At 39.8% G+C, this 106722-nt stretch overlaps 1 protein-coding gene, 3 long non-coding RNA genes and 2 other non-coding genes across 13 annotated transcripts; 1 reads left to right on the top strand and 5 right to left on the bottom strand.

Annotated features, from left to right (window-relative positions):
• Positions 1–8392: 8392 nt before the first annotated feature.
• Positions 8393–19847, bottom strand: LOC104598635 (proteasome subunit beta type-2-A-like). The gene is made up of 3 exons (XM_010260800.3): positions 19585–19847; positions 19342–19465; positions 8393–9013 (listed from the first exon to the last, which is right to left on the bottom strand). The coding sequence occupies exons 1-3, from the start codon at positions 19740–19742 to the stop codon at positions 8678–8680; spliced, it is 618 nt and encodes a 205-aa protein (XP_010259102.1). The 5' UTR covers positions 19743–19847; the 3' UTR covers positions 8393–8677.
• Positions 19848–22576: 2729 nt separating this feature from the next.
• On the bottom strand, positions 22577–22737 carry LOC148790691 (U1 spliceosomal RNA). The gene has a single exon (XR_016078021.1). It is a non-coding gene; the product is annotated as a U1 spliceosomal RNA (small nuclear RNA).
• Positions 22738–24925: 2188 nt separating this feature from the next.
• Positions 24926–25121, bottom strand: LOC148790690 (U2 spliceosomal RNA). The gene has a single exon (XR_016078016.1). It is a non-coding gene; the product is annotated as a U2 spliceosomal RNA (small nuclear RNA).
• Positions 25122–27850: 2729 nt separating this feature from the next.
• Positions 27851–28981, top strand: LOC148790689 (uncharacterized). The gene is made up of 2 exons (XR_016077805.1): positions 27851–28114; positions 28740–28981. It is a non-coding gene; the product is annotated as an uncharacterized LOC148790689 (long non-coding RNA).
• A 16597-nt stretch (positions 28982–45578) lies between these two features.
• LOC104598636 (uncharacterized) lies at positions 45579–48711 on the bottom strand. 8 transcript variants are annotated; one of them, XR_016077218.1, is made up of 4 exons: positions 48602–48616; positions 48183–48218; positions 46446–46687; positions 45579–45820 (listed from the first exon to the last, which is right to left on the bottom strand). It is a non-coding gene; the product is annotated as an uncharacterized LOC104598636 (long non-coding RNA). The 8 variants fall into 8 exon arrangements; XR_016077220.1 differs by having other exon boundaries at positions 46446–46683; XR_016077216.1 differs by having other exon boundaries at positions 48598–48612.
• An 18615-nt stretch (positions 48712–67326) lies between these two features.
• LOC148790688 (uncharacterized) lies at positions 67327–68726 on the bottom strand. The gene is made up of 2 exons (XR_016077221.1): positions 68206–68726; positions 67327–67567 (listed from the first exon to the last, which is right to left on the bottom strand). It is a non-coding gene; the product is annotated as an uncharacterized LOC148790688 (long non-coding RNA).
• Between the last annotated feature and the right edge of the window lie 37996 nt (positions 68727–106722).

Below are 106722 nucleotides of genomic sequence, written 5' to 3'. Positions count from 1 at the left end.
GGTGCTAGCCTACATGAGGGTGAGCTACTTGTGGCGAGCTGCCTAGTGGCAAGCTGCCTGTAGCGAGCTGCCAAGTTGTCAAGAGGCTGCACTTAATTGTCATAAGGTGCTAGGTTGTCACGGGGATAATCGTTGGGGCCCCGTGCGGCACTCGAAAGGGGCGAGTAAGCCTACGCAACAAAGCAAACACACACAAAAAGGCAACGAGATGGAACACGAATTAGCAAAAGGCTATTTGTATTGCAATAATCAGTGGCAAGCACAAGCACATAGTACAGTGTCGAGGGGATCTCGTGCTTAACCTTTACACGCTTATGAGCTCACTCGACTACCTACCTCCCCTCAAAGAGTACGTTAAGCTTTTGGGGGAGTGACAATAAGAAACATCAAAAATGTGGGAAATCATACTACAGTATTACAATAATGTCATTGGCAATCCCCCCATACAAAAGTACATGCATAGTCCACCCATGACACACTTGGACACTGGAGTGGCGGTTGTAGGCACATTGGTTGGCACTTGATGGCGCGGCGAAGAGAACACTTGTTATAGTCTCCCCCACTCAATTCAGTTTTCGTCCTCGAAGACTAGCTTTTGCTTGAGGCTTGAACTTGTTGGTGAAGGAAGGTTCTTCGACTGCTGCACGAACAAGGTTTCTTCCAAGGCCCAGATAGGAGGTTGGGTAGATGGCTAGTGGATGTTCCGGATGGTGGGAAAACCTATGGCTAGTCCCTAAGTTAAGTCCCTGCCTGGCTGCTTCGATGTAGGATTTTGGATGGTTCCCGATGGTGGTAGGAAAATTGGTGGCCAAGGCTGGGTCAAAATGGTATTTTGGATTATTAGGGTGTTGATTCCCATAAATTTGTCCCCAAGGGTGACTCACAGGGCTACTACGAGATTTAGCTTGAGGGATGATGTGAATGTGGTCCCTAAATGGTTTGGGTGGCACTCGCTCTCCCCAGTGGTTGTGGTAGTAGATGTGGGCAAAGTTTGACACGGCCTTGGGTCTTCTATTGGGCCTACTAGTTGTGAGTGTGTGCGGCTTCTGCTGTAAAGGTGGCTTCCACTGCTGTTGTTGTGGCGACATTGGCACTGACGTTGGCGTTGGCGCTGACTTCTTCCTGGAGTTGCTACGATCACTTCTGGTTGCACTAGTGGTGGTTGTAGATTTCTCTGCCATCAATGGTTGAGGGTGGTGTTGGAGTTGCAAGGCAGAGACTTGCTTCTTCTTGGTGCTGGTGGTGGTGATCATGTTGACCATGCAAGGTGACTGCTCGTCCAAGATCATCAGGGTGTCGAGGTGAGGCACTGGTGCCGCTTTTGCCTGTATCATGAAGTCCATTCCAAGGACAATATCAAAATCATCTATGTGGACGACGGAGAGGTCAATCTCTCCATCCCAGGTGCCGAGTTGTAGTCTTACTCGGAGGGTCATGCCTTCAGTAGGTTTGGCACCTGTGTTAACTGCTTTGAGCCAGCCAGGCTCTTTGGAAACGGCCAAGTTAAGTCTCTTGGCCTCTGCAATGGATATGAAGTTGTGAGTGGCCCCTGTGTCAACTAGGGCCCTGGTTGGCCTCCCGCCAATGGTTACATCAACATACCTCAGTCCTCTCTTGACTGAGGAGGGTTGTTTGGAGGTAGCCCCTTTCTTCCTCATGGCATTGAAAAGTTGGAGGGTGCCCACTCTTGGTGCCTGGGTACTCCATTCCCCATCACTCTGCTCATCATCACTTAATTTGGCAATGAGGGCATTCAACTTTGCTCGCTTTGGGCAATTCCTGGTGAAGTGCTCCTCCCCACAAATGTAGCAAATGGGAGGACGACTTGGTCTCCCTTGATAATTGTTATTGTAGTAACTTTGACTTCCTTGTGGCTGCTTACCCTTGTGGTGCTCGACTGGTTTGTGGTTGAAGGGTGGCTTCTCTTTCGGAGGACTGGGTTGTCTATCTCCCCCACTCGAATGTGTGGTACGTGGGCTGGCTGGTCTGCTTCCTTCGTCATCCGACAATCTCTGTTCACTAAGTTGTTCGGCCACGGCCATGGCGGAGGCAAGGTCCTGAACATTGCGTCGTTAGAGCTCGAGCTCGGCCGAAGGCTTTAGACCATCCATGAAGTTGAACAATAAGTCATTGTCTAACATATCGGTGACTTCTAATGTGAGGGCTGAAAACTCTTTGACATAGCCATGGAGGGAGTCGCCGTGCTTGAGAGTCTTCATCTTGCGACGAGCGAGGTATTCCACATTCTCTGGGTAGAACTGTCTCTTCAGCTCTCTTTTAAAGTCAGCCCAGGTACGGATAACACACGTTCCACGTTCTATATCAACACACCTTCTGCGCCACCACAACGTAGCAACATCAGTCAAATACATAGTAGTAGTACATACCTGAGTCATTTCATCAGTCACATTGGCGGCGACAAGGTACTATTCCATTTGCCACAGGAAGTTGTCGAGCTCTCGTGCATTGCGGGTACCCAAATAGGGGGTTGGCTCCCTAATTTTGATGTGGGAGGGAGTATGTGTAAAGGAAGTGCTGGCTGGATTAGCGACGGCCCTCTTCAGGATTTCACATTCTGCTTTGAGCTCCTCTAATTGAGCTTGGGTGTCGGAGGAGGCACATGTGGCAGACTTCATTGAGGCCCACTCCGCTCTCATTTCATCTAGTTGGGCCTGGACAGCCATTGATGTGGAGGTGCTTCTTCTCCACGTTGCTCACTCGTTCTTCATCTCATCGAGCTGGGCTTGAAAACTATCAAGCTTGTCTTGGACCTGGGAGTTGGAGGAGCTTGCTTCTTGTTGGCGCGCAATGCTACAAATTTGCTTGAGTGTGCCATTGATTATGTCTCAGACCTCGTCTACGACTCCACTCAACCGACCTTCAATCTCGACTAGTGTGTTGTCCATGGCTTCCATGTTTTGATGCAACTCGTCTATCGAGTCTCGCATCTCACCTATGGTGGCTTCACAACGTAGCATGCGCAACTCAACGGCTGCATGCTTGTTGGAAGATTTCTCACATTTGCTGGGCTTCGGTTCCTTGTCCTTGCCGATGTCATCAGCGGGTGCATCATCGGCCTCATGGGCTGTGGAGAGTCCATGCTTGATCTCCTCCACGATGTCCCTGTTATGCTTCATGATGTCACTCACGTCGCGGGTCGAATGGCTTAAAAGGAACTCCTGCTCTGATACCAACTGTCACGGGAATAATCGTTGGGGCCCCGTGCGACACTCGAAAGGGGCAAGTAAGCCTACACAACAAAGCAAACACACACAAAAATGCAACAAGATGGAACATGAGTTAGCAAAAGGCTATTTGTATTGCAATAATCAGTGGCAAGCACAAGCACACAGTACAGTGTCGAGGGGATCTCGTGCTTAACCTTTACACGCTTATGAGCTCACTCGACTACCTACCTCCCCTCAAAGAGTATGTTAAGCTTTTGGGGGAGTGACAATAAGAAACATCAAAAAGGTGGGAAATCATATTACAGTATTACAATAATGCCATTGGCAATCCCCTCATACAAAAGTACATGCATAGCCCACCCATGACACACTTTGACACTGGAGTGGCGGCTGTAGGCACGTTGGTTGGCACTTGATGGCGCGGCGAAGAGAACACTTGTTACAAGGTGTCACAATGTCATTGGAGGGCCAAATCTGCCCTCATCAGTTTCCATTTTATGTGAGAGAATTGAAGTAGAAAAAAAGTGATGCAAAATTGCAAAACTGAATCATGCATGTAAAAATTTTGCACTGAGTCAAAATTTGCACTGCAACCAAATGCAGTCTTAGGATTTAGGAGTTTCACTTTGATACCAACAAACAGTTCTGATTGGTCAAAGTTCTTGCGGTACCATATATATGCTTCAAACATCGTAGAACTTGCCTACTAAATGGTTAAACATTATCATATATGGATCAAATTAGGGTAATCCCAAATTGCAACAAATATAACAATATCAGATTCATATCACCCATAGTGAGATAGAACTGGATTCAACTTCCAATTCGGCTCTCGCCAACAAGATTTTGAAAACCAACCTTGAAACAGAACTGCTTTAGCCATCATTTAAGATTAATGGTTCAACCGTTTAGGTCAAGTGGTTCAATCCGCGATATTATAAATTCAAAAAATATAAAAGTATTTATAAATTCTGAAAATATACTATGAAATATTTATAAATAATGAAAAATTACCACCAAAATTATATAAATACAATGTAATGAGTCATATTAGGTTGGATCTAGGTTTTGAAAACAAGTTTGATGCCCCATGTACTATAAAATATGACCTGTGAACCACTCCTGAGTTAAAACGGTTTTAACAGTTAGACTGGCTGGGTTAACAGTTCTTTGACCAATTCTATGCTTTTGTTTTTTTCAAAAAAAAAGGGAGGTTTATAGTTTAATCCATTCCTACGATAGAGCTAAAATTTTTAGGAGTGGACTGAATCCTACCAGTGGATTGATGTTAAATTCATGGGCAAGATATAGTACTAATAGAATAGGAGTGGCAGCCAATTCAGATTTTTGAGGGGGAGTACATGCACAGTGTTCTTATCCCAAAATAGTCATTACCCGGATGATCCGACCATCTAATTCGATCAGGTTTTTAAAACAGTGATCGTCAATCAAGATACATTGCATCATCCACTGGAAAATACTTGGCTCATGCGATGTTGGAGGACATGCATCCAATCTGATGAGGAGTAATTTGGTTGACCTGACATAGAGCAACACGTGGCACATCCAAACTGCCGAGAAGCACGTTAGCACCAAGTACCACGTGTAAGTCGACTTAAGGAGATCGACGGGACAACAAAGCAGTGCACTCTACCTCGGTAAAGAAGGCCGAAGGCCGACCTGCACTTCTCCGACCCGGGCAACCAGAGACCCAAACAGCCAGCTGACCTCCAGGGTACCGACCTGCATGGCAGGTTAACCTTATCCAGAATAATGTGCCTATCGGTTTCTGAATCAGGTGGTAGAACGCCCCCATCCGGTGCGATGACCCCATTCTCCGTATAACCCAGGGAGATCGGATGACGATTACCTACGTGAGAGAAACATGCCCCTAAGATAACGGGCCGATAAGGCCCAACATCCTTAGATATCTCGAGCAAAAAGAACTTAAACCCCAATGTCTATCTATATAAAGGCCCAACATCCGAATGCTCACCCTGAGTCTAGAATCTAAACACCTGGACACTCTAATCCTCTTCTCCTTTTACGAATAGGTATCCAACCTCAATATACTTAGTTCGAGCCGTCCTCTAATAGGGAAGCAGGCAAATCCACGCATCATCACAACCAAATTTATTTTATACAATAAAATTAAAGTTTAGGGGTTTACGGATTTAAGTTTAGGATTTAATAGTTTAAAATTTAGATATTAGGATTTGGGGTTTATACTTTAGTTGAAAGGTTTAGACAGAATTTAGATATTAGGATTTGGGGTTTAATCGAACCGGCCGATTCGATTAATCGACTTTTAGTTTCGATTTCGGTCGGTTCGATTTTTAAATTTTTTTCTCACCCTAGTAGGACGCTTGTACGGGATAGTAGCCAAGTATTACCCATCAGCTAACAGTAGACTGACTAATGGAACTCTCTCTCTCTCTCTCTCTCTCTCTTCGGTAATAACATTCTTTTTAAAATAAGGGAGCCTCCCGCCATTCCGATTCACTTATAAGTATTTCATGCAACACTTTATCTGTTTCTCGGTTTCTCCTACCACTACCACAAAGAAAATCGGAAGACAGCAGTACCGAATCAGTCATGAAGCCTGTTACGATATCTCCAGCAGCGATGATGCTTGTCCTATGTCTCACTGCCGCAATGGCGGTAAACGAGGTGCCGTTCCGAGGCTGTTCCAACGAACTGGTAGCCTTGTCGCCATGCCTGCCTTACCTGGCGTCACCGCCGAACAACCGCTCTTCCTTGGCCTTTCCTCCGTGCTGTAATGCCTTCTCCGCCATATTCTCCGACACTAGTAGATCTGCCTGTCTATGCTACCTCGTCCGCCAGCCTTCACTCCTTGGTTTCCCTCTCAACACTACGAGGATCCTATCTCTTTCGTTTGTCTGTCCTTCAAGGAACGCCAATCAAACAACAGCCAATACAACCTCTCTGCGTTTTCTCTGCGAAAGTATTGCTTTAAATTCTTCAATCTTGTTCTTGTTTCGGCTTTCTTTCTTCATTTTTTCTTTCAGTGGTTGCTCTTTGCCGTTTCCTTTCGAGTTTCCGTTTTGCTAACTTGGCGGCTAGTCGTTTTGGCATCAAATTGAAAGGAGTAATGCGCTGTAGCGATGTTACTGGAGAAAATATTCTCCAATCCGATCTCATCGCTATGTGTCTATATTTGGCGACAAAACCAAGCATCACTCTGATTAGGATTAATAATAATTTCTTTCTTAATAATAACTTCTTTTGATCTTTTCTTTTCTTAAAGAATTCTTCATTGCTTCTTACGATTTCAGAAAAGATGAAGCAATTAAATGATTAATTCCTCAACTAATTAATTGATTATCGATCATTTGCAACAGAGTCGGAATCATTACCTCCACTCGGGAGCACAACCGGTATGATTCTTCCATACATATTCTTTCGTCGTTCTTTATGGATTGTATTTTGTAGACCGAAAATCTCTTTATTTCTTTTTGGGACCCTTTCTTTTTTTACAAAACTGTTTTCTGATTTTTTTGTTTGAATCTCGCAGGTTTCGGGCCTGCAAATCCCTCTGATTCTGGTAATGCCAATCCATTATCCAGTAACTTCTCTTTCAGGCCTTCGGTAGTAAAACCGGATCCTAGTCCCTCCCAATAGATTCCCACCAGGCATGGTAGCTGTACATCCGGAAGATGTTCCCAATGCATGGCAGCAAAGGCTGTTGGAAAGTTCGGAACTGTTCCTCGCGCTCCTCACACCAATCTCACAGCATGTTCTGACGGCCGCACATAGGAAACATCTTCTGTGTTTGTATTCGTTATTCATGGGGAGACGGTGGGATGTAACCGTGAGGTCCGTGTCAGGATTCCAATGATACTAAGGATTAAGCCAATCACGAAACGCCATGTCAATGTAATGAGTCCGGTCCGTCCGGATATGTTCCTCACAAATCACTCCTCACACCGACCTCACTGGGACATCCCACCATGAGGTGCGCAATTTAAGGAGCAGATCCCAATTCCAACGTAATACTGTAATAGTGCAACCGACCGACTTCACCTGACCACTACTGTGATTGGCATAGTACTACAAATAGAATGGTAGACGATTAGAACTCGCGATTCACCAACAGGCTCAGTTGGTAAGGTTTCTAGCTGGTTACGAATCTTGGGCTACGAGAAAAAAACCAAAAAAATAAAAAACTTGAATCTGACATTCACGAGTTCAAATGATTTATAAGGATTTGGAGTTTTCACCTAAGGGTAGATAGACAAAAAGATGAATTTGAATTTTTGTATCCGCTCAAACATGATCAAGTGGGAACTTGGGTTGATAAATACCAACACTAATTCTAGTTATCAATCTGCAGGAAGCGCTGAGAATTCCCCAGCAGCAGCTTCTACAAGCACACCACCGGAATCTGTTGTGAGTTCATCCATTCCAGAAGATTACTCACCAGAGCCTGTTCCCAATATTTCTACATTGAAGCCGGCTGATAGCAGCAATTACCGGTCCTTACCTGGAATCTCTCTCTTTTTCACTCCCATATGCACCTACTTACTTCACTGAGCCAATTCATCAATCTTGTTTCATGATGTCTGTTGAGTTCCTTGGTACGGCCATAACTGCTTTTTGCGAACAGATACTGAAATATATGAGCCTTGTATTGCTGTTTTAGTGGTTTAAATGCTCCAAGGGCTCTTTTACATAGATATCAACTGAAATTTATTATGTAGCTCTGCTATGGAAACTTAACCACATTAAAACATACAAAATGCATCAATATTGGTAGCTTACTTGTAAATCACAACAGGCACCAACCATGCTGGGAAGAAAATAAGGGGTTGACGTGTGCACTGTGACAAGGGGCTGGGGTCTTGGAGGGGTGGGCTGGATACGGCCCAACCCAAGAACTCAGCCTCATCACAAGATTTTACCATTATACCAACCAATGAATGACTCTTACTGCGGCCAAGCTAATCTAATCGGTACTTTAATATTCTTCTTTATGTTTTTTTCTTTCTTGGTAGGAAAACTCATGTAATCATGTTGCATTAGGATGAAATAGGCTCACTGGAAAGGGCTCGAGTCCATAAGGGACATGAACCGTGGTCTGACTCAGGACCTCTTCCAGAGAGAGCCTTAGAAGCTATACAATGAAAAACAAGGATGGCCTCCCGGCCTACATATCAAAAGTCTACAGACTCAAGACACCCGGCTTGAATCGTGCAATCTTTCGCTTTAGAAAACCATCTAAGATGGGAATACAAGAGAATTAGAAGAACCAAGAATGTCATGTACCAGCCTGTCAATTCCTTCACTGTGCTCTTTCTTCGACACATTGGCTACATCTCAAGAACAGATGGGGTGTATGTAATGACATCAGTTTGAACAGAGGAAATAGAGCCATAATGTTCCATGACAAACAGTCGCCCCATCTTTAAAGGAAATGACAAAAGGACAAACAAAATGGAGAAGAGTGTCTTGGTGAAACAAAAAGAATTTCAGGCAGTATTAGGAGCAATAGTGTCTTTGATGGATTCTCGCCAGGCATATTCCCTTGCTCCATCTTTGTCAACAATCTTGATCACAAAATTCGGAGGTGCCACAACCAACCTGGACCGGATCTCCATTATGCATTTGTCGACCAAATCAATTGCTTCTTTAACTGACATCCCACTGTGGTAGTGTCTGTCCATCATGGACAGAGAAAAATAGGATCCATACCCGAAAGCACCCTTCTCAATCTTGTGAAGGGTGGCAATGTAGTCGATATAGTACAAAGATGGACCAGTCTCCTTATCATAGCCAGCCAGAAGGATGTTAACAAAGTATGGGCTCTGAAAAAACAAGGCACCAGTCAGAAGGTAAAAAAAAAAAAAATCAGACTTTAAACATCAGAAGCATTAGATCCCAGATATGTGCATATGCAAGTACACATTTTTCTGAAAGCACCAAGGATGCTGTAAAATTGGTTCATTTCATTCTATTATGAACATCAATAAAGTTTCATATAAAAAAAGGGCAGCCCAGTGCACTCCCCCAAGGTAGCTAAGGCCAGCTAAGGCCGGTAAGCAATGTCCATGAGTTTTGGCACTCCAAGGTAATCATGGCTTACACAATTCCAATGGGACACCCAGGAATTAGAAAAATAATGAAGTCAATAAATTTGGATGATGAAATTAGAATTATCATATATCCAAAAGGCTGAAAAATAGAATGAAATATATATAACACAAGATATAAAGTCATACTATGTATATAAAGCATTTTCTGAAAACCAAGGTTCAAAATTTTGACACAATACACCCCATATCAGGTGTATTATATTGTATTGGCAGGTGGCCGATTTGCCTTTGTAAGGCTTTTCCGAAATCTGTCAGTTTTACATGTTAAACAACGGTCAAACTGACCACTGATCAAAATATGGAAGGAAAAAAAGGGTTTTTTATAGTACCACTGGTCAAACTATGTTCCCGCATGTTGGGCGTATCAATACTTCGAACCTTGCCAAAAAATGGCGAGTGTAAAATAATTATTTACAGGTAGAATAATGGAACAAATATTAAGGCTACCAGAGAGAAACCTGATCTTTTGACCTATGGTTCCTTGCACAGATGCTTAGAAGGAGACAACTAAATAATGTAGCTTACAATGCTTCTGTTATTTTACTGGGCAATACTTTTGTTATACACAGTTCATTTATTTTATAACAAAAGGAACAAAAAGATATGTGCTAATAAAGCAAGTCATGGCACAAATACAGTTAACCTAAGTGTAGTACTCATCTTGATACTACCTAGGCAATAGGTAAATTGTTGCCTAGATTAAGTGGATAAAACTATCCACCTTGATACTACCTAGGCAATAGGCAAACTGCTGCCTAGATTGAGTGGTTAAAACTAAAAATGCATTAGGCAATGCATATATGTGATCGTTCACTTGTGCAACATAAAAGTGTACAGTGGCTAACCCAACAAAAGGAATCCGGATTTCCTTACAGAATTGGTCCTCACAGCACTTGCAGCTGTGCATTGGGAACATTTCCCCATGAATAAAACGTACAAGTACAGAGATGCTCCAGATGTGTGGCTGCAAGGGCTGTGAGATGGATGTGAGGACCAATCTACAAGACGCCTTTATACCAAGCCCCTTGAGGCAAAGCCCAAACAAGTCCATGTTAGGGTTTTAAAATTCTTAAGCCCTAAAAATGATTTGTGTAAGCAATATCAAATGTATTGTATTAAAAATCGAAAGGAGGGCAAGAGGCCCTCAACCATATACAAAAGAGTGCCTATAAAGATACACAGATCATGTACAATGCAAACCTTTGTATAACAAAACTCTATAAAAATCAAAAGATGATGAACCACCAATGATTGGAAAAAAAGCTGGTGGTCACTCCCACAAAAATCTTTGAGCACCTAGCCCAACTCAATACAGTTCTCTCCACCCTCCCAACTCAATACAGTTCTCTCCACCCACCCTATGATGGCCTCCACTGGAACAAACTTAGATTCAAAAATCCCTTGGTTACACTCCTTCCAATAACACACAACAAACTGCAAATAGCAGGCTGTTCCATAGAAAACTACCTTTATCTGAGAAGCAGCTACATTCCAACCCAAGACTAACTCAGCCATGGAGGAAGGAGGGACCCCAACACACCTGAAAGCTTGGCAAAATGGACCAAACCTGATATGTATAGGGGCAGTGAATTAGAAGATGGTGGATAGATTCAGGACTTGAACCACACAAAATGCAGGTGCTATCCAGTTCCAAACCGCATCTCAATAAATATTCAGCAGACTGAATCTTATCCTAACAGCCATCCACACAAAGAACTTAATCTTGGATGGAACATCAGCCTTTCCAAACTCAATACCAGGCTACCTTTTCACCCAAGCCAAAAAGAACCTCATAACAAATTCTAGTTGAGAATTGACCCTCCTTTCCCTTTGACCACAGCCTAACATCCCTTGAGTTATTGAGATGGTGGACATAATACAACCTGCTCAACAGCATACCCAAAGCTTCCACCTCCCAATCATTCAGATTTCTACATAATCTGGGGACCCAAACAATCTGGCCATTTATTATTATTATTTTTTTTTATCAATAACAGATTCATTAAATTCATTAAAACAGCATAAGAATAATTACAGCAAGGAAGACAAACACTCTTATCTTCCAAACACAACTTAAATCCTCAAAAGAAAAGAAGAAACAGTTTAGTTACAACTTGGCCCAAAACATTGCATCCCTTTCTATCCCCTGCTTAGCTAATCCATCAGCTATAGAGTTAGCTGTTCTTTTGACCCAACTCATCCTGACTTCCATTTCCCGCACCGGCCACTTGAATTTCCTCCTCTCATTGTAGTAGTTCCATAATCCACAGTTGTCTTTCATCAACCTCCGAGTCCCCTTCAATTATGATTTTTCTAACATTCATCTCCTTAGCTTTCTGGACTCCTTCCATAACTGCCAAGATCTCAGCTCTAAGGGAAATCCCCCACTCCTATTGGGCCTGAGAACATAGCAGAAATGATCCCGTTCTCATCGCTAAAAACACCCCCAATCCCTGATTGTCCAGGATTCTCCCTACAACTCCCATCAAAGTTTAATTTTAAAAAACCAGCAGGTGGGGGGGGGGGTCCAAGACACCCTCACTACTGATTTGGTCTGTGTGCAGTTTGCAATCTCACCCCACTTCCTCAACATGTCATCCACTGTGTAGTCTGAATAACTCTAAAGATTTCAGCCACTGTACAGCCCTTATATGGATCACAGCCCTCAATTCTTCAGCCCCTCTCTCATCTTCTGAGAAGATCCTAAGATTTCTTTCTTCCCATAATGATTAGCATACTGCAGCCCTCAGTCCTCTCCACATAGTCCTTCCCCTTTTCATGTGCCACCTGAAAAAAGAAGGGGAAAATAGGCTTTGCAAATCTGATGGAGGGTTCCACCTGTGCCCAAAGAGAGAAAAAGCCCATTCCCAAATTGACTTTGCAAATTGGCAAGACACCAGTAAGTGAAAACCAGTCTCCCCATCCACTTTGCACAAAACACACCAATGAGGTGACAAGCAAGTATTGGGTCTCTTCTTTTGGAGCAAATCACTAGTGTTGAATCTTTCCATATAGGCTTCCCAACAAAAACTATCAACCCTAGGAGGAATTGGTCTGCACTAAACCTCATTAACCGGGAAAGGGGAGGTTGCAGGACTGGTGGATTGGCATAAGACTTTGAAGAAAGAAGCACAAGAAAAAGAGCCCGTGGGGGTAGGGGTCCAAATTCTAGACTCCACCTTAGAGGAGTCTAAAAAAACATTATCAAGAAAGTCAAGGAGGCTCAAAATACTGTGGAGGTCTGAGTCCCTCATAGCCCTCCTCAGACCCAGGTTCCACCCAAACCTAGAACTGGAAGAGGAAGGGGTGATGAAAGAAGAAATTGGCTTATTTTTAAAGTTAGAGAGAGCATACAGAGAAGGAAACTGGTACTTGAGTGGAACATTCCCCACCCAAGTTTGTTCCTAGAATTTTATGTAATTACCCGAATTCAAATCATACCTAACAAGTGGGGAGAAGACTAGAAGCAAACCATGAATGGCTTTCAAGGTGAAGTGCTTGTGGTCCTTGCTCTGATTCCAGCATCCCATCCATTTTGCCCCATCCCATGTATGCTTGCCACTATTCTAGCCCATAGCTTCTCCTGCTCCAGCTCCACAACCACTTTCCCAAGAGGGTCGAGTTCCTTTTCCCGATGTTCCCAAAGCCCAAACCACCATAAGCTTTACTCCTGGTCACCACTTTCCAGCTAACTCTATGGTCCCTCTTCTCTTCTCCTGGCTCCAAAAGGAAATCTCTCATCAACCTCTCCAACCTACTGGAAACCTTCACTGGAATTTTGAACACTGAAAGGAAATAAATGGGTAAGTTTGCTAGTGTGGCCTTGATCAGTGTAGTCCTTCCACCAAGAAAGAGGCAATTCTTTTTCCAAGAGACAAGTCTTTTTTCAAATCTTTCCACCACCGGGTTCCAAAAGCTCTCTCTCTTGGGATTATCACCTAAGGGCAACCCTAAATAACTCATAGGCCACCCTAAAACTTCACACCCAAGCACTTCTGCATTCTCCCTAATCTCTCCCTCCTCCATATTCACACCCACTACACAAGTTTTCCCGAAATTCACTTTCAAATTTGACATTTGCTCGAAGATTTGAATCACCAGTTTCAAATCTGGCCATTTATCAACTCAAAGAAATCTCTAACCACACCAACCTTATTCAAAGATAATGAAAAAAGAGTGGGGCACACGTCTGCAGTCTGCCAATGGCTGATCTGGACACTTTCTAAAACAGAACTCTGCTTCCATCCCCCACCTTGTAAGAAATGTGTTGCTGTAATAGTGGGAGACAAGACAGGATTCCTTTCCACACACTAGTGCCATTAGATTGTGGTGGCATGAGTTATACCCAGTCCGTCATAGAGCTTCCACATTTACATTCAATAACCTAAATCTTTCCCAAACCTCCACAACCATCTACACAACAGAACATCATTCATCAACTTTAGCCTTCTGAAACCCACTCCACCCAGCTCTTTTGGTTTGCAAATGGAATCCCATGCAGCCAAGTGAATTTTCCTTTCCTCGTTGGGACCTTCCCACGGAAAATCCCCCCTCAGTTTTTCCAGCACACTAGCAACCAAAGCTGGCAATGAGAAAAGTGACAGATAAAAGGTTGGCAAACTAGAGAGAACACTATGGATTAAAGTTATCTTTCCCCCTTTAGATAAGTACCTCTCTTTCCACACTGACAATCTCCTCTCACATTTCTAAATGACCAAGTCCCAAAAGGAGGTGGATTTGTAATTTGCTCCAAGAGGTAACCCTCAGTATTTGGAGGGCAAATAGCTTATCTGACAACCCAAAGTGTTAGCTAATTCAGCAATTTGTGGCACCTCCCCTACATGAATGATTTGACTCTTTTGCAAATTTACCTTTATCCCAGATGCTGCTTCAAAACAGATCAACAAACATCTGAGAAACATCAAGTCTGCTTGGGCAGCTCTTGAGAAAATGAGGGTGTCATCAGAAAATTGTAGCAAGGAAATCACCGGACCACTACTACATACTGAAAATCCTTCTATACATCCCCCCTCAGCTGCTTTATTCACCATCCTACCCAATGGGTCCACCACGAGAGAGAAAAGGAAAGGGGACAATGGATCATCCTAATGAAGTCCCCTCTCCCCCTCAAAATAACCTTCCGACGCCCCTTTAATGATCAGTAAAAACCAGGGAGTTGTAATGCAGCATAAAATTGATTTCCTCCACAAGACTCCAAACCCCATTCTCTGCAAAACATAATCAACAAAGGGCCAACGCACATGGTCATATGCCTTCTTGAGGTCCAATTTGCAAATGAACCTAGGCAGTCCTTGCTGCAGCTGGGAATCTATGCATGCGTTAGCAATGAGAGGGCCATCAAGAATTTGTCTCCCATCCACAAAAGCACTTTGAGAAGGTAGGACCAGCTTATCCAAAAGCCAAAACCTTTGTGAGTCTATTAGCCAGCAACTTCGATATAACCTTGCAGAAGCTGGTTATCAAACTGATAGACCAATAATCCCTGAAAAAAATGATTTTATAATTTTAAAAGAAGCCTAACCTCCACATTTATTACTCTCATCCCTAAAATAGCTGGGGCTGTTAACATAAAAGATTTCAGACCTATTAGCTTCCTCAACAGCTTCCATAAAATTCTGGCAAAAGTTTTGGCAGGGAGATTGAAAAAGGTCTTGCCTTCTGTGATTTCTGAGAACCAAGGTTCCTTTGTTCCTGGGAGGCAGATGTTGGACAGTGTCTTGATTGCAAATGAGCTAATTGACTCCAGAAAGAGGGATGGTAGGCTTGGCTTGGTGTGTAAGTTGGATATTGAGAAAGCTTATGACCACGTGAACTTTGGTCTTAAATGGAGGTACTGGATGAGAGTTTGTGTGTCTTCTCCTAAATTTTCAGATTTAATCAATGGCATGTGTGAAAGTTGGCTGTGGAAGAAGGCATGTGGGATAGGTTCATCTTCTCCAATTTGCAGACGACACTCGGCTGAGCAGCTTGATTCTATGTTGGGAATTCTTTGCTGGTTTGAGGTTGTGACTGGGCTCAAAGTTAACCTTGGTAAGAGTGTGATTTTTCCTATTGGCATTGGCCATGTGGAGAATCTGGAGGAGTTAGCTGAGATTTTGACTTGTCAGGTAAATCATCTCCCAGGAAGGTGTAAATGCACTTCCTCTTCTGTCTGGGATCCTATGATTGAGAGAATGGAGAAGAAGCTGGCTTCTTGGAAGGCCAAATACCTCTCTGCAAGTGGTAGAGTGACTCTATTAACGAGGAGATCGGATCTGCTCCTCACAGCTGGTGCCTCAGACGCACATCCTACCATGCATTGGGAACATCTCCCGTACTTATTAGTTATTATTCACAGGAGATGTTCTCAATGCACGGTGGATGTGCCTGTGAGGCGCCCATTTGTGAGGAGCAGATCCCGCTTCATTAACGAGTACCCTTTCTAAACTCCCAACCTATTTTCCCTCGCTCTTTCCCATCCCCTCCAAGGTTTCTAAGAAGTTAGAATCCCTCCAAAGGAACTTCTTGTGGAGGGGTTGGGAAGAAGAAAAGAAAATACATTTAGTAAATTGGATCAGGTCTTTTTCCCTGTTAAAGAAGGTGGGTTGGGAGTGAGAAAACTAAAGATTTTTAATTCTACCCTCTTAAGTAAGTGGATTTGGAAATTTGGTTCTGAAAGGGATGCATGGTGATTCATCAAAAAAAGGGATGCATGGTGGAGGTCTCTGATTGCTGCTAAGTATGGTGTGGATTGGGGTAACTAGAGATCTTTGGACCCCCTTCAGAAGTGAGGCTGTTCCTTGTGGAAAGGTATTATGAAAATCTTCCCCTCTTTTTCAGAGGTCTGGAATATAAGGTGGGAGATGGAAAGAGGCTGAAATTCTGGAAGGACCTCTGGTGCTTAAACTCCTCCCTGGCTGAGCTTTTCCCTAACCTCAGTCATTGTGCCTCCCCCCCCCTGATGTATTAGTCTTTGACTCCGAGTGGGAGGAGGGATGTGCTGTTTGGTGTCCCCTCTTTAGAAGGAACCTCCATGACTGGGAGCTGGAACAGCTGCTGGAGCTATTACAGCTATTACAGAATCAGCAGGTTTCTATTGATGTGGATGACAAATGGAAGCGGAAATGGAGTGGTGATGGGGTTTTCTCTGTAAAATCTATGGCAGAGAAGCTAAGCCAGATGGGGTTTTCTCTAAGGCAAGTTTTCTGGTTTGGGTACTGGCTCTAGACAAATGCCTGTCTAGATCTAATCTGAGTAGGCAAGGGATTCAGATTCCTGATCTGAACTGTGGTCTATGTGGTTTGGTTCTTGAAACTGGTGATTATCTATGCATTCATTGCCCTCTGTCTGCTAAGTTGTGGGAGCATTTCATCACTTCAGCCAGCATCAGTTAGCTTATGCCCCGATCTGTAAATGAGGTTCTGTGTAGTTGGAAGCTTCCTGGGCTGAGTAAGAAAGGGAAGCTGGTCACTGTCTGGTCTGAAAGAAACAGTCGTGTTTTCTGTAACAAGGCTAGAGCTCCTGAAAATCTGCTTAAAACTGCTGTCAATAGACTTGCTTCCTGCTTATCTGTAATTTCAGAATTTAAAAATCAGAATGTCCTTCAGCTCCTTGAATCCCACTACATTTGGGCTTTGTAATGTGGTAGTTCTCCTAGTGTTTTTCCACTGGGTTGCAGTGTTTTAAAAGCACAAGGCGCAAAAAAAGCGCAAGGGCCAATTTACGCCTGAGGTGCAAGGCACAAGGCGAGGCGTGCACCTTTTTGAAGCAAGGCGCAAAAAAATAAAAATAAATAATAAACATAATGTTCATAAAAAATATAAACTTAAATTTTAAAATAAATGTTTTAAAAAACCTATTATCTAAAATTAAAATACATAAACATAACATGTAAAGCGTATTCAAATGAAATCTCTTTTTCCCTCAATTGCATTACTTCAAGTAGCTAATGTAATGTAAAACATATTGCACTCTTGATTCTATGAATCACCTTAGTACCACACCCCTCGAGGCAAGCCCAAACAAGTCCATGTTAGGGTCTTAAATTCTTATTTCTCACATAAAAAATAATGATTTTATAACTTTAATTGTCTTTTAAGAAGATAGTTTTTTGGAATGAATGAATGAACAACATTGGCAAATAGCGGTGCACCTAGGCACGCCTATTAAATCACTGCTAGGTTGCTGTTGTATTGTAGCTTCTCTCAACAATAAAATTTTTTACTTTACCTTCTCAAAAAAAAAAGTAATTTTAATTTTATCGTTTAAACATATCTTTTATTCCCCTATTTGCTAATGTTCATTCATTCATCCTAATAAAGATATTTTTAAAAGATAATTAAAATTATAAAATCATCTTTTAGGGATTAAGAACTTTAATACCCTAACATGGACTTGTTTGGTTCTGCCCCAAGGGATTAAGAACTTTAATACACCACCCAACCACAATGCTTAAAAAACACCCAAAAGTGCAAAAGTAAAAGCTTGAGCCATCTCTTCATACAGAAGCTCAAGATCATGGTGCTCTTGTTTTACTGCTTCGAGAACAATAATGTGTAGATGGCATGGAAGCTGGAGCTGAGCCTGGTGATAAAAGCCTACTTTTATTGATGGTAACTCAAAAGTTTGAGACAGAGTGGTAAAGATCTCTGGTCTATGATGCCTTTCACTGGCTCTTGTACCATAAGGTGTGAAAAGAACTTTCAATTTTCTAAAATTTGTAAACAAGAACCATCCGATAAAGATGGTAATAAGGAGAGCTATGGACACTCGATCATAGATGACCATGTCAAAGAGTTTCAGGGAAGCCCCCCATGTTTTATATTATGAACCACACCCCCCATTGATGTAAGAGCCAAAGGGTCAAATCTGGATTTTCTGAATTTTAATGCTGTCTGCCTGTTTCTCTAAATAAAGGGTCCATTTGGTTCACAGTCGGAATCAGAATCCGAATCAGAATGGGAATTCTTCGGAATCAGAATCAGAATGGTCTACTCCCATAGTCTGTTTGGTTAAGACAGAAATGTGAATGAAAATTGAAATAAGCAGGAATGGGATTTCATTCCCAAGGGAGGGGTAGGGAATGGCCATTCCCTCAAATGGGGGAATGCCATTCCAGTAGGAAACTAGGAATGGGAATGGGATTCTGATTCCGCCCAACCAAACAGTTGGAATCGGAATATTCCAATTCCAGACCCCTATTCCTGTGAACCAAACGGGACCTAAATCTTTCAAAAATCTGACCAGGAACCCTAAGATTACATATCATGAGTATCAAGTCACTGTAAAATTGTAGTCCTGTTCCATAACTCTACAAGACAACATACTGGATTTTTTCAGCCATATAAGAAAGTTAATCACAAATCTATCTATTGATCCAAAATAGAAAAAAAAAGGTATAGGTGTTTTAATTTATAAACGCTGAACATCTTTGGATTCCCAATAATCCACACAAAAGTTCACTTGCACCACCTGTCCATGGGTGAATGCATATACTGTCAAGAAATTCGTGTTTATACTCACCAATTCGGGGATATTCTTAAATTTTTTTTGATAGATGGGGGATATTCTTAAATTTTACTATTTACAAAAAAAAAAAAAAAAAGCTCTAGAAAATAATGGGGTATTCTTACAAAAGCAATTAGCATTGACAGACAAAAAACCCTAACTGAAACCCCAACAAATTAACAACCAATAAGAGAAGCCACCAAGTTAAAATTGAAACTGCAAACCACCAAAAAAAGCTCAAGCTGAAAATAAAAGGAAAACCTTATCAACAGTTGGAAGAATCCTCGTCCAAACAGCTTTCAGATCAAAAGCAAACGACGACCCAAAATTTTACCACCTACATAGCTAAAACTAAAACCTAAATCCCAGAAATTAAAAACCCTAGACGTTTTCCAGTATCAGATCACAACATCTGCATGAACAAAAAAAAAATGGGAGGACTTTATGTCTAAATCCACAGAGTTCTAAAATTGAATTAAGAGACGGGATCAAGAAAATAACAAGGAACCAGAAAACTTAGAAAAAAGCGGAACCTTTCTCAAAGCAGTGGCGAGCTCGCCCCGAGTGAAATTTGCAGCAGCTGCGGTTGTCAACGGAATCCCATTACGGAACTGATACAATGCTACGTTCTTCTGTATATACTCCGTAAACTGAACTCTGCATTTATTTCAATGAACATTAAATTTCTTCGAAAACAAAACAAAATACATTACAACTTCTTCACACCCCCAGTGACAAAAGGGAGGAAATTTCAGAATGAGAGAGAGAGAGAGCACCTGTCACCACTTTCACCGCTAGCGCCCAAGAGCTTGTGAGAGTCAAGGATCATGATCTTGTCTTCGTTCGATTTGTGAACCAATATGCTGTGTACAGCCAACGTATCGGCCACAATCAGAGTGAAACCATTACCAACCAATCCGAAAACACACTCCATCTCTCTAGTCTCTACTTTGAGTTCTGCTTTTCGTCTTCTCTATACGTCGATATTTGCTCCGTTGATGAAGACAGAGCTTTGAGACTGAATGTGGGGACTTGAGGAACAAGAAACAAGAGTGGATTGGCATTTTTGGAATTAAGGTGAGTATTTTGGTTATTTCGAGTTTTAAGAGTTCGAAAATGGACCGATGACTGGCTCAAGGAGGCCCAGTACATCAAAAGGGTATTTTGGGCACTGGGTACTGATTTTTGTATTACATGGTTTCTTTGATTGGGATGCTGAGAAATGAGAATTTAACTACGCAAAAAAAAGGGAGGAAGATTCAAAGAGCGTATGGGACTGTATCAGACTTTGACCAGGCGTAAAATTCATTTGGCCACTATACGGGGCGAATGGTCCGAATTCTGGTTCAATCTCTCAAACCATTTGATGTAGCCGCATTTGACTGGCCTGTACGGACTGATGCGTGTCGAACCAGAGGGCGCCATCCTGTGCATACCATGGGGACACTCAAGGCTCAGGCGTAGACCGGACGGACCCAATCCAAGAGCGTTGCATGGCTCTGGCAGAGAATCTCGCCAAGCCCTCATACGGCTCGTATCTGTACCATCCAGGCCCAACTATTCCTAAGCGACTCCGGCTATAAATACGAAACATCCACCACAAGGTAAGGAGCTAGACTCTCTGGACTCGATTTGGAGCTTGAGTAATCTCTAAGCGCTACTTCCCTCTAGAGAACTTAAGTGTTATTTAAATCCTCGTCTGGACCCTTTGGCTTCAGACCTCTGACTCACTTTACGTTGTACTAACTTGATCGTCGAAGTCCTCGCCTCAAGTACCCACCCTAGGCCTCTGACACCTCTGTCCTTGCAAGACCTACTTTGGACCCCTTGCACATTACACTTGGTACCAGCCTTCGGCTCCTACAATATCCGAAGAGACCTTCCACCTCGGACATAGTCCTTGGCCTCGACTTCTCCTCCTTCAAACCTTCAAACCTCGGCCATCACCACCGAAGCTCGGGAGTGAAATTACCTTGTTGTTTTCGGCCAATCCAAGCATCAACACCATTCAAACAAAGAACTGAGAAAAATAAAAAGTTGAAAAAAGAATAGGGAAAACTTTTGAACAACACCCTCAACTTTGGGGTTTGTGTCAAGTCAGTTTTTGAACTTCAAAACGTGTCTTTGTAGTACCCTCAATTTTCAAATTGTCTAATAAATTCTTATCATTAGTTAACCGTCAGTCAACACCATCACGTGACATCAAATGCACATTAAATAATTTCAAAAATGGCAAAATTACCTTTTATGATATTTTTTTGACCATTTTACCCATTTTGTTTGTGTTAAAAAAAGGAAAGAGAAAGAAGGGTTATGAAACCAAACAAGTGATCGTCCGGTTACAATTGATCATTGAATAGGGGAGCGGGAGCTACAACAATTGATCGGTGTCCGATTTCATAACCCTTCTTCCCCTTTCCTTCTTCTAACACTCAAACAAAAGGGTTGGTTAGAAAAATATCATAAAGGGCAATTTTGTCATTTTAAACTATTTACTGCGCACCTGATGTCACGTGACAGTGTTGACTAACGGTCAACCAATAGTAGGGACCTATTAGACACATTTTGAAAGCTCAAGGCATTGTAAAGACACATTTTGAAGTTTGGGGACTGACTTGACACAACCCCCAAAGTTTAGTGTACTGTTTACGAATTTTCCCAAAAGAATATTAGAGGGTGTATTTTACAACATGAATGTTTTTGTTTTCATTTATTTTTGAAGTGGCCACATCAGCAAAAAATCAAAACACATTTTCATGAACTCTGTTTTGTTTTCAAAGGTAAAAAACATGTTGGTTTTGTTTCAAAAAAGCAATATATGTTTTTGGAACCATTATAATAAAGGATTTTAAAACAAAAACAAATTTTGTAGTATAGAAATTATATTATTTATAAAACATGATAATAAATAATTAGATGAAAACATATTTTTGAAAACAGGAACTCAAAGAACATGTTTTTTTGTGTTTTTGTTTTGAGAAACAATATGTTTTCAAACCAGATGGCTTTGATTTATTTTTGGAACCAGTAACAATAAAAACAATTCACATTTTAGAACACCTCTATCCCATTCCATGAAGCAAATCTTGAACTCAAGAATGACTTTGGCATCATGACCCAGTGTTTTTTTCATGGTTTTAAAAACCGACCGGAAAATGAAACCACTTTGATCAGTGGTTCTTGGGTCAAATGGTCCAATCATCCAGTCCAGACCCTGGTCAGACAGTTTTGAGGTCTAAAACTGGACCCATAGCCATGACCGGTTCCTGAGTACCCTCATGCACCCTGCTCTACCCCAACTCCTGAGTATCCCCATAATGTGTGATACCAAAAGAAATACAGTGCTGTCAAAGTGTCAAATGTGAGTTAGGTCTGGTTCAGGTCAAGGTAGTCCCGGTCTCAACTCGATTAAGTTTCGTGTACCATCAGTTTTGAACCAGTCCCCTTTTTTGATGGAAAATACGGACCAGACCTTAATTGGGGCTATCTGATCTGGCCCAATCCCAAATATACTTGACAGCTACACGTTCAATTTGTTATTGTACAACATAAAACTACTCAGCATATTTAAACCATCACAATGAAATAAACATTAAAAGGCAAAATATAAATTGCCAGTACTTTGGGGGTAATAATACTTAGATACTTTAAACTTTCGAATGCAACCCACCACACTTAGGTCCATACGTTAGTATTCCTCCATCAGTTAAACATCATGATGCATATTTTAAATAAAACAAACACAAACACTTTTATATGAAAAATTGGGTAGGGGCCGCGCGAACGCGTACCCCGGCTACCACAAATTATGACGTACACTCTCCCACTTGGGGAGATGTTAGATGGGCACCCCTCCTCTGTGCAATGGAGGTCACCAACCTAGGCAATGGGCCTTTTTGATCACCCAAAAACCCCGTCCAGGTAAGTATGTTTTGCCTTCTTTCTTTCACTCTATTTATAGTCCTTTGCTCCCTCCACTGTTAACTTATTTACCCGATGTGGGAGGCAATATTAACTCAAATAGAGTGTTTAACCATGCAAAGGCCGCTTTATAGTCTGCATATGGCGAAGTTCTTTTAGAGCCTCTCAACTGTTTTTTTTTTTGGGTAATAAAATAGGATGAGTTACACAAAATGGGGGATAGCTCTTCCCCACAAGTCACCCGAGCAAATTACAGATAAATCCTTAGGAATGCTTGCACCCCCAAGGCAAATTACATCAGAATGGGATAGGGTCTCTTTAGCTAACAAATCAGCAGCTTGATTTGCTTTCTTGAAGGCATGGTTTTCAAAATCGGACTAGATCAGACAGTCGGATAGGAAAAATCAAGAATTTTCTCCCAAAATCGTTGATTTTGGTCAGAAAATCGCTGAATCGGCCGGTTAATTGTTCGAACCATTTGAATAATTTTGACCGTTTTTCAATTTTTTTTATTTTTTTATCAGAACGGGCCGACCGTTCGAACCGGTAACCGGACCCCTAACTGGTTCGTTTTTAAAAACCATGCCTGAAGGTACGACGATATTCCACTCTGCTTAAAAGATGCTCCTTTATCTTCCTGCATTCTTTTAGCACCATTTTGAGTCTCCAAAACTCCTCGATTTTCTTGATAAGGAATGAGATCACTAGCAACGAGTCTCCTTCAATGATGATGGTGAATATCTATAGTTCAAAACTTTCACTTCCAGAATCCTTCCCATTGAATTCCTCACGACGTAAGAAATGGCACAATGGCCTTCCCTGTTTCTTGATGCGTCGAAATTAATTTGAATCCTCTCTCCCTTAGGACACTTCCAAACAATAAGTTTACTAGACCTTTTGCATGAACATACCCCTTCCAAACTGGGATTATTTTGAACTTTTGATTGTCCGTATACAGTCGAAATGCTCGCTCAATGATAAGCACAGGGTCTGCACTTGAGTTTTTAAAAATTCTTTCATTTCTATTCTTCCACAAGAACTAAGAGAATGCAAGCACATTTCTCTCTTCCTTGATCTTTGTTAAATCCTTCCTCATTCAAGGTGGCCCACCACGAAAACAAGTCCACTCTGTTATCCGTTGGTCCTTTCACAGACTTTGCAATAGTAATCCACACCTGGTTAGCTATAGGGCAAGTCCTAAATATATGATCCTCCCCCTCCTCATCCCCACAAAAATTACAAGCGAGGTCAGATAGGATGCCCCTATTTTTTCTTAAGAAAATTTTTGTGGGGAGCCTATCAAAGAAATTTAAGGTTCCACACCTTGCACCCAGGACAATAAACCCTCTACATCCCCCCATTAGCTAAAAAAGCTTCCTTGTAAGCCGATTTAACAGTAAAAGCCCCATTTGGGGTTTACCCCTCCAAACCACCCTATCTTCAGCATTATCTAAGGGAATAACATTAGTTCTAATCTTATGCAGAGATTGGGACCAAGGATCGGATATACTCCTCCCTCCACACCTTTCTATCAAAATCAATGACATCAGCCACCTGGAGCTCTTCTCTATTTTCTCCATCATTCATCACCACCTCACTGATCACTGAGAGAGATCATCCATCCATCTAACCCTCTAAAAATCAATGTTGTTCCATTTCCTACAATCCATCTCAAACCTCTTTTAAAGAGATTTCTCGCCTGAAGAATACCACGCCAGGCCCAGGAAATGCTTTGTTTCTCTTTAGCATTCCAGAAATCATATCTTTTCAAATATTTATTACAAACCACTTAAACCCATACTTAGCTAAATATGCCTCATTAACCCACTTCAAATTTCTGATACCTAAGCTACCCCTATCATATTTGAAACAAAATTTACTAGGGTCACCTTTCCTGCCAAAGAGAGGGTATTTTATTTTCCAATTTGATAATTTACTCACAACCCTCTCCTTCAAATTATTAAAACTCACTCGAGTTCGATAATTTACACACAACCTTATGTTTGGACTCACAAGAAAGTGAGCTTAACAGTCTGTTTCGATTCATGCATCCGAAAGCTAGACGCTTAGAAATATATCGCCCCTGGCACGAAATTTTTACCTATCTGGCTCTCTGGGAACTTGTTAGTGAACCAGGGTAACTATAAGTCGGAAGATTTTCCTAGGATTGTCGAATAAATCTTTTGTATTGTATTGGTGGGATGCGCCAGGCCCGTGCAATAGTGCAACGCATGGGCGACGCGCGAGGACCCCAGTAGCAAGCTACTGTGATGGGTTCTCCCCCTAAAAAGATTAATTTAATATCATGTGAGCCGATGGCCCACGTATCAGATATTAAACTGATAAGAACAGATACTACACTTGATCTTAGCCAAAAGGCCGAGAAAGGTATGATTTTGTCAGTGCCTTTCATCACCTTTTATAGTCCGCGCTACCTCTTTGATTCTTTTCACTATTCGATGTGGGACGACCATCCAATTCACACATTACTCATCTCGCCTTCCACGCTTAATGGGATTGGAATCGGAGATATCCTAGGCTCTTAGTTCTAAGTTCCAACTTCTAAGATCCTTTTGTTGTGAACTGCCTAATAGATTCTGATTGTTTTTTAACCCGAATCGGGATTTTGTTCTCACAACACTTCAATCCATACATTGAGATCATCTTCCAATGAATGAAAAATCATACAAATATAGAGATATTCTCAATGCACAACTGGGATTGTTATAAACATGGTATGAAAATAAATTTTATGAGGATGAAATCCATCTCTTTTTAACGTATGGGTCGAGGCTATCCCATAACGCAATAACCTGTCTCTATTCCATGTTTGGATCATTAAAATCGATCATGGGTCCTATTTAGATAATCAAGTTGAGTTAAATACCAGCTTATACTCCCAAGATATAAACTCTTTGGATGTTATCTCTCAATGGGTCAGATTATGTCTGGAACATGGTAGACGCAGCTACAACTGAATAACTGAAAAGAAAGTATGCAATCCAATCCCAACCTAGACCCAAAACCATGAAAATTATTAATCAAGCCGAAAATTGCCATCTCAAGTTTAGCTTGGTAAATTGTAATTTGACAATGAACCTGCTTAATAGAACCATTCATTTGATAATTTAATCTAGTAGGCTATAAAATTTCTAATATGATAATGAATTTGTATTATTTTTAATTAAGGAATTAACAATTTTTACTGGCCCAATTTGAGCTTTTGCATGGATTGGGCCCAGGTTTGAATATTAGGGATGCATGGGCCTGGGCTGACCGTCAACTCGACCAAGTAAAACTCTTACACAATTGAAATAATGCATAGAAAAGAGTTCCGATCTTCTGACCACGATACATTGTTGCCCACACTTATCCTACCGCACATCAGGAGCATGGGTTGTACTTTAAAACACCGATATTCCCAATCTATAGCTGGATGTGTGCGGCCAGCAATATATCGTAGTCAACGGATCCGAACTCCAAGGGTGAGCAACTATAATTGGGAGAACTAACATGCTAACATAGGTAAACACAACTACCCTGCTGAATTCCACTCTTATCATAAATCAAATAAAACTAAAAAAGACGAATAACATAGGTAAACTGAAGTGAAGGATATATATCTCTCATGAGAAAGATGTATCCTTTGACCCATTTGCTGAATGATTGGAAAGAACTCAAAAAAAGTTGTAAACAGTTGATTCTAACATGATTTTTCTAATCACCAGCTTCTTAAAACAAAGGCACACCTTTTCAATGTAGCAGCTACCTCCACCATATTTAAGATCAATAAAACCTCCATTTGAATGGCAAATATTTATTCAATTCAAGAGACTTAAATACTAAGGTTCTTGAGTCAGGAAACCGGTTACTCTTTCTGGATTCCACTATCAGATAGGTAAGACCATTTTATTTCCTTGGTTCATGGAGCTAAACAATGGAGATAGCCCATCTAAAAATCCAACTAGTTCATGTAAAACAAGGTGAAATTTTCTTCATGTGATTTCAATTTTAGAGATAACTAGTTTTTTTTAATCAAAGTTTAGGTCCCAATAATTTTCCCATATAACCCAAGAGATAAGATGGTCACTTAGCATCTGTTTCAATATTACTTTGTCCTTACCCTTTAATTCTGTATGTCAAATATGTAATTTAAAGGGAAATTCTCAATTATTATCATATATTTTGGGTCTAGTGCCACTTTGGTTTCCAAACTTTAAAACATGATAATTTAGTACCTGAAACTCTAAAATGTATTAATCTAGTACCTACCATTAATCAGTCGTTAATTGGAATTTGAAAGGATAAAATATCCTTTGAATGTTATCTAATTTTCTTTATCAACCATTTAATTAACATCTAACTGTCATTTTATTTAGCTTATAGTTTATGTCCTGATTAGGTTTTCTTTAATTTCTCTCATATTCTGGACATCGGTTTAAGAACATAAAGTCACCATTGAACCAGCATCAGCTTTGTCTCAAGTAGCTAATAGTTCTCCTGCAAGTTAAGAACATAAAGTCGGAAGTAACAATGGAATTTAGCCGCAAGGAATGGGAATACACAATATCCTATTTAATCTCAGACATATAAAATTATAAATTACAATATTCAGAGAGTTTACAATAAGCATACATGCACAACTATATACTGAATACAATATTCAGAGAGTCTAGGACGATACAAAGAACACAAATACAGGATAGATGAAACGAATGGGCATGGCTAGTGTAACACTCACGCTGGACCGGTCTATGGTGGCAGCCGCAGACAATGGCCAATGGGATCTCCACTAATATATATGCATATATGTATGCATACGTTATATATGGTTGAATATGTTCAAATCTAGTGCAAAAATGAGGTTAAACAACTTTAGTGCAAAAATTTGCATATAATTTACAAAATAATCAGTATAAGTATAAACACGTGTGTGAACCAGACTACATGACCAATCACGAGTGAAAGAAGAAATGGTCAACCACGAATTGAGACATTATTTTTGGGCGAAACCGATAGCTTCATCACCACATATTTAGCAACTATATATTTTGGACCCATTCAAACCCCACATCACCACTAATTGCACATATAAATAAGTCGTCTCCTCTCTAATGTCTATTGTGCTTATTGTGCTACTAAGTAAGTAACTAAGAATTCAAAGTAAAAGAAGAGAGAAAGCGATGGCAAACAAGATTGTGGCAGTGTTGGTGGTATGCATGGTTCTTTTTGCTGCGGTGCAATTCTCCGAGGCAGCAGATGAAGGTGCTGATCCTAAGTACGTAGAATGTCTCTACAAGTGCGGGGACGATTGCAAGGGTGGGGAGGAAAAGTCTGCCTGTGACGCCAAGTGCGACCAGGAGTGCAAGGATAAGGTCAAACTTGGTAAGACACACACACACACAGAGTTTTCTTTTTTTTTTTTTTTGTTAAGGTGATCGATCGAACAGAACAGATGCAAATCATGGACCCTTTGCCAATGCTAGGAGCCCATCTGTTTTGTTTTGAAAGCAAAAGTTGTATGAACACGGATTTGGGAATATCTCCCATCTGAAATTAATTCTTGAAGATAGAGATGTTTCATTCCAATATAATGTTTGTCTGGCCCATGCTTGTACCATATTCATATAGCTTTTGCTTTCAGGAGATCCCTGTCAAATACGTTAGACCCAGTTAGTGGATTTTCTGTCAATGGGTTCGGTCTATGCATATGCATGATCCCATATATAGAGAACTACTGAACCCACCAAACCGATTATATGTATATAGTTTCTCGTTTTGTGGTTTAATGGTGTTCCAACTCCCAATTTACAATTGGGTGATGAGGACGAATTCTTTCTGTAATTTTTGTTGGGATGCCATATATAGCCCACCTCAGGCCACCAAGAAAGTTAACGTTGGGGCTTCAATATTCATCACATTGCAATTAACTGCATCAACTAATACTCAATTTATTTTTTATTTTTGATGATGATTTTGTTTTAATTCCTTTCTTCCATCATCCGTGCAGGTTAATACCTGAGCAGTAGCGGACAATAAAGCTGAAGTCATGGACAACAACCACGTACCTTGAACGAGTACAGAGAGATTAACCAATAAAGCAACAACAGTACAGCTAGAGGAAGTTCCTTACATATGTTTCTCATTCCCATGTCGTAAATGGTGCTATATATATAGCTTTCAGAGCACTGCATGTTCTAAGGGTGTAATAGTTTCTTCCTACCTACAATGAAATAATGGTTTTCTTTATTAGTCTCACCTCCAACAACACTACTTAAAGACCTCTAATTTCTCTTATAATTAACAAATTCTTCTCATCAATACAATATATAGCAATGTTAATTAGTTTGTTATTCCTCTACCTAGCTAGGGCTATCTATCTATGGCTTGTGTTTACCCAACCTAACCAAATTAAACCTGCCCAATCAATTATTTGTTATTCCAGACGGTTTAAAATTCCTGATTATATAATGATCTATAATATAAAAAAGGTTTATTGGTTTTCTTGTAAAATTTTATTATATTTCTTCTCCAAAAGGTAATTTTCATAAACAATATATAAAATATTAATTTTGGTAAAAAAAACGCTTGATTTATCAACTTATAAATAGTTTACTATTTTACTCTCATTTTCATTTAGTTTATATTACCAAATTAAAAAAAAAAAATTTAAAGTTTTAAGCTGCTATTGCGATAGATAATTACAGATGCCAAGTATTAGCGGCCGGGTCATACATGATTATCTCGAAATTCAAAATTATTGTATTCTATTCAAGCCCATCTAAAACATATTTGATTTTCTCGAAACTTCTTAGCCATGGGGGCAAGGGTACTCTCCTCTCTAGCAGCTCAATCTACACTTCCTATCTCCATTTGGATTAACGTATCAGTTTAGGCACATTCATTTTTGTATAATTAATGTCTCATAAAACATACAAATAGTTCAGGGCAATGGTTTGACTTGGATAAGCCGAGGCCACAACCCCACTTACTATTTGCCCAAGTCATTATTACTCGTTCTCTCAATCTGCGAATCCATGCAAAATAAGGAGATAAGTACTTAATTCAATGATGCCTAAACTGCGAAAAAGAGACAAGTCCATAAATCTATTTACTATTTGTAGTTAAAATCCATTTGGTTCCTAGTTGGAATCAGAATTGAAATGAGATGATCTATTCTCATAGTATAAATGTGTGGTTCAGTTAGGAATAGGAATGAGAATTGGAATTAGCAGGAATGAGATTTCATTTTCAAGAGAGGAGTCAAGGAATGACAATTCCCTCAAATGGAAAAATGTCATTTCAGCAATAATGGAAATGGGATTCTGATTCAACCCAATCAAACAATTAGAATCGGAATATCCTATTGCAATTCCAACTCCAGACCCCTATTCTTGTAAATCAAATGGGGCCTCAGTGTTTATAAGATCATTTTAATTGCAAAAAGGAGATAAGTCTTTAAAATACAGAGGAAAAATCTACGATAACAAAAAGATGTGGTATGAAAAGAGCTTTGACCAATCAAAAACACCCGTGAATTTTGATTAACACCACCTAATTGGTCATTTCATTTATGATGCCAATTGATTGGTTGTGTTTTTCCAATATCATAATTGAACCTAAGGCAAATGCAGTATAAGTGCCTAACTAGGGATAGATTCGAGCCACACCTTATACTTGGCTATTTTAGCTCAGCTCGCCAAAACAATGCCAAGCTCGAGCTCAAGCTCGGCTCGAGCTAGAGACCTGAGCTCGAATTCAGCTTGATCTTGATTGCAAGTCAAGCTTCTTATAAAAAAAATAAAAATTATACATATAAAATATTTTTTACTTTACATACAAATCATCAATCTCAACTACGAGGCAAGCTCGTAAAAAACTCGATTTATTTCCACCCCTATTGACTACTTCACACTACCTATGGCAGTTGAAACTAGAGTTATTGAATAGACTACACAAGAGGTAGTAGTCGACTACCTATGATGGCCAAGTCTGTTGTCATACTAGCTTTGGGTAATAGTCTATTAATAATGAAATCGGGATATTCGACTATGTTTATCAATTGAGATTGAGTGTCCATTGCCCACATATTAATTGTATGCTGTCATAGGTGCACCCTGATTTACACCATTGGTCATACAGTCATTTTCCCAAACACTTGACATGTCCTCAAGAGTAGTAGGTTGTCATCAAGAATAATATCCCGATCAAAACACTTTGGCTACTTCACACTCATTACACCCTGAGAATTTGCATTACTGTCAGCACTTGGCAAATTAATTAGCTTCAGAGACATTGAGTTAACAGTTAACACCAAGAACTAGGGTTTAGTTTGCTTATAGTATTCTTAATCATAGGAGCAATTGAACTAGGGTTTAGTTTGCGTTATTCACTTGTTTCCATTTTCAAGTGTTTGATTGCCAAGATGGAATGATAATTCATGGGATGTTAGTTCCCAAAACTTTGGGATGCAGGTCGCATTGAAATTGTGCACCCTAATAAGAAAGAGAAACTATTTAGAAAAAAACTAGGCTCTCTTGAATAAAGCTAGAATCATCCTCTCACCGCCTCCCTACGTCGACAATGGTCAAATCTCTAGCAATGTTTCAAGCAATATCCGGCCAAGGTAAGACTACATCTATAACCCCCAAATCCTGGCGATTAATTTTTTTTCTGATTTTTGTGTTTTTCTCTCTAGTTTTTACGTTGGTAGAGGTGTAAATTGGGTCGTATTGGCCCACGTGCCATGCCAGTCTATGCTTTCATCCTCTTTGATACTTTAGAGGGTTAACCCATGCTGTGTCGTGCCATGTTACGATTTGGGCCAAGCAGGCTACATCTTGTGCCATGGGCTTGGGTTGAACCAGGCTAGTCCTTTTTTTTTCGACATTTTGATTTTTTTTTTCATTTTTTGCTAAGTGTCAAAGTAATACAAACTTTGGGAAAATAAAAATTTAACAAAAAATACTTAACATAATACAAAATAGACAACAAATTAGAAATTTTATTTCATTTGATTATTTGAATTTGAACAATGCAATGGATGAATGAAATATTGGAAATGAAATAAAATATAAAAGCAATATATAAATTGAATATAAAAAATTACATTGTTGAGAAGATAACAAAAAAATTTAAATATAAAATTTACAATAATTTTAAAAATGCTATACAATTATTGAATATATACAAAAAAATATTTGACTTCATAGTTTTTCTTAAAGTTCCACCTGCATCTCGTTGACTTTAATCATCTTGCTTCTGGAGAAACATCAGGAGAAGTGTCGTGCCCTCCTTTATCTTGTAATCTATCCTCAACATTTGGCCAATCTTCCAAAAGACGCACATCACCAAATATATTCACCATTCATGCAGCTTCTCTCGTTGTCCAATACCCTAACACCTGCACTAAAACAAGACTTTGGTGGATCTGTAGACACCAGAGTAGAGGTGTAAATCGGGTCGTGTCGCCAATAGCCCGGCACGACGGCACGTAGGCCGTGCTAGGTCCAACATAACCAAGTAGGCTGTGTCACCCGTGGCCCGGCACGACGGCACAAGGGCCATGCCAGGTTCAACATGACCGAGCAGGCTAGGCCGCTTGCGGCCCGCGTGCCGACACGGCCCGACCCATATATACTATTTATATATATAATATATTATATTTTCTATATTTATATATATTATATAATATATTATGTAAATTATAATTATATAATAATATATAGTATATAATATATTAATAAAATAAATAATTAATTTCAATTTTATTATACTAATTTATTTAATTATTGTATGTATAAGCAATTGTATACATCAAAATTCATATGAAATTAAAATTTTATTTTTTTTTCATTTTTTAAATAAATAGATTTGGCCCAGTCCACAGCCCACACTTTGTGCGAGCTGCCCACGGGCCGTGTTGTGCCGGCTTGGCATGACCCGTTTTATACCTCTACATCAGAGGGGTTAGTAGATCATGTGTCATGACTCATGACGACAAGAACTGAATTTTTTTTTTCATATTCACTCTACCGGGATAAAATATCAAAATTATTTAGTTCCTCTGAGTTGAAGGAATCAACTAAATTAGAAAAAGCTTTCTTGTAAATAAAAATTAGGGTAAAAGACTTACACCTCCCTTGACTTTTCCAAACCTCCCCTCTCCTTTTTAACATGGACTAATACCTCCCCTGTTTGGAAGTGTCATTAGAAAAAAAACTCTTTTTAACATGTGAAAGGTGGTATTTTTTTGAAACCCCAATTTTACCCCTTTTATTCCCTTTGCATGTTCGTTCATTGTATTTATAGAAAACTCACCCTTTAGATTTCAGTTATGGACTTCCATGCACTTTGTGATTCATTAATTGATAAGCTAAAAAAGTGTTAACTAAACAAATTTTATAAAAGAGTAATTATTTGTAAAATAAAAAAATAAAAAAATGAATAAACTCATCAAAAACTTAATTAACATGACAAAGGAATGGCGATTGTGAGCAAGCAGGGATTGCATATGCAATAGTGATAAAGTCAACAACCACACCTACACATGATCATCTTGTTGTCAATGAAAGTTGGAGTATATATCTAGATTTTGTATTTTCTTATTTAGATTAATTGAATTTTTCATCTGTTTAAAATGAACACCTAAAGTGTTATACTAGAAAAAACATCTCATTTAATTGCAAAAAGGAGATCAGTCCTTAAAATAAAGAGGAAAAATCTATGATAACAAAAAGATGTGGTATGAAAAGAGCTTTGACCAATCAAAGCACCTGTGAATTTTGATTAACACCACCTACTTGGTCATCTCATTTATGATGCCAATTGATTGGCTGTGTTTTTCCAATATCATAGTTGAACCTAAGACAAATGCAATATAAATGCCTAACTAGGGGTGCATTCGAGGCGAGCTGAACTAAGCCTTATACTTGGCTATTTTAGCTTGGCTCACCAAAACAATGCCAAGTTGGAGCTCAAGCTCAATTTGAGCTAGAGACGTGAGCTCAAATCCGGCTTGATCTTGATTGCAAGCCAAGTTTCCTTTAAAAACATAAAAATTATACATATAAAATATTTTTTACTTTAGTATTGGAGATAAATCTAACCAAACCAGATATAATCTTGACTCTAGTAGGCTTAACCAATTTAGATCAAATCTGGACTCTGATAAGGACTCTGAGATAGATAAGGATAAGACTAGATCGACATGATCTCTCATGTACTCTATCTAATCTTTTGTTGTTAGTTGATATCTTGTATGTTTTCGTATGTAATTCAAACTCTCCAATGGAGCCTAAAAATACCCTTAGCTTCAGTGATCCAAGACACTGAAGTCAATTCCCCTCATATGATTTTTCTCTTATTTTCAAGTATTTTCTTAATTCAAACTTGGTATCAGAGCTGATGGAGTTCTCTCAATGAAGCAATGGCAGTCGAACCAATGTGGATGTTGGTTCGAATGATTCAGAATCGACATCTTCGATTCCCTCTCTTCAAAATGTGACACACTATCTCCCCATCAAACTAGGCAATGACAACTACCTGTTGTGATGTGCGCAATTTCTTCCTATACTCTGACATCACCACCTGATGGATCTTGTTGAAGGGAAAAAGCAACCTCCACTAAAGATGATACTTGATCCAGTAGGCGAAGGGAGTATATTGAACCCTGAATATGTTAAATGGTATGATACTGATCAACTTGTTTTGAGCTGGTTAATTTCTTCTCTTACTAAGGGCGTCATGGCCCAAGTTGTGGAATTTTCGACTTCAGCAGAGGTATGGTGCCCTCTTGCTACTTCTTATTCAACCCATGCTAAATCTCGCATCCTGCAATTCATGAAGCAGTTGCACAGTTTAAAGAAAGGGTCTTTATCTATTTCTGCTTACATTCAAAAAGCAAAATCTATAGCGGACAGTTTGTCTATTGTTGCTTAACCTGTTTGTAAATCTGATTTGGTTCTTTATACTCTAGCTGGGTTAGGGAATGAATATGAATCTATTGTGACTGTTATAACCAATAGACCAGATGAGCATACCCTTGGTGTTCATGATATTATTGGCTCTCTTTTGAACCATGAGAGTTGGCTTGAAGAGCAAGGACAACCTCGTCTGATTCGAGTATTTCACTGGTTGCTAATGAAGCTGGAGTGAAACCGAAAAGCAATTCAGGTTTCCAAAATCAGCAAAAACAATTTTCAAATACCTACGGCCGTGGTAAAGGTCGAGGGAGAGGTCAACAACAAAATTTTCAGAATTTTAATCCACAACAAAATTACAATCAACACCAATTCTCCAATAGTGGACAAGGTAAGGCACCTCCAATTATTTGTTAGATCTACAACAAACTAGGACATGGTACGCTCACCTGTAGGAAGGCAAAATATATTTTTGCAAATAATAATGACCAAAATTATGAACCCACCGCCTACAACAGCCATACTGTGCCTTCATACAACAATGGTAATTCGTCGTTTGATCCAACACGGTATCCGGATTCAGGTGCAACACATCACATGACATTCGACACCGATAACATCCAAAATCGGTTAGAGCATCTGGGTTCGGATCAGGTCAGAGTGGGCAACGGCCAAGGTTTGCAAATAAAGCATACCGGTTCCTCGTCTCTTCTCTTTAATCAACATACTTTCACATTGACTGATATCTGTCATGTTCTTGCAATTTGCAAGAATCTATTATCTGTTAGTAAGTTTACAAAGGACAATGATATATTCTTTGAGTTTCACCGTGACTGTTGCTTTGTGAAGGACAATGCGGGGAAAATCCTGCTTCGAGGAGTCAGTAGAAGAGGATTGTACTACTTCCCATCAACAACAAACATTTCACATAGCTCAACAACTAGACCTTCTGCTCTTGTTGGTGAACGGGCAAACTTTCAAGGTTGGCATCAGCGTCTTGGTCATGTAGCACTCCGTACCGTCCAGCAAGTCATCTCTCAGTATGGTTTAACGTATTCTAGTAAAAATTCTAGTTTATTTCTTTGTGAATCTTGTCAAATGGGTAAGAGTCATCGTTTGTCTTTGTCTTTGCCTTCGTCTTCTTCTAGGTCTCAGAGTCCGTTGGAACTAATTTTTTCTGATGTGTGGGGTCCTTCCCCATTTAAGTCTAATAAATGGTATTCTTATTATGTGTTATTTCTTGATGATTATTCCAGATTTTCGTGGATCTTGGATATATCCCTTAGCACGAAAATTTGATGTTTTTGAGGCATTTTTAAAATTTAAGTGACACTTTGAACTATTTTTCAACTCCAAAATTCATGCTTTCCAATCTGATTGGGGAGTGGAGTATCGTAAGCTCTTTTCCTTTCTTGATTCACAGAGTATCTCCCATCGGTTGTCTTGTCCGCACACACATGAGCAGAACGGTACAGTTGAGAGAAAACATCACCACATTATTGAATCTACCCTTGGTCTACTGGCTACCTCCAAGCTCCCCATCTCTTTTTGGGTCGAGGCAGCCATATACTTGATTAACCGGCTTCCGTCTCCCAGCTTGCGAGGTTCATCTCCTTTTCAGATGTTGTTTCAAAAGAACCCTGACTACTCTATGTTACGGTGTTTCGGATGCGCCTGTTATCCTCTCCTATGACCATATAATGCTAACAAGTTTTAGTACCATTCGTTGCAATGCATTTTTCTGGGTTATAGTCATTCTCATAAAGATTACAGATGCTTCCACCCATCGACAGATGCTTCCACCCATCGACAGGTAAAGAGTTTATTGCACGCCATGTAGTGTTCGATGAGGATATTTTTCTAGTGTCCCTCCATCTCCATCTCCGTCGTCCACTTCTGGTGCTCCCCCTGGTTTCTATCTGCATGTTTCCCCTCAGCTTCAGGGATCTTCTTCTGTAGTTCAGCCGCCTTCTATAGTCCCTCTACTAGAAAGCTGTCCTTCCAGTTCAAATCCACATACTTCTCTAGTTGAAGCTCTTGTCCGCAGACAACCTCGCTTTTGTATGATGGAAGAGCTGTTGGATACCATACCGGCTGTTCCACCACCCACCCGGCAACATTCTATGACTACACATTCCATGGATGGCACTCTCCCTATTCGGTCCCATATAACCACGAGATACCCTATACCAGTCGCCTTGCTTAGCTCTCTTTCTTTTGAAACGGAGCCTCATTCCTATACCGAAGCAGCCAAATCTTCACATTGGAGATCGGCCATGTAGTTAGAGTTCAATGCCCTCTTGAAGAATCGCACATGGGATCTCGTGCCATATCATCCGTCCATGAACGTTGTAGGTACTAAGTGGGTCTATAAAATTAAACGGAAGTCAGACGGCTCTCTAGAGCAATACAAGGCCAGACTTGTCGCTCATGGTTTTCATCAAGTACTAGACGTTGACTTTACTGACACTTTTAGTCCAGTAGTAAAACGAGTCACAGTTAGCACCATTCTGGCTCTTGCCACTACTCACCGCTGGTCTATTCGGCAACTGGACATCAACAATGTCCAGTAGTAAAACTAATCATAGTTCGCACCATTACTGACACTTTTAGTCTAGTATTCTCGCCTGACTTCCACTCTACTTACTCTGGGCTTTCAAAATTCTGTTGTTGATCCCTCATTGTTTATCTACAAGAGTAAGTCCATTACTATGTACATCTTGGTGTATGTTGACGATATCATAGTTATTGGCAACTCTCCCTTTGCTATTCTGAACCCATTACATCGTACCAAACTTTATGGAGCCAAACCCTGCAGTTCCCCGATGGCAGCATCTGCTTGGCTAAGCAAAACATCAAGGACACCTCTTTCCAACCTTGATGAATATAGGAGCGTTGTTGGTGCACTTCAGTACATTACCTTAACCAGACCAGATATCTCCTTTTCTGTCAACAAGGTTTGTCAGTTTCTTTAGACACCAACTGACGAGCATTGGTCTACTGTAAAACGCATCCTGCGTTATCTCAAGTGCATGCTTGATCATAGTCTTCATTTCAGTTCCTCTTCTACCTCTCTTCTGCTAAATGCCTTCACAGATGCTGATTGGGCCAGCTATCCGGATAATCACCGGTCTACAAGAGGATTTGTTGTTTATTTGGGTCGTCACCTCATCAGTTGGAGCTCAAAAAACAACATACTGTGGCTCGTCCCAGTATGGAATCTGAATTCCGATCTCTTGCCAATACTGTCACTGAAGTTCCATGGGTTCAATCTCTCTTGACTGATCTGGGTTTTCCTATTTTAAAGCCTACAATGTGGTGTGACAATCTCAGTGCTACCTATCTTGTGGCGCATCCTGTCTTTCATGCATGAACCATGCATGTGGAAGTAGATTTTCACTTCCTATAGGATCTCTATGTGGCTAACAAACTATCCATTTGTTACATTTGTTCTGAAGACCATGTAGCTAATGTTTTTACCAAACCTCTATCCACACCTCGGTTCAGTCTTCTATGGTCCAAGCTTCACATCCGGTTGTTCAACTTGAGGGGGCATATTGGAGATAAACCTAACCGGAGTAGATCTAATATAGACTCTAGTAGGCTTAACCAATCTAGTTATAATCTGAACTCTAATAAGGACTCTAAGATAGATAAGGATAAGACTAGATCAACATGATCTCTCATGTACTCTATCTAATCTTCTGTTGTTAGTTGCTATCTTGTATGTTTCCATATATAATTCAAACTCACCATTGGAGCCTATAAATACCATTTGCTTCAGAGATCCAAGACACTGAAGTCAATTCCCCTTATACGAGTTCTCTCTTCTTTTCAAGTATTTTCTTAATTCAAACTTTTACATACAAAAAATCAAGCTCGACTTCAAGCCAAGCTCGTAAAAAGCTCCATTTGTTTCCACCCCTACTGGCTACTTCACACTACCTATGACAGTTGAAACTAGAACTATTGAGTAGTAGACTACACAAGAGGTAGTAGTCGACTACCTATAATGGCCAAGTCTATTGTCATACTAGCTTTGGCTAGTAGTCGATTAATAATGAAATGGGGATATTTGACTATGTTTATCAATTGAGATTGAGTGTCCATTGCCCACAAATTGTATGTTGTCACAAGTGCACCCTGATCTACACCATTGGTCATACGGTCATTTTCCCAAACACTTGACATGTCCTCAAGAGTAGTAGGTTGTCATCAGGAATAAGATCTTATCAAAACACTCTGGCTACTTTACACTCATTACACCATGAGAATTTGCATTACTGCCAGCACTTGACAAATTAATTAGCTTCAAAGACATTGAGTTAACACCTAGAAGGACTTCCTTGTTCTTTAATAAACCAGTTTTGTACTATGGTTTAGTTTGCTTATAGTATTCTTAATAATAGGAGCAATTGTACTAGGGTTTTGTTGATGTGCATTCACTTGTTCGGCCACAACCCTAGTATCTTTGATAGTCTCCTTCCCCTTAAAATCCATTTGGTTGCTGCTGCAACTAGGATGGAAAAATGGGAATATTCCCATTAGATTCCTATTTTCAAGTGTTTGGTTGCCAAGATGGAATGAGAATTCATGAGCCATGAGTTCCCAAAACTTTGGGGTGTGGGTTGCATTTCTTAGCTACAATATTATATCATAGGATTAAGAAAGATGGTTTAGATGTTTTACATGAATTATATTGTGAAAATATGAATGTTAAAATTGAAAAAAAAAGAAATTAATAATTTATTATTTGAAATGTATAGTTTATATAAATCTCAAATGGTAGGGCATAGGAAAATTGCAACTTGTATTTGTGCAAGTTCTACTTCTGAAACATCAAGTTCCAGTAGTGGAAAAGACAAAAATTGGTCTCTAATAAGTAAGAGGCAGAAATCTATTACCACTTCATCAATAAGTTCATTTACTAAACTTAATTTTTAGGGTAAAAGACTTACACCTCTCTTAAAGTTTCCCCTAAACACTAAAACCTTTCCTAGTTTCTTAAAATGGACTAAGACCTCCCTTGTCATATGTATGAGCCCTTAAATCTAACTAAGGAATTAAAAATACAATGTTACCCGTAGTTGTTCTTCAAATTTTCAGAGTAAAGGTATAACCCAATAAACGGAGAACAAAGATTTACAACAATCTTATTTGAACATAACAAGGAGCTCTTTACTTATGATTCTTCTCATTGTCAAGGGAAATTTCTCCCTCAATTTATTGTAAACTTTCATGAGTTCGTTAGTAACCACAAATGTTGCATATATATATAATTAAAATATTAAAAATTGGTGGCTAATTGAGCTCATTCTACTCAGAGTTATATCCAATAAATTGTATTTGATGAGGGCGGATTTGGCCCTTCAATGACATTATGACACATGGCGCCTCATGACAACTAAGTGTAGCTCGGCACCTGGTCAGCCTAGCACCTCACAGGCAGCTCGGCACCTGGTCAGCCCAACACCTCACAGACAGCTCGCCACTTACAGGCAGCTCGCCACCATGCAGCACTTACAGGTAGCTCGCCACTAGGCAGCTCGCCACCATGCAGCACTTACAGGTAGCTCGCCACCAGACAGCTCACCACCATGCAACACTTACAGGCAGGTCGCCACCCAAACAGCTCGGCACTTCACAGGAAGCTCGACCACCACATGATAATTCCAAGGATCTCACCACCGTACCCCACATTTTATGGGATTGTGACTTGTAACGGCTATATTAGCTCACCCACTCCCCGATTTAGGCGGAAATGGACCACCTTACCGGTTGGTGGCTTTATCCCCACCTAACACGAAAACAGGTCCCATCACAGCGGGAATCCAGGAACTGCTCCATAAAACCCACAAGGACTCCAGTATATAAAGGCCTCACCCCCTAGGGGAGAAAGGAGGAGAAAAAATGAAGGGAAATGAAGGGTAATCTCTGCTCTCTAGCTCTCTCATTCTCTAATATCATTTTCAGCTCACTATTAAGTGCTGACTTAGCCAATGGAGTGTCCCCGCCGGGTAAACCACCTTGGGCTCTCTGATTCAATTCTTGCAGGCAACTAGTTCCCGCCGTCTACAAAGATGAGCCGATCATCTTCTGCAGGGAGGATGGGTTCCTTAGTTCCCGCCGTCTACAAAGATGAGCAGATCATCTCTTGTAGGGAGCAGCCGGGTTGCACTACACTAGGGAGCTCCACTTCAACTTCTGAGTCATCGGCCACTTGGGAGCAGACGAGATGACGAGGTACTTAGCCAAAAAAAATGATACGTGACCAGAAACCATTACATCAATATCAATTATGTTATTTATAGGAAATAACTCTACAAATGGACTTGACACAAAACCCATTAAGTCAAGATCCAATTTGATTCATTGAACTTAGAACAATTTATTAAACCATTTCCCAGAAGAATGTTCATGTGGGCTTGCATTTGCGTGTTACAGAGAGAGCCAGAGAGGGCTTGTAGTACATGTAGATTAGTTGTCAGCTAGAATTTTGTCCAGCAGATGTTTTTTCTAGTATAACACTTTAGGTGTTCATTTTAAACAGATGAAAAATTCAATTAATCTAAATAAGAAAATACAAAATCTAGATATATACTCCAACTTTCATTGACAACAAGATGATCATGTGTAGGTGTGGTTGTTGACTTTATCACTATTGCATATGCAATCCCTGCTTGCTCACAATCGCCATTCCTTTGTCATGTTAATTAAGTTTTTGATGAGTTTATTCATTTTTTTATTTTTTTATTTTACAAATAATTACTCTTTTATAAAATTTGTTTAGTTAACACTTTTTTAGCTTATCAATTAATGAATCACAAAGTGCATGGAAGTCCATAACTGAAATCTAAAGGGTGAGTTTTCTATAAATACAATGAACGAACATGCAAAGGGAATAAAAGGGGTAAAATTGGGGTTTCAAAAAAATACCACCTTTCACATGTTAAAAAGAGTTTTTTTTCTAATGACACTTCCAAACAGGGGAGGTATTAGTCCATGTTAAAAAGGAGAGGGGAGGTTTGGAAAAGTCAAGGGAGGTGTAAGTCTTTTACCCTAATTTTTATTTACAAGAAAGCTTTTTCTAATTTAGTTGATTCCTTCAACTCAGAGGAACTAAATAATTTTGATATTTTATCCCGGTAGAGTGAATATGAAAAAAAAAATTCAGTTCTTGTCGTCATGAGTCATGACACATGATCTACTAACCCCTCTGATGTAGAGGTATAAAACGGGTCATGCCAAGCCGGCACAACACGGCCCGTGGGCAGCTCGCACAAAGTGTGGGCTGTGGACTGGGCCAAATCTATTTATTTAAAAAATGAAAAAAAAATAAAATTTTAATTTCATATGAATTTTGATGTATACAATTGCTTATACATACAATAATTAAATAAATTAGTATAATAAAATTGAAATTAATTATTTATTTTATTAATATATTATATACTATATATTATTATATAATTATAATTTACATAATATATTATATAATATATATAAATATAGAAAATATAATATATTATATATATAAATAGTATATATGGGTCGGGCCGTGTCGGCACGCGGGCCGCAAGCGGCCTAGCCTGCTCGGTCATGTTGAACCTGGCATGGCCCTTGTGCCGTCGTGCCGGGCCACGGGTGACACAGCCTACTTGGTTATGTTGGACCTAGCACGGCCTACGTGCCGTCGTGCCGGGCTATTGGCGACACGACCCGATTTACACCTCTACTCTGGTGTCTACAGATCCACCAAAGTCTTGTTTTAGTGCAGGTGTTAGGGTATTGGACAACGAGAGAAGCTGCATGAATGGTGAATATATTTGGTGATGTGCGTCTTTTGGAAGATTGGCCAAATGTTGAGGATAGATTACAAGATAAAGGAGGGCACGACACTTCTCCTGATGTTTCTCCAGAAGCAAGATGATTAAAGTCAACGAGATGCAGGTGGAACTTTAAGAAAAACTATGAAGTCAAATATTTTTTTGTATATATTCAATAATTGTATAGCATTTTTAAAATTATTGTAAATTTTATATTTAAATTTTTTTGTTATCTTCTCAACAATGTAATTTTTTATATTCAATTTATATATTGCTTTTATATTTTATTTCATTTCCAATATTTCATTCATCCATTGCATTGTTCAAATTCAAATAATCAAATGAAATAAAATTTCTAATTTGTTGTCTATTTTGTATTATGTTAAGTATTTTTTGTTAAATTTTTATTTTCCCAAAGTTTGTATTACTTTGACACTTAGCAAAAAATGAAAAAAAAAATCAAAATGTCGAAAAAAAAAGGACTAGCCTGGTTCAACCCAAGCCCATGGCACAAGATGTAGCCTGCTTGGCCCAAATCGTAACATGGCACGACACAGCATGGGTTAACCCTCTAAAGTATCAAAGAGGATGAAAGCATAGACTGGCATGGCACGTGGGCCAATACGACCCAATTTACACCTCTACCAACGTAAAAACTAGAGAGAAAAACACAAAAATCAGAAAAAAAATTAATCGCCAGGATTTGGGGGTTATAGATGTAGTCTTACCTTGGCCGGATATTGCTTGAAACATTGCTAGAGATTTGACCATTGTCGACGTAGGGAGGCGGTGAGAGGATGATTCTAGCTTTATTCAAGAGAGCCTAGTTTTTTTCTAAATAGTTTCTCTTTCTTATTAGGGTGCACAATTTCAATGCGACCTGCATCCCAAAGTTTTGGGAACTAACATCCCATGAATTATCATTCCATCTTGGCAATCAAACACTTGAAAATGGAAACAAGTGAATAACGCAAACTAAACCCTAGTTCAATTGCTCCTATGATTAAGAATACTATAAGCAAACTAAACCCTAGTTCTTGGTGTTAACTGTTAACTCAATGTCTCTGAAGCTAATTAATTTGCCAAGTGCTGACAGTAATGCAAATTCTCAGGGTGTAATGAGTGTGAAGTAGCCAAAGTGTTTTGATCGGGATATTATTCTTGATGACAACCTACTACTCTTGAGGACATGTCAAGTGTTTGGGAAAATGACTGTATGACCAATGGTGTAAATCAGGGTGCACCTATGACAGCATACAATTAATATGTGGGCAATGGACACTCAATCTCAATTGATAAACATAGTCGAATATCCCGATTTCATTATTAATAGACTATTACCCAAAGCTAGTATGACAACAGACTTGGCCATCATAGGTAGTCGACTACTACCTCTTGTGTAGTCTATTCAATAACTCTAGTTTCAACTGCCATAGGTAGTGTGAAGTAGTCAATAGGGGTGGAAATAAATCGAGTTTTTTACGAGCTTGCCTCGTAGTTGAGATTGATGATTTGTATGTAAAGTAAAAAATATTTTATATGTATAATTTTTATTTTTTTTATAAGAAGCTTGACTTGCAATCAAGATCAAGCTGAATTCGAGCTCAGGTCTCTAGCTCGAGCCGAGCTTGAGCTCGAGCTTGGCATTGTTTTGGCGAGCTGAGCTAAAATAGCCAAGTATAAGGTGTGGCTCGAATCTATCCCTAGTTAGGCACTTATACTGCATTTGCCTTAGGTTCAATTATGATATTGGAAAAACACAACCAATCAATTGGCATCATAAATGAAATGACCAATTAGGTGGTGTTAATCAAAATTCACGGGTGTTTTTGATTGGTCAAAGCTCTTTTCATACCACATCTTTTTGTTATCGTAGATTTTTCCTCTGTATTTTAAAGACTTATCTCCTTTTTGCAATTAAAATGATCTTATAAACACTGAGGCCCCATTTGATTTACAAGAATAGGGGTCTGGAGTTGGAATTGCAATAGGATATTCCGATTCTAATTGTTTGATTGGGTTGAATCAGAATCCCATTTCCATTATTGCTGAAATGACATTTTTCCATTTGAGGGAATTGTCATTCCTTGACTCCTCTCTTGAAAATGAAATCTCATTCCTGCTAATTCCAATTCTCATTCCTATTCCTAACTGAACCACACATTTATACTATGAGAATAGATCATCTCATTTCAATTCTGATTCCAACTAGGAACCAAATGGATTTTAACTACAAATAGTAAATAGATTTATGGACTTGTCTCTTTTTCGCAGTTTAGGCATCATTGAATTAAGTACTTATCTCCTTATTTTGCATGGATTCGCAGATTGAGAGAACGAGTAATAATGACTTGGGCAAATAGTAAGTGGGGTTGTGGCCTCGGCTTATCCAAGTCAAACCATTGCCCTGAACTATTTGTATGTTTTATGAGACATTAATTATACAAAAATGAATGTGCCTAAACTGATACGTTAATCCAAATGGAGATAGGAAGTGTAGATTGAGCTGCTAGAGAGGAGAGTACCCTTGCCCCCATGGCTAAGAAGTTTCGAGAAAATCAAATATGTTTTAGATGGGCTTGAATAGAATACAATAATTTTGAATTTCGAGATAATCATGTATGACCCGGCCGCTAATACTTGGCATCTGTAATTATCTATCGCAATAGCAGCTTAAAACTTTAAATTTTTTTTTTTTAATTTGGTAATATAAACTAAATGAAAATGAGAGTAAAATAGTAAACTATTTATAAGTTGATAAATCAAGCGTTTTTTTTACCAAAATTAATATTTTATATATTGTTTATGAAAATTACCTTTTGGAGAAGAAATATAATAAAATTTTACAAGAAAACCAATAAACCTTTTTTATATTATAGATCATTATATAATCAGGAATTTTAAACCGTCTGGAATAACAAATAATTGATTGGGCAGGTTTAATTTGGTTAGGTTGGGTAAACACAAGCCATAGATAGATAGCCCTAGCTAGGTAGAGGAATAACAAACTAATTAACATTGCTATATATTGTATTGATGAGAAGAATTTGTTAATTATAAGAGAAATTAGAGGTCTTTAAGTAGTGTTGTTGGAGGTGAGACTAATAAAGAAAACCATTATTTCATTGTAGGTAGGAAGAAACTATTACACCCTTAGAACATGCAGTGCTCTGAAAGCTATATATATAGCACCATTTACGACATGGGAATGAGAAACATATGTAAGGAACTTCCTCTAGCTGTACTGTTGTTGCTTTATTGGTTAATCTCTCTGTACTCGTTCAAGGTACGTGGTTGTTGTCCATGACTTCAGCTTTATTGTCCGCTACTGCTCAGGTATTAACCTGCACGGATGATGGAAGAAAGGAATTAAAACAAAATCATCATCAAAAATAAAAAATAAATTGAGTATTAGTTGATGCAGTTAATTGCAATGTGATGAATATTGAAGCCCCAACGTTAACTTTCTTGGTGGCCTGAGGTGGGCTATATATGGCATCCCAACAAAAATTACAGAAAGAATTCGTCCTCATCACCCAATTGTAAATTGGGAGTTGGAACACCATTAAACCACAAAACGAGAAACTATATACATATAATCGGTTTGGTGGGTTCAGTAGTTCTCTATATATGGGATCATGCATATGCATAGACCGAACCCATTGACAGAAAATCCACTAACTGGGTCTAACGTATTTGACAGGGATCTCCTGAAAGCAAAAGCTATATGAATATGGTACAAGCATGGGCCAGACAAACATTATATTGGAATGAAACATCTCTATCTTCAAGAATTAATTTCAGATGGGAGATATTCCCAAATCCGTGTTCATACAACTTTTGCTTTCAAAACAAAACAGATGGGCTCCTAGCATTGGCAAAGGGTCCATGATTTGCATCTGTTCTGTTCGATCGATCACCTTAACAAAAAAAAAAAAAAAGAAAACTCTGTGTGTGTGTGTGTCTTACCAAGTTTGACCTTATCCTTGCACTCCTGGTCGCACTTGGCGTCACAGGCAGACTTTTCCTCCCCACCCTTGCAATCGTCCCCGCACTTGTAGAGACATTCTACGTACTTAGGATCAGCACCTTCATCTGCTGCCTCGGAGAATTGCACCGCAGCAAAAAGAACCATGCATACCACCAACACTGCCACAATCTTGTTTGCCATCGCTTTCTCTCTTCTTTTACTTTGAATTCTTAGTTACTTACTTAGTAGCACAATAAGCACAATAGACATTAGAGAGGAGACGACTTATTTATATGTGCAATTAGTGGTGATGTGGGGTTTGAATGGGTCCAAAATATATAGTTGCTAAATATGTGGTGATGAAGCTATCGGTTTCGCCCAAAAATAATGTCTCAATTCGTGGTTGACCATTTCTTCTTTCACTCGTGATTGGTCATGTAGTCTGGTTCACACACGTGTTTATACTTATACTGATTATTTTGTAAATTATATGCAAATTTTTGCACTAAAGTTGTTTGGTTGGGCTATTCCAATTCTAACTGTTTGGTTGGGCTCAATTAGAACCTCATTCCTATTCCTGCTGTAATGGCATTCTCCCATTTGAGCGAATGGTCATTCCCTGCCCCTCCCTTGGAAATGAAATCTCATTCGTGCTGATTCCCATTCCCATTCCTATCTGAAGCAAATAGACTATGGGAATAGGCCATTCCGGTTCCATTTTCAACTGCAATTGTTGCCTATCCTAACCCAAGGGATGGAGGTGAACCTTCAATATATAAAATCCTAGGATTAGACCCAGTAAGTGATAAAATCCTAGGATGGAAATAAGTAGTGCAATGCAATTCTCATTTTATCACTCACCATTAATTGAAGGTTCTGGTTTAACCATCAAATTGATCCTCGGAGAGAGGTAGGGTGGAGAGACCCCATTTCACCAAGACTTCCTTTCTTTAACCTCAACAAGTTGGATTTGAGCCTCAATTTTCACATTGGGGGAGGCAAAGAAATTTTGCATGATGTATCGTAGAACATACAAATATGGTTCAGGGTATTGGTTTGGCTTTGATAGGCCAAGGCCACAACCCGACTAATTACTATTTTCCTAAGGGGGCGTTTGGCAAGTCCTTCAATAGAAGATCTTCTAGTATCTAAAGACCCAAAGACCACAAGAGCTTTCATAGGTAGATCTAGGAAGTCCGAAGATAGTTTGGTTGCAGTAATTGCAACAGATCTTATAGAAAGCGAGTTCAGCTTCAGTAAGGGCAAACTCTGTTCGGACAGTCTTTACTGTCTTGCATTGAGAATATCTCAAGGCTGTTAAAATGGTGTGGGTATGAATTTGCCTTGACTGAAGCCAGTCTCATAGAAAGCTAGGAAGACATGAATATTGTTTATTGGCAAAATCCATAACATGAAAAAACATGTGCTTAATACACATGTAAAATATCAAGTGAGGTTTGAAGGTTTTAAAGGTCAACAACTGTCCAAAGATTTCAGTTATGGGGATAGGTATTCTCTTAGAGTCCTAAAAGTCCCTAGAATATCTTGATGTGAGGTCATGCCCATGTATTACAAAAGTAGGCTGTGATTAGGTAGGTTTGCAATTTCTAGAAAGCTGTAAAGTGAACTTTACAGGAAGTTTATCTGAGCCAGATGTATCTCTCTAGAACTAAGATCACAATGGTTCGATAGCCATTGAGACCTGTCCAAAGAAGCAAACCTTGGAAGGTGGGTACCTGTTGTTGGATTTGGATCAACGACTGGTTGCATAGCTGAACAAGGACAAGTTAAATTAAACTTAAAAGGTATGTAATTGATGGAAAGATAATTAAACACTAGTTAAATTAAAATGAAAATTGAAAAATGAAAGAAACGAATTGAAGTTTAGTAGCAGAGCAAACATGAGAAGATCAAAAAATTTTAGATATACCAAAGAAAAGATTAATAGTATAAACAAATTGAAGTTCTTAGATATTAAATCAATAAATAGGGGAAAGCAAAGAACAAAAACTTCAATTAAAAGAAAGAAAGCAGATGCGTTTTATTGTTTGTAGGTCCTTGTAAATGAAAAACGGATGGGTTATGGTGGAGTAGAAGAAGAAGAAGAAGAAAAAGAAAGCAAAAGAAGAAGGAGGAGGAGGAGGAAAATACCTACGTTGAAGAGAAGCATGGACGTTGAGGAATGAGGGTTTTCTTCGAAGATCTCCTATTATTTTCTCAATACTGACTGCACTTCTTGGCTCGAGTTGGAGCTTCTCAATTTTGGGGATTTTCAGGCTCGCATAACTTTTTGGGTGGCCCATCTTCTCAGCTTCTTGTCTTATTTTGCCAAACGAAAAAAGCTCAAAAATTGGGTTTTTAGGCTTTAAGAAGCCTAGAAGACACCATCAAAAGATTTGTCAAACACAGCCTAAGTTATCACTCGTTCACTCTTGCTGCAAATCCATGTGAAATATCTAAAGTGCCTACAAATCAGATATGACAAGGACACGACTGAATATGGTATTGGATCGATACAAAATTACACCTAAAAATTGAAGTATATGATGCAATATGACACCCTTATATAATCCATTTCAAAGTCATTTAGGTTCAGTTTGGAAGGAGTACAAAACTACACAAATATATACAATACAAATACACCCATGTAGGATTTAAATCTTTATTCACAGGTGGTAAGACATGGTTATTCACTAGTTAAAAGCCATTGTCACCGGTACTATCAAGGTAAAGGTTTTATAGATCTACACATGTAGGGTTTAAATCTTTATTCCCTCTTTATAGATCTACACATGTAGTATCAAGGTAAAGGTTAGAAATCTTTATATATAGATCTACGCAGGTAGGCTAGAAGACATGGTCTCTCTCTCTCTTCTCTTTTTTGTGTGTAGGGTTCAAATCTTTCCATTAAACTGTGTCAAGGTAAAAAAAAAAAATATTGAACATGGTATTTTTATAGATCTATCATTTTGGACATTGAGTTCTTTGTTCTTACTTCTTAGTAAATATCATCGATCAGCAGTTCTTTGTTCTTATTTGTTGTACCTCCAAACCATCTTCATTATTATTGCCCTTCGCCTTGTTGATCTCGCCTCACATGTAATGTGATATCGTTTGAAGGGGGAAGGAAGGGACATAAATAAAGTTGAAAGAGCCTAAACAGCATAAGCGTCCATTCGAGCCATATATGATGGTGGGTTTCTACACATTACTTTTGCCACGAGAGTGTTGTAGGGCTGCACTCAACAACAAAATCAAAGCTTTTGATGAATTGATGTCCCGACCTTCAATTAGATGTAGTGACATATTGATGATTCTTGGTTTTAGCCATGCACGAAAATGAACTGGGGTTTCTACGCTCAAAATATGTAACAAGTGGCAAGTTGTGGGACCCACACAAAGGGCCTCATATCCCAGCTGTTTTGGGTTTTGAGCCAAAAGGCCCACAAATATTATGATTTTCGGTTTAGGCTGCTCTTTCAAATACATTGGCCAGATGGAATGGGTTCATCTCATAGTCACATATTTTTTGGTCACATGGTTTTGAAAATTGGACCGGACTGGACCAGTTGACCCGAAAACCTGTTTTGCTCCACCTTAAAAATGTTCTTGGGCCAAAAATCGTTGACTAGTCTGAATAAGTGAATTTAGCTTATCTAGGTATGCTAGGTTCATCTAAGTTAAAATAGTGACTTTAGTGTTGTAATACCCTTGGTTCCTGTTGGTTGATGTGATTATGTCATGTTTTCACTCCGAGGTTTTTTTACGTTATAGGTACATAGTGCTCACTCAATCCCTTAGAGCACAATGGATACTGAATTTGTACCACACGGACGCTTGCGATCAACCCATAGTCGGTCCTTTGTTGCGATAAACCTGCAACACATCGTAGGCCTGCGATGAACCTATGACACATCGAGGTCTGCAATAAACCCATTCCCAGTGCAAGTGCAAAGCGAATATAAGTTAAACCGGCAAAGGGGTCCATGCATATCCGACCCCATGATAAACCCTGGACCGTTACGAGGCCACGACTTATTGAAACCGGAACCAAATATTTGCTGCACAAGAGACTTTTAATCACTCGCGTGACCAAGGGCCACGTAGTTTCACTAAAGGACAACTCGTTAGGTAATGGCATCACTGGTGCCACGTCAGTTAAATGAGATGCGAAAGGCGATAGCACACATGGGTTATAAGGATCTCTGAGAGAAAGGAAAGTTAATCTTTGAGAGGTCCCATAAGGACACATGGCGAAACCCTAATAATGCTCCTTAATAGCCGACAACGAATCCAATATTCTCTTTCCTAGTGAAGAATAAATGCTTTTGGCTCCTTCCTTTTCGAACCTTGGGATCCTTCCCTTTAAATAGAGATCTCTCCTCGCTCAACTATCTCCTCGCCCCTTTACCCTAAACCCCTTGGTTGGTTCCCTATCCCCGGCCCCCCCACTGTCTTTCAAAGAAACCACTTACCTGCCTAACCACTCCCCACTTATGTTAGAATCTATGGTTTAATCTTTGATTACAGAGAATGGCCACCCGCAGAATCAACCTCACACCCATCGCCAAAGAATATAGCAACATCCCAAAGAATACTAACCCGGGAGTAGAGGAGCAGCTCGAGACAGAAGCACCCCATCAAACCGATATTGAGATACTCTCGAATAAAGTATACGAATTCAAGGCCCGCCTTGAGGCTCAATTCAAAAAGCTAGAACGAGTGCAGGTGGAAACAAGGAACGCACTCCAAATCCTCCTCCAGCGGATAGCCCCAGTCGAACGATCCCCTCTCACTCCGGCTCCAGTTCCCATTGACATCACCGCTAGCCATCATGCCTCTAACCTAACCCCCACTATACTGGAGCAACCCATCGGTGCCAACCCCACATAGATAGGGCACCATTCTTCTATCCAGCCCCAGACCTTTCCCCAAGCCAACCTAGCTATAGAGGCTCCACTTAGCCATGACGAGTTGAAAGAATACATGCAAGGGCTGGTGGTGAAGAGTCGCAACCGAGCCCAGGACTCAATCATTTTTCAAAAGCCGTATTCTGGCATAATCTTGTATAAGCCCTATCCTACCAGATATACACCTCCTCAATAGTGGCCCCAATACGACAGACAGAGGGGAAGCCCATAGGAGCATATTAGCAAATTTAAAGATGTCCTGGGGTCTTTCGCCCTCGATGGTGACCTGAAAGTGCATGAGTTCTCAAAATCTCTAACAGGGCAGGCAAATACGTGGTTCGTCAACCTCACCGCCAGAAGCATAGACTCATAGGCTGAACTAGCCAAAAGATTCCTGTCCAAATGGTTCATGTTGGAAAGGAAACTAACGATGGTGGACCTAAGGAACACAGAGCAACAATCGGGAGAAGACCTCTTGGCTTATGTCATGAGGTTTCAGAAGCTGACCCACGCAGTCTTTGATGAACACGCCATAGAGAAAGGTTTCATTGAACAATGTATCCAAGGGATGCAAGCCGCCTATAGAATAGGCATCGAGAACATCTAAATAGAAACATTCAGTGAGTTGTGGCGGTGCACGGAGAGGACGGCGCGCACGGTCAAAAGTGTCGCAGTCCAGTCCTAACCCGTATCAGGGCAATTCGGAAGAAATGAGGCCTACGTAGTTGATCGCAGGCCCAACAATAACACAGGACCCAGGCTAGGGCCTTATCATCGAAACAACGACCAAGGTAAAAGAAGCGACCTACTAGTCCCTCCTTCCTTTCCCTATGCCAGAGAAGAGATTCTAATTATAATGAATAAACTGGTGGAGGACAGGGTAATTAGCCTACTGCCGCCACCTGCTGGGGTGGATCCGGAAAAAGACAGATGTAGAGGGCGATGATGCAATTATCACCAATCCCCGCACCACGATTTGTTGGACTACTTTTCGTTGAGGAGGTTGTTTATGTAGAAAGTAAAACTAGACGTATTTGTGAAGAAAAACCCCACACAGGTAGAAACGGATCCCCTCCCAGCCCACACCCAGGGAGGAAGCATCAACGTGGTGGGAGCCCCGAGCCAATAGCGGACATGTTGATAGAAAAATTGGAACAAAGCCCGGAGCTCCAACTCTTTTTCAACAAGCAGGGAGCAAGTTCATCAACAATGAAGTTGGCCATCAGAGCTTTGGCCGAAGTATTCAAGACACCCCGAGAACCCTATCGACCAAAGTGCACCAGCATAGAATTCACACCAGAAGACATGTTGGCGGCAGACCCCCACCACAATTGACCCTTGTACATCATAGCGAGGGTGGGGGGCTTCGAGATGAGAAGATCCATGGTCGACCCTGGTAGCTCTATCAACCTCATTTCTATCCATACCCTGAAATTAATGGATGTACAACGCGGGAGATAGTGAAAGGCCTAACCATGGAGGTGACTGATTTCAATGGGAACACATCCATAACAGAGGAATCCATCAAGCTACAGGTATCAATCGAACCATTCTCCATCGTGCAAGAATTCCAAGTCATTTTCGGGAAAACCGCATACCACACCCTATTGGGGCGACAACTCATACATAGTCTGGCCCTCGTACAGTCAATATACCATTAGTGCATCAAGGCCAAACATAGGGGACACGTGATTAGGATTCTGGCGACCAGGGTCCCCTTCGACAAGTCTGCAACTCACCTACAAGATGCAATTTACTACATCGAGCTGGCCGATGAAGGTGAGACAAGAGTAGCTAAAGTAGAAGGAGTGCAATTGTCGAGCCTTACAAATGACCAGTCAACTGCGCTACAGAAGAAGAAAAGAATGAGGTGTGTATGGGTGACAAGTGATGACGAGAAGAGCTACTACACCATCGTCACGGATTATGGGCACGATGAACCAACGACAACCAAAAAGGCCATCCTAGAGGTATGACTCCGTACTTAGCCATATGATATATCTTTTGATAAATGAGTTGTGAGTCAAATATAATTACTGTTTGTTATCACCAAAAGGCTATTCACCATGTGTATTCGAAAACAATGCTCATGTTGTGCATGCTCGTGATTTTTCTATCAATTTTATTAACTATATATTACCAAAATTTAAATTTTTGGTTAAGATTTAAATAGTAAAACCGGTTTTAAGTTTGATCGGTTCAGTTTTTATACTATGTGATTGTATAAGCTATCACTTACGTTAAGGGGGACGATTTTGGGTCTACAAATTTGTCCCGGTTAGGGATCGGTTCACGAGTGTTTTTACCTAGGTCAGACCCGAACCCCTTCCCGTTGACAACCCTGTCTCCAATGGTAGCCAACTTCCATTCGACCCACCACATAAAGTATGTTGAGATGAGAAACAGTCAGCCATTGATCCAATGGAAGAAAAAGAAAATGAAGGTTCATTGAACATTGGTATGTCTTATACTCACATCGTTATCGAAGCTAGAAGGAATGGTGAGTCACATGAGTCGACAATTGAATTAGAAACCCACAAAACCACAAGACAACACCAAATGTAGCGGGGAAGTGAGATGCTTAAAGCGAAAAGCACATTGGCTTTTTTATAGTAATGCCTTAAGAGGTTGCATAACACTCCCACAATTCCAGCATTCTTGGTGCCCTTAACACATTAGGACCGAGGAAGTTATGGCCGCCACGACAACCAAAAAATATTGTCTCCGAAAATGATAAAACCTATGATTGTAGGCATACTATAGCATGGACATACCTGTTCCACTTCCGAGTCCGCTATCACGTCTGAGTCCCATTTGCGTGCCTACGACAATTTCCTATCAATAATATCCAATCAGAAATGGGTGGGGAAGGAAAACTCTAAGAAGTGAATACAAAGGAAAAAGGTTATGGTGGCTCAGTTTGGGTTCCAACGTTTGTGAGGCCATGTCTTATGGCTCACAGCAGCTTCGGATCGAACACTCGAATCATCTCCGCTCAATGCAATATAGCAGAAGTGCCAATATCTGAAGAAGTACAGATGCGTTTAGAAGAGTAAGCAAAATTACAAGGGCTACAATGACAATAAAACAAATGGCAGCCTTGAAAAAAGTGTTAGCACATAAAAGCAACGGTGGCTTACTCGATCACACTTGTTGCTAAAACCACAGTATGCGGTGTGAGCTGCTAAGAATGTGCCTCCAATGACAAAGTTGAAATTGGTTTAGAGAGATTTATTCATCGGTGCGTGTCCAAAATCAACACCACACGACAGAATCATATGCAACCAAAGCAATAGATTGAACATTGAGTATGGGTAGGAAGGGTCTTACCTAGAGCAGCAGATCCCAAAGGAGAAGAGAACGAGATACCAACCTTTTTGCAGCCTTAACCCTCCCAACCATTGTATTCTTCAAAGGGCTGTCAACAATTTGGGTCTACTTGACGGGCCCCAGTAAACTAAGCCATTTACAAAGGTTCTGGTTCCATGTTTATAATAGAATTGGTAATTGTTTCGGTTCTGATTCCAACACCCCAAAACCGGTTTATACCCAAAGTCGTTTATTATGTCAATTCTCTACAACATTTCCTACAATTTCTTATAATATTTATCATACCATAAGTTTAAAGTGTCAAAGCTGATAAATACATACATAATGGTGTTCAACATTTTATCACATAAATAATTTAGAATTTTTCTACCAATTTTATTATCTCTATATTACCAAAATTTAAATTTTTGGTTAACATTTAAATAGTAAAACCGGTCTTAATTTTGATCAGTTTGGTTATTATCCTATGTGATTGTATAAGCTATATTTTGCGTTAAGAGTGACGGTTTTGGGTATACAAATTTGTCCCGGTTAAGGATCGGTTCGGGAGTGCTTTTACCTGAGTTAGACACGAACCCCACCGGTTTACAACCATGTCTCCAATGGTAGTCAACTTCCATTTACCCACCACATAAAGCGTGCTGAGATGAGAAACAGACAGTCACTGATCCAATGGAACAAAAAGAAAATGAAAGTTCATTGAACATTGGCATGTCATATAATCACATCGTTATCGAAGCTGGAAGGAATGGTAAGTCACATGAGTCGACAAGGCGTTCCCCAAAGTAGGAGGACCTCGAACAATCCAAAATTGCACATACACCACAAGAGAATTAGAAACCCACAGAACCACAAGACAACACCAAATGTAGCGGGGAAGTGAGATGCTTACAGCAAAGAGCACATTGGCTTTTTTATAGTAATGACTTAAGAGGTTGCGCAGCACTCCCGCAATTCCAGCATTCTCAGTGTCTGAACACATTAGGACAGAGGAAATTATGATCGCCACTACAATACAAAAATATTGTCTCCTAAAATGAAAAAAGAATTGAATGCATGCATACTACAGCATTGACATACTTGTGCCACTTCTAAGTCCGTTATCACGTCCATGTCGCATTTGCGTGCTCACGACAATCACCTGTCAATAATATCCAATCAGAAATAGATGGGGAAGGAAAAGTCCAAGAAGTGAAGACAAAGGAAAGAGGTTATGGTGGCTCGCAATAGCTCCGGGTCGAACACCTGAATCATCTTTGCTCAATGCAATATAGAAAAAGTGCCAATACCTGAAGATGTACAGATGTGTTTAGAAGAGTAAGAAAAGTTACAAGGCCTGCAATGGCAATAAATAAATGGTAGCCTTGAAAAAAGTGTTAGCATATAAAAGCAATGACGGCTTACACGATCACAGTCGTTGCTAAAACCATAGTATGCGGTGTGAGCTGCTAAGAATGTGCCTGCAATCACAAGGTTGAAATTGGTTTAGAGATATTTATTCATCTTTGCGTGTCCAAAATCAACACCGCACGGCAGAATCATATGCAACCAAAGCAAAAGATTGAACATTGAGTATGGGTAGGAAGGGTCTTACCTAGAGCAGCAGACCCCAAAGGAGAAGAGAAAGAGATACCAACCTTGCTGCAGCCTTAGCCCTCCCATCCATTGTACTCTTCAAAAGGCTGTCAACGATTTGGGTCTATTTGACGGGCCTGAGTAGACCAAGCCAATTACAAAGGTTCTGGTTCCATGTTTACACCAGAATTGGTAATTGGTTCGGTTCTGATTCCCACACCCCAAAACCAGTTCATACCCAAAACCGTTTATTATGTTAGTTCTCTATAGCATTTCCTACATCTTTTTATAATATTTATCATACCATAAGTTTAAAGTATCAAAGTTGATAAGTATATACATAATGGTGTTCATCATTCTATCATATAAATAATTTAGAATTTTTCTACCAATTTTATTATCTCTATATTACTAAAATTTAAATTTTTGGTAAACATTTAAATAGTAAACCGGTTTTAAGTTTGATCACTTCGGTTTTTATCCTATGTGATTGTGTAAACTATCTTTTACGTTAAGAGTGACAGTTTTGTGTATACAAATTTGTCCCAGTTAAGGATCAGTTCGGGAATGCTTTTAACTGGGTCAAACACGAACCCCACCCGTTTACAACCATGTCTCCAATGGTAGCCAATTTCCATTCACCCACCACATAAAGCGTGACGAGATGAGAAATAGTCAGTCACTGATCCAATGGAATAAAAAGAAAATGAAAGTTCATTGAACTTTGGCGTGTCATATAATCACATCGTTATTGAAGTTGGAAGGAATGGAAAGTCACATGAATCGACAAGTCCTTTCCCAAAGTAAGAGGACCTCAAACAATCCTAAACTACACATACACCACAAGAGAATTAGAAACCCACAGAACCACAAGACAACACCAAATGTAGTGGGGAAGTAAGATGCTTACAACGAAGAGCGCATTGGCTTTTTTATAGTAATGACTTAAAAGGTTACGCAACACTTCCGCAATTCCAACATTCTCAGTGTCTGAACACATTAGGACAGAGGAAATTATGGTCTTCATTGCAATACGGAAATATTGTCTCCCAAAATGAAAAAAGCTTTGAATGCAGGCACACTATAGCATGGACATACCTGTGCCACTTCTGAGTCCGTTATCACGTCCGAGTCACGTTTGCGTGCCCACGACAATCACCTATCAATAATATCCAATCAGAAATAGGTGGGGAAGGAAAAGTCCAAGAAGTGAATACAAAGGAAAGAGGTTATGGTGGCTCGCAATAGCTCCGAATCGAACGCCCGAATCATCTCCGCTCAATGCAATATAGCAGAAGTGCCAATACCTGAGGATGTACAAATGTGCTTAGAAGAGTAAGCAAAATTACAACGGTTGCAATGGCAATAAAGAAATGGAAGCCTTGAAATAAGTGTTAGCATATAAAAGCAACAAAGACTTACACGATCGTAGTCGTTGCTAAAACCACAGTACGCGGTGCGAGTTGCTAAGAATGCGCCTCCAATCACAATGTTGAAATTGGTTTAGAGATATTTCTTCATCTGCGCGTATCCAAAATCAACACCGCACGACAGAATCATAGGCAACCATAACAAAAGATTGAACATTGAGTATGGGTTAGAAGGGTCATTACCTATAGCAGCAAATCCCAAAGGAGAAGAGAAAGAGATACCAACCTTGTTGCGGCCTTAGCCCTGCCATCCATTGTATTCTTCAAAGGGTTGTCAAAGATTTGGGTCTGCTTGACGGGCCTGAGTAGATCAAGCCAATTACAAAGGTTCTAGTTCCATGTTTATACCAGAATTGGTAATTGGTTCGGTTCTGATTCCCACACCCCAAAACTGGTTCATACCCAAAACCATTTATTATGTTAGTTCTCTATAGCATTTCCTACATTTTCTTATAATATTTATCATACCATAAGTTTAAAGTGTCAAAGATGATAAATACATGCATAATGGTGTTCAACATTCTCTCATAAATAATTTAGAATTTTTCTATCAATTTTATTAACTCTATATTTTCAAAATTTAAATTTTAGGTTAACATTTAAATAGCAAAACCAGTTTTAAGTTTAATCGGTTTGGTTTTTATCCTATGTGATTGTATAAGCTATATTTTACGTTAAGAGGCACGGTTTTGGGTCTACAAATTTGTCCCGGTTAAGGATCGGTTCGGGAGTGCTTTTACCTGGGTCAGACACAAGACTCACCTGTTGACAGCCCTGTCTCCAATGGTAGTCAAATTCCATTCAGCCACCACATAAAGCGTGATGAGATGAGAAACAGTCAGTCATTGATCCAATGGAACAAAAAGAAAATGAAAGTTCATTGAACATTAGCGTGTCGTATACTCACATCTTTATCGAAGCTAGAAAGAATGGTAAGCCACATGAGTTGACAAGTCCTTTCGCAAAGTAGCAGGACCTCAAACAATCCTAAACTGCACATACAACACAAAAGAATTAGAAACCCACACAACCACAAGACAACACCATATGTAGCGGGGAAGTGAGATTCTTATAGCGAAGGGCGCATTGGCTTTTTTATAGTAATGCCTTAAGAGGTTGTGCAACACTCCCCGCAATTCCACCATTCTTGGTCACTGAACATATCAGGACTGAGGAAGTTATGGCCACCACCGCAACCCGAAAATATTGTCTCCAAAACTGACAAAAGCTTTGATTGTAGGCACACTACGTGGATATACTTGTGCCACTTCCCAGTCCATTATCACGTATGAGTCCTATTTGTGTGCCCATGACAATAATCTGTCAATAATATCCAATCAGAAATGGGTGGGGAAAAAAGTCCAAGAAGTGAAAACAAAGGAAAGAGGTTATGGTGGCTCATTCAGGGCTCCAACGTATGTGAGGCCATGGCTCGCAACAACTCCAGATTGAATGCCCAAATCATCTCCGATCAATGCAATATAGCAGAAGTGTAAAAAACTGAAGATGTACATATGAGTTTAGAAGAGTAAGCAAAATTACAAGGCATGCAATGACAATAAATAAATGACAGCCTTAAAAAATGTGTTAGCATATAAAAGCAATGGCGGCTTACACAATCGCAGTCCTTGCTAAAACCACAGTACGCAGTGCAAGCTTCTAAGAATGCGCCTACAATGACAAGGTTGAAATTGGTTTAGAGATATTTATTCATCGATGCGTGTCCAAAATCAAAACCGCACTACATAATCATATGCAACCATAGAAAAATATTGAAAATTGAGTATGGGTGGGAAGTGTCTTACCTAGAGCAGCAGATCCCAAAAGAGAAGAGAAAGAGATACCAACCTTGCTACAGCCTTAGCCCTCCCATCCATTGTATTTTTCAAAGGGCTGTCAACGATTTGGGTCTGCTTGACAGGCCCGAGTAGACCAATCCAATTACAAAGGTTCCGGTTCCATGTTTATACCAGAATTGGTAATTGGTTCGGTTCTGATTCCCATACCCCAAAACCGGTTCATACCCAAAACCGTTTATTATGTTAGTTCTCTATTGCATTTCCTACATTTTCTCATAATATTTATCATACCATAATTTTAAAGTGTCAAAGGTGAAAAATACATAGATAATGGTTTTCAGCATTCTATCATATTAACAATATACCATTTTTCTATCAATTTTATTAACTCTATATTACCAAAATTTAAATTTTTGGTTAATGTTTAAATATTAAAGTCGGTTTTAAGTTTAATCGGTTTGGTTTTTATCCTATTTGATAGAATAAGCTAACTTTTATGTTAAGAGTAACGGTTTTGGGTCTACAAATTTGTCACGGTTAAGGATCGGTTTGGGAGTGCTTTTACCTGGGTCAGAAACAAACCCCACCCGTTGATAGCCCTGTCTCCATTGGTAGCCAACTTCCATTTAGCCAGCACATAAAGCGCATTGAGATTGTATAAGTCAACTTTAGGCCTCCCATCCATTGTATTCTTCAAAGGGTTGCCAACGATTTGGGTCTGCTTGACTGGACCGAGTAAACCAAGCCAATGAACCTCGATCAATCCAGACAATACCTTCTAAACGGTCTAAATAATTCAAATGAAAAAATTAACATAACCAATTTAACATACAAGAACTTGGATTAACGCTAATCACGACATTCTAAATTAAACAAACCCACCAATTACAAAGGTTAAGGTTCCATGTTTATACCATAATTGGTAATTGGTTTGATTCTGATTCCCACACCCCAAAATCGGTTCATACTCAAAACCATTTATTATGTTAGTTATCTACAACATTTCCTACATTTTCTTATAATATTTATCATACAATAATTTTAAAGTGTCAAAGCTGATAAATACATACATAATGGTGTTCATCATTCTATCATATAAATAATTTAGAATTTTTCTATCAATTTTATTAACTCTATATTACCAAAATTTAAATTTTTGGTTAAGATTTAAATAGTAAAACCGGTTTTAAGTTTGATCGGTTCGGTTTTTATACTATGTGATTGTATAAGCTATCTTTTACCTAGGTCAGACCCGAACCCCATCCCGTTGATAGCCTTGTCTCCAATGGTAGCCAACTTCTAGTCGAGCCACCACATAAAGCGTGATGAGATGAGAAACAGTCATTCATTGATCCAATGGAACAAAAAGAAAATGAAAGTTCATTGAACATTGGTATGTCTTATACTCACATCATTACCGAAGCGGAAGGAATGGTATGTCACATGAGTTGACAAGTCCTTCCCCAAAGTAAAAGGACCTCGAACAGTCCTAAACTGCACATACAACACAAGCGAATTAGAAAGCCACAAGCCACAAGACAACACCAAATGTAGTAGGGAAGTGAGATGCTTACAGCGAAGAGCGCATTGGCTTTTCTATAGTAATGCCTTAAGAGGTTGCGCAGCACTCCCGCAATTCCAGCATTCTTGGTGCCTGAACACATCAGGACTGAGGAAATTATGGTTGCCACCGCAACCCGAAAATATTGTCTCCAAAACTGATAAAAGCTTTGATTGTAGGCACACTACAGCATGGATATACCTGTGCCACTTCCAAGTCCCTCCGTCATCACGTCCGAGTCCCGTTTGCATGCCCACAACAATCACCTGTCAATAATATCCAATCAGAAAAGGGTGGGGAAGGAAAACTCAAAGAAGTGAATACAAAGGAAAGGGGTTATGGTGGCTCATTCTTGGCTCCAGTGTATGTGAGGTCATGTCTTATGGCTTACAACAACTCTAGATCGAATGCCCGAATCATCTCCACTCAATTCAATATAGAAGAAGTGCCAATACCTAAAGATGTACATATGTGTTTAGAAGAGTAAGCAAAATTACATGGGCTGCAACGACAATAAAGAAATTGCAGCCTTGAAAAAAGTGTTAGCACTTAAAAGCAACCAATGGCTTACACGATCGCAGGCGTTGCTAAAACCACAGTACGCAGTGCGAGCTGCTAAGAATGCACATGCAATGACAAGGTTGAAATTGGTTTAGAGATATTTATTCATCGATGCGTGTCCAAAATCAACACCGCACGACAGAATCATATGCAACCAAAGCAAAAGATTGAACATTGTGTATGGGTAGGAAGGGTCTTACCTAGAGCAACAGATCCCAAAGGAGAAGAGAAAGAGATACCAACCTTGCTGCAGCCTTAGCCCTCCCATCCATTGTATTCTTCAAAGGGCTGTCAACAATTTGGGTCTGCTTGATGGGCCCCAGTAAATAAAGCCATTTACAAAGGTTCTGGTTCCATGTTTATACCAGAATTGGTGATTGGTTTGGTTTTGATTCGATCACCCCAAAACCGATTTATACCCAAAACCATTTATTGTGTCAGTTCTCTATAGCATTTCCTACATTTTCTTATAATATTTATTAAACCTTAAGCTTAAAGTGTAAAAGTTGATAAATACATAGAAAATGGTGTTCAACATTATATCATATAAATAATTTAGAATTTTACTACCAATTTTATTATCTCTATATTACAAAAATTTAAATTTTTGGTTAACATTTAAATAGTAAAACCGATTTTAAGTTTGACCGGTTCGGTTTTTATCCTATGTGATTGTATAATCTATCTGTTACGTTAAGAGTGACGGTTTTGGGTCTACAAATTTGTCCCGGTTAAGGATCAGTTTGGGAGTGCTTTTACTTGGGTCAGACACGAATCCCACCCATTTATAGCTCAGTCTCCAATGGTAGCCAACTTCTATTCACCCACCACATAAAGCATGATGAGATGAGAAACAGTCAGTCACTGATACAATGGAACAAAAAGAAAATGAAAGTTCATTGAACATTGGTGTGTCATATAATCACACCGTTATCGAAGCTAGAAGGAATGGTAAGTTACATGAATCAACAAGTCCTTCCCCAAAGTAGGAGGACCTCGAACAATCCTAAACTGCACATACAACACAAGAGAACATCAAATGTAGCAGGGAAGTGAGATGCTTACAGTGAAGAGCGCATTGGCTTTTTATAGTAATGCCTTAAGAGGATGCACAGCACTCCCGCAACTCCAGCATTCTTGGTGTCTGAACCCATCAAGATTGGGGTAATTTTGGCCGCCTCTGCAACCCAAAAATATTGTCTCCAAAATTGATAAAAGCTTTGATTGTAGGCACACCACAACATGGATATACCTGTGCCATTTCCGAGTCCTGTTTGCGTGCCCACGACAATCACTTGTCAATAATATCCAATCAGAAATGGGTGGGGAAGAAAAAGTCCATGAAGTGAATACTAACGAAAGAGGTTATGGTAGCTCATTCTGGGCTCCAGCATATGTGAGGCCATGGCTTGCAACAGCTCTGAATCGAATGCCCGAATCATCTCCGCTCAATGCTATATAGCAGAAGTGTCAATACCTAAAGATGTACAAATGAGTTTAGAAGAGAAAGCAAAATTACAAGACCTGCAATGACAATAAAGAAATGGCAGCCTTGAAAAATGTGTTAGAATATAAAAGCAACGACGACTTACACAATCGTAGTCGTTTCTAAAACCACAGTACACGGTGCGAGCTGCTAAGAATGCACCTGCAATGACAAGGTTGAAATTGGTTTAGAGATATTTATTCATTGGTGCGTGTCCAAAATCAAAACCACACGACAGAATCATATGCAACCATAGCAAAAGATTGAACTTTGAGTATGGGTAGGAAGGGTATTACCTAGGGCAGCAGATCCCGAAGGAGAAGAGAAAGAGATACCAACCTTGTTGCAGCCTTAGCCCTCCCATCCATTGTATTCTTTAAAGGGTTGTCAACGATTTGGGTTTTCTTGACGGGCCCGAGTAGACCAAGCCAATTACAAAGGTTCTGCTTCCATGTTTATACCAGAAGTGGTAATTGGTTAGGTTCTGATTCCCACACCCCAAAACCGGTTCATACCCAAAACCGTTTATTATGTTAGTTCTTTATAGCATTTCCTACATTTACTTATAATATTTATCATACCATAAGTTTAAAGTGTCAAAGCTGATAAATACATACATAATGGTGTTCAACATTTTATCATATAAATAATTATGAATTTTTCTACCAATTTTATTAACTCTATATTACCAAAATTTTAAATTTTGGTTAACATTTAAATAGTAAAACTGGTTTAAGTTTGATCGGATCGGTTTTTATCCTATGTGATTGTATAAGCTATCTTTTACGTTAAGGGAGAGGTTTTGGGTCTACAAATTTGTGCTAGCCCAGCTGGTTGAATCATCGACTTTTTGACCTAGACAATGGTTTTTTGTCATTTTATTTTAATTATTTTTTTTAATCAGAATGGGTCATCCATTCAAATCTGATGGTTAGACCATTTGACCTAGAAACTGATGGCCAAAACAATTTTGTGTTTAGTCCAGTTTTTGAAAACTTGATTGGTGACTAGAAGCCTCTTTTTTGGAGTTTTCTTTTCTGCATATTTTTCAATTTTTGTGCAAAGTTTGTGCTTAGCTTTAATTGTTTTTTTCGACTGGAATTTTTAGTCTTCTGGTTGCTATCCTAAGGTATCGTAGCTCAGCTCCATTCCATCGGCCAATAGCAATGATAGGAGTGAGCAAGAGAAAACCGAAAATTCGATTAATCGAACCTGTTGGTTTGATATTTTAAAAAATCGAAGGTACAGGTTTGGTTTCGGTTAACCATAATAGAAAACCAATAGTTAAACGAACCGACCGGTATACATATATTTATATATATTTTATGTATATTATATATATTATATTTTCTATACATTATAAATTAATAAATATGTATTATATATAAATATATATTTATAATATATAATATATTATTTATTATTTAAAATGTAATATTTTATATATATTTCTAATGTTTTATTTTATATATATATATATATGTGTGTGTATAAAATATTGCAAATAATAAAAAACCGACGAACCAAATGGATGGTTAATCGAACTAGTCAACCGGTCGACTTTGGTTAATTTTGGTTCCCGGTTTTTCAAAAAACAATAACCCCAGTTCAGTTTCATAAATAAGTCCATAGTTCGCTTAACTGTGAGCACCTCTAATCAATGAGATTATAAATTTTTAATGAACTACTTTTATTAATAAAGCAATCAAACACAATTTATTTCCATTGTTTCTGTTTCATATAGCAATCCAAGTAATACAATATAGTTTAACTAAGTAGGTCGAACACATTTCTGTTTCTACGCAAACCAGGGCCTACGTGGTGACTTGGGAACTTTTTTTCCACCTTTTTAATTTATTTTAATATTTATGAAAATTAAAAGATAATAAATTTTCCATTGGGCAATAGTATATCTCAAATATTTCAGTCTAAAAAATTTTAATTTTTTCCATTTTATGAACAGCCTTAGATTAATTAATGAAGCAAATGAAAGTGAACATAGATCATTAAATGACTTTTGTTGGAGGGAGATTCAAAATTTCAAGAATCTCTCTCCTCCCTCTCTTGTTTTTTAGTTTTGTTTTTTTCCTCTTCCCACTCTTGAAGTGCATAGGAAAACTCATTGTCCCACATTGCTTGGGAAAGGAGTGGAGGTAGATTATATCTATAGTTTTGCTCTTTCTATGGGTTATCCATGCATGTGAGGGGTGGTTGGGGGTGCTTTTCACGTGCACGATAGGGCGAGGGCAAGGGTATGTATGTGTGCGTGATGCATCGAATCAGTTTTTGGTTTTTACCGGTTTAATCGTTTGACTTTAAAGTTCAAATTCATTTTTTGAACGAATTTCTTTTCCTATTTGTGACTCTATCCTTTCTGTGTCTTTTCAAATAGGTTCATGTCTCTTTACTTTCTGTGTCTAAGAACACTCTATAAAAGGAGTGTTGGTCGACCCAATTTACACACCAACATTTTTTACTTTCTTCTTCTTAATCTTCTTTGCAAATCTGAGCATCATTTCTTTGTGATTTGTGGAGATCTAGTAAGTGAGTGCACGCCTAACATTGGCTTGTGGGTTGTTTTATCTTGGCAATCGATTTGCGATCACCCAGCTGCACCATAGGGGGCAAATGCGATTTTAAGGAGAGTGACCAAGCGGCATGACTCAGCCCTCATTCTCTCAGTTCCACAGTTCTACAACGCCACACTCCTACAAGTTCACGGTTTAGAAAGCGATTACCAATAAATTTCATCTGCCTTCTTTATTATTTTCCAACAACTTTGAAATGGGTTCAGATTGCCAAGTTTGGAGCAACTCAGGCTGATAATAAGCTATCCCCTAGCGTGGGATACCTATATAAGGGGCCTGGGTCATATACATTGTATAATATACTGTGATTTTTCTTGTGTAAATTTTGCTTTTCATATGGGTTTCTCTCTCAAGTGATATTATCAATTGTTGGACTTTGTTGATGGATAGTTTGGTTCCACTGTGGAGGCTTCATATAGTAGTAGTTTCTTACTGCATAAGTTTTATTCACTTCTCGATAAGTTATTTATCCATATTCTTTCATTTTCTAGGTAAATAAAATAATGACCATTTTAGCCATAAAAATTTCATTATCAAAAAGGACATTTTTGTCCCATTCAAGTTTTGATAACTTTCCCCCATATGGAAAAATTATTTACCCACCTAAGAAAAACTTTCATTGGTCCCCTCATAAATCTGAAAAAAGAAAATGAATTTCTTATTGACCAACTTTTTCCCCTCTCAAAATCCAAAAAAAAAAAAAACGAACTCCCCCTTAATTCTGTCTATTCATGGTACATGGTCATGTATTCCGGATTTTCTTTTCTATTGTTTAACCAAGAATTGATGAATGGAATTTTAATTTGCCTTCGGGCTTGCTCCCAAAAAAATATATATTATATCCGGTAATGTCCTTGCCATATCTGGTTAGTGGGCACTTATTAGATATTTCCCATGGATTTGCAGCTTGACTTAACGAATATTAACTTGCTCAAATAGTAAGTAGGGTTGTGGCCTCAGCCTATATATCTAAGCCAAACCATTGCCCTGAACTATTTGTATGTTCTACGATACGTCATAAAAAATTTCTTTTCCTCTCCCTGTTAGAGGCTAGGGCTCTTAATGATTCAGTTCTGGTTTGGGACTGGGTGTTCCCGTCGCAAATCAATTATTAATTGGTTCTTATAATATAGAGTCAGAACTGTTTTAATTATTAATGGGGAGAATCAGGTATATATGACCATACTTAGCATCTATAATTATCTATCCTAATAGCAGCTTAAAACTTTAATTTTTTTTTAATTTGGTAATGTAAACTAAATGAAAATGAGAGTAAAATAGTAAACTATTTATAAGTTGATAAATCAAGCGTTTTTTACCAAAATTAATATTTTATATATTGTTTATGAAATTTACCTTTTGGAGAAGAAATATAATAAAATTTTACAAGAAAACCAATAAACCTTTTTATATTATTGATCATTATATAATCAGGAATTTTAAACCGTCTGGAATAACAAATAATTGATTGGGCAGGTTTAATTTGGTTAGGTTGGGTAAACACAAGCCATAGATAGATAGCCCTAGCTAGGTAGAGGAATAACAAACTAATTAACATTGCTATATATTGTATTGATGAGAAGAATTTGTTAATTATAAGAGAAATTAGAGGTCTTTAAGTAGTGTTGTTGGAGGTGAGATTAATAAAGAAAACCATTATTTCATTGTAGGTAGGAAGAAACTATTACACCCTTAGAACATGCAGTGCTCTGAAAGCTATATATAGCACCATTTACGACATGGGAATGAGAAACATATGTAAGGAACTTCCTCTAGCTGTACTGCTGTTGCTTTATTGGTTAATCTCTCTGCACTCGTTCAAGGTACGTGGTTGTTGTTCATGGCTTCAGCTTTATTGTCCGCTACTGCTCAGGTATTAACCTGCACGGATGATGGAAGAAAGAAATTAAAACAAAATCATCATCAAAAATAAAAAATAAATTGAGTATTAGTTGATGCAGTTAAATGCAATGTGATGAATATTGAAGCCCCAACGTTAACTATCTTGGTGGCCTGAGGTGGGCTATATATGGCATCCCAACAAAAATTACAGAAAGAATTCGTCCTCATCACCCAATTCTAAATTGGGAGTTGGGACACCATTAAACCACAAAACGAGAAACTATATATATATATATATATATAATCGGTTTGGTGGGTTCAGTAGTTCTCTATATATGGGATCATGCATATGCATAGACCGAACCCATTGACAGCAAATCCACTAACTGGGTCTAACGTATTTGACAGGGATCTCCTGAAAGCAAAAGCCATATGAATATAGTACAAGCATGGGCCAGACAAACATTATATTGGAATGAAACATCTCTATCTTCAAGAATTAATTTCAGATAGGAGATATTCCCAAATCCGTGTTCATGCAACTTTTGCTTTCAAAACAAAACAGATGGACTCCTAGCATTGGCAAAGGGTCCCTGATTTGCATCTGTTCTGTTCGATCGATCACCTTAACACCTTAAAAAAGAAAAGGAAACTGTGTGTGTGTCTGTCTGTCTTACCAAGTTTGGCCTTATCCTTGCACTCCTGATCGCACTTGGCGTCACAGGCAGACTTTTCCTCCCCACCCTTGCAATCGTCCCTGCACTTGTAGAGACATTCTACGAACTTAGGATCAGCACCTTCATCTGCTGCCTCGGAGAATTGCACCGCAGCAAAAAGAACCATGCATACCACCAACACTGCCACAATCCTGTTTGCCATCGCTTTCTCTCTTCTTTTACTTTGAATTCTTAGTTACTTAGTAGCACAATAAGCACAATAGACATTAGAGAGGAGACGAGTTATTTGTATGTGCAATTGGTGGTGATGTGGGGTTTGAATGGGTCCAAAATATATAGTTGCTAAATATGTGGTGATGAAGGCATCGGTTTCGCCCAAAAATAATGTCTCAATTCGTGGTTGACCATTTCTTCTTTCACTCGTGATTGGTCATGTAGTTTGGTTCACACACGTGTTTATACTTATACTGATTATTTTGCAAATTAGATGCAAATTTTTGCACTAAAGTTGTTTAACCCCATTTGGTTGACAGGATTAGAGGTCTGGAATCGCTATTCCAATTCTAACTGTTTGGTTGGGCTCAATTAGAATCCCATTCCTATTTATGCTGTAATAGCATTCCCCCATTTGCGTGAATGGTCATTCCCTGCCTCTCCCTTGGGAATGAAATCTCATTCGTGCTGATTCCAATTCCCATTCCCATTTCTATCTGAAGCAAATAGACTATGGGAATAGGTCATTCCGATTCCAATTTCGATTGAATTGTTGCCTATCCTAACCCAAGGGATGGAGGTGAATTAGGTATTATAAGGTTTTCTCCCCTATTAATGTCTTTTCAAAAGCTTAAATATTGAATTGAAATTGTATAAAACAAATATAAGTACATTGTGATAACAATAATTATCAATCAACAGTGTAAAGAATATCCGTAAAGAAACTGAAAGGACACAGATTTATAAAGGTTCAGCCAAACTAGGCCTACGTCCTCTCTCTAGGCACACTACCTAAGAATTCCACTAAACCAACCAGGCCTTCTAGGTGCCAGGAAAGCCTTTACAATAGGTGGGTTTTCTTGGTGCCAATAAGACACTTAACCAGATAAATTTATATATACTATTTTAGAATTATTTGTTAAAACACTCAACAACTATCAATCAAAAACCACAAACTGATCAATCACCACAAGGATGATCATGAGAAGACAAACAAATAAATCACAAGATAATGCCTCTACTAAGTAGATATGAAAGTATATAAAACAAACTATTCAGATGGAAGAGAAGGCACAAATGAATATAGGGTGCAACAATTGAAGAGATTGATGTTTTTTGAAGAGAAACAATAAAACACAACGTGATTTGTTCAATCTTTTCTCCCAAGGATGAAACTCCTTCAGCTTAGAATCTCTTCAAACGAATTTTCTCTCCTGATGTTATTGGTTTCTTTTCACTTTTAAGAATTTGGCTCAATTCACTTCCCTTGATTCTTTTAGCTCAAACTCATGTATATAGCAAGAATCAATCTAAGAGAACTTGCATCTTACTATGGATTTTATGGAAGGAAAGATATAGAAGAGTACTTTTTGAGTGTTCAGGCTCCTCTTCACAAATTCTAATATCTAAAAGTAAGGAGATGGCTAATGGAAATTAGCTCCACTATGGAAGAACCTAAGTTTATAGATGGTAATCATTACGTACGCTCGTCAAGCTCTTAACATTCAGGTTAAGGCTATTAAAAGGAGAAGAGTCAAGTAAGTAGTTTGGAACTTTGTTTCTAATCATAAGTTTAAATTAAATGTGGATGGTGCATGTAGAGGAAACCCGGGTGCTAGTGGGGGTGTTAGAATTGTTAGGAATGCAAATGGTCTGGTCTCCCCCTTTTAGCCTTCTACAATTACAATTCCTATGGTGTAGTTTTTCCATACAATTACAATTCCTATGGCTCTTCGATCATCGTTGGTCAGTTTCTTACACGGTCAAGAGAATCAAATGCTTTCGTGCTTCCCCTCCACCTGGAGTAAAGTTTTAAAGTGGCCTGAATTTTATTTATGTCCTTTCAAATTATATCACGTACGTGTGATATGAAAACAAGGCCAACAGCATTAACAAAAATGGTTTGGAGGGACAACAAATAAGCAGATTTCTCCCTTTCCATGCTTCATTCTAGTTTATGTTGAGATTTTTCTATAAATTTATGTTGAAATTTAATATCACTAGAGATTAAATTTCACGGGTTTGATTGACTAATTACATACCTTGACTCTACACTTTTCATCATCATCATCACCATATCTCAACTATATATATAGGATCAGCTACATGAATCCTGTTTTACTAATCCATTCTATTTAAAACTATATCCACGCTAAATTATTAGTGCATCGTTTCTTACTATTTATACGTACCCATGTCCTTTTTTGTCTCTACCCCTATCTCTTCTAGCCCTTCCACTTGTAACTGGATTTGTTGGTGGTCTTTTATGCACATAAATAACTAAATCATCTTAATCTATTCTTTCATTTTATTATTTATTGGGTCTAATCCTAGGATTTTATACATTGTTTGTGTTTCTTTTTTCTTTTTTTCCTTTTCCACTTTTTCTTTCTCCCCTAATATTGTCCCAGAATGGCCTTCGGGACCAAGTCCTGATGTTCTTGGAGCTGAGCCTAATTCTCATTCGGGTTGCAACTTGAGTCGGGCTTTTGTGAATACTTGAATGGACCCTGCCTGAAGCATTGTAAAATGTTAACTTGGGCCCATGTAAGTTGCATTGCACTGCTTATTTCCTTGCTAGCCGAATATTGATTCACCCCTACTCGTGTATAGGGAACCTGACCTCTCCCAACTCTTCTTAAAGGTCTAAAAGATTTCCTAAAGAATCAATCATCTAGCTACCCAGGAAGTTTTCACCTTAATTTAATGCAAGATAATTCATGATTGTTGTTGTTGCAATCCCATCTCAAACATATACATTTGATTTTCTCCAATTTTCCTATCCATGCGAGGCACTCACTCTACTAGATCTCTAGCAGCTCAATCTTCAGTTCCTATCTTCATAGGATCAACTCTTCTCTTTATGCACCATTAATTGAAAGTTCTGGTTTAACCATCAAAATTGATCCTCGGAGAGAGGTAGGGTGGAGAGACCCCATTTCACCAAGACTTCCTTTCTTTGACCTCAACAAGTTGGATTTGAGCCTCAATTTTCACATTGGGAAGAGGCAAAGAAATTTTGCATGATGTATCATAGAACATACAAATATAGTTCAGGGTATTGGTTTGGCTTTGATAGGTGATGAAGGAAGATTTGGCCCGACCTTGCAATCACTCCATGTGGCAAAAGCAAATAGCTCGGCACAACAGCGCACCCAGGGCACAAGCACCAAAGGGAAGAAACTAGCAGTCCGAACTCCCTTCGAGGAGCCTGAACTCCCTACGAGGAGCCCGACCTCCCTACGAGGAGCCCGAACTCTCCCTTAGGCCCCAAGCCACACAAGGCAGTGACCTGAACTGGCTCGCCTCATGGCAGTTCGGGACACTCCCCTATCTGAACTCAAGACTTCACCTCGCTCGCCACTCCAGCACTTCACCTCCGAGATGCCGAACTGAACAAATGTACCATACTTGACACCGAGGAGGTCTGTATCCAAGGGCGGCGCATCTGACTGACTTGGGATCTGACACTTGACAGCCACACTTCAACGGTCACCTACCACCGCCACCTGCCACCATCATCGCCAGTCGTAGAGACGGCTCTAACAAAAGGGAGCAGTGGCGGTTCTGTCCAACAGAGGGGATGACACCCGAACTGTCAGGAGACCAGAGGTAATCGTACCCGACCTAACAGAAGCTTAGGAGTGAGTACACGAGGTGGCTATAAAAGGCTCCCTACCCCCAAGAACAAGGTACGTGAATTTTGTGCCATCAGGTTTTATCTTGCCTTTGAAAGAATTCTAACTTGAGCTTCGGAGCATTCATGCCGAGTTCCCCCCAGAGCTTCCTCATCTTCTCTATTTTAGGCTCCCTGTAGCACTGTTCAGAGGCATGGTTGTTGACAGCTAGGACCAACTGGATTGTGCACCATCAATTGGCACCGTCTGTGGGAATGCTTCTAAAACCTCCCTCTAAAACTCTCATAACCTCTTCTTCTTCCAAAAAACCCCAACACTCATGGCTTCCTCCAGCAACGCCGGACGTGGCACGGAGACAAACACCACCGGGGAACGACTCCAAGCCCCCGTGGTGTGCATCGGACAGTTCACCATCCCCCTTCCTGTGGATGGGATCCCCAGCTTGAATGCACCTCAAACAGTGGCGCCCATAAACCTTCCTACCGTGAACGTCCCTCTTCCACTCCATATCGAAACAACTTTTGCTGAACCAACTGCTGTCCCCCTGGCAACCCACCAGAACCAGTTGGACGACTTGATGCAATGCATGCGGGCGATGCAGGCCCAAATGCAGCAATTCCAGCAACATCAACTCCAGCAGCACCAAGTACTACACCTCTCCCAACATCATTATCAGCAGTAGTTCCCCCAACTACCCTCGAACCAGTCACTGCTTCCACCTCGGCACCCTACCCCGAAGCCGGTTAAGGCCTCCCCTCAGGGTGGACGCCCCCACCGGGGAGAAAGGAAAATCGCCCCCGCCTCGCAGCCCGCAGGTGGGTCAGGAACCTCGCCCGCGAGGTCAGCACCTCGGCGCTTCAGGCCCGAGTTCCCGCTCACGGAGAACCAATTCAGTGCCCTAGCAGCAGACTACCAGCATTCTGGGCCCATCGAGCTCGGCAACACAGAGGCCAGCAGCGCCAATACCAGGCCCACTCAACGAAGGCACCGGCGAAGTCGCCGAACTGCCACCCGCGTCCTGCCCGAGCTCAGAGGTAAGGAAGAGACGAGCTCGGACAAGGTAAGAGCTGCCCCGATTCTCTCAGTTCCTTCCCCCCTCGCATCAGAACTCATAGTAGTCCCCATGCCCAGGGACTTCAAACTCCCACCTTTGGGTCCTTTGACTTCAAACTCGTAGTAGTCCCCATGGGTCCTTTGACCCCAATGACCACGTCAATGCTTTCTAATCCCAAATGCACCTCGCTAGGGCCAGTGAATCATGCATGTGCGTGGCCTTCACCACCACCTTCAGGGGGGTGGCCCGCACCTGGTATAGGAACCTAGCCCCAGGGTCAATAAGAAGCTAGACCCAGTTCGTGCAGGTCTTCATAGCACACTTCGTTACCAGCAAGCGGTGCCCCAAAACTGAGGAAAGCATCTTCGGGGTAGTCCAGAGAGAAGGAGAATCCATCCGGGGCTACATTAAGCGGTTCAATGAAGCGTGCTTACAGATACCGCGATTAGACCCCGCGGTACAGCTCACGGCGGCCAAGAGAGGAGTAACACACAAGGAGTTCAAATGGCACATGGTAGCCAGCCAGCCCGCAACCGTGGCCGAATTCCTCAAACTTGCGGACAAGTTCATGAGAACAGAGGAAGAGATCAACCAAAGGACCGAAGTCGGGGTCGAGAAGAGGAAAAGAGAAGGTGAGACCACCAACCCAAGTGACAGAAGAAACCCGGCCCGAGAGGCGAAGCCGAGCCAGCCGTCCCGAGCTCCCTTAGCAGTTCGGACGGATTACACGCCGTTAAACATGAGGCGGACTGAGATCTTGATGATGATCAAAGACGCCCCATACGTGAAGTGGCCACCTCGCCTGAAGGGGAATCCAAACGAGAGGAATAAAAATCTATATTGTAGTTTCCATAGAGACCACAGTCATAGTACCGAATAGTGTAATAATCTCCGGGACGAGATAGAGGGACTCATCCATCGCGGATACTTAAGAAATTTTGTACAGCATGATAATAATAACAACAATAAGGAAGGTCAGCAAGGGGAGCACGGAAAGGATGCTCCCGAATCTAGCAGCAGACCAGCCGAACCGTTGTAGCGACAGCCTCCGGAAGAGAGGCCAGTTCGGGGAACCATCCATGTAATTGTGGGAGGTTCGGTGGTAGTAGGGTGTACTTCGACAGCGGCTCGGACGTCAGTTCGCGAAGCGGCCCAAGAGGAACAGAACCCCCCAAAAAAACCAAAGACTGAAGAGCCGATCTTCTTCACGGAAGACGATGCGCGAGGGGTCCACTACCCCCACGATGACGCACTTGTCATTAAACTAAGGACCAACGACTTCGAGGTTAGGCGTGTACTCGTAGATTCGGGCAGCTCAGCGGACATCCTCTTCAAGTCAGCATTTGACCAACTACAGTTACAGAGGAGCGAGCTGAAGCCCGTGAACACTCCTCTGGTGGGTTTCAGCGGAAAGGAAGTCAGGCCCCTCGGAAAAATAACAGTACCTGTGAAAGTCGGCACATGGCCTTGTGCGGTCAGACTCAACCATGATTTCCTGGTGGTCGCGACCCCCTCCCCATACAATGCCATAATAGGGCGGCCAATTACGCATATCCTGCAGGCAGTGGTCTCCACATACTATTTGGCAATGAAGTTCCCTACAGACTTCGGTGTGGGGGTAGCGCGGGGTGACCAGCTCGAGTCCCACAAGTGTTATGTTGCCGCCCTGAAGGGAAAAACCAAGGTAGCCGACGACCTTGAACTGGAGAGGCCTACAGAGCAAGGCGAGGAATGAGCTTCGCCCACAGAGGAAACAGTCGCAGTCCCGACTTCGGCTACAAACCCAGCTCGCACACTACAGATCAGTGCTTCCGTCGAGGAACCACTACGAACCGAACTGGTGAGTTTCTTACTTCAAAATTTAGATATTTTTGCCTGGTCCGCGGCCAACATGCCCGGTATTAACCCCAGCCTGATAACTCACAAACTTAGTACTGACCCTGTAGTCAGACCCGTTAGACAGAAGAAACGCAACTTAGCCCCAGAGCGCTAGAGGGCGGTCGATGAGGAGATCGAAAAGCTCCTCGCAGCAGATTTTATAAGGGAAGTCCATTACCCAAGCTGGGTAATCAACCCAGTGCTGGTGAAAAAGGCAAACAGCAAGTGGCGCATGTGCGTCGACTACACCGATCGAGCTTGCCCGAAAGATTGCTTACCCCTCCTTAGAATTGACCGCCTAGTGGACGCAACCTCGGGACATGAGTTGCTATGCTTCTTGGACACATACTCGAGCTACAACCAAATCAGGATGGACCAGTTTGATGAGGAAAAAACCAGCTTCATAACCGAGTTCGGCCTGTACTACTACAAGGTCATGCCCTTCGGATTAAAAAATGTCGGGGCAACCTTCCAAAGACTTGTAAATAGGCTGTTTCAGCCCTTGATTGGCACGAAGATAGAATGTTATGTAGATGACATGGTCGTCAAGACGTAGTTTTCACAGGAATTAATACAAGACTTAGATTCTGTCTTCCAAATCCTGTGTCAATTTAGCATGAAACTGAACCCTAACAAATGTGTCTTCGGTGTCACCTCAGGCAAGTTCCTAGGGTACATCGTCAATCAGCACGGTATTGAAGCCAACCCAGACAAGATAAAAGCCATCCTAGATATGAGACCACCCCGGAAAATAAAAGAAGTTCAGAGGCTAAACGGCCGCATAGCCGCTCTAAGCCGCTTCATGTCCAAATCAGCAGACCACTGCCTGCCCTTCTTCGTCAAAGGCAAAGGGTTCGAATGGACCCGAGACTGCCAGCTCGCGTTCCACGAGCTAAAAAGCTACCTCGCTAGTGTGCCAACCTTAGCCCGACCCGAGGAGGGCGAGGTCTTAGAACTGTACCTCTCGGCAAGCGACGAGGTGGTCAGTTCGGTACTAATAAAAGAAGCAGACCGGGTCCAACGACCCATCTATTATGTTAGTAAAATTTTGCAGGGAGCAGAGACAAGGTACCCGCAGATAGAAAAGTTAGCATACGCACTGGTGATAGCAGCACAAAAACTTCGCCCGTACTTCCAGGCTCACACCGTCATCGTCCTGACTGACAAACCTCTGAGGCAAGTTTTACTTAAGCCCAAGGTTTTCAGTCGACTGACGAAATGGGCCATCGAACTCAGCGAGTATGACCTCCAGTACAAGCCAAGAACTGCTATTAAGGCCCAAGCCTAGGCAGATTTTATCGTCGAGTGCACGTTTAGCCTCGAAGCCCCTGAGCCGGTCGAGCCTGAGATCCCCAGTTCAGGCGAGCTCGGAGCTCCCAAGCCAATAGAGTCTGAACCCCGTGAAGTAACAGCCAGTGTAGCATCTTTCCTGGTTGGGCCAAACACGAACTGGGATGAGGAGCCCTGGATCCTTCACGTAGATGGCTCCTCGAACCAGCAGGGCAGCGGGGTTGGAATAGTGCTACGCAGCCTGAGCGGAACGAAATTGGAATACGCACTACGTTTTGAGTTCACGGCATCCAACAACGAGGCGGAGTACGAGGCACTGATAGCCGGGCTGAACCTAGCGCACAAGGTCGGAGCAAAACACGTTATCTATAGTGATTCCCAGCTCGTGGTCAACCAGGTTACAGGTGAGTACGAAGCACGCGAGCTCACTATGATTGCATACTTGGCAAAAGTAAAGGAGGCTCTGCTCAACTTCCAGTCACACTTCATCAGGCAAATCCCGAGGTCAGAGAACACTGAGACCGATGCCCTGTCCCGGTTAGCCAGCACGAGTCACAATGCCATGAGAACCGTGTACATAGAGGACCTACCTTGGCCCAGCATTCTCGATGGGACAGAAGAGGTCACTCCCGTCCTTGAAGTAGAGCCAAGCTGGATCGACCCACTCGCGAGCTTCCTGCTAGATGGAACCCTCCCTGCGGACCGCAATGCAGCCAAGAGGGTGCAGCGCCAGGTAGCCAAATACATCATAATAGATGAACAGTTGTACCGATGATCCTACACGCTCCCCTACCTGGGGGGCAGAGCCCTCGCCCAAAAGGCACTTCGACAAGGATACTACTGGCCAACGATGAAGGCAGAAGCCGTCGAGCTCGTCAGAAAATGCGATAAGTGTCAGAAGCATACCAATATCCACCATCAGCCTGCTGCCGACCTCAAGTACCTCACCAGTCCATGGCCCTTTGCACAATGGGACATCGACCTTCTGGGGCCATTCCCGCCAGCAACAGGTGGGAGAAAGTTCCTAGTGGTGGCAGTAGATTACTTCACAAAGTGGATAAAAGTTGAACCTCTGGCAATAGTTACAGCCCGAAACATACAGAACTTCTTTTGGAAGAACATAGTATGTCGCTTCGGGCTACCTCGGGTACTGATCTCCGACAACGGCAAACAGTTCAAGGATATCAAGTTCCAAGAATGGTGCCAAAATATGGGAATTCGTCAGAACTTCATGTCGGTCGCACACCCGCAGGCAAACGGTCAAACAAAAGTAATGAACAGAGCCATCCTCCACGGACTGAAAGCACGACTAGACCGAACTAAAGGGTTGTGGGCGGATGAGCTACCAAGTGTCCTGTGGGCTCACCGAACTACGGAAAAAACCACCACGGGAGAGACCCCCTTTAACCTCACCTACGGCACCGAAGCGGTAATCCCGGCGGAAATCGAAATACCTACACTGCGACTAGAAGCATATGACGACCAGACAAACGGAGACGAGTTACGCACCAACCTCGACCTACTGGATGAGGTAAGAGACCTCGCGCACATCCGAACAGCGGCCTACCGACAAAAAGTAGTTCGGTACTATAATGCCAGAGTAAAGAAGAGGAGCTTCCGGGTCGGCGACCTGGTTCTCCGTAAGATCATGGTACCCGAACCCGGCGTGGGCAAACACGAACCAAATTGGGAAGGACCCTATAGAGTAAAGAAAGCACTCGGGGGGGCATACGAGCTCGAAACCTTAGAGGGTAAGCAAGTACCCCGAGAATAGAACATCGTCAACCTAAGGCGATACTACCTATAGACCACCAAGCGAAGTGGATAAAATCACCACCAAAACAGGTCACGCGAGTGCGGTAACTCGGGTAGGAAACTGATCGGACGTATGGCCAGTTCGGCAAATACGTTCAGTTCGGGAGAAAGAACAACCAACACTTAACCAAAAGAAAGTCATTCCATTTCAAAGTAAGGTAGTACATTTAAAAAAAAATTACAAGCCCAAAACTACTTTTCTTCATTATCAGAAGGCACTTCAACGATACCCGAAGGCCCTGCCTCGCCCTCGGAGTCTGGCTCACCATCAGCAGCATTGGCCATCTCCTGAGTTATGTGCGAAGTGGATATGGCGCTAATATCGAGCTCAGGGTACGTATTCCGGATCATCCACCGGCTTAGTTTAAAACTCCTCCTGTATGAATCCACCACCAGATCATCAAAGCCCGATGAAGCAATGTACTCATTGACAGCCTTCTTCTTGGCATCTTCGATACCTTGAGAAAAGATCTACGTCCTCTCCCTGATGTCCTCCTGAAGGTACTCAACCTGATGTTGCAGATCCAGCCTCAAGTCCGCCATGTGCTTCACCACCACTCCCATGGCCTCGGCATCTCTCTGAGACCTCGCCTGCCTGATCCGTGCAAAACGAGTAGCCTCCTCGGTAGCACGAGCAGTAGCCTCGGTGGCACGAGCAGCCGCTTCAGCAGCTCGCGAAGTCATCTCAGCAGAGTGAAGAGCCTCTTCGGTAGCTTGCGCCTGCCTCGAGCTCCTCTCCACCTGGGCCGCCAAGGTGTGAATAGAAGAGTTCACCTACCAAAAAGAACCGAGTGATCAAAAGAACCAACAAAACGAAAGCCAAAGAGCTCTAAAAAAGGGAGATCACTTACCACCATGGCATGGGTAACGGCACGACAGGCCACTTGATGCAGAGCGAGATCAGTCCACGTCGCGACCTCCTCGGGGAAAATGGCCTCCTTACTCTTTTGAAGAGCATGGGTCGATGACAGCACACTCTTGAAATCCCCCGGGACCCCCGAGCCTAAGGGCCCAGCTCGCGTATGAGCAGACCCAGAGTTAGCAGGAGCACCAGATTAGGTAGGAGCCCCTGTGTAAGTAGTCTTAGCATAAGGGACCCCTACCGGCTCCTACATTGGAGGAACCATCGTGGGCTCCCTAGGCAGATCTTCTGACGGATAGTCTGGCACCTCGGCCTCCGCATCCCGGGGCAGCTCGACGCGAGTTCGCTTAGCAACCCGCTTCCTCCTCTTCATGCCTTGGAACAAGTGCCCACCACGGGGTCCCTCAAGAGTCCATCACACCTGCGAAAAGAAGTTCGCCATCAGTAAAAAGCAAGAGAGACAGCAAGACAGAATCTCTAAGTGAAGAACCTACCCGAGCTCAGGCCGGCCACAATGAGCTTGGCCTCCGTCAGATACTGTTGACACTTTAGCCCAAGCTGCGCCCATTTCCGGAGGCCCTTCGCCGTCTCTTTGTCAAGCGTTACCCCGGAGTCAGGAGCGGCCATCCCCCATCCGGTTTGAAACGGCCACCCCAGCACACTTCGCACCCCGAAATAGTCTCGCTTCCACGCCGGGACCTTGTTGGGGAGTTCATGTAAAAGCTTAAAGCCTAGGCAAGGAGACAGGTAATATGCCCGCCTACGCCCGGGGAAGGGACCCACTTGCTTCTTAAGCATTAAGATTGAAGAAAAAACCTCTAAGTCCAAAGGAAAGCTCTCTTCGCAAAATAAGGAGATTGTCCCCACCAAATTTCGAATGGAGTTCGGGTGAAGCTGGCCGACCGTCACGCCGAAGTGGTTCAAGACTTCGACAAGGAGGGGATGGAAAGGCAATCGCAACCCCGCGGCGAGCTGCTCCCAGAATATCACGATCTCATCAGGACCATGTTCCCAAGGAAAGCTACCCGAAGGTATGAAATAAGCGTACTCCCCGGGCAAGTTATAGTAGGTAATAAGGGATTGGAGCCCCTCAGGCGTCATGGTCGAAGGGCCAAACTTGTCTAACATCCGACCCCGACGAGAGGTGGACGCCAAACTACCCGAGGCGCCTCGGCCTACGAGTTTGAACTCTTCCTCGAGCTCTACCTTCGGCTTGCTAGAGCTATCAGGGGATGCAACTCGGTTTGTAGAACCTGCATCAGACCCACTTGAAGGACTATCTGAGCTATCCAAGCTAGACATCGGGGAGTAAGATGGATTCCAGGAAAGTACTCACCCGGAAAAAGGTTGTAGACCATGGGAGCTCGGACGAGCAAAAAACCTTGAACGCGAACTGAAAAAGCCTGGACGCGAACTAAAACTCGGACGCGAGCTCAAGAGAAATACAGAAGTGACAACGACTGGGGTCCCCCCCCTCGCTATTTATATCCACAGTGGCTGAAAAGCGATGGCTTAGATCAAAGCCAATCCGACGGCCCACAGTCGCACTTACCGCACATCCCCTGAGACCGAGATGTGATTGGCGCCAGCCTTTCTGAAACTGACAGAGCGCCGGCACACGTCTTTTCGAAACTGACGGAACGCCAGCGCACGTCTCCTCACAATAAAAGCGGCAGCGGCACATTTTCAAATTTGAAAAGACGCCTGCTGTCACGTCTCCCAAGCGGTGCGCTTTTTGAAATTTCGAAATAAAGCGCGCGCCATCACGTCTATCAGTGTTCAGGCAGGTCGGCACGTTTCCCGCCTTTTGGGCGCTCGAAGAAACCCAAGGAACCCTGACAATGCACCTCGCGCCATCAAAACCAAGATTCAAAGTACGGGGCAAATCCACTTGACACCTTGCGAACTCCCCGCGCCAGGGCAGGACCCTTAGCGCGAGGAGTGGGGGGCAATTGATGAAGGAAGATTTGGCCCGACCTCGCAATCACTCCACGTGGCTAAAGCAAATAGCTCGGCACAACAGCGCACCTAGGGCGCAAACACCAAAGGGAAGAAACCAGCAGTCCGAACTCCCTTCAAGGAGCCTAAACTCCCTACGAGGAGCCTGACTTCTACGAGGAGCTCGAACTCCCTACGAGGAGCCCGAACTCTCCCTTAGGCCCCGAGCCACACAAGGCAGTAACCCGAGCTGGCCCACCTCATGGTAGTTCGGGACACTCCCCTATCCGAACTCAAGACTTCACCTCGCTCGCCACTCCAGTACTTCGCCTCCAAGATGCTGAACTGAACAAACGTACCATACTTGACACCGAGGAGGTTCGTATCCAAGGGCGGCGCATCTGATTGACTTGGGATCTAACGCTTGACATCCGCACTTCAACGGTCACCTACCACCGCCACCTGCCACCATCATCGCCAGTCGTAGAGACGGCTCCGACAAAAGGGAGTAGTGGCGGTTCTATCCTACAGAGGGGATGACACCTGAACTGTCAGAAGACCAGAGGTAATCGTACCCGACCTGACAAAAGCTTAGGAGTGAGTGCACGAGGTGGCTATAAAAGACTCCCTACCCCCAAGAACAAGGTATGTGAACTTTGCGCCATCTGGTTTTATCTTGCCTTTGAAAGAATTCTAACTTGAGCTTCGGAGCATTCATACCGGGTTCTCCCCGGAGCTTCCTCATCTTCTTTGTTTCAGACTCTCTGTAGCTCCATTCAGAGACAAGATCGTTAACAGCTAGGACCAGTCGGATCACGCACCATCAATAGGCCAAGGCCACAACCCGACTAACTACTATTTGCCTAAGTTATTACTCGTTCACTCTTGCTGTAAATCTATGTGAAATATCTAAAGTGCCTACTAACCAGATATGGCAAGGACATGACTGAATATAGTATTGAATCGATGCAAAATTACACCCAAAAATTAAAGTACATGATGCAATACGACACCCTTGTATAGGTATCTCAGGCCAGTGGTCATTGCACGTATTTATACTTTTCCAAACCGAAGCCTTAAGGTCACTTTAATTTGCTTCATTAATTACTCTGAGGCTGTTGATAAAATGGATAGAATTTTTCTGCCTGAAAATTTTGTGCTATATTTTTGTCCAATAAAAACTTTATTATTTTTCATTAAAATTAAAATAAATTAAAAGAAAAGATTGGAAAGCAAAGTTCCCAAGTCAGCTTTAGGCTGACAAGCTGATGAGGGTTATAAAAAGAATAATCCCTAGTGTTGGACAAACCAACAGAAACGTGTTCGATCTGGTTAGCTTGGATTGCTGTGTGCTATAACGAACCCACGAGAATAATTGAGGCATAGGAATAATAAATTTTGTAAAACAGAAATAGTAGAGATAAAGTCGTGTTTGACTGCTTTCTTAAGAAAAATTTATAGTGCATTAGAAATTTACAATCTTATATTGCTAATGTCCTATTGATGACCAATGGAGGTACAAGTTCATGCGCATGCACACACTAATTAATTCAGCAGCTTCAGCAACGACCACTACTGTGGTAGCGGCACACACATTGAAGGAAATCCCATCGCTCGCACGACCCAGTTCCATTGTAGCTCTCTAAGCATTTCTTCTTGCAGATCTCTTCTCTTCTGCAGTTCACATGCAAGATTACTACAGTGCACAGTTTTGCTTCTGCTTGGGGCACCAACACCATCATCTCATCAACTGTGTGTTCAATCGTAATTAATCTTGGTTAGTTTATTAACTCAGTGTTGATATATCATATATATGCATGCTTGTGGTGTGTGGCCACTTAATTAACTAGACTACTTTGAAATAACTCTAAAGAGTGTTAGAGAATAAAAACCTATTCAAACAGACTCTCTTATGCAAAAATCAATTGGGCTGGCTTTAAATGTAGATAAGTACAGATTCACTCATATAATCGAATGGAATTATTCAACCTAAAAGTTTAAACTGTTGGGTGAGATCCCTGAATAGATTCTGTTCTATAACTAACAAAGAGAAATTAACAAAGGTTGAAAGAACAAACCTGAGGCCAAAACCAACAGCATGAGGAGAAAATAAGAGAAGGGAGAAAGCCTCGGCATCGCAGGCTAGCGATCAGAAGACTGAAAATCCCTTGTACTCTCTAGTTTTTTTATAGCTAGGGTCAAGTAGTAGTGTGGTTGACGTGGCCACTACAAGAGAAGATAAAGATTTAGATTTACGTAGTTTTTTCTTTCTTTTTTTTTTTTTGATAGATGAAAAATCATTAAACTAAACATAAGAACAGAAATTACAAATAACAGGTTCCAGCAACTTTACAAATCTTTTATAAATTTTCCTACGTTTTCTTTTCTTTTCCTACCGTTTCCTTCAAGCCAAACATACCCAAATAGTAAACCTTTAGTTTTACTAACATACCCATATCTATATATCTAGTGGCACTACAGTGTATCCATCACTAATATTAAACCTTTTTTTTTTTGTTACAGACAATCCTAGTCACAAATCACTATATCCTATAGCATAAAACCCTATTAAAAAATAGATAAAATTCAATAATTTCAACTAAGGGTGTAACTTGGGCAGGCATAAGCGCCCAACGTAAGCTCGGACTTGCCCAACCCACAAATTTAAATAGGTTGGGCTTGGATTTTCAGTGTTCAGAAGGGTCTAGGCCTAAAAGTTTGGTCTTTTTTATTTTTTGAATTAGGCTTGGGCCTATCTCGGCATTAGGTAGCATGAGTCATGTTTAAACATGATTTGACCTTGTTATAACTCAAGTTCAGTCCTAATATATACATACATGCATATATAAGCATATATTTGCATATATATTGTATATATGCATAGGAGTGGCAACGAGTTGAGCTTTTCACAAGCTGCTTGAGCTCGGTTCGAGAAAAGCTCAGCTTGGCTCGGTTTCAGTCGAGCTCAAGTTTGAGATCGAGCCTAATTCAGTGGCTCAATTAATAAACGAGTCGAGTTCGAGCCTACTAGAGCTCGGCTCGTGAGGCTCGCGAGCCAGCTCGAATATATATACAATATATATATAATAAAATTATAGAAAATAATATATATATAATAAAAATATTATAATTATTAATTTTTATTTTTTATAAAAATATTTATAAAATATATAATAAATATTTTTATAAAATTTAAAACGAGCCGAGCCGAACCAAGCTCGAGCTTATTAACTTTTGACTCGAGCCGAGCTTGAGCTCAAGGTTCTGGCTCAAACCAAGCTCGAGCTTGAGCTCGAGCCTTGTAGTATAGTCTCGAGCCGAGCTTGAGCCTAGTACTATTCGGCTCGAATCCACCCCTATATGCATACATCATGCATTTATGCCAAAATTTAGTGTGGGATGATTAAACAACTTAAGCCTGGCCCAAACCTAAGCCAACCCAAGTGCATTAAATTTCAGTACGGGTTGGGCCTAGGTTGGGGGCTTCACCTTGGGTTTGGTATGGGTTTGGGCCAGAATACTTTAGAGGCTATAATTAACTTTGTGCATAGTTCGGAAATTTTTGTGATATATGCATCCCTTTTTGAAGTAGTGTTTTCCTAAAACCCACAAATCAGTAAAAAAAAAAAAAAAGAAATTGACTTAATCACTTGATCATAAACTTGCTGACCTTCGCAGTTAAACCATTGACCCATTTGACCTGGTTACTTAATCATAGTTTGTACATTAAAAAAATGTATTAAAACTTTCAGATACCATACGTCTTATTTATAGGTCGGGAAGATGTTTTTTTTTTTTTAATTTTGGATAACTTTTCAATATATACATGCTCCATGATGCCAAAGGTGCCCTGGTCCATTATTTTTGTCAAAACAAAACCTTTTTTTGCCTCAAATTTTAATTTGTCTTTTCTATTCATAAAAATAAAAGCTAAAATAAAAAATATATACTAAAAGTAGCCTGTTATAATTGTAAACTAGCTTCATATATATATAAAATGTAATTAGACCTTAGTTCACAAAGTAGCCACTCTTATACCATTACACCAAACAATGGCCCCTTACTTCATATTTAACATAAATTATTAAAATAAGTATCATGTTTTTACATTTTATTTATATTCAATTAAACTCTAGATTTAGCATTATTAATATTTTTGTGACTTCTATAAGAATTTCATTTACATATCCTAAGTCACTCTACTGTATCATCGTATCAATGTGTTTCCTGAGTTTAACCAAAATGTGTATCTAAGAGTTCACCTTTTGGGTATTTTTGAATACCTTTTCAACCTTTATGAATTTAGTCAGAGTTTGAGTTTTACCACACCTCATAATTGAAAGTTTTCAATTTGATGTTTACGATTAAAAGATTTCTTTTCTTCTCAAATAATTTTATCTGGGCCATTTTGTAAGGTCAAATTGCTCATATGCAGGAAAAGGTCAAAGGAATTCAATGATTTGCTACAATTTCTCAAACCATGTTTCCGCCAATCCGCCTAGCTCAGACTAAATTAGATCTGTTCGCGGGCCGGGCTTTGGGCCTGAATGTACACTGTATCGGGTTTGGGTTTTGAACCGGGCCCATTAAAATTTTGAAAAAAATCAAACCTGAATCCAGCCCATGAACAAGTCTAAAATTAAATAGAGGTATGCATATAAACCTTCAAAACCGTAATATGGCATTTAAAAAACATTCCAACATAAAAGAACATGGAACACTAACTGAACTTGACCAATATGGCGTGCTGTCATATTTCAACCTAATCGGGCCATAATCTAGATTAAGATACTAATATACCGTTAATATAACTCATATTTTGGATAGAATACCATATCATTAATATAATTCTGTAGAGAAGATTGTTCAATCTGCTCTCATCCATTTAATGGATGTTTTCTTGAATAATCCTTTATTATTAGATAGGTTAGGTGAGGTCCCGGAATAGGTTTTTGTTCTTTAATACTGCCCTTTATGTGTTAGATGGACCAACAAAACATTGGATTGAACCAATCCAGTCTAAAATATTTATTAGATTAGATTGGACCTGGTCCAATATCTGATCCATTTGTTATAAGATAAAGAATATAAGTATTAATTAAAATGAATTTAGGTTGAAACTAATCTAAATTAAAACAAATTTGGACAGATTAAACTGTTCAGACATTGAATTGGGTCGATCCAAAATATTCATTGAATTGGATTGAACCTGATACATTGGACTGCCAATTGACACCCCTACTTACGCGAAAGAAAATTATTCCACCCTCAACATGAAATATTTGATATGGCCTTATACCTACCACACATAGGCCGCTGGTCCAACAAGTGAGCCATCAATTATTAAAGCCTCGGTCTTCAAGGATTCTATCTGGATATATTCAATTAGGAACATGTTTCCTATTAATTAAGGTAATTGTTGGTAACAGTTACGGTAGTGGGCCAGAAGAGCCGAACTGGTTGCCGGGTCAGCCCAGTAGCTAGTCATTCTCTGCCAAAGGAAGCCAGCCTTTTCTTAAGAGCCCAGGTTTGTTTCTGAGACATTAGAGTCTTGATTGAGCCCAGTTCTTACATATGTCGGAGCTAACATGAATCGACGACAAATTGACAATCCAATGTTACTTCACGTGTCTCACCTAGCTTGTTTGTCTTACAAGAATAAACAAAAAATACGAAATAACTCCTAGGGGAAAGTGAATATATAGCAATTTAAATAATTCTCTTTTTTATTCTCAGATCGATGGAGCCCATCTGGACCACCATTAAAACTGCCATCACCAGTTGGTTACGTAGATCTCTCTTTGCTGCTTAACTTGTCTAGCTAGCTCAAGGCCTGTTTGACGGGCTGCTTATTTTTCCTTTTTTTTTTTTGACCAAACTACTTTCCAATTTTAACAGCACGACTTTCTGGCCACGTGGTGAATGCCTTGTCCGTCAGTCATGTTAATTCTAACCCTTAATAAATTAACAACTACATGGCAATAAACTAAACATTTTTCTGGAATTGTGTTCGCTCAAAATAATGTGAAGATATTTCCAAAGAAAAATACTGGAAACCATGGAAAAGATATGTGCATTAATAAAGACAAAAATAACAAAGTTAAAATCACATGATAGACATTTCAAATGTTTCTAAGGCTCAGGAGTACAAATACAAGGTTTTGCACTGTATTTATACTCCTTCCATCATGAAATGAATCAAATGATGTCATGACAAGTAGTATCTAGAATTTTGAAAAGCTGCAAAGCTCTCAAAAATGCTCAACGCCCAGGAATTGAAATGATCAAAACGGACACACATGGAGTCATTTTGGTAGGGTAGCTGTAGTACTATACTCCACCGAGGTTGATGGAACCACCTCTATCCTCATCCCCATTCACAGACTTCAAAATCTAATCGCACTATACGAAATCTGGGCTGAAAAAATTAGAGTCTGCGTTTATTCAATCCAATCCCGGCAGCATCGTCGCAACCCCCACAGAAAGTACTCAATCAAAGTCAGTTATGTATGGCAGTGGGTTCATGGGAGGGGGTCCATTGTCAAAAACGAGGAGGGATTGACCTTGACTTACAAACGTAAAACTAGCAGACGAAATCCGATCTCTCCGTGAGACTCATACTGTCTCATCTTCCACGGCAACATTGATACTTGATAGTCTAGTCACTATGATTCAACTCTTTTGTCACTATGCATGCGTGTTACTCTCTCTCTCCTGTGACCAGCCGCAGGGATTGATTGTAAGTCACTCCTACGTTCTCCTTGTATCCCCTGAGATTGAAGCTCTAGGGTTGCGTGCAGCTGCAGCTGCAGCTTATAAAATGGTAATTCACGAGTAGTATGATGCTTTTCCTTTGACCTTAATCAGTGGTCTGGTTGCTACAAGAACGAGGAATTGTTATTTGTTAGAGACTTGGTGTGACTATAATTAATAAATTAATGTACTAATTAATTAAAACATTGCCTTGCATGTTTCTTTTGATGAGAATGCTGACAAGCATGTAATCTAGCCCCTAAACCCTAATTAGGGAAGCAAGCATGTGATGGTGCAACAAAAGTAGTCTGATAAGTGGTTAACTTAATAATATATAATATAGTACCTTAAATTCCTAACAAACTTGTATCAGTTTGAGTGTAAGCATGGATCAAGTAGACTCTTATTATGTGATATTCGTACTTAGTAGTTGTTAATTAATCACATATAGGCCAAATGGGCAAGGCTTGCATCTTCATCATGGACCATTCTATGGTTTGATCAGTACGTCAGTGGGAGGTGGAGAGATGAAACCAACACAGACAGTCCTCTCTCTCTCTCTCTCTCCTCTCCCCTCTGGGGGGAGAGTCATAATGAAACTGGGAATTTACTAGGCAAGGGCCAACATTGGGAGCAGGCTTTATTTGGGGCTCTTCTCACTTCTCAGTTGCTGATCATTAGAATCACATGCTCCCCACCTCCAAACTCCAATTAATTCCGCCTTCTTCCAGCAGGCCAGATAAGAAAATGGATCAAAGAAGTAAGGCCCAGCAAGCTGCTGCTGCCGCTGCGGCATATGTCAGAAGAAGCTAAGGAGAAGAAGGTGGAGATGAGAGAGAGAGCTAGCTAGCTTCGACCGTTGGGGTCTCCCAACAAAAAACCCTGAGCTGGTCTGCCGTTCCGTTATTTTCACGGGTTTTGCATGCAGTGTCAGATCAGATGTGCTTTCAAAGAGCTGGAGACACGTGGCCAAATAGGTCTACCTGCTAGAGAGTATGACGCCATTACCATGATCTTCCCTCTCGGCAACCACGTCAGAGGCTGCCGGAAAAAGGAAACCTACACGCACCCACTTCTCTCCAGCATACCAACCCCACCACCACCACTTTCCATTAGCAACTAGCAACCTCTCGCTCTCTCTCTGAGCTCATCGGAGAAACAAATGTGGGCAGGGAAATATATTTAATTACAATAGTGCCACACGTCTGCTCTGCTCAGTCACTCCACTCCAGTACTCTACATCTAAACAGGTGAGCTCACAAAACTATGAAACTGTGGATTTGAGGAATGTAGCAATATTTAGTAGAAATATTGATTCATTAATGGTTCCATCCGTCCATCAAGTTTCCTGTCCTCTCTCTCTCTCTCTGACCTGTTTACTGTATCTCCCTGCTGCACGTCAAAGATTTTCTTTAATTTCTTAGGACAACCCAATCTAGTTAAAAACTTAAATATATCTATCAACCAACAACACATGTATACATTCAATTCTCTTAGAACCTTAACCGAAAAAAAAAAGATTAAAGTAGTTTAGTAGCTTACCCTTTGATTAGGAAAAACAGTACTATAAAGAAATATAAAGACTTATAATTCAATTATTTCAGCCCGAAAAAAATTTGGCCCATTTTAGGTTTTATGTTTTTTAAGCAAACGGAGACTAAAGGTTCATCATCACTAACCCCGGGCAAACACAGATTATATATATATAGCTAGGGTTAGGTTTAGGGTTGATGACGCACAAGGCCACAACCACAACAATACTCAATCATCAAACAAGACAACTGAACGGTTACTGTGTGTAGAGTGAAAAGGGCATGTCGGCAAATTGGATTTGAGACTTTCTGCCAATAAAATACGTTCCAACCCTCTACCCATTTGATACCTATCATAAAAGTGAAACTCACATATGTGTAAGATGACGTTGGTAGAGAGTTGGAACGTATTTTGTTGGCAGGCAAATTGTCCTTATTTTCAAGCCCTGGGACTGCCCTCCATTAATCCAAGCTTCGGTTTGCTTAGATGACTCCTGCCCGACATGCGTTGTGAGATCAGAAAAGCAAAGCAAGAGAGGGAATGAATGAATGATGCTGGCTGGCTGCTGCCGCTGCTCGTGAACAAACCAAAGTCATGACGTCTCGTGACCGTCACGTGTCAGTACTTTGACACAGTCCTTCGCATGCGTAAGCCTTCATCTGTACGGCCTCTCTCTCTCTCTCTGCAATTCTTGGGGCCTCCGAGGCTGATGACGTTAGCCCATGGGTCGTGGGTATGGGCCCCCTTGTTCTCTCTTTTTCCAGTGGACGAGGACACGCGGGACCACGGGCTGAGGAGTGTGTCAGCGACTCAGGCACTCAGCGTCCCATGAAAGAACAAATCCTCCCTCTCGTCTCTCAGAGTGTCTCAGGAGGGTCCAGCCAAAATTAAGATGTTTCTATAAATTATTATGTAATGAAAAGCTAGTGTAACTGTCAGAAACACACCTCGAAAGTTGGAGGGAAGGGAATATTAACTCAATATTTATTTATTTTAATTAATTAATCATATAAAAATATCATGCCCATCTTTTTATATATTAATACATAATTCTAATTTAAAATATTAGTTGATGATGGAGCCTTGTTGTTTCCTATACTCTACTAGTTAATAGCTTTTGCTGAGTGTGGGTTCTGTGCTCCTCTTCTAGGCTTCTCTAGCTAGGGTAGATAGTTTGTCCATACAGAGGTGAATGATTTCTTCAGTTTGATAGCTCTCATTTTGTCAATCTGCACTTCTGTACTCTAGCTGATAGATATTTAAGGTTTTCTGTAATTTTTAATTGTTTTTAGGTTTTACTCTAAAAAAAAAAAAGGTTAGGTAGCTCATCACCTGCACTGCTTTTGAGTTGTGACTTATGAGAACTTAGAACTGATGATAGTGTACAGAGAAGGTAACATTAATAAGCCAATGGTCCAAACAAGTTTTCTTTCAAAATGCTGCCAGAGGATATCAAGAAAATAAATGATTTATGGTTTTAGTTCAGTGGGGCCTTGGGTCGAGCCCGGCAACCTCACCTCACCCAGATGGCACAAGCCCAAATATTACAGTGTTCAGAGACTGCCCTTCCACAATCCTGCTGCATGTTTAAATAATGATTTATTTAAATCTACATTATCAGTGAAATGCCATAATCAAATTGTTAGTGGCATATAATCTGACATTTTTCTTTATAATGTTGTTGTTGGCTTTCAAAAAAATAATAATAATATTGTTGGTAAGAGTTAGGGGTGTCAATTGGACTGGATCACTGTAAATGGTCCAATCTGATACAGTCCGAAGTGAATCCATTATAAATGGACCAGATCTAATTTAGTCCAATGAATATTTTGGACCATTTTGAATCAGTCCAATTTAATGTCTGGACCATCCAATCTGTTAAAATTTGTTTTAATTTACATTGGTTTCAATCCAAATTTGGTCCATTGACACCTATATTCTTATCTTATATCAATGGACCAGATATTGGCTTAGTCCAAACCAATCCAATATAAATTTATTACAGATAGACCAGGTCCAATCCAATACAATAAATATTTTGGACCGAATTGGTCCAATCCAATATATCTGTTGGTCTGTCCAATCCATCCAAATTGATTTTGGACTGGATGGGATCCAATCCCAAACTGGTCCATTGACACCCTTAGTAAGAGTTTACAGGTTTAGGGCTTTTTTTTGGCATCAATTCTCTACAATTCTAATTCTTGAATCATCCAAAAAAGAAGGAATACAATTCTTATTTTTCCTGATTCTAGGAAAAAGCTAGGCGTTTGGCAAATGATCATAATTCTTGCTTTTCAGAGTCTCAATGAGGCATTTACCTGTTTTCTTAAAATTAATTCTGTAATTGACAATCACAAAGTTTTTAGAGTTTTTGGCAGATTAAATATTTAACAGAATCACCAATATTATTTGTATAATTTACGATAATAACTAGAATGGAAAAAAAAAAGAAGCAACAAATAGCAGAGATTAAAAAGATTATGTAAAACCATTAAAAAAAATTGCAAAAAAATCATGTAAAATGATGCATAATTAACCATAAGAGGTTATCTATCAAGTTGAATTGAAAAACATTTCATATGAAATTGAACCGTATTGTCTAGGTTATGAATTTAGAAATTCACCACAAAAATCATTAAACAATTTATAGTATTGGGTAAATTAGAAAGACCCCCTACTATGGGGTAAGTGACAAATATCCCTTGTATTTTCATTTGCGACAAAGATCCCCTTTATTTATTAGTGTTCCATAACTTTGTAAAACATTCTCACTTGGTTGTTTAAAGCTTTTTAAATTTCAAAATTGCCCTTTTATTGTTTACCTTTCATTTACACTTTTATAACCCAACAATTCCAGAGAAAATTTTGGTTTTCATACGGTTAAAATAATTAAGTTCTTCTTCTCCAATGACAACGATTAAAATTGTGGATAGAAAATTTAAATAAAAAATAAAAGGACAAATTAAGATATTTATCTTGGTTCTATGGTGGATTTGGATGACAATACTTTGGCCTCTCTGGATGAACCCCACCTTGCAAAGACAAAACCAGCAAAGTGAAAGCCCTTCAAAGCGAGCACTTAATTTTAACAGGCATAGGTATCGTTTGGTAACAATGAACTCTAATTGCTGAAAAGCAAAATAGTTTTGAGGAAAGTAAAAAAGTAAAAAAAATGCTTTTATATCATTTATGTTTAAATAAATATATAATTGAATAATTAATTTAACTAACTCAATATTTTAAATAATTAATAAATTTAATTAAATAATTAAGTTTAGAGCATTATGGAGACAAGACATGGAACCATTTGTCAATTTTGTGTAGGGTTTAAAAATTAAAGAAGAAAATAGCTCCAAGTGAGTTAAGAGTTAAGAGCTATGCTCTTTTTCTTTTTCTTTTCTTTTTTTTTTATTAAAAAGCAACACAGAACAAACAACAAACTTAAAAAAAAAAAGAAAAAAAAAACAGAAATTAAGGTCTAATCAAGTCTTGGTAAGCTAAAAGTTGGATCCACTGAGGCAGATCCTCTAAGAAGAACCCAGACTCCGTCAAACCTCTTCTAGCCAACTTATGGGCTACCATATTTCCACATATGTGCACAAAGTGAGTAGAAAGTCCAACTATAGACATAAGAATGTCCAAGCACAAAATACTTGCATCCAAAGCCAGGTCAACCTTCTTGGCATTCAAAGCTTGGACTAAGGATAAGCTGTCTAATTCCACAAGAATGGACTTGTCCTTGTATCTATCTGTTCAGCACTTCCAAGCTCCTTACATTGGCTAGAGCTTCTGCTTGTATCGGAGATACCGCAGTAGACTTTCCAAAAACAGTTGCTAACACAATCCCAGTTGAATCCCTCAGGACAGCCCCATAACCTGAGTGTCTTGGGCACAAAAAGCTACCATCAACATTCATTTTTAGAAATCCTGGCCTTGGCGCTTTCCAAAAAACAACTGCCCTTGCTTCATTGTCGTGTTGCTGACGAGAAGAACCTTACAATCCGACTTGGGAAATCCTCTGTCTCTCTCTCCACATCCTATATAAAACAGAAAGATTGGAGCTCGGGTTTGGGTTAATATTTTCAAAAACTTTCAAATTCCTGCTTTTCTAGATAATCCACATAGTCAAGAAAGAGAAAGCAATCATATCATTTTTAACACTTTTATCAATTGAGCACCTGGTAAGCCAAAAAGAAAGCCACTGTTTAAAGGAGCTCAAATTACTCCCATCCAGAATTCTAACTCCCAGGTGACTACCAAACCATACAGCCTTAGCATGAGAACATTCAAATAAACAATGCATAATTGTTTCTCAGTTGATGGAACAAACAGGATAAGTAGCATCAAATGCCAATTTTCTTTTAACTAAATTCTCCTTAATCGCAATCACATTTACATAGCATTTCCAGATGAAGTTTTTAATTTTTTGATCTATTTTAGCTTTCCATAACTCTGACCACTAACTTTTCTTTAGCTCTTCAGCAGTGCCACTTTTTTCCCTGGATGGATTTCTCCCACTTTTCAAAGCTTTTAGGACAAAATAGCCAGATTTAACTGTATAATGTCCATTTAGATTGATGTCCATATGAGTTTATCATCCCACTGACCCTCTGACAAGTTTATACTAAGAATACTTTTTGCAATTGAGCCACAGAAATTGGCCCAAATTAGTCTCTCATTCCAACGTCTCTTATTTACAACTAATAAGTCCTTTACCCAGATTAAATCAGGTTTGTTTGGTCTAGGGTCTATAATTTTAAAAGACTCAATATTTTGTAGCCAATGATCAACCCAAATCCTGACCTTTGCACCGGAGCTTATTGCCCAGCATGCTCCTTTTTGGATGACCTCTCTAGCTGTTAGGAGGCTCTGCCACCCCATGACCCATGCTTTGAAAACTTATCAGTTAAGAAATTTTTCTTTTTAATATATCTGGCTCTCATCACCTTAACCCACAAATTGTCTTCTTCCTTGCAAATTCTCCAAACTTGCTTGGCTAGAAAAGACAAGTTGAAGAGATAGGGGTCCCTAAAGCCCAAACCACCCGCTAGTTTATTCCTACTAAGTCTCTTTCAGCAAACCCAATGGGTTTTCCTGGATCCCTGTGATCCCCCCCCCCCCCCATCAGAATTTTGTTTGGATGCTTTTCAACTACTTACAAACACCCTTGGATAGTAAAAAGTAAGACATGGTGTAATTTGGAATGGCATTGTCTATAGCCTTGATCAAAACTTCCTTCCCTGCCTAAGAGAGCATAGAGTCATGCCACTTGGACAAAAATGTGGCCAAGATTCTTGAGTAGGTAGCCCCACGTAAATAGAGGGAGTATGCACCCTCCTCGTTTTTAGAAATGTGGCCAAGATTCTTTGAGTTTTGGGGTGTAAATTCCTACTAAAAAAAATTTTAGACTTTGAGAAATTTACCTATTGACCAGAGATTTCTTCATACACCTTGATAGCGTCCAAGAGAGCCTTCCCTTCTCCCAGGTCTACTTTAGTGAATATGTAACTGTCATCTGCAAAAAATAAATGAAAGACAATTGGGCAATTCTTGGTGATGGAAATACCTGGAATTTTCTTTTGCTGCACTAGCTCTACCAGATTAGCAGAAAGGACTTCTGAACAGAACAAAAATAGGTAAGGGGAGAGAGGATCCCCCTATCTCAACTCTCTTTTAGGAAAAAATTTTGATCCCAACCTTCCATTAATTATCAGTCTATAAGAGAAGAAGCACTTTTTCTAGAAAAGACCATTCAATTCTATCATAAGCTTTACTCATGTCTAACTTTAGAGCCATCCAAGGAGTTTTACCCCTTGTATCTCTCATAAAATCAATAATTTCATAGGCAACAAGAATGTTATCCTGAGTGCACCTACTTGGAGTAAATGCACTCTGATTTTCACTAATCAAATTCCCCAGATGTGGTTTAACTCGGTTCACCAAGACCTTTGCTATGATCTTATACATTGTGTTGCACAAGCTAATAGGTCTGAATTGATAAGGGTTTTCCAGATTCTTTACTTTTGGTATCAGTGTAATGTGGATTTTATTAAACTCTCTTAAAATTCTACCTCTAGCAAAAAAAATTTAACTACCTTCACAATATCCTCTCCTACAATTCCCCAATACTTTTGGAAGAACAAGGTTGAAAATCCAACTGGGCTTGGTGCTTTCCTTGGGGCCATTTGCAATAAAGCATTCTTTATCTCATCATCAGTTATGTCTGATTCTAGCATATCTCTATCCATCTAATTCAACTTAGGCATCACACAGTTCAATAAACTATCATGGATTCTTGGGTGTGAGGTCTTGAATATTTGTTGGAAATGGTTCTCAAGTTCCTATACAATCCCCTCTTCTGTAGATTCCACATTTCCATTAGTTTTCCTGATAAAAAGGATTTTATTTTTGCTACCTCTTCCCTTTGCAATTGAATGAAAAAGCCTTGTATTCTTATCTCCACAACTCAACCAATTCACTCTTGATTTTTGTTGCCACATAATCCCTTCTCTCTTAAGCCAGACAGCTAGCTCAACTTCCAGAGTTTTGACTTTGGCAGCATTGAAATTTTGACCTCTTCTCTTAACTTCACTATCCAACTGAGTCTTCAAGTCCATAATTCTTTGTTGGACATTTCTAAATTTGCCCTTATTCCATATTTTTAGGCTTTCCTTCAGCTTTCTGCATTTGTTGCCTAGATTGAAATGACTGGAATCAGAGTTTACACATTTCTAAGAACTTTCTAAGATATTTAGGAAATCCTCATGGTCTGTCCAAATTTCTTTAAACCTAAATAGTTTCCTTCTCCCACTTCTTCTAACATCAATATCCAATAGAATTGGAAAGTGGTCAGACCCCAAGGAAATAAGGACCCTGGCTAGATAATTGCTGAAGGTGGTAAACCAATGGTCATTGCAAATAACCTTATCCAATCTTGCTCTAATTAAGCCATTTTGTTCTTTCCTATTTGACCAAGTAAAGAAAAGACCTTCACAACAACTCTCTTTCAAACCAAACTCCTCTAGGAATGATCTATATTTTTGTGAAGAACATTCACTCAATATCTTTCCCCCTTCTTTCTCATAACTGTGCAGTATAAAGTTCAGATCCTCCAAACAAGCCCAAGGACCCCTAACTAGGTCAACCACCCTCTTCCATTTTTGCAGAAAAAGCATCCTATTTGCTTTTTTTGGCTCCCCATAAATGAAAGAGTAGTGCCACAAACCTCTTTGATTATCCGAAAAACAGACATGAATTAAGTTTTTATCTACATAGAAAATCCTTGCATCAATGTCTTTTTTCCAAAAAAGTCCTAACCCACTACTCAGACCAATTGAATCAACACCCCAACAGTTCCAGTCATTAAAACACTTTAGTTTTTTTCTTATAGTTCAAAAGAGAAGTTTTTGTTTCCATAAGGAAAACATAGTCCACTTCTAACTTAATCTGGGTCTCTCTCAAAACCAGAATTCTCAAGGCTGACCCTAGACCCTAACAATTCCAACTTAGTGGTCTCATTTCTTACCTGGGGTATATTCTAGGATAGAACCCCCAACCCACTTATTGGAAATAGTAAACAAAGACTCACTAACAGTAGGTTTCAAAATACCCAGTTTAAACAGAATCATTTCTTTTCTTTTTTCTATTGTCAACATCCATGGCAAAACAACCAAAATTACACCAATGCCAGATTACCAATTCTTTTTTCCTTACTTTTTTAAATTTTCCTGTCTTTTTTTCCACCTCAAAAAATTTGTTGCTAATTTTTCCGAAGAAAATCTGATTTCTCTTGGGTTATAATTTATTTTTAATCTTTTTTTCCAGCATTTTCCTCTCTTTTTAACCCTCTTCAACATGCTCCTTTTTTTCCAACAAGGAATTAGGAGCAAGTTTGGTTCAATCTCTAGGGTCCCTACTTTACAGGAAAACATGACTTTACTATTAGAAGGGGTTAGATGCCTTACCTCTTCAGATCGAAGCTCCATCAGGTTCTTTCTGAAGTATGATGCTCTATCAGGCTCCATCTTTGCCGTTTCTAGATCCTCTTCTTCCGTTCTAGCATCAGTAGTGCTTTCTCCAACAAAATCATCTATGTTATCATCCAGTAAATCATTAATGTTGCAATCTGATTCCTCCATCAAATCCCCTATCTTCCTCTGTTCCTCCCAAGACTATCCATACTAAGATCTGGTCTCCACCTTGATTGTTTCTCATTTTTTCATCACAAGAAGGTCTTGGTCCTCTGGCTCCGGGTTCGATTCATTTAGCTCCTCAATAACCACCCCTTCATTCTTCCTTTTTCTTTGGAAATAGTAGATAGGCCCCTCAAACCCTGCCAATTTGTCTCTTTAGACCCATTTCCCTTTTTCTCTTTTTTTTTCTTCAATAGCTTAACTCCACTTGTCTCATCCCCCCTCGACTTAACACCTACCACTTCGCCAACTTCTACACCAATACACCCCACCAACTCAATCTGCTGATGCTAACTAACGTCGCCTGCCTGCTGTGTCCCTGTCCACATCACCTCCAGCCTCGAGCTCCTTCCGTTTGCATGCATCGATTCTGAGTCTGTACCATCATCATCAATCGCCTCCACCTGCCTACACCTCTTCTCCAGCGAGATGATCAGCCTAAATGTACCCTCCGGCAAGAGGAAGCCACACATGCAAGGATTTAGGTCCATTGCTTCTAGGAACAACCTCCGCCTGCACAAGCTAGCCTCATCAACAACATCATCTCTACTTAGTCTATGCATGGTGAAGGATCTTCATTCATCAGAGCCTCCTGCGCTCCTAATCCCTCTTCTCTTTCCATCGAAGCATCGCTTCCTTTCTCCTTTCCACCTGCTTCAGCCATCAAATCTTCTCCTCTAGCAGAAGAGTTTATAAACTTAAAATCACTTTTATCTGGTGAAGCCCTAAGGGAAGGCCCGAAGTTTAAGTTCCCCAGTTTCGGCCTTAAGTTTTGATTTTCCATCTCATTGGTTAGGATCTCCAAAGCTTGTAAATTTGAGATCCTCCTGCAGTTGTTTTCCTCATGACCTATGATACCACACCTATAGCAGAACTTTGGGAGCTTTTTCATACTGGAAATTGTACTAGATTGTTTTCACCATTCTCCTTAATCTCAAAGTTGCCTATAGCTAATGGCCTCCTCACATCCTACCGAACCCGGATCCTGAAGTATCATTCCCAAAGAGGTTCTTCACTTCCTGAGTCATCCTCCTCCCCTTGCTTACCCTTTTCTATGCTGATTGGTTCTCCAAGAATCGAAACCATTCTTGCCCCCCCAATTCCAACACCTTTTCTCTACCGGGGCCTTTAAAATCCTATTAGCGATGCTCATCTCATGAAAGACTAAACTATCCAGGGACTCATTTGGTTCCCACCTCCGCAGCAAGAGGGGGTAGCCATTTACTAGCCATGGCTCCTGCTCCAGGAATCTCTCTAGGTCCTTCCCTTTCTTAAGCACTATCCATAACAGCTCATTTTCCAACCACTTAACTTCATACCTGGTATCATTCCAGAAGTTCCATACCTGCTGCAACACTCCGTAAGTGTTCATCTTCCTGTCCTCTGCCACTTTTCCAAACAGACCTCTCTGACATTTACCCTGTAAGTTCCTCAGTGCTCTTTCTAGTTTCTTCCGAAAGTAACTGCCAAAACTTCTGTGTCTTGAAATTCTTCTCTACTGAGAAAACTCTACTACACTACTCTGCTACTTCCTTAATCTTCTGCTACCCACCGCCCCCAAGGAGCATTCAATGCTAAGAAAAAGCAATTCATTAAAAATTAAAGGGCATATTCATTGCTACCAAATGACCCCTTTGGTCTGTCTGCACACATAGCCTAGTACCACCACCACAGAGAATTATTAGAAATTACTCTTTTCTTAACTCTTTCCTTTTAATTTGACAATTTTATAACTTCCCGCAATTTTCATAGATAAAGTTTCGGTGATTCATGTTGTGCTAAATTACTGTTGGGGTTTATTTTGAACCCAAAGTACAAAAATTCTGTGGGGTGGTGGTTGTTAGGTTATGCAATTTAGGATTAGTATTGGTGTTAGTTTTTCCTCACATGCATTGACTCTGCCAAATGTCATAGGAAGATGATGATAATATCATCGGAGAAGTACGGAGAGGCTCAATGCAGATTTCTGATTTCCACTGCAGAATTATAAACATTCAAAATGTCAATAATTAACACTCTATGCACCAACTCCTGCCTGTGAATTGGCATCAATTCTGAGTTGGCACCTACCCCAACAGTACTTTGTGCCTATAAATTCTGACCTTGGGCTGAACCGTCTTTCTCCCTAATATCATCATCATCATTTAAGCCTTCTCCCAACTATATTGGATCAGCTATATGAACCCTGTTTCATTCCTCCATTTTGTTTAGTGCCACAGCCATATCCACTATCAAATTATGGGTATTTAATGTGGTGTTCGGTATTGTTGTCAATCCACGAAAAATTGGGTTTCAAGCTACACCACACCACTTTAATGCGTCCGGTTATGGTGGGGTGTGGTTTAAAACCAACTATCTCATGGTGTGGATTACATCACACCCAAAAATATCAACCACATCAATACGGTGGGGTGTTGTTCTAACCACACCACAAGCCTCTCTTCTTATTTTGTACTTCACATGTATATTAATTCATACAATATTTTTTTTGAATTATTTGTCTTGTATCTAATTAATAATATTTATCTTACCAATATAATTGTTATTATTTAGTATTAAAAGTAGGAATATTATTTTTTTATATTTTTTTACTAATTTTAATAATTCTAGATTAATTTTTTATTAATTATTTATCATTAATATTAGTTCTCTTATGTATGTTTATATTTTATATTATTTTTAAATTTTTAATCATTATCAATTTTTGAATACATCCATTAAATTTTTATTAATTTGTATTAACTATGGTTAAATTGATTACATGTTAAATTAATTTGTATTTTTCTTAAAAAAGAAAAAAAAAATGTTACTATTGCTCAATGTCATAGATTATCTCACATTATGTATTTGAGATACATGAAATAAAAAACATAGGGTGTGGCCTGAACTACACCACATCCTGCAAAACGCCTATATGGGTGTGGTGTGGTTCAAGCTACCTATTTTTGTCCCAAGTGCAAAACATCTATTATGTTGTAGCATGGTGTATTGAGAATACACCACTCAATTTCTCATCCACACTAAAGAACACCCCCTAAATCATTTCTTAGTACTCTTGCTAAGTTGTCATTTACTCCTAGTTCTTTGACCCTTTTAACTTGTAAATAGATCACTCCTAACAATTGGTGTTGTATATGATTTTCTATGCACATGAGGCACTTCAATCAAGGTGGTGTTCGGTTTCATGGAACTTCCACGATATATTGACTTTTGGTCTGCACCACGATTGCTTAGGGCATTTGGTTGGTACGTGGTGTGGACCAATCCACACTATCTCGTGGATTGGTCCACACCACGGACCAATTTATCATCCACGGGTTTATCTCGTGGATTAAACCACACTACCTTGTTGTATGGGATGAGGAGTTATCCCATACTTCGCATCTAATATTTACCATTTGCATATATCATGCTATTTGAGTTTGCATGAAAAAGTTAAGTTTTTAAAACCGACTCGGAGAACGAATCGGTCAGGGGTCCGATTCCTAGGTCGAATGGTTCGACTCTTCGAACCGAACGATTAGTCCATTCTAATAGAAAAATAAAAATAATAAAAAATGGTCAAAAGCGTTGAACAATTTGAACTGTTCGAATGGTTCAACCATTCGGGTCAATGGTTTGCTAACCAAATCAACATTTTTTGGCCAAAATCCAGTTTTGGCAAAAATTGACACTTGACCGATCCAGTCCAGTTTTGAAAACCATGGAAAAAGTAATAACATTTAATTGGAAAAATGTATATTTTATTATTTATTATTTTACAAGGTTTCTAAAACCGACTCGAAGAACGAACCGGTCAAGGGTTCGATTCCTAGGTCGAACAGTCGGCCCGTTTTGACAAAAAAATTAAAAAATAAAAAACTATCAAAACAGTTGAACCGCTCGAATGCCCGGGTCAACAGTTTGCTAACCAAATCAACGTTTTTTGGCCAAAATCTGGTTTTGGCAAAAAATGGAACCGGTCCCAGTTTTTCTGATCCAACTGTCTAATCCGGTCTAGTTTTGAAAATCATGGAAAAAGTAATAACATTTAATTGAATAAATATATATTTTATTATTTATTATTTTATAATATTTTTAAAACCGACCCAGAAAATGAACCGGTTAGGGGTTCGGTTCCCGAGTTGAACGGTCAGCTCATTCTAACAGATAATAGAAAAAATAAAAACAATCAAAACCATTGAACGGTTCGAACGATTCAAACGGTTCAACCACCCGAGTCAGGAGTTTGCTGACCGAATCAACATTTTTTTGGCGAAAATCCAATTTTGGTGAAAAACGGAACCGATCACCTAACCGGTTCCCAGTTTTTCCGGTCCGACCGTCCGGTTTTGAAAACCATGTTATTTTATATAAATAAATAATAGTAATGTCAAATTGTCAATAACTTCATAAAACAATATTAGTAATATTATTAATAATATTTTTATTAATTAATAAGTTTTGAGTATTATTTTTATTAATATTATTAATCATTGTGAATAAGTAGTTAGTAACAAGACTATTAATTATTATCAAATATTATAAATATTATTATTAATATTGTTAATTATTGTTAACATTATTTTATTAATCACTAATTATTAATATTAATAATTATTATTACTAATTTTAGTTAATATTAATATCATTATTTGTTATTAAATATTGTTAGTATTATTAATTATTATTAATATTATTTTTATTAATTATTGATTTTTTGTAATTTATTAATGTTTATTCTATTATATATATTACTAAAAAATAAAATATTGTATTTTAATGATTAATGACATAGATAATCTCACATATTGTAGTTGAGGTGCATGGAATCAAACACAAGATGTGGACAAAAATGTGCAACACCTTGGAGAACGCCCATTAAGGTGTGGTATAGATCAATACACACACTTTTGTCCATGGTGCAGAACAACTATCCTATTGGGGATGAAAATACACCATCCAATTTCTCATCTACGTTACAGAACACTCCCCAAGTTTCTCTCGTTTTATGACCTATTGGAGCTACTCTCATGTTTCTTTGTATTAAAGGCATTGTTTCTGACACCATTCTTTATGGTTTTATCACTTAAATTTCATTACAAGATGGTATGTATATGCAAATTAACAGGAGACATCAACCAAGTACAACTATATAAATTATTCAAGCACAACAATAAGGTTGTGTTTCGCTTGAAGGAAAAGGTAGGGAAAGGTAAGGAAACCTTTATAAACATTGTATGGGTTTCCCTACCTTTTCATTCCTTTCCTTAACTTTTCCTTCAAACCAAACATAGCCTAAAGGTCTATATATAGCCACATTTCTTTTCGCCACTATAAATCTATAGCGGTGCATCTGCAGCGTATCATTTTATGTCACCGAAAACTAAGTCTATATAAACTATATATATAACAGCATATAATTAAATGCCACCATAAACAAATCGATAGAAACATTCATAGTGGCGTATAGATGCCTAACTCCTCGTTCCATAAGTTATAATTTTGATTTTGAAAGTGATAATTCAATCATACGTTTGAATATGCTTATCAACCATGCCAAATCTATAGCATTATCATCGATTTCACTTTTTTTTAATAAGGCCATGGTGGGTGAAGAGTGCCACTTCTTTTTCAAGATCTTCATCAATTGCTTATCAAATAGCCAAAGTATAGAAAATCAATCATTTCTGCAGTTGGGCTTTGATGAAATATATTTTAAATTGCTTTCAAGATTCCCCGTGAGGTAATAAACCATGAAACTACTAGATTTACAGTCATTCAAGTAATTAAACAAGGACAGAAGAAGAAAAGTTTAATGAAATAGTTGATGTAGATGAGAAGGGTCATACAGTTTCGATAAATAAATCTCCACTGAGAAGAACTTCGAATAATTGGTTTTCATTCCAAAGATTAATCTTATGAAATTACGTAGATGTATAGAATAATCAAAATAGAAAAAGAAAGTAATTTGGAACCAAACCATGCTTTTTTTTTTGTTTCCTTTTTTTCTTCATTTCTTCAGTGGTTGCTTTTTAGGTACTGTGAGTGTGAGGGATGAAGTGACCGTTAGTATGGGGAAAGCAAGAATTCGAATTGCCAAACCCTAAAGATAGTTGACTTTCTTTTAAACCTTGTTTGAAACAAATGAAAGCAGGATCGATGCATGTATACAAGCCTACATCGTATTGTCCTTTTCCTGTAGAGATTGCTGCAGTTCAGACATCATCAAAGCCACAGTGTCATCACAATTATGGGTGGGATTGTAGCTCAGCCATAAAAGAGAGAGAAAGATTAGCCTTTTGCTTTTGATGCTTTCTTTCTTTCTTTTGTTTTCATGGGGAGAAAAAAGAAAAAGCTATTCTCTTTGGATATCGCAGAGGCAGCCCTTTTGCCTTCGGTTTGTCCTGGATTTTGATTTTCTGCCTTGGTCAATCCAAACGTCCCCCACTGGTTGTATACAGAATAGAACCATGCCCAAAGGGTGGAATGAGAGGGCCAGGAAATTAAAGGGACAATTTAATCAGAAAAAATCCAGTCAACTGATTACTTAACTTTGAATGCCAATAGAACAAACCCGATTAACTGCTTAATTCCCAGGTTGTGGGTAGCTAGCTCATCCGGCCCAACTGCCTTTGTAGTAAGACACGGTTCAATTTGGACCACAATTGACTTAACTTTAGTTGAATTAGAGTCCAAATTTGATCGGATTAAGGTGACCCAAATTCAATCTATCATTTAATAGCCTTGTAGAAAGTCAGATTTAAGTCATTATTCAGATTTAAATATCCAAAGTCTTATCCCAGTTGACCTAAATCCAATTTGAATAAAATTTGATCAAGGGATATCTTATTTAAATAGTTTTTGGCCCAGGGTGCAACTGACCAGTCGGATCGGTTGACTTATCACCTAGTCCGAATTCCGGGTCCATTTTTATTATCAAACCCAACGACTGGCTTGATGAGGTTAAGTGGTGAACTACTGAAGTATGAAGAATTTTAGTCATTTACACCATCAATAATCTTTTTTTTTAATTATAACACATTTTTGTAATTTATTGTATTTTTTGTTCATCTTTATATTTTTATTATTTGATTATAACATCATGAATGGATAGATATTATTTGATTATAACATTATGATTATATTTTTATATTTTTATTACAGAAAAATAGTTCCATTTCTTAGTTGATTTTGATAGTGTTTGGGATCAATGCTGTTTTATGGGAGGCGTTTTCTCAGAAAACGCTGTTGCATAAGCATGTTTTTTACTCAGAAAACATTATCTCAGGTTTTCTATTTGGTACCATTGCTGTTGCTGCAACATTGGTGTTTTTCAATGCCACATCAGCACACCATTGCTAGCAACAGTAGAAAAACAGGAAAACACCAAAAATGACATTTTTTCAGACCACACCTTTCTAGATTTTCAAGGCACAATCTAAAAAAACATTTTTCGGAAAAACAGCCAATCAAACAGCAGGCATTTTCTCAAAAAACATATTTCTGATGTGACGTTTATGTGACACCGTTTTCTGAAGAGACGGCATCGATCCCAAACACCTACTTTAAAAACACTGTATCCTTTTAACTTTATCCAGGACTAGAGGTACTGGAGACAAAATCATGCACACCAGGCTGAGAACAAGGCCTATGTGAGACCCATATTTTATGCAAACAAAACATTGAGATGTTAATTGATCACAGGCCACCGGCCTGTGTGCATGATTTTGTTTTCATCCAATTCGGACTCCATTTAATTGGATCTATGATGTGGGGAAGATATGGTATTGAAAGAGTTTTGACCAACCAAAATCCACCCATGAATTTAGATAAATAAGTTCAAAAACATTGTTTAAAACCATATAAAATTAAGAATTTTGACCAATAATTTAATCTTCCAATTGTAGATTAGTTATTCCAAGAAAAATATTAATTCAAATCAAGTATAGAACATGGATCTATCATCCATAATTACTGGGACCCTCAAAATAATCCTCAATTTAAGCATCAATTATTTAACCTCATCAATCCATCTATCTTTCATTAATTTTCTGCAAATCAGTCATAATTCAGAAATGCATTAATCTGATTTTTTTTGGTTGAATCACTGAACTGATTTGGGTATTTGAATAAATAACAATATGAGAATAAAGCAGTTGTGATTAGTGAAAGAGTTGGCATTAGTCAAATGGTTTTCGTATGTTGGTTGAATTTAGAAATGAGTGCCCTTTATTTATTTATTCATTTTCTTTCTTTAAGATATTTTCCTTTATTTCAATTGAGTGTATTCTTTATTTGTATAAAAGCGGATCGCTTGTTTGAGGAAACGGAAACCAAGGGTCTCTGGATCGTCCCATTACTTGGATACTTTGTCTCCCTAATTACTTGGTGCATTTCTTCTCTCTGTGTAGCGGAGCCCCACCAGAAAAGAGAGAAAGAACAGAAAAGCAGAAGAAAAGAGAGTAGTCTCACAGTGACAGAGTCATTGAGGGAGCACAGAACACCTTAGCTTTATTTCGTACTCGAACAAGGCACCTCTGTGTCCTTTAATTCCTCATAGTTTGCAGAAACTAAGCTGATAAAGAAACCAATATATATTCAATAAATAAGAGAGAGAAATCATTGCTTCAATTCCTATAAGAATAGTTAGAAAATGGGACCAACTAGGGTGGTCCACCCGGATGGACCCACCCTCATCCTATTGAATATTGGTTTCAAGGACCTTAGCTGGGTGGGCCGGTATTTGCATCTTCACCCTTTTAAATTAACCAGTCAAACAAAGATGAATCTGCAGTTCTAAATTGGGAATAATTAATTTTTAAATTATAAATAAAAGAAGAAAACAGTGTGCTGCCCTGATTCTACTGTTTATGAGGATTTCACTATTAATTTTAATTTTAATTAAAATATTTGATAATAAAAACATGACCCAATTAAATTTTTATAAAAAAAATAATATTTTTTGGTAAAGATATAAATATTATTTTCAAATAATATTATTTGAAGGAAGCAAATTAAAAGAAGGAAGGACTAGGAGTACGCGCGCATGGGAATTTCCGCGTTCCCATGCAAAAGAGACTGATAAGGTCACGTCCATCCTCATGTAGGGCTTTGCTTTGCCCCAGCCCCCAGGTTCTTCCAAACAAAAACGTCCAAACCAGCCGTTTGAATTTGCTCCCCTCGAACTTCTCATCATCCTCTCTCAGATGAGAAGTAGTATCTGGGTTCAACACGTAGTTCAGAAGAGATTGCTTTGATCAAGATCGATTTGATCCCGATTTCTTCATAGGTGTATAGGAGTGGTGGAGTGGGGACCTCTCTAAACGATTAATTTCCATGGAATCCATCACTCACTCACCAGAGACC

This window comes from Nelumbo nucifera, chromosome 6 (assembly GCF_055504915.1).
Source record: "Nelumbo nucifera cultivar China Antique chromosome 6, China Antique-T2T, whole genome shotgun sequence".
In the NCBI taxonomy this organism is placed as follows: Eukaryota; Viridiplantae; Streptophyta; class Magnoliopsida; order Proteales; family Nelumbonaceae; genus Nelumbo; species Nelumbo nucifera.
Note: the sequence above shows the minus strand (reverse complement) of the source record. Positions and strands in the feature narration are given on the sequence as shown.

Excerpts from the sequence above, each read along its gene's own strand:
- LOC104598635 (XM_010260800.3), bottom strand. The coding sequence starts at position 19,742 with ATGGAGTGTGTTTTCGGATTGGTTGGTAATGGTTTCACTCTGATTGTG. Across the intron at positions 19,466-19,584 it reads AGCGGTGAAAGTGGTGACAG|AGTTCAGTTTACGGAGTATA; the intron begins GTGCTCTCTCTC and ends AAATAAATGCAG. Across the intron at positions 9,014-19,341 it reads TCGCCACTGCTTTGAGAAAG|AGCCCATACTTTGTTAACAT; the intron begins GTTCCGCTTTTT and ends TTGTTTTTTCAG.